This window comes from Phasianus colchicus, chromosome 24, assembly GCF_987193195.1.
Source record: "Phasianus colchicus chromosome 24, bPhaCol1.hap1.1, whole genome shotgun sequence".
NCBI lineage: Eukaryota > Metazoa > Chordata > Aves > Galliformes > Phasianidae > Phasianus > Phasianus colchicus.
This window is the reverse complement of record NC_143459.1, coordinates 5,060,583-5,182,478: the sequence shown is the minus strand read 5'-3', so window position 1 is coordinate 5,182,478 and position 121,896 is coordinate 5,060,583. Positions and strand designations below refer to the sequence as shown.

General features: G+C 48.8%; 7 protein-coding genes across 14 annotated transcripts in view; 5 read left to right on the top strand and 2 right to left on the bottom strand.

Annotated features, from left to right (window-relative positions):
- Positions 1–713: 713 nt before the first annotated feature.
- CLSPN (claspin) lies at positions 714–14,404 on the bottom strand. 3 transcript variants are annotated; one of them, XM_031594850.2, is made up of 25 exons: positions 14,209–14,404; positions 13,479–13,608; positions 12,522–12,970; positions 11,981–12,154; positions 11,561–11,650; positions 11,257–11,329; positions 10,930–11,038; positions 9,926–10,464; positions 9,206–9,397; positions 8,144–8,328; positions 7,395–7,597; positions 7,169–7,233; positions 6,554–6,759; positions 5,999–6,159; positions 5,676–5,902; positions 5,326–5,440; positions 5,175–5,253; positions 4,751–4,860; positions 4,111–4,275; positions 3,893–4,014; positions 3,688–3,815; positions 3,397–3,505; positions 2,639–2,721; positions 2,255–2,416; positions 714–2,039 (listed from the first exon to the last, which is right to left on the bottom strand). In XM_031594850.2, the coding sequence occupies exons 1-25, from the start codon at positions 14,227–14,229 to the stop codon at positions 1,926–1,928; spliced, it is 4,011 nt and encodes a 1,336-aa protein (XP_031450710.2). In that variant the 5' UTR covers positions 14,230–14,404; the 3' UTR covers positions 714–1,925. The 3 variants fall into 3 exon arrangements, with proteins under 3 accessions (XP_031450710.2, XP_031450711.2, XP_031450712.2); XM_031594851.2 differs by having other exon boundaries at positions 5,326–5,437; XM_031594852.2 differs by having other exon boundaries at positions 6,554–6,756.
- Positions 14,405–14,492: 88 nt separating this feature from the next.
- On the top strand, positions 14,493–29,895 carry AGO4 (argonaute RISC component 4). Of its 2 annotated transcripts, none has more exons than XM_031594854.2 (18): positions 14,493–14,630; positions 18,605–18,770; positions 19,239–19,359; positions 19,544–19,725; positions 20,099–20,235; positions 20,316–20,450; positions 20,607–20,694; positions 21,075–21,222; positions 21,301–21,420; positions 21,643–21,771; positions 21,937–22,070; positions 22,478–22,662; positions 23,261–23,420; positions 23,861–24,176; positions 24,379–24,513; positions 25,323–25,424; positions 25,658–25,857; positions 25,956–29,894. In XM_031594854.2, the coding sequence occupies exons 3-18, from the start codon at positions 19,255–19,257 to the stop codon at positions 26,062–26,064; spliced, it is 2,385 nt and encodes a 794-aa protein (XP_031450714.1). In that variant the 5' UTR covers positions 14,493–14,630; positions 18,605–18,770; positions 19,239–19,254; the 3' UTR covers positions 26,065–29,894. The 2 variants fall into 2 exon arrangements, with proteins under 2 accessions (XP_031450714.1, XP_031450713.2); XM_031594853.2 differs by lacking the exon at positions 14,493–14,630 and adding an exon at positions 15,536–15,645 and having other exon boundaries at positions 25,956–29,895.
- A 2,189-nt stretch (positions 29,896–32,084) lies between these two features.
- On the top strand, positions 32,085–57,215 carry AGO1 (argonaute RISC component 1). 3 transcript variants are annotated; one of them, XR_016459680.1, is made up of 20 exons: positions 32,085–32,202; positions 37,699–37,882; positions 38,817–38,937; positions 39,066–39,247; positions 39,344–39,480; positions 39,780–39,914; positions 40,232–40,319; positions 41,278–41,425; positions 41,747–41,866; positions 42,697–42,819; positions 43,412–43,545; positions 44,929–45,113; positions 45,276–45,435; positions 45,729–45,819; positions 47,861–48,055; positions 48,571–48,705; positions 49,580–49,681; positions 50,498–50,697; positions 51,105–51,588; positions 55,152–57,213. XR_016459680.1 is itself a non-coding variant. In XM_031594856.2 (19 exons), exons 1-19 carry the CDS (start codon positions 32,178–32,180, stop codon positions 51,211–51,213), a joined length of 2,574 nt encoding a protein of 857 aa, XP_031450716.1. In that variant the 5' UTR covers positions 32,085–32,177; the 3' UTR covers positions 51,214–57,215. The 3 variants fall into 3 exon arrangements, 2 of the variants coding, with proteins under 2 accessions (XP_031450716.1, XP_089979916.1); XM_031594856.2 differs by having other exon boundaries at positions 51,105–57,215; XM_090123790.1 differs by lacking the exon at positions 32,085–32,202 and having other exon boundaries at positions 37,719–37,887; positions 51,105–57,215.
- A 158-nt stretch (positions 57,216–57,373) lies between these two features.
- Positions 57,374–87,986, top strand: AGO3 (argonaute RISC catalytic component 3). 2 transcript variants are annotated; one of them, XR_004167143.2, is made up of 20 exons: positions 57,374–57,662; positions 63,361–63,532; positions 64,929–65,049; positions 65,683–65,891; positions 66,918–67,054; positions 68,258–68,392; positions 70,357–70,444; positions 70,593–70,740; positions 71,027–71,146; positions 72,061–72,183; positions 72,862–72,995; positions 73,439–73,623; positions 73,892–74,051; positions 75,185–75,275; positions 75,609–75,803; positions 76,132–76,266; positions 76,739–76,840; positions 77,539–77,738; positions 78,350–78,519; positions 79,564–87,986. XR_004167143.2 is itself a non-coding variant. In XM_031594857.2 (19 exons), exons 1-19 carry the CDS (start codon positions 57,644–57,646, stop codon positions 78,456–78,458), a joined length of 2,583 nt encoding a protein of 860 aa, XP_031450717.1. In that variant the 5' UTR covers positions 57,374–57,643; the 3' UTR covers positions 78,459–79,557. The 2 variants fall into 2 exon arrangements, 1 of the variants encoding a protein (XP_031450717.1); XM_031594857.2 differs by lacking the exon at positions 79,564–87,986 and having other exon boundaries at positions 78,350–79,557.
- A 956-nt stretch (positions 87,987–88,942) lies between these two features.
- On the top strand, positions 88,943–93,837 carry TEKT2 (tektin 2). 2 transcript variants are annotated; one of them, XM_031594858.2, is made up of 10 exons: positions 88,943–89,020; positions 89,423–89,594; positions 89,911–90,036; positions 90,586–90,791; positions 90,914–91,057; positions 91,752–91,866; positions 92,161–92,268; positions 92,509–92,652; positions 92,831–92,910; positions 93,500–93,837. In XM_031594858.2, exons 2-10 carry the CDS (start codon positions 89,439–89,441, stop codon positions 93,711–93,713), a joined length of 1,293 nt encoding a protein of 430 aa, XP_031450718.2. In that variant the 5' UTR covers positions 88,943–89,020; positions 89,423–89,438; the 3' UTR covers positions 93,714–93,837. The 2 variants fall into 2 exon arrangements, with proteins under 2 accessions (XP_031450718.2, XP_031450719.2); XM_031594859.2 differs by lacking the exon at positions 88,943–89,020 and having other exon boundaries at positions 89,027–89,594.
- A 1,665-nt stretch (positions 93,838–95,502) lies between these two features.
- On the top strand, positions 95,503–100,803 carry ADPRS (ADP-ribosylserine hydrolase). The gene is made up of 6 exons (XM_031594860.2): positions 95,503–95,703; positions 96,301–96,397; positions 97,758–97,965; positions 98,074–98,258; positions 98,349–98,449; positions 98,848–100,803. Exons 1-6 carry the CDS (start codon positions 95,511–95,513, stop codon positions 99,138–99,140), a joined length of 1,077 nt encoding a protein of 358 aa, XP_031450720.1. The 5' UTR covers positions 95,503–95,510; the 3' UTR covers positions 99,141–100,803.
- Positions 100,804–103,621: 2,818 nt separating this feature from the next.
- COL8A2 (collagen type VIII alpha 2 chain) overlaps positions 103,622–121,896 on the bottom strand; it is a 22,478-nt gene continuing 4,203 nt past the window's right edge. Inside the window, exons 2-3 of the mRNA XM_031594874.2 lie at positions 109,659–109,838; positions 103,622–106,014 (exon numbers count right to left, since the gene is read on the bottom strand). Of these exons, the coding sequence (XP_031450734.1) occupies positions 104,093–106,014; positions 109,659–109,821 (2,085 nt within the window). The 5' untranslated portion in view covers positions 109,822–109,838 and the 3' untranslated portion in view covers positions 103,622–104,092. The remainder of the gene's footprint in view (positions 106,015–109,658; positions 109,839–121,896) is intronic.

The window sequence follows — 121,896 nt, the reverse complement described above, 5'->3', positions numbered from 1 at the left end:
CTGACCTCACCTTCAGTTCCTCATTTCCTGACTTAGAGGGACTCAGCAGCTCAGGCCCCCGTGTGCAACACTGCTCTCACCCTTTGCACACTCACCTTTTGGACCCAGTAAGAGAGGGCTCTGAGCTGGCACAACGTTACCATCAGCTGGAAATAAACCACTGAGTTGTTGTTTTTCATTGAGAAGCAGCTTCTGCTCACACAGAGCCCCACAGAAGCCAAGTTACTGCACATGCATTGCCAGGAGCAGCGTGCCCAGCTGGAATGAACTCCAGCCTTGCTCTACATGCAACCTCAAAGGATATTTGAGGAAAACAAAACAAAACCCAACTATTCTGAGAGGCTGGACTGAGATGGCACACCTAGGCCACAATTCAAACCCAGGTCTGAGCAGTGGTAGGCATGCCTCGAGCCAATGGTGAAGTAAGTTTTGTCCAGGAACAAAACCAAAACTACTGAAGCAGCAAAAAGAAACGTATTTGCATAAAGTTCTTAGCCCTAAGAATACAACCTAAGTCAAAGACTTGAGGATCTGAGAATTTATGCCCCAGTAAACACCAGGGGGTTGTTCTGTTGTATTCCAGTGGCACTGCAGCTGTTCCTTGCCATGGCCTCAGCTGTGGATACATAAGATGGGGAAGCAGCAATGGAGAAAAACAGAACAACAATAACAGAAGAAAACAGAGTTTAACATTTTTTGGGTAAAACAAACAAACAAACAACAAACCCATGCACACAGCAAGTAAAATCCTGTACATTAAAAACCTGCTTTATTGTGAAATTGCACTGCAATTGGTACCATAGTTCTTTATAAACATAATATACAGTAAAGTATTTTACACGTAACATTGGGCATATACTTCAGATGTTACAAAATGTACACAATTCTCTGACAGTGAGCAACCTCAGGATGTGACACTGCCTTTAGTTCCACAGAGCAGGCCACTGTGCTACCATAACATGGCATCTGACTTAAACACCCCCAACATCTCCTCAGAAAGGTCAGAAATGCTGTATATTCTACCTCAAGTTCCTTTCCCACTACTTAGAATGGCTGTGAGTAATGGTTCTTTATTCTAATATCCTCCTTCCAAAGAGGGCTCTTCATTTCTCGCTGTTCAGAAGCAGATTATTTGTGCTGGAAGAGCACAGTGTGGATGAAAATCGGGGGTGAGATAATTTACACCACTTTGCAGTTGGGCAAAAAAAAGCAAAAATTAAAAATTAAAGCTCCAACCTGCACATCTCCTTTTCCTCTCCCACATCTGTTACTCATATGCATGTGTATGAATATAAAAAGGAAAAGAAAATGTGAAAGACATTCCTATCATACTGCCTCATAAAAGGCTGGGGCCCTTTCTTTTTTTTTTAAACATAAATTACAAATGTAAATTAGAGCTTCTGAAGTTATGAAGCTAATAAATGCTTAACAGAAAATAAGACACTAAGGAAGCCATGGCTCCTTAGTACTGCAAGTGCAAACAATGTACATCCTAACGTAATTAATGCTGCTTTCTTCTTATTTAAAACTGCAGGAATACTTCATCTGTGCCTTGAGCAAACTGCAGCATTTCTGCATCACACCTATCACACCAACGATGACTCCAGGTGAAAATGTAACACTGAAACACGTACACCATCCTCACAGAATCTCACAGTAGTGTAAGTTTCCTTAATGCTTAGACCAAGTTTGCATTCATTCCAAACCAAGCATGGATTTGGTGCTGCCAATTGCCATGGAGTGCGAAGTGAAACGAGAACAAACTTGACCATTGCTTGGAAAGTACTGGAAAGAAGCAAGCAGGAGCAGGGAGAACAATGTACAGCAGTTTGTTTACCTTCCTGATGATTGCTGGCAGAGATTTGCAGATCAGCCTGCAACTGACAGAGAGACAAGATGCAACTTCTGGCCCTACACAAAACCACTCAGCTCTCCAAGTACTGGAATATGCTTCGGCTTTGACTCGTTTGCTCTGTGCTGTCAACCCTGGGCCGTTTGGCAAGAGATGTTATTGCTGCAGAAGGACCTCTTTTCTTCACCTACAGAGGAATAGAGTACATTAGAACACATGAAGTACTCCAAGATTAAATTCTGAATTATGACAGAATTATTTGGTGTGAGATCACATTCCTGCACAACAGGAAATCATAGAGAATATTCAAAACAGCAGTGCTCTTAACTATGTGGCAGTGTTTGGTGTCTGTATGTTCAAGTAATCTACAGAACTGCAGCATACTCCTACACAAATCCTTACCTGATGTTTTGATTTCTCCTTTGCCTCTTCGTTCTTGTCTGGGGAAAGTGTGTGAAAGACAAAATTCCTGGAGTTCCGAGGTGCATTTGGGTTCAGATCTGAAATTGCTGCTAGTTTCTGAAGGATATCTTTGGGTCTATTCAAGAGAGACCCATTTTTAATCTGAAAAACAAAGAAATGTTGCATTAAACCACTCACATGAACAAGATAGCTCTTTTTAGCAGTAGATTACCCTCAATAGAAAAGAATATTCTGTACCAAAATGTTACTTCCTATCACTATTTCCTCACTATCTTACAAACCAGTCATAGTTGGAATCTAGGCTCAGCTGACTCTGCAGTGTCCTGCAGTATGGAAATATCATTTTCCAGAACCAATACCAACCTGGATGTCACTGGCAGGTCTGAATGCTTCAAATGGGTTCGTGGGCAATAGTTTTGCATCTTGTACCACTACTGCAGGGCTTGCTAGCAGAGACAAACAGGAGAACGTCAGTTTCTGAACTTAGTTTGGAAGAATATAACATTATATCGAACTGAGGAATTTAGAATTGACAACATACTGCAGACAGAAAAAAAACTAACAACCTGCACTGAGCTATACTACGAGCTGTACAGCTGGTAAGATTGCTCTGGCAATTAGTACTGTCATTTAGAAGGGAAAATTTGATTTTGAAATAATTTTGCACACTTGAAAGAGTCACGCTTTTACTACAATCAGGGAAAACCTGAATGTATTTTCAGGACCTTATAGTTTTTCCTTATGTCACAGATATTTGGAGAAGCTGCTAGGAAACATGTCACTTCAAAGTCTATTTGTGATTTAAAGGATGACAAAGAATGAGTGACTAGAAGATGCAGAGCAACTTACTTTCACTCCATAGCACTTGTTTTTCAGAGGTAACGAAGTATTTTATTGAGTAAGTACACACAACCATGAACAAGCTTGCAGATTTATGCTTTCAATGCTTTTATATCTTTATCTTTTTGAAGTTCAAATGACAAAATCTTGGGCTGGCATAAGAAAACTAGATACTGGGGCTTGCTGATCCCCAGCCTGGTTCCCTGGAGACTAGCTAACAATGACAAAAGTTAAGCTCTCTTCTTCGGTTGTCACTTCAGTAAAAAAAAAGATAAGCCCACCTCTTTTCTGTAGGGACTTTGCAGTTACTTTTTTGGCTAGTTTCATGAACTGACTGTCTTCACCGATGTCTTCCTCCTCCTCCTCCTCCTGCTCTTTATTTTTTTCCTTCTGTAGAAGAGAGGATATTTTGTAAAATTGAAAGAGCTCGTATTAGGAATGAACACTTCATTCAGTAATGTAAGTAGGCCATGTCTTTCCATTATAAAGATAAATCTATGAATGGTATTTTTTCCAGAATCTGGAATGGTACAAAGAAGGACTGAACAAGATGCCCTTCTGGTAGCTAATACCTGCTCACGAAGCCACTGCTCTCGTTCAAATCTCTCTTTCCTCCATTTTACTTCTGTTTCATCAAACTGTTCATTTTCATCTTCGTTATCAGAATCCCTTTGAAACAAGTCCATCTGGGAAGCATCATCTAGAAAAAGAAAAAAATCATACATTTTTTTCCTCTAACATTTCATCCCATCTGCTGTCTATGGATCAGAAAGGCACCTATGTTTTTCCATCTGAACCTCCTCATTCTGCCAGGGCCATCGCTGTGCAGGTCACCATCAATGAGGTACCTCTCTTGGTACAAGCGTAACTGACGCTTGTCATCATCAAGCACTGCCTTCCTATCAATGCAAACAAAAGGGAGAGTGTTAGTGCAGATTACCTAAGAGCCATGACTTCACCCACGCACACAAATGTACCCCAACGTGGCCACTAACATGTGTAATTTCTGTACTTGACTTTCTAATTCCACTTCATTAGGGAGTTCCTCGTCAATAATCTCTTCTTCATATTCATTCAGGTCTTCTCCATCATACTCGTCCTCACTTCCCACGTCACTTCCTGACAGCTCTGCCTCATCTTCCATGAAATCCTCCAGTTTTCTGTCAAAGAATGTTAGAAGAGTTTAGTTTGGTAGATCAATTATTACCATATAAGTCTTCTGAAAGTAAGGTCTATCTTTGGGTGTAAGATTAGCACATATTCTCAAAGAGAAATCATGACTCATAAGACCTGAAAGTTCTTGCACATTTACATATAGAGCCTGCCAACACACAACACCCCCAAATTATTGTCATCCACTAGACTGCTTGTCAATTGCTTGCCAAATGTGACAATGATAACTGTCAACAAGATGTGTTGCCTACTAGAATGAATAAAGACCTTAAGACTTGAAGAATGACAGTGATACACTGCAACCCCATTTTGGTGAAGAAATTCCTGCATTGCTTTCATCCTGGCCTTTACATTTCCCTCTGTAATGGGAATTATAATGGAAATTCTCTCCAGCCAACCAGCAGCGTAGTTAATCCAAGCAGTTTGGCAGCATCAATGCAAAAAACAACCACTAGCACTTACAGTTTTTTCTTTGAGCCTTCTCTACGTCTCAGTAGTTCTTCTTCATCACTTACTTCTGCTTCTTCACTTACTTCTGCTTCTTCACCATCATCATCTCCACTCTTTTCATCCTGTGAAAGTTCGTGGAAATGAAGTTTTATCTAAAAGTGAAGTGCTTTGTAATGACAACTACTTCTGTCCTTCAGCCCATAAACACAGAATAAAACAGCAGAGAACTTAAAGAAGATTTACTGTGTTAATATTATGCTATTCTGGATCTTAAGTTGACATTTTAAATGGTCTAAATTGCTCTCTATTTTTTTCCATTAACTTGTTCTGGGTGACATTGTATTCTGCATTGATAAATATATTAAAAAATTAAGTAGATAAGCTGAGTTCTGAGTCAGAATGCCACATCATTCTGCTTTGCTTTATCATTTCATACCTCTTCACTATCAAAAACATTGTCATCTGTTACAAGCTGAAAGTCACCAAGCTCCTCGTGCTCTTCATCTTCCTCTTCCCTAGGAGAAAATTAGTGAAATGAGACAACTACCACTAAAAGCTTCTGTAAATCCCTGAAGAATAATGCTAACCTGTCTGTGGGGAAAGAGCCTGAACAAAGTGCCAGTGCTTCTGCCATTGGGTCCTCTAAGTCACTGTCCTTTTCTGCCTTGGAAGATACTGATGATGCCCATGTTGGAGAATCTGCTACAAAAAAAAAAACAACAGTGAGGTGACAACTTACTGGACAGGTACATTTTAACTTTTGGAATGTCAGAGAACACCTTAGAAATGACAGCTACTATGCATCAACAAATTATTACAGCTCTGAGAAGTCTCTCAAGTTCCACGTTCTCCTTTATTGCCCAGAACTGGAATGTATGTTAGTAAAGCTTAGAAACTCAGTCAAGCAGCAAAGCTGGGGATAGAATTCAGGACATACTCTGAGTCACAAATTTTCCAGAGCAAAGATTGAGCAGTTCTTCCATGTTTTGTTTCTTGTTGCTGCTGCTACTTGGCACATGCTCGGCTTGACTGCTAAACTGTCCAGAACACAAATCCAATAATTCATCCATGTTGGCATCCATTGCGTTCTCATCCATACTGGCTAGAGTCAGCCCGTGCTTTGAGGACTGGTATTTATTTCTGTGTTGTCCAACATTCAAGAACCTGAAAGAAAGCCTGCAGTTAGCAAAATCTTGCTGTCCTGTATGTTCTACTTCTGTTAAAGGGCACAAAATCTCATCCTTTACATCTGTAACCTACCCGTCTGCATCAAGCAGCTGGCTCTGGGTGTCATCTTCCAGAGAAAATTGAAACTGGGATTCTCCAGCTCCTGGAAATAAACTCTTTGGTTCAGGAGAGGCATTATACAGGTCCTGGGAATCTTCTATGGGAAGAGAGGGCTCAGACATCTTTCCTGAGCTCTAGGCAAAAGAAGGTAAAATAAACAAATTAATTACTTTGCAATCCCAGAAATCAAAAGCAAGAACCAGATAAACATTTACAATATTTTTAGGGATAAAAAGAAGCTAAGTATTTCCAAGTTGCTCTGATAAATCCTAGAATCACTGAAGTCAAATGCAAATATATTTAAAGCAGACATATTTCAGAGATCAAAAATCAGATTACAGCATCTTCTCTTTAAGGCTTTAGAGACATTTCAAACTCCAGGGACGTTTGCTTTTCTGAAATCTTACTTATACAATTGCATTTGGCTAGATGCCTTCTCCTTGTGTTATTTTTTCCAAAAATATGGAAGGATAAAATACATTTATTCATCATGTTAATATAAGACACAGACAGGAGTAAGAGCCTTACCTTGGAAGCAGAGCTGATAAAACTTGTTTTGAAAAATCCTGGGGAAGGTGACCTGAAACCTCCTGCTGCAGGTAAAGAGTTCCCTCCACGCGACATCTGTTTGTTACAGGGCTGATATGATGGAATCATGGAGCCAATCAACTCAAAGCTGCTGTTGTGGCTATTCTCTTTTGCTGGTGTTGGTAGAGAAAATGAATCATCATCTTCTGAAAAGAAAGTTTCAATAGAATGCTTATTTTCTCTTTTGTGGTCCAGTATAACCTCAAGATACTATTTTACAACATTGACATCTTGCAAAGAATTCATGATTTTATGCTTATTTTGGATTTTTTTTTTTCCACAAAGGTTTCATATTGCACTTTTTGAAACTGAATTTAATCTTACTGAATTTTGATTGTTCACATTTTTTTCCCAGCATTACTTTGAACTTTACTTTCCTCTTTTTTTTTCATGCTCTCCTCAGTTTTCAGTCACAACTTTCATAGCAATACCATGCGAATACACAGCTAATGAAATCAGAAAAATGTCCAATACAAATCCCAAATAGAAATATCTGTATGTGCCATGTGAAAAAAATAAAAATGAAGGCCAGCTAATGTAGCACTTGTACTTTACCTAACTTGGTAGGTTCTTTGTCTGCAGCTTCTTCACTTTCGTGTTTCTCATCAGGAAGAAAATACCTGTAATTAATTAAATAAAAGGTATTTGTTAACATACACGAGATTAAGTGTCATTATCTATTATACCTAATTGCAAGAAATGAGGTATCAAAATATCTATTAAGATATTAACCATGATTAAAATTGCCCAAGAACAGTTTTTTTAAATTTTGTTGTCTTACCCCATTTTGGAGGAGCTGTCCTTGAAGAGCATCAGTGTAGATTCTGTTGAAGGCAGTTTGGGAACAGAAGCACAGTCCACAGATTGCTCCACCTTTTCTCCATCAATTGACTCTCTGTCAGTTTCTTTATCACCATCTTCAACTTGTTTCTCTTCCAAATCTTCATTGTCTTCTTCTGCCTCATCAAGCAGAGATTCCACAGCCTAAAGAGCATCCCCAAATACAGCAGATACATTGTGGTTATTGTTAGAGCTCCCTTCTTGCAAGTTTTTTGAGAAAATGTTCTAAAATATAGAGGAGAACATTGAGTGACACTCAGTTCTTCCATACACCTACTGGACTCTAAGACAGCTGGCACAGAAATGCTCAAAATAGGCACATTATTCTGACCCTCTTTAAAAACAAAAAACTGTGTCAAACTCCACCCCACGTCAAACAGGTATGCATACATTCCATAGTAAGTTTCCACAGCTAGGAACAAGACCAGACATTTATATGAGTGACACCAAAATTTTTTGTACACGTTAGCTTTTAATGCTTTTTAGGCAAATAAATACTAATACATTCAGTTTAAAACACTAAAAAATCTGTACAAGATAACCATAGGGTTTTTTTTTTGTTGTTGTTTTCTTTTCTAAGTAGATTTACTGGCAATCACCCAATATTAGTAGTGTACAAAAGTCTACTTTCATTGAGGAGAATCAGAATTGAGAATCTGAGTGGGTTATGTGAATATATTGCACACAGACCTCATGATCGCCTTCCTCCTCTTCCTCAGACTCATCTGTCATCTCTTCCTCCTCCTCCTCCTCCTCCTCCTCCAGCAGCTCCTCATTATCCAGTTTGAACAATGCTTGCCTTTTCTGGCGCTCCTCAGTCCTGCGGAGCTTCATGGCCTCCTGCAGTTTTGCTTTCAGCACTTGCAGCTTTTCACCTGGACAAGAATGAATGAATTCGTATGTCAGATGCACTACACTGAATCCTTAACTTTGTCACTTTCAAGCATCCCATCTAGTGCCACTACACATGTATCAAGGCAATTTAAAAACAACTCATTTTCAAATGTTTTTATGAGTCGATGTGTCAGCTGGAAGGGCTAGAGAGTTAGCTTCCATAAATTCAATTTAGAGAGGCAATGCTTTCCCATGAATTACCAAAACTTCTCGTTACCCATAAATGCCACTCCAGCACAGCCCTCTGAATAACAATTGAACAACCAGGTCTGTCTTTCCACTGTGTTTTTTTGGGAAGAACAACTGCAGTTGCCATGGGCAGATGTGCTATAGCACATGAAATAATTAAGAGCAGCTAAAAATAGTGCATGCCTGTAGGACTGCCCAAAACAACTTACTTCTTTTCATGGATACTGTGTGAGAGTCACATTCCACATATATTTTTCTTTGCAAATATATATATTTAGGAGCTGCAATGCAGAATTAAGGAAGCACAAAAGATCTACGAAGTAAGAATAGCTCAAAAGGAGTCTGAAAGTTACGTTTAGAAGGGCTGATGAAAGAGAAGAGCATGTACATATGTTTATATAAAGTTTGGTAAAGATGGGGAGAAATTCAGAGAAGCAGTTACAAAAATCTGACTGTGGCAACCTGATCTACACTGACCAGTGCTATTTAAGAGGTCTATTAAGATTCTTGAAAAAAACCCAAGAAAAAAAAAAAACCAAAAAAAAACAGGATACACATTAGAAAAACACTCCTTCATCTGTTTTTTGTGGGGCAGTGTTAGGAGAAGAGGAAACAGGGAAAAAAAAATACAGGGTGATTTCCAATCAGTCATCACAACTCCCAACTGACCTGGCTTTGTGTGGACTGCTTCATCCAGGCTCTCTGCAGCTAAAACTGCTGGCACTACATCTGCTTTTAGTTCCTCCTTTCCTTCAGATGTGGTTTCCTTACGAATAATGTTCATGTTTATGGTCCGTTCTGCTTTGGGTTTCGAAGTTTGAAGAGTGTGCTTCAAGAAACGTGCCTTCAGGGCTTCTAATTCTTTAAATACATGTTGATTGCATGGAAATTAAATGAATTTGATAGTATTAAATTTGTATTGAGAGTAGGCCTTGAAATTTTTTCAAAAGAAGTTAATCAAAAACTGTAAACCTTGGACTTTCTGGTAATTGCAAAACAATTTGACTAATAATAAATCATTACAGGATATTTTTGCAGTAAGTAGTTCTAAATGACATTACCACTGAGTATGATTTACTCACAAGAACTCAACTCTACGCTTCCAGCCACCAGGAATCTCTAAGTTTCTGTTAACATATATATTTAAGACTAATGGCTCATCAATAAAGAGCTGGAGTAAGCATTCCTTCAAGCATGTGAATATTAAGGAATCAGAATTTCCCTTTCCAGCATTAATTAAAGGAAACACATAGGAATCTATAGGGGTAAGAAAACATGCCTGACTCTGCTCTAACACCTGAACATTTCTCAAGAGGTTTTCCTTTTAAATTCAGTTTCACTCTGCTTACTTAAGAAGATCTGACAGTATTACAAACAGAAAATTGATACCTTTATTCAAATCAGATTCATCAAGGTTTATAAAAGATTCATTGCCAGAGCAGATTCTTGGCTTGATGGTCAAATCAATTCCCAGCTCACGGAGTTTATCCAATTTGGACTTCTTCACTTTTTCAGGCTGTGCTGCCAATCCAGGCCCCATTTGTTGCTCGTTTTCCAGGCCTGGTGCTGTTTCATCTCTTTGCTCAAGGGCATTGCCTCCAACTGGTAAAGGAATTTCACTCTCTTTCTGAGCACTGCAATCGGTGCTTAGGACTGACTGTTGTTCTGTTTCACTGGCAGTTGTTACAGTCATAGCACTGTGAGAATCATCATTGTTCTTTCCAGATTTTTCAGCACAGTCTTCTGGCAAGTTCTCCCCTACACCAAGGAGAGGATCTCTGGCAGCAGTATCAATGTCTCCACCAAGGTTTGCTTCTGGTTCATTAGCTGCTGATTGATCACCTTCTGTTGGCCCATCTTTGCAATCTGTGCTTGAGGTCTTTGTGCCTGCAGCTTCTTCATTCAGGGTGAACTGATATTTAGTGGACCTAATGAAGCCAGAAAGAAATACATCATCTATGGCTATCGGGAAGGGAGTGAAAAGGCTGAAAACAAACCGAGAGAAGTAAATAATTTTCTTTTATTGGTGCGTAAGAAGAGGTGAAGGATAAAAGTCTGGAAAACTTCATTTTGAGAAAAGCATGGTACAATTTCTTTACACTGTTCTATATAAACAAATTCCTGAGAGATTTTACACATAGTTACCTGAGTATTTTACTACATGTTATTCAAAACAAGGTATTTCCAGATGTTTATTGCATCAGAAGACTCTACGAAAAAAGCAGTAGTTTCTTTTTAAGGCTTACCAGAAACAGTGACTGCACAGTAAGCAGGTATGTGCACGTGATACAGCCCTACAGCATGCCCACAACAAAGTCTGCTTATCTCCCCGAAGCAAAGTTGGAATATCCTCAATGTTTATGAAAATACATGAGGAAGGTTTAAGTCCTTACTTCAGCAATGCCATGGCATTTCCTTCATACACTGGTCGAGATCTACGCTTGAAGAATTCATGAACACTTTTGGCCTCAGGCATATGGTATGGGAGAGACACAGATGACTCTACCAGAGAAACAAGATACAAGAAAAATTAAACAGTCATCTAAGGCATTTATACCTTTAAAAAGGTCCTTCATTAAAAAAGTCTTTTACTCTTCAACCCTAAGTAACTAATGCCAGGTAAAAGAAAGATCTGTTCTTTCAGATAAATCCTTTTTGTTTCTCCCCTGAATTTCTTACTAATTTAAATCCCATTATATACTAAAAAAATTTAGTTGTACCTCTAATAAGCCGCTGGGTCTCACTGTGTAGCTGTTTAATGGCTTCCTTACTCAACCTTGCTGCTTTCCGCTCCTTAAGAAAAGAAAAGAAAGGTCTCTGAAGTGAGATTGGAAAATTATGGGACTCTCTATTCTCTGAATAGCTGTTTTTCCTCTTTCAAGTTACAAGGAGGCAGCACAAAACAACTAAATGAAATTGAGAAATAGCAAGCCAACAAAAACATAGGATAGCATTGAAAAGACAAGACACAAAAAACTCCCAATGGTTTGAGTAACTATAACAAACAACAGAAGAATACTTCACCTTCCTTTTTGGTTCTTTTAATGCAGATTCCTCATTATCACCATCAAAGATATGTTTGTAGCCTTCATCCTCAGAAAACCGTTCTTTGTTCTACAGTGCATAAAGAAGAGATTCATTTATCTGACTAGATAGACAGGCATAGCGAGGGCAAACAAGTCAAAATACTCCTACAGAATCATAACTGGTCACCAAAACCAGCAAAACAGGATCTGCACACGTTCTCATCAACGAGCACAAATCCTGTATAACACTATGGCAGATTCCCAAAGCTTCTACTGTAGCCTTATAACTTTCCAATACCACATTCCTCTATCTTTAAGAACAAAAAATAGAGGACTATTTTACCCTCTGTCATAAGGTTTCACATATGCTCAAATAAAATACTTCCTGCTAATATCCAACAATGTTATATTGCTATACCTTGTATTTCTTTATTTTCTCTTTCACTGCTGCTCGTATTGATTCTATTGACTCTTCATCCCCTGGGAAGGAATCGTTTTCCTCTTCTAAGCCATTATCGAAAAGTTCTTTGTCATCAAGAAGACACCCACTGTCATTAAAAGGAAACCTCTCACCACCATCCACCTGCTGGCCCTAAGAAGACAATGTTTGAATTATTTGTTTCAGGATTTCCTCTTCAGTTCTTTGATGTGCATTTAAGATTACTGCCCACAGATCTCAAGGAGACTTAGAAAATGTCTATGCCAAACTTAGTCTAGCATCTGCTGTGCCCCGTAAGCCAGTCATGTTCACTACAGAGCACTGTAAAACTGATAAACTAAATTCACGGAGCAGCGTTCCCGAAAATAAACAGGACTCTCAATAGTCCTTGTAGATACTATACCCTATTTGTTGTAGTAATGAGGACACAAAGGATGCAGAAGCATTGAAACAAAATAATACTGTTAAACATTTAATTTAATGCAGAAAGCATCTGAGACTTTCTGCTAAAAGCATGTACCTCTGAGCTTGGCTTCTTTTCTTTTATAAGCTGTTTGATGGTCTCAGCTCTTCTCTCCCTCTCCTTTCTTCTTCTAGGTTTTCCTACAGCTTTTTCAGCTGCCTCGTCTTCAAAACTGTGTTTATGCTTTCTGGATTTTTTCCCTGATTTCAGTGGTCTCTCCTTTTCCAGCTCATTCTCAGACAAGACAGACATCCTGCTTGTGTCAAGATTTTCAATTTGTAAATTGTCACCAGTGTCACTGTCATCACTGTCCAGAAGACCCTGGCGAATCCGAGATTTCTTGTTTCTCTGGGCAGTGACCTCTTTTTCCTCTCCATTTTCTGTGTCTCCACCCAGAGTGTCATTTGGCACAGAACAGTCACCGTCCTCTCCATCTTCACTTTCACTGTCCTGAAGCACCTTCTTGCCTTTTGCTTTTCTACTTACAAAAATCTCTTCTTCTGAATCTGACAAATTATATTAAAAGAAAAGAAGTGATGTGTGCTATGGAACAGTGCATTCCACTGGTTAATTAACAAGCAATTGGTTACGTATAAAGCTACATATCTGTTAAATTTTACAGATGTCAACCAATGTTAACATCAGTTATATCAGCACGAAATCAAATATTCAAAATCCACATCTCTCCACAGCACAGCAGATAACTAAGCTTACTTGATGTTGCAGGCTTCCTTTTAAAAGGCTGGAAAAAAAAGGCAAAACTGAAAATCCTTCACTAACAGATCAGTAATTTGAAATAATAAAACCATGGTAGATGAAGCAAACCATAAAAAGGAAGGAAACGAGCCTGTTTACCACTTCCCTTTCTGTACCTCGAAACCCCTCTTTCTGAGATCTACAGCTCTCTGGCCACATCCTAAGCAACAAAAGCAGCACTTTAGCCTTGTACAGCAGCCCAGCAGGTCCCCACTTCCCGGGCAGCCCTGTGTGAAGCCCAGCAGCCCCATTACAGACCTGCATCCTGAGGGCACACGGTGCCGGTGGGGGGCCGGCCCGGTGAGGGGGGCTCAGCGCTGCCCTGCCCGCTGTCTGAATCGCTGCCGTGGGCCTTCAGCACAGCCACATCCAGCTCTTCTGGCTGCAGCTACAAAGCAAAGGGCAGCTTTCCTTAGCACCGCGTTTACGCACGAACGGCTCTCGGGGCCTACATCCACCCCGAAGCCTTGGCTGAGCTCTTCCATAGGATCGCACGCGCGTTATCGGCACTAATTTATTTACACGTTTATTTACACACTCCCATCAATCTTTATTAGTACGTAATCGTGCTTCAGGTGACCTCGCACACAGACAAAACAATGCAATCAGCGCTCAGGGCGATCCCCACTGTCAACGACGCGCTCCAAAGAAGGCGGAAGGCGCCATCAGAACGGAAGCAACGCCCGCGCCGTCCTCCCGTCATGCACCGCGCCGCCAGGCCAGGCCCCGCCCCTCCCTCCTGCGCGCGCGGAGATAGGCCGCGATGAGGTTCCCAGAGTGCATTGCGAGGCGGAAGTGAGCGCCGCCGCTGGGCATGCTGGGAAGTGCAGTCCTGAAGCGAGGCGGGAGGACGGCGGTGTGGGGCCATCTGGCTTACGGGCAGCTGAGGAGGCGCCGCCGTCTCGCTCGGTGCCCAACCCTCCGCCGCACCGCGGTCACCGAGGAGCCCGGCAGCCGCCAGCCAAATGCGCGGAGCGGTAGGACTCACCTCAGCGGGAGCCGCCGCCATGGCCCTGGCCGGACGCAGTCGCAGCGCTGCCTCGTAAGAAACCTCTTTGAGTCTTCGCGCGCTGCCCTAGCCCCGCCTTGCTTCGGGAACAGCCAATCACCGTTCAGTACGTCCATTTAAGCCCCACCTCCCCTGTGTTTGATTGGGAGATTTTTTCCGTCTCGCCCCGCCCTTTCCAGCTCGCCCAATCACCGCTCGCGCAGCGGGCGCCTTCCCGCCCTCCCCGTGGCGGCGCTCTCCCGGTCAGGGCGGAGCGAGGCGCCCGGTGCGCGGAGCTGCGTGAGGTCCTTCGGGTGCCCTCAGCCGCTGGGCGAGTGTGGGAGCCCCGGTGCTGGGCCTGCGGAGGTCGCAGCCACACCGTAACCCGAACCCGCGCGGTGTGGGATCCGGCTCACAGATAGGTATGACGGGTCTGTACGTTGTAAAACATCAAATGATTCGTGTTTGTTTATTTATTTTTGTTTCGTTGATGTCAAACAACAGTCAGGTGCCGCCTGTCCTGAGGGGGAAGGAAAAAAAAAAACAACAAAGAACAACTTGAGAGGCGTTTGGGATCTGTGGGAAATACAGATCTCTGCGGTGGTTCCCGTATCCACAGCGCACCTTTAGAACGGAGGGAGTGAGAAAAGCGAACGCGACCTGCGGCGGGGCTGCGGGGCGGCGCGGCGCCTCTGCTCCCTCACGGCTGCCGCCGAACAGAGCCGGCCGTTGGGTCCCGTCCCCTGATCGTGAACGGAGACGGCGTTGTGAGGAGGGAATTAAGAAAATAAAAAAAGGCGGGGGGTTACGGTTAGGGTTATGGTTGGGGTTGGGGGGAAGCGGAGCCGCGTTGTGAGGCGGCGCCGTGAGGGGGGCGGGGCGGGGCGGGGCGGGGCGGGGCCGCGCGCTCACCTGTCGAGGGCCGCGCCGGCGCCCAAGGAGTTGCGTAGCGACGTGCGCGCCCCCGCCGGCAGGGGGCGTTGCGCGTGCGCGAGCCGGCGGCGCCGGGCAGCGTGGAGGGGGCGCTTCTTCCTCCTTCTCCTCCTCCTCCTCCTCCTCCTCCTGCTGGGCCGGCGGCGGGGGGCGCGCACGGCGGGAGGCGGCGCGTGCTGGCGGCGGCGGCGGGGGCGCGCTCGGGCTCGGCGGCGCAGCGGGGGGATCGTTTGCGCCGCCGCTCGGGGAAGCGGAGCTCCGGCAGCGCGCCCCGCCGCAACCCCCCCCCGGCCGCCGCCGCCTCCTCCCCGCGCCCCGCCGCTCCCCTCGCCGCCGCCGCCGCTCCCCCGGTTTCCGCGTCGGGTCCCCACCCCGGAGCCAATATTCCCGAGATCAAGCGTTACGCGGCGGCGGCGGCGGCGGCGGGGCCCGGGGCGGCCGGCGGGGCCGGGGGAGACCGCAGCGAGGCCGCCGCCGCCGCCGCCATGGAGGCGCTGGGACCCGGTGAGAGACGCGGGCGGGGCGGGGGTTGGACGAGGCCCGGCGGGGCCGTGCGGGCGCGGGGAGGAGGAGGAGGAGGGCGAGGAGGAAGCGGAGGCCGCGGGCCCGGCACGGTGCCGCTCGGACGGTGGCTGCGCCGGCGCGGCCGGGCCCGGGAGCCGCTGCAGGCCGCTGGGCCGCGGGGAGCGCCGGGAACGGAAAGGATCGGGCCGCCGAGTCCGGGGGAAGTTGGCGGGGCTGAGCTGTCAGTGGGGCGCGCGGCTGTGAGGCCGAACGTGGGGATGGGCGGCTGCGAGGCTGAGGCGGGGCGTGCCGGGTGTTGTGTCGGGCTGCAGCCTTTGGCTGAACGCTGGTGTTGTTTTGCGGGGGGTGTTTTCCCGCTTGTGTTTCTGTACCGAAGTGCGACTTATCGCGGTGGAGTTATTGGGGTAATTGTTAATTTGGTTGAAATACGAAATGTTTATTGACACCGAGGGAACTGGGCTTGGAGCTGAGAAGGCTCCGGGGAGCCCTCATTGTGGCCTTCCAGCACTTGGAGGGAGCGTATAAACAGGAGGGGGAACGGCTGTTTGTGAGGGTGGATGGTGATAGGACAGGGGGAATGGTCTTAAACTGAGACAGGGGAGGTTTAGGTTGGATATGAGGAGGAAGTTTTTCAGCCAGAGGGTGGTGAGGCACTGGAACAGGTTGCCCAAGGAGGCTGTGGATGCCCCATCCCTGCAGGCATTCAAGGCCAGGCTGGATGTGGCTCTGGGCAGCCTGGGCTGCTGGTTGCACATAACAGGGGGTTGGAACTGGATGAGCATTGTGCTCCTCTTCAACCCAGGCCATTCTGTGATTCTATGATAATTTTAAGGGTTAGGAGGTACCTCCAGAGACCATCAAGTCCAACCCCCTGCAAAGCAGAGCCCTGCAGCTCTGAACTCTGCTAAGATAGCAGAGGTTTCTGACAGTCTGCTCTGCAGCTGCACCATGCAGTGAGTCCACACCGGCTGCCTGCACTGCAGGATCCTCTTCTGGCTCAGTAGAATACTTCCTGTCTGAAGTAACATCTTGAGGTTTCAGTGCCTGTGAATGTCACGCAGTGGAAGAAATGAAGGGAAACAGTACATACAAACCTCATCAGGCTGGTGGGGCAGAAATCCCAATAAAATCAGGGTGGTCTGCAAGGAGGCTTTTAGCTTATTCTCCAGAATCCTTTGAGAAGTAGAGAGGAGAAGGTTGCACTTCCTTTTGTCAGTGCTGACCTCCTGACAGCCATGCCTGCCCACAAACCTTGTCAATACAAGGCAGGAAAATGGGTAAATATAGTTGTCATTTAATCTCTTGTGGGAGGTCAGTGCTTGCACTTACTTCAGGCTAATTAGCGCAGGATTAGTGGATCATCTCTCTTGTATCCAAATAAGCACTGCAAACTTTGATTGCCCTTGATGATTCATACTTGTCGAGATTGCTGTAGCTTTTTGAGATACTAACTGTACCCTACGAGCAGTTTAACTGTGCTTCTGGCCTGCTGGCAATTACTCATGTGGGTGCAAAGCTAGCAAGTGTGGGATGCCTGCACCCCAAACAGCCACGGTGCTGCAGCAGCTTTGGCACTGATGTGTCAGGTGGGCTCCTGAATGCTCTGAGCATCCTGCTTATAGGCATTCTGAGGTTGGTGTCCTCAGATGGTATTTCAGTGTGGTGGCCATCAGTTGGCTTATAAACCCAAGTGCAGAAGGCTCCTTTCATTTGGGCTTAGCGTTAGTTTAGGATTGTGTTAAGCTTATTGTTGCACACTGAGGTGTACCCAAATATGAGCTTCATCCTCCTCTGGCTTATCTGCTTCTCTTCTCTTCTGATATAAGCTGTGAGCTCTTGATTTAAATGTATACTGACAGGTTGACACTTATGATACTGAACTCGCCCTTAGTTTTATTGTTACTTTATTGCTGCTCTTTTCCTCTCTGCTTTGCTGCTCAAGATCAGAGGGAAGAAACACTGATCACACTGCGTGCTGGCAGATACAGACAAAAGCCATGAAAAGATATCAACTCTGTTTGCTTTATATGCAGTGTAGGCTGTGATAGATTGAACAACAACAGAAAGTGTTTAATCTTGTTAATATGGTATCTCAGATCTCAACACTTTGAGGAATTTAACTAAAGACTTACCCAGTGACCAGCTTGCAGGGAGTGCCTTTTTAAAGCCTCTCCTGATTTCTTCCTTTGAACTCCTTCTGCAGCCGTTACCTCTGCCCAAATAAATTACCTTCTCCACACTGTTAGGAGTCTATACCTGTCTGTATGCCTGCTCCATTACTCTTCAGAAGAAAGCCTAAACCATACCTCATTCCTTTCATTGTGTTAGAACTTGAAATTGGGTGGAATTCTGCTTCAGGGGAAAAGTATTTCATTGTTAATAGAAGCGATGTGTTCATGATGTAAGGGAAACAACCCAAGTGTTTTTTAGCCTGGATCCAATATGGAGATATGTCTTAAGGTTGGATTCGAGTAAAAGATCTATCTTGCTCGTTTCTAGATTACAGCAACTTTCAAGTAGAAATTAGGAATGTATTTCATCTGAAGTTTAAGCCCATAATGAAAAGGTGTGGCTTTTGGCTGGTTCTAGATGTTAATAGCACAGTTATCTTTATATAAGAATAGATAATATATAAATGTTTATGTTCCATCTCAGGACTCTGTCAAGTTCATAAACCACAGTTTTGAATAAATGCCACTAAAATTCAGAGAATGAATTGTGGCATTAACCTGCACACACATGCTTTAGGGAGCACATTTTTCACTTGGAAGTTGAGAGCTGCTGGGAGGCCGTGGACTGCTTGGAATGCTCCATCTGCAGGCATGGGGAGCTCTTTAAGGTTCCTTTCTGCCATGCCAGAAAGACATTCCAGCTAAATACACCTGAAAAGATGCTGCACTGAGTGATAGTTCTCTTCTGTATTTGTTTGACTTTGCAGGGCCCCCAACAAGCCTTTTCCAGCCCCCCCGTCGCCCAGGCCTGGGAACTGTTGGGAAGCCCATCCGCCTCCTGGCCAACCATTTTCAGGTTCAGATCCCTAAGATCGACGTTTATCACTATGATGTGGATATCAAACCAGAAAAACGACCCCGGAGAGTGAACAGGTAGGATCTGTTTAATGGTAATAACACTGTCGTGTCATCTGTTATACAAAGATGTCTGTTAGCAGCTGAGGTGAGGGAGTTCTGCTTGTAGAGTGTTTTAGGTGTTTGTGCGTATCAGTAGAGCCCATCTGAAGATCTGCCCCCAGGGCAGATGCTGTATTTGCTCCTGTATGTGAACAGTTCTTCAGATGGCACTGCCTGTACTGAGTGCATCTCTTCTGACATGGATGAGTTTGGACAGGTGCCTTGCACGTAGACACCTTTATATTGAAACTTCAGTGTCTGAACCTGGAGGTGACTTACTGTTGGTTTCTGCTGATGACCTGTGTGTGTTTTAGTGCACTGTAACTTCTCCGTTAAGAAAACGTTAAGATCCGTTAAGAAAACGTAGAAAAGGAATTTGAAACCACATAATACCATTGCTGGATTTTCCTTTTCTCCAACCTAACTTGCTGAATCCCTCTGCAGGGAGGTGGTGGATACTATGGTGAGACACTTCAAGATGCAGATATTTGGTGACCGCCAGCCTGGATATGATGGGAAGAGGAACATGTACACTGCACACCCGTTACCCATCGGCAGGGACAGAGTGAGTGTTACTGTGAGCAGCTCAAACCTTGTGCAGAAAACTGCTACGGTGTCATTTGAAGTGTTTTTATTGGCAGTGGTTGGTGGTGGTGTTATTATTATAACAGTGCATAGCGGTGTAACGTAATGTTATGGAAGCCTGCTGCAGTCCTTAACAAAAGCTTCTGCTTCACTTTATCTGTAAGGTGGATATGGAGGTGACGCTTCCAGGAGAGGGGAAGGACCAGACTTTCAAAGTGTCCATTCAGTGGGTGTCAGTCGTCAGCCTTCAGTTGCTGTTGGAAGCTCTGGCAGGGCATTTGAATGAAGTTCCTGAAGATTCTGTACAGGCACTTGATGTAATTACACGGCACCTTCCCTCCATGAGGTGGGTACTTCAGGTGTCTGCAGATCCGGTCAGTCTTGTCTCTGTCTTACGTTTCTGTTAGTTACTTGCTGCTATTCTGCTGTTACACCTCTGTACTGCAGAAGGGTTGAGGGAAACTGTTGTGTAATTCAACGCCTGCATTACAAATCTGCACTAGAATAGGGATATTTGATCTGAACTCAAGACTTGTATCTGCTGGTCATGTTTCCAACTGGAATTTGCTATAGGCTTTCCAACTGCTCTGCTCAGGTTTTATATGCTTGCTATGAGTTAGCTCTAAAGTTCTAGAGTGCCACAGAAGTGTGTTTCAAACACAAAACTTTAGGAAAGTCTGTTGGAAAGGAATGCTCAAATTAATAATTTCCTTTTTCAGGTATACTCCTGTGGGTCGCTCCTTTTTTTCCCCCCCTGAAGGCTATTACCACCCTCTGGGTGGTGGCAGGGAGGTCTGGTTTGGTTTCCACCAGTCTGTCAGACCTGCCATGTGGAACATGATGCTCAACATTGATGGTATGTAGGCAGTTGAGTCTCACTAATGTAATGGAGTTCATGCTGCTTCTGAATTAAATATCCTCTTTTTTTTATTGTAGTATCAGCAACTGCTTTCTATCGTGCTCAGCCTATCATTGAGTTCATGTGTGAGGTCTTGGACATTCAGAACATCAATGAACAAACCAAGCCTCTGACAGACTCCCAACGTGTCAAGTTTACCAAAGAAATCAGAGGTAAAGGCTTGTTCTAAAGTCACTGCATCAAAATGCTGTCAATTTGTAACTGCTGTGTTGAAATGAAAATTTACAAGGCACTTGGGAAGTTGACCTTTCCCAAAAGAGATTCCCATGTCTGATTCTATTCAGATGATTTTTATTTTGGGTTTCCAGGTCTAAAAGTAGAGGTTACTCACTGTGGCCAGATGAAGAGAAAATATCGGGTTTGCAATGTTACTCGTCGACCAGCCAGTCATCAGACGTACGTATACCAGCACTTTGTGATGAGTTTTAAGATCTTGGATCGTTTTGATAAGTTATTTATATAAGAAAAGTTGATTCTGAAGGGGAAAGAGCTGTGTGGATTTGAAAGCACGTTCAGCCTTGACAGGACAGAGAAGTAATGTGATTTAGACACCTGCTTTATTTCCACCAGTACAAGAAAATAGGAGAGTTATCAAAGGCTATCATTTTATAAATAGCTCTGATAAATTGAAATATTATCATTAAGGAGAAATCCAGTAGCTAAGGAAAATAATTGTTTTAAGCATTTCTACTCTGGGTTAATTTTCCACTCTTCTTTTCCCCTTTCAAGATTTAAAACAACAACAACAAACTAACCAGAGCAAATATCCTTTGTAGGTTTCCTCTGCAGTTGGAAAATGGGCAGGCTATGGAGTGTACAGTAGCTCAGTATTTTAAGCAGAAGTACAGTCTGCAGCTAAAATATCCTCATCTTCCCTGTCTGCAAGTAGGACAGGAGCAGAAACACACATACTTACCGCTTGAGGTAAGGACCTGACTTTCTTTTGCATTGTGTTGTCCTTTGTTAAACGGTGTCGTGCCACTTTTCACTGTTCCTGTGCAGGTGTGTAACATAGTGGCAGGCCAGAGGTGTATCAAGAAGTTAACAGACAATCAGACATCAACTATGATAAAAGCGACTGCAAGATCTGCGCCGGACCGACAGGAAGAAATCAGCAGACTAGTAAGTGCAACTTTCAGCTAAACAGCCTGCATTTGTGAGCGTGACTTTCAGAAGCACTGGTGCACATGTAATGATAACCAGATGAGCCAAGAATTGCAGAAGATCAAAAAATCTGACTTGTTTAAAGTAAATCCTTTTAAACAGAAAAGCTATTAATTGCAAAGAAGACAGAGCCAGCTGAAACGCTAGGTGTAGTTACACAGATACTTCTCTTGTCACCAGGTGAAAAGTAACAGTATGGTTGGTGGACCTGATCCATATCTGAAGGAGTTTGGTATTGTTGTCCATAATGAAATGACAGAGTTGACAGGCAGAGTTTTGCCAGCGCCAATGCTGCAGTATGGAGGCAGGGTGAGTCTTCCAGGTCTTGTGAAATACCTTGTTCTGAGGGTGCTGAAATTCATTAAAGGTTCCATTGTTATCTTCTCACAAGGATTGCTTTTGTATGAACTCTGGTTGGCTGTAGACAAAACCAGGCAGCATTTTATTTTTAATTTGCCTTTGGTTTTTACCTAGAACAAGACTGTGGCCACACCAAACCAAGGTGTGTGGGACATGAGAGGGAAACAGTTCTATGCTGGCATTGAGATTAAAGTTTGGGCTGTTGCCTGTTTTGCTCCTCAAAAACAATGCAGGGAAGACTTACTAAAGTAAGTATTTTCCTCTTTATTCAGGATACCTATTTCAGGGTTTATTTTCCTCATATTTTTGAAAGATGATATGCAGTATAAGTTAATGATGGATCTAATAGTAGAAAGAGGAAATCATAGTTCTGCAGTGCCTTAAATGTATACTGCTTGGGAGGAGGCTTTAACAAAGTTTGTAACCTAATTGGCTGGCTAGGAGAGCAATAATTCCCTTACCACTGAGGTTACATTTCAGGTTGTAGAGACTGCATTCAGATTTTGTATGATGCTGTTTTTACAAAGAACTGAAGGTGATCTTTTATTCCAAAATCTGAACTATTTATAATTGATAGAATGTGATTAGTAAAATTAACAGGAAAGTGGAACGTGGTGAAAAGACCAGGCTGCATCCATTTGTGTTTTATTTACAGGAGTTTTACAGACCAGCTGCGTAAGATCTCCAAGGACGCAGGGATGCCAATCCAAGGGCAGCCCTGTTTCTGTAAATACGCCCAGGGTGCAGACAGTGTGGAGCCCATGTTTAAACACTTAAAGCTGACTTATGTTGGTCTGCAGCTGATCGTGGTGATTCTACCTGGAAAGACACCCGTGTATGGTATGTAGAAGTTGTGAAGTGGTAAGGAGTTGCATGGCAAGCGGGTGTCTTATCATGTACTTCATTGGGAGGAAGGAGACAAAGCAGGCAATGCCTTTAGTTTTAAAAAGTTTGCTGTTGGGTTTTTTTTTGTCTAATTGTATTTTGGAGATTGGATTATCAATCCTCAGTGGAATAGAATCGTAGCTTAGAGTTGGACTAGATGATCTTCAAAGGTCTCTTCCAACTCCCCTGCAGTGAGCAGCAACAGCTGTTGCTCAGAGCCTGGCCAGCCTGGCCTTGAACGTCTCCAGGGACAGGGCATCCACCACACCTCTGGGCAACATTCTCCAGTGCCTCACCACAGTCAGCATAGAAGAATCTTCCTTGTATCCAACCTAAATCTCCCCTTTTTAAATCTGAAACCGTTTTCCCTTGTCCTATCACCATACTCCCTTTGGGAAGATACAAAGTACTTTTGCATTCCTGAAGAGCAGGCTGAGACTGTCAGCGAGTCCTTAAGGATTTGACCTAGTGTAACATTTGGGGAAAATAAGAGAAAGATGGTGGAACTAATGACTTCATGTAACTGGAACCACCATCCTGTTTTCTGTCGCAGCTGAAGTAAAGCGGGTTGGTGACACTCTTCTTGGCATGGCCACTCAGTGTGTTCAGGTAAAGAATGTGGTGAAAACCTCACCACAAACGCTGTCCAACCTGTGTCTGAAAATAAATGCAAAGCTTGGAGGAATCAACAATGTGCTCGTACCTCATCAAAGGTAAGATGAGATTTAGTGCTTTCCTTGAAGTCTGAATTATCAAACAAAATTATGTCAGTCTGTTTTGCCACCTTTCAAAATAATGAGTATATTAGAAATACCTACAAACTGAAGAGGGCATTTTCGTGCCTTTTCCTACCTTCAGACTGTCTGCCTTTTTCTCTTGCCGTTTCCATGAGCATACTGTATTTCCTTCCACACTGAAAGAGGAGTGAGACAGGTGTGGTAAATGCTTGTGAGTTTGTCTGCCTTTGATACTTTTTTTCTTTTGCTTTCTATTTGTCTGGAATAGATTGAGGCAGACACCTTCATCTTTAAAGACCTGGAATGGTTCTAGTGCCACTGCATAGTTTGGATATGCCTTCCTTGGTTGTCTTTTTCTTCTTCCTCATCCCCCTTCTTTAGATTATTATGAAATAAACCTTAATCATATTAAACAGGCCCTCAGTGTTCCAGCAGCCAGTGATCTTTCTGGGAGCAGATGTCACTCACCCTCCTGCTGGGGATGGAAAGAAGCCTTCCATAGCTGCTGTGGTGGGCAGCATGGATGGCCATCCTAGCCGTTACTGTGCCACAGTGCGAGTGCAGACCTCCCGTCAGGAGACCTCCCAGGAGCTGCTGTACAGCCAGGAGGTGATACAGGACCTGACAAACATGGTGCGAGAACTGCTGATACAGTTCTACAAATCCACACGTTTCAAGCCTACGAGAATCATTTACTACAGAGGAGGAGTATCAGAAGGGCAGATGAAGCAGGTACTGTCTAATGATATCTTGATGCTTGTGAAGGGATTGGCCTTGACAGTGCATATGTGGAATGCAGTTTGCAGTTATGTTTTGTTTTCCTGCGTAGACAGAATGTAAAGTTACCCTGGTTGATTGTGTTCCTCATGAAGTGGCATTTATATTTGGAGAGAATGATACTGTATGTGCTAATAGTTAAATCTTCTATGTCCAGGTAGCTTGGCCAGAACTTATAGCAATCCGAAAGGCCTGTATTAGTTTGGAAGAAGACTACAGACCAGGAATAACCTACATTGTTGTGCAGAAAAGGCATCACACCAGGCTGTTCTGTGCTGACAAAACTGAAAGGGCAAGTAATGTTGGGTACTTCAGTAAGGAGGTGATGGGGGTGGGAATAGGAATGTAGGTGGTTTGGCTAATGGGGGTGGAATCCATCTCACCCACTGGAAGTGAACTAATTTGTACAAACAGAAGCAGTTCTGTGCTGGAACAGCTTTTCTCTAAGACCAAAATAATTAGTTCCTCCTACTTTTTACTGCTCTACATCAGACAGTCAGATGGAGCAGCTTGTTCCCAGCCCCTTCTGGAGTGAGCATAGTCAGTATCTCTGGAGCTGTAACCTCATTTTTGTAGTCCTTAGATTCCCAGCACGTGCTTATTGGTCAGTCAGTTTTCTGTTCTGTTTTAGATGCATCTCTAAGATTTGCCTTTGTCACAAATCCATGAGCCAACTAAGGAACCTTTTTTAGGAAATGTCTTGATCTTATGTTTGCTACAAGAATACGCATCTGTGGGGTGTGATTGCAAACAAGGGTGTGAAGTCTATTTCAGAAAGCCTGCATCTTTTCCATATTCTAAAATATTTACGTGTACTTTATTCCACTCTGCAATTTTAATGGTGCTGGCAAGAATTTCATTTTTCTCTGATCATGCACCAACTGGATTTGGTGAAGTTCCTAACAGTGAACCCGCAGAGAACATTTTCATTCCTCCTATGTAAGTTACCTAAATTTTTTCACATTTTTCAGCTATAAATTCTCAGACAGCTATAAGCAGCACCTACCTGAGGAGGTATTTTTGGATCACTTCTAAAGGAAGAAAAAAAAAAAAAAAACAACCAAAAACAACCATGGGCTAATAATAAACTTTCCACATTAGGTGGGTAAGAGTGGCAACGTACCAGCAGGCACCACTGTGGACAGCACCATCACACATCCTTCTGAATTTGACTTTTACCTCTGTAGCCACGCAGGAATTCAGGTAATGCTTCAGCTCTGTCGTGCTCAGGCTACGGGACTAAATCCTGACTGTTGTCCTGATGAGTAATGTTGCTTTTATTTATAGTTTGGCAGATTTAGGGTTGCATCAGTTCAGTGAGTGCCTGTTTGGCACTTACTCTTAAGCACTTAAGTATTGATAGAAGGTGCAGTGTTCAGATACCTCCTCTGTTTTTGTTGATGCAGTCTGGCTGAACTGTCATCTCTTCTCCGCAGGGAACCAGCCGGCCCTCCCACTATCAGGTCCTGTGGGATGACAACTGTTTCACTGCAGATGAGCTACAGCTGCTGACCTATCAGCTGTGTCACACGTATGTGCGCTGTACACGATCAGTCTCTATTCCAGCACCTGCATACTATGCCAGACTGGTTGCATTTAGGGCTAGATACCATCTTGTGGACAAGGATCATGACAGGTAAGGAGCTGCACCTCGCTGTCTCGGTAGCTGGACGATGAATCTGAATTACAGGCTCAGTTGTTCATGGTTCTCTGTATGTGTCTGCATTTTCACAGTGCTGAAGGCAGCCACGTGTCAGGACAGAGCAATGGCCGTGATCCTCAGGCTCTGGCAAAGGCAGTGCAGATCCACCACGATACTCAGCATACAATGTATTTTGCTTGAGAGCATCTGGAAAGATGAGGCAAAGCCAACAACTCATTCAGTCCTGACATGTTTTCAATGCCTACTGCTATAGCTAGGGCCCGGTTTCTTTCAGACTGCCCACTACCAGCAGCTCTGAACAGTCGCACTGAATCTGTACTTCAAACAATGTCTGATGCACCGACACAATTGAGCCATTCGTTTCGTTCTTTTACGTAATAGAAATCCATAGACTGTCTTTTCTGATGCATTGGACTGAATTTTTACCTCAAAGCGCAAAAGGCCGATCATCCTGACGTTTTTAAAGGACTTGGCACGAAAGGTTTCTATTGAATATTTTGCTAGCTATGGTCATTAGGTTCCCTTCTCATCCCATTAGTTGATGGTGACGACTGATTCTCCGTCCTCACGCTGCTTAGTGACTATGCGTAGTATGGCGAAACTCTCCTCCAGTTCAATGTAATTGTTCTCTTGTGTGGGGCCATAGATTTTTTTAATGGAGATTTTAGACTTCACTACTGTAAATGCCTTTTAACAGACGTAACTTTCACAGGTCTTGCAGTTTTTGTCGGTTTTACTAATGACCTTTTTAACCTGCAGACTCGGGCTGCAAAGCAATTGCACTATTCTGCCAGTTCAGATCGGTGGTTCCTGTTCTGTGAATGTGTAACATACCCAGGTGGTGATGCCTGTCAGTAGGTTTTAATTGTAACGGCTACAAATAATACTGCCATGGTATCATAACAAACACTGAACCATCGTTTTCCCCCCTCTAAAAAAAAAAAAAAAGGATTAAAAAAAAAGAAAAAGAAAAAAAAAATACAAAAAAAAATTAGCTTTTAGATATTTTGCAGACTTTTACAAAAGTGCCCACTTTATGCTGCTGTGTGGTTTGATAAATCGAAGTGATTTTAACACTTTTTTCTCATAAGAGGTTGAACTTTGGCAATAAATATTTGTTTTCTAAGCCCCCCCCTACCGGTGTAATTTTCTAGCTGAGGATTGTGCATGAGTGACCCAACGTTCTCGTGTCGTTTTCTGAGCACACAATTTGGCAGATTCTGAAAACTAATTAGAAAAGACGCACTTCCATGCTTTTTTTAAGAGTTATTTTTAACTGTTTTATATTCACTGTTGGTGTCCTGTCTACAGCTTTTTGTATAGGTTTGGAACTGGGTGTTACGTGTAGGAAAGGCTTGCCAACCTGTACAGTGTGATGTGTTGTGTGACAGGCAACCTAAGGACTTGTACCAGCATTTTAAACTTCTTCCCCTGGGAATCTAGGTTGCACACACAACTGCATTCAGCAGCACGATTAATCAATGTAAGTCTAATTATACCGATTCTGTCCCAGCCTATAGAAATTAGGGTTTTAAAATCTGCTTGGCTTTTCTCAGCTGCAGTGTGTAATAAAGAAGAGGGGCTTGGTTTTCCCTTTGGAATCCATAAAGGTAGAGCGTGAAGAGTAGATTCCTCTTCAGTGTTAGCGTTAATTAGCACAGATTAAAAGTGTGTTCCTATCCCGAGTAGAGCTGACACCACTACTTGGAACACGTTTGAGAAGCCCAACAATTGCACTGTGGTCTCTGATGCTTGTGTGGGGTTTGCTGCTAAGTTGTCTGCTGTTCCAAAGCTGAGGAACCAGCCCCCTCAAATCAGCAATAGGAAATGCTGTTTCCTTCGGTCTTTAAGCTTGTAAATAAATGGAAGTTTACATTTCTAAATGCTGGTTGTTCTTCAGTTGTACCAGAGTACACTGAACGTAGTCTTCAAACAGTTTTATAACCTTCTTTCAAATAGGATGTCTCATTAAATTAAGTTTAAATTTTTTTTTTTTCTGTTCAGATGGGACTGAAGCAAACTCTGCTCCTGGCACGTGTAGTCTATGAGTTTAGGTTGGAAAAAGATGCATTTTTTTTTTGTTGTTTTTACTTTTATTTTTAAAGAATACCTCACTTGTGTAATAAAATCAGGACATGTGGGTGGGAGACTGACCGCTGCTTCAGCTAGATGGCTGCTTTCTCAGTACTCGTTCAGGGAGAATACCAAAAAAAAACAAACAAACAAAACCTTTTTTGGAATGAACTCTGACTGACCCAACACACATGGAGAACTTTGGCACCTTGAAAAGAAGCTGAGCACCCTTTTTGAGTTCTAGGATCAAAGATGGCCGTTTGAGTTTGTGCACTAGGCAGGAATGGGGCTGGTTTCATCGAGGGTGCATAAAATGTATTGAGTTGTATCACCAGGTACTTTGTTGTCCAGTGCCAAGCACTCCTAGTTCAGATTGAGTGAAGTGAGAGCCTCTCTTCTGTTTGCCTGTGACTGGACTGAGTGTTTGAGCTCAGACAATGCAGGTTGTTGTGGATTCCCATCTCTGGAGGTGCCCAAGGCCATGGATGGGGCTCTGGGCAGCCTGAGCTGGGGGCAGCCAGCCCCTGGCAGGGGTAGGGGCTGGGGGGGCCTGAAGGTCCCATCCAACCCAACTGTTCTGTGATGCTGTGTTAGATCTCAGCTGGCCTTGGGAAGCACAGCGAGAACCCGAACTCAATCTGGTGTTAAAACACCACTGCAAAAAAAATAAAAAGTAAATAAAAGAGAAAAAGAAAATAGGATTCTGCTAAGGGTGCAGTGCTGTCACTTGGAGCAGGGAACGTTTAAGTTGAGGACTGCTGCTTGGTGATAACTGTAAGATCAAAGCTTTGGCAATACTGTCCTGTGCAGGTCTGAAAGCTGAGTCTGGAGGTTGGGCTTGATGATCTGAATTGTGATGCATGTGTCAATCAATGGGAAGATGTGCATTCTGTAGATGTAGTTCTTAAGGTGTTTTTGTTTTGTTTTTGTTCTTTTTATAAATAAAGCCTGTTGGCCACTGTTTAGCTATGTGGTGTGGAGGATTTTAAATGTAGCAAAGTTTAATGAGTTGGGGAAGGGGATGGTTGATATTTAATACGAAAAAAAAAACAAACAAAAAGGGGGTGGGGGGGCAGAAATCCCATTTTCAAACCAGTTCTGCTTGCTTTGTGAACAGCTGAATTCTGAACAAGCTCTGGCAATCACTTGTTAGCCTGTCTCCAACATTCAAACAGCCTGGCTTCTTTCTTGTTGTTGTAAGCACCACAGCTGAGTGTAGTGCTTGTAGCTGCATCCAAAGGGCATTCAGAGGTGCTGACATCCAGGCACGTTGCTTCCTGCAGTACTTCTCTTGTTCCAAACGCAGTGTCAGAGTTATTTAACCTATATCAACAGCTTTGCTCTTCACGTGGGTGAAGGCACACTTGTTCAGATGGTGTTCAACAGAACCTACCCCCCAAACTACCTTTGTGGATGTGCTGTAGGATTTTTCTTGCTCAGTAGCAAGGGAGTAGCTCTGCTTTCATTTTAAGAAGGCAGGCTGTGGAGGGCATTGTATCAATACTGTTTCAACTGCAAGGTTTTTTCCTTGTGCATTTGAGGAAAGATCTTGTAATATCACTTACAGGTTTTCTTATACCTTGCTATTGGCGTTTTCATATTTCTATGTCTAGAGGCTGAAACTTCAATGTAAAATGTTTGCATTTGTTCCTTTTGACCTACGATGTAATTTTCGTTTCTATATTGTTAGACTTGTAATGTTCAAAATGGTATTTTATTAACTTTGGGCTGGGTGTTTGTCTATAGCAATACGAGGTACTCCTTTGAAGCTGTTCTGGGTGGGATAGCGGCCCCATGTTGCGATGAGATGCTGGTTGTGTACAATTTGCAATGTATTATTATTATTATTATTTTTTTTTAGCCTGCAGGGATATTTTGTGTTCATGTGTCCCATAATAAAATAAAAAATAAAAGAAATGGGCATTCCTGTGCCAAGTGTTGTTTTCCCTTTACGTTTAATGACTGCAGTGTACAGTGAGCAACCCATAGTGGTGCCTGTAAACAAATGTCTGACATCATTTAGCTTGGGATTCCAACTTGTATGCTTACATACTTATTTGTGATGTGCTGGGATGTAGCAAGCAGCCATGGAATAACACCTTTAGCAGCACGAAAGGAGGATCTGTATTATGTTTCCTGAGGCTGTGCTGACCAGAGAGGGAGATGTTCAGAGCGGATGAACTTTTGAGTGGTTGCAGAAATGCTGTAATGTTTTTTGGAGAAAATGCAGTGTCAATAGAGTCCATCTACCCGGAGAAATTACGCCACATACAGAGTCACAAGCGAAGAAGCAAACAGCTCTTTCCTTTATTCATCTTTTCTATTTCAGGTGAGGGTTTGTTGTTTCTTCAGAAAACTCAAAACGTTACAGTGAGGACAAAGAAAGCCTTTGGCTGAGGATGAAATGACAGCTATAAATGAAGCGGGGCCACGTCAGTGCTTAAAATAACCTTCATCTGCAGCAAATCTGTACTTCCCCCTCAATTTATTTCCTTTTCTCGCAGCAGGGTTGAATTTCAGCACTGAGATTGTTCACCTTCAGGCAGACCCAAGCAGTTCAGAAATACAGGACAGTTTCATCCCTACTACCTTTCCAAGATGAGTCGTAGGTTAAGAGCAGGTCTGCAGCTACAGGATGCCTTTAAGGAACATATGGTTTAGCTTGGAAGGAAATGGAAATGTCCAACAACAGCTGAGAGAGTGAAAAAGCTGAGGAGGCACTGGGCTGTAGTCTGTGGTAAGTGAAGATGTGGGGCTCAGATGGGCAGAGACCTCCTTTCACTTTATCACATTCTCCTTCACAGGACCACAGAATGGCCTGGGTTGAAAAGGACTTTAAAGATGATCTCATTTCAACCCCCTGCTATGTGCAGGGTGACCAACCACCCCAGCAGGCTGCCCAGAGCCACAGCCAGCCTGGCCTTGTCAGCTGCCCCTGCTGCTCAGCGAGGTGCTGCAGCCCCTGGTTTGATTATGCCACATGTTGGTGACAAACTGGGTGTGAAGCAGTGTGCAAATCCCACCTCGTGTTCCCAGCACCGGGTTTGTGAGCTCAGAGTCTGACAGCTGCAGCAGGAACAGCTTTGCTTTATTTTCACTGTGCTCTGCATGGTGCTGGCGGTGCAGGTGAGGCAGAGTCTGCGCCTCCACCGCGTGTGCAGAACTGCCTGAGTGCTGCAGGTGAGCAGTGCCTGCTGGGTGCTGGCACTGCTGCGGGATCCAGGCTTGGGCCCAGCAGGTGGGCGGTCTGCAGCATGGCCATACTGCACTGCATTGCACTACACTGCATTGCACTGCATTGCATAGCACGGCACCACATTGCACTGCACAGTACTGCACTGCATTATGTTGTGCAGCACTGCATCGCACAGTACCACATTGCACTGCATTGCACAGCATTGCATTGCACAGCACATTGCACAGCACTGCACAGCACTGCACAGCACTGCAGTGCATAGCACTGCACAGCACTGCATTGCACAGTACTGCACTGCATTATGTTGTGCAGCACTGCATCGCACAGTATTGCATTGCACAGCACATTGCACAGCACTGCATTGCACAGCACTGCATGGCATTTCACTGCACTGCACATTGCATTGCACAGCACTGCACAGCACTGCACGGCATTTCACTGCACAGCACATTGCATTGCACTGCATTGCATTTCATTGCACAGCACTGCACATAGCACTGCACAGCACTGCACTGCACAGTACTGCACAGCATTTCACTGCACACTGCACTGCACAGCACTGCACTGCATTGCACAGCACCGCACAGCCCCGCACCGCACTCCGTCCCGCGCCCATCCCATCACTCCGGCTGCCCCCAGCCGCGTTCCCTCCCGCGCAGCGCCGTGAGCCGCGTCGCTCAGCGAAGCGAACGCCCCACGCGGTAACAGCGACGGCTAGAAACCCGTTTTTGCGCCGCGCTGACCCAGCGCTCCGCGGATCGCTGCTTCGCTCGAGCCGCGGCGGTTCCGTCCGCGATCCCTTCGCCCCCCGCAGCCGCGGCGGCGGCGCGGCGCCGCTCCAAGATGGCGGCGGCGGCGGGGCCGCGGGGCGCCGCCTTTGTTGGGCGCGGGGCCGGGCGGCGGCGGCGCGTGCGCGCTGGGGCGCAGCGTGAGGCGGCTGCGGCGGTGCGGCACCGGCCCCGGCCCCGCGCCCCGGCCCTGCCCTGCCCGCGGCCCGGCTCGGAGCGGCGCCCGCGTGGATGGGATGGAAGCGGGACCTTCGGGAGCAGGTGGGGCGGCGCGGCGCCGCGCGGCGTCTCCGGCGGGGCGCGGCGGGGCGGGAGCGCGGCCTACGGCGGGAGCCGCGGGGGGCCGCGCCGCTTCCCGGGCCCGGATCGGGGGATGCGGGGATGCGGGGCGCGGGCGGGGAGCCGCGGGGCTGCGCCCGGCCTCGGCGCCGCGCTGATGGGCGATCGGGGCTCGGCGCCTCCCGCCGCCGTCGCGTTGGCAGCTGAGCCGGGCGGGGGGTCGTGCGGGGCCGGGGCGCAGCCGGCTGTACCGCACCGCACGTCTTATCGCATCCTATCATATCGCATCTTATCATCTCATATCATCACGTCTCATATCGCATCGTCCCGTCCCCGTGCAGTGCCGATATCCGCGCTGCTCGACGTGCCGGAGCTCTGAAGCCGGTTTATTGTTGGCTGCGGTGCCGGAGCGCCGCACCCCGCCGTGTGCGGGAGGCACGGAGCGCTGCTCGGCCTCGAAGCGAAGCCTGCGGGGTTCGGGCTGTCCTTAAAACCCGCTGGTTTTAAGGCCGTGGCCGCGCAGCCCCCCGGGCAGGCAGCGCTGCCGTGGGGTTCGGGTTTGCTGTAAGGATTTGCGGTGAGGATTTGCGGTGAGGATTGGTCCTTTCCTGCCCCGAACGTGGCGCTGGGAGCTCAGCTCCTTACGGCTCTGCCTGCAGGTCAGCGTGGGGCAGGGAGCTCCAGCCCAGCGCCTCAGCATCCCGCTGTGCTGGGAGCCTGCTGCAGCCCAGCTGTGCGCTACGGGGTCGTGGGGCACGCTGAGAGTGAGAGTTGTGTGCGTGGAAGGCAGCTTTGAAGCCAAACTTGGTTTTTCCCCCCCATCTTTCTGAGCTCTTTATCCTTTGCGAGTTTCCTGAACGCTCGGAGTCTTAACCGTTGTCTTCCTGTGCAAAGCCTTGCAGAAAAAGCGGTGCTGTTCCGTCTGGTGGATCTTCAGGAAACATGCAATCACATGAGGGTGCTTCTAGGACAGGGTTAGACCGAGACACAAAGCCGGGAGCAGCACCTGGCCTGGAGACTGAGCACGTGTGGTTTATCCCTGAATGCTTTCTGTAGCCCGTCTCTAAACCTAGCAGAGAACAGAACGGAGACAAATGACCGAAATGGCAGATGGTGGAAGGAGGACGAATGGGGCAGAAAGGCTCTGCTTTTCAGCAGGATGCCGTCGGGGTCGGTAACAGCTGTGTGGGGGGTTTTTAACCTCTCTTTGGGGAAGGGTCCGGGCTGTGGGGTCGCTGGGGCTGCCCCACGGGCAGGGCATTCCCTCACATATGGGCACGTGAAGGCCAAGCTGTCCTCGCCTTTGTCCTGGCTCTTCCCCAGGAGCTGCAGGCTTTCTTTGTCTGTCAGCTGCACTTTCTTCTCTCGTGCTCAGAAAGGCTGCACCAGTGTCTGTGAAACTCCTGGAACAGACGGGAGAGATGTTATCTTCTGCCCTTTCTAGGCGCTGTTAGCAGAGACCCTGGGGCGCACGGTCAGCCAGGAGACATTCTGCATGAGTGGAGGAGAGCCTGGAGAGCAGCGCTGGCTGCCAGGCCCTTTGCTGCAGACACAAATGTGTGCCTTCCCAGCTCTCTGTTCTGTGCTGTGTGCTCCTCCACATGGCAGGCGGACAGCCAGGTTAGCAGCCTGCGAGGCCGTGGTTGGCTTTTTCCCAATCTGGGATGCTGAGGTGTTGGCCCTGGTGAGCCTCTGCTCCGGGGTGGATCCCCGACTTGCTGTGTTAGGAGGCAGTTTGGCCGTTGTGGTGTCAGGTCGTTTTTCAGACCCCTTCAGAGGGACCAGGAGTGGATGTGGGGCTGCTTCAGCAGACAGCCCTGGTGGGTTTCATGGCACTGAGCTGTGCCTGTGCTGGTTCACAGTCCTTATTAACAGCTGTGCAGACAGAAAGAGCCTCGCCTGTTAACGAGAGCTGCGATAGAGCTGGAAACGTTGCTGCTGTTCTGTTAGGATCTGCTGTAGCATCACTAGGTTCCCTTTCTGACCCAACTGCATGTGGGCATCTCGGATGACCAACTCCTAGAAAATAAAGCATAATAGGCCTCGGAAAGTGTTTGTAATCTGAAATGCAGCTTTCAGCTGAACAGGGAAGCACAGCATGCAGAGTTGGCTGTTTTCCCCCACACTGCAGAATCGCACACTGTGGAGCAGGCAGGGTTGGCACGAGGGAGGCCTGCAGCTGCCCCAGTGCTGGGGGAGGTTTCTCACTTGATGCTTTCAGGTTTGTTACCAGGGATTTCCAAGCTGGAGTTTGATGTGGTGCAACGATGCCCTTTTGCTACACGTGATGCTCGATGCAGGCAATGCTAAGAGTTGGACTGCACTTGAGCCTGGCAGTGCTAAAGGTGTGGGCATCTGGGTGTGCAGAGATTAAATCCAGAGAGTGCTTCTGGAAGCCTGGGCATTGTGGGATGGTGTCTGTCACTGCTTCCTTAGGGCTGCTGCTTTGGAAGGTGCACACAAGGAGGTCAAATGGAACAACCTGGCTTTTGGGAGAACGCTGGGTGGTAGGGAGCAGTAGGGAAACTGCTTCCATTTAGAGAAAGGGGAGGAAAAAAACAAAGGGAAGGAAAGCCTGAAGCACCCAGAAATCGCATTGTTTTGTGTGCAGCGTTTTCAGAAACAGAAAGGCTGATTTGTAGCTGGTTCTTTAGGGGCAGCAGATTACAGATGTTATTATTTGGAGCCCATTCCACTGCAGTGGGAGAGCTGGGCAGGTGCTGGTGTTGCTGGATGTTTGCAGGTGGGGCCGTGGGGATGCAATGGGGGCACAGGGCTGGCTCCCTGATATGGGACAAGTGTCCCAAAGCACAGCAGATGGGGCTTCTCGTGTGATTTGCTCAGAAAGACAGAAGATGTGTACGCACTGTAGCCTTGGAGCAGTGAACTTTCCTGCTTGTTCTGCCTCCTGCTGGGAGTTTTCACTCGTCAGGTTGGTTTAGGGTGGAAAACGGTTCGGGATGAGGATGGGATGCATGATGTATCCTGGGGCTTTTGTCGTGCTGCAGCCCCGGTGCACACAGCAGCCCTGCTGCTCTCCTCTGGTTCCCAGCTTCATCCTCACGGTGCTGGGTGTGCAGGAGGGGCCGCCGCAGTCCCTCTTTGGTGATAAAACTTGCTTTTGTCTCAGCTCTGTTCTCGTGGCCCCTCTCCTCAATGCCGCCTTGGAGGGGATTTAAATGACATGGTAATTTCACGCCTTCCCACCGGTGCTTTGGCCCGGGCAGCTGTTGGTCAGTGGGTTGTGTTCACCAGCTGTTACCGTATCAGGAACAAAGCTTCTCCCAGCACCGATGACCCCAGATGGACTCACCCTGGCACTGCTGCCCTCGCCTCCATCCCTGCCCAGCTCTGCTTCCATGCATCCAAGGCAGGCGCTGCTGCCCGCCGCGTCCCCGGGCCATGGCTTTGTGTGCCAAAGTCTGTGATTCCTCCCAGGCTGCTGAATTTATAATGGCAGGCGGATTTTATACCGCTCACTGGCTGCATTGTGCTGCAGGAACAACACTCGCCCTGCAGCCCCTGGCCCTCGGCGCCCTCATTTACATGACAAAGTGGGAGTCTGTGCAGCTTTGCCATGGAGAGTCGAGGTATGCAGAGAAACCCCTCCGTCTGGGGATGTTTGGGTCACTCTTTGACGAGGCTCCTTCCACCAAACAGTGATCCACTGGCCCTTTTTCTGCAGATAAGTCGTTGGGGTGGGGGTTTGGTGGGGCTCTGTCAGGCACTGCTCTGCCTCCAGCACGCTGCAGCACGGCTGGGCCGTGGGGAAGCATCAGTCCAACACACGGGTTCCCTTTGGGGTCTCTGTCATGTTGTCCAAATGCACAGAGCCCATCCCACAAGGTGGTTCTGGGGCCGTGGAGCTGCGTGTGGGTGCTGTGTGTTGCCCTCAATCTCTGCTCTCAGATGTAGTTATGTCCCAGGTAGGCACTGCTGTGCAGCTGCTGGGCTGAGCCCACGAGGTAACAGCTTTTTAAAAATCTTTGGAACTCGAAGTAATTTGGAAAGGAAGAGTAACTGTCATCCTTCTTTTGCTGGAGGGGTGAAGCAATAGTGAGCGTGGGGCTGGGCTGTGGTGGGCAACTGCTTCAGCTCCTCCTGATCAAGGACCTCTGCAGTCACCAAAATGAAACCCTCTGATGCAGCACAGGCAGCAGCTTTCCCATCCTTGGCACTGATCTGGTTTGCTGCCCTCATCCTCGTGGAGCTGCGTTCTCCAGCAGGGATGTCCAGATAAGTTACACTGCATTCACAATATCCCGTGCCTTATGTTGAACTCCTGAGCCAGCTCTTGTGTTGCTTGAGGTTGGCTCCTTAATGTGTGATTCGCAATCTTAATTGTGAGGGTTTATGCTCATAAAGCATCTGGAGATCTTCAGGTGAAGGGAGGGCAGAGCAGAGCCAGGCACCTCCTGAGGGGCCGCATGGTTTGTGCTCCAGAGGCAGAGCAGGGGAGTGGAGGCTCCATCAGTGCTGGCAAATACCTGTAGCTGATTGCTGCCTCTGATTTAAAAACATTTCATCTCATAGCCAGGGTGCTGGAGATTGCCAAGAAATGTTCATCGTGTGCAGACATGAATTGTACTGTGAGCAGTTCATCAGCAAATCAGGTCCTTAAAACGAGCTGCCCCTGCGGTGCTGCACAGCTTTCCCTCCTGTGTTGTTCCCATCCACCCCTCTCCTCTGTCTGAGGCCCTGGGTGCATTTCAGGGCAGTCCTGATGGAGTCCTGGGGCACAGTGGCATTTCATCCACAGCAGATCTTGCAGAGATCGGGTGCAAAACTGAAAAGGACATTTGGAGTTTAAGTTGCTGATCTTGTGTTCTTCTCCTTCCAGTATTTTTAGCCTGGGATTATAATTTGGGTTTAAGTGGAAACTGGATGAGAGTGAGGGGTGGTAAAAGCTCCATGTGTTCTGGATCCTAAATTGGAGCTGGGATGCTGTTGGCCTCGACAGTTGGCCATGCAGATGGAGTGCTCTGAATATCTTATCTGCTGCATCCCTGGCCCAGCTGGCTGAAGACCTCACTGGGTTTTGAAAAACAAATAAGATGCAAACAGGGATGTGTGGAGATTGGGAAAGTGGGAAGGGAGCAAGAAGGGCTGATCTTGCTTCAGGAAGCAGCACTGTCCATCACATCTCCAGCTCCAGGTCTCCATCAGAAAATCTGCATAATGATTTGTAATGTGTAATAATGTGAGAAAAACCACTGCATCCCCTTTACAGAGCTGGAGCCCACGCTGAAGTGGGGACTGGAGGTATTTTTAGCTGCCTCCCGTAATCCAGAGGGAAGGTGCCCAGAAAAGGTGCCCAGGGAAACTCCCTCCACCTCCAGCTGTGCTGCTCCGAGCTGTGCAGCTTTGGGCACGGGGTGTGAGTTTGGGATGTGGCGATGGGAGGCTGTGGGCTCTATGATCCATCTGTCTGATTTCTGGATTTCCAGCCCTGCTGACCCTGTGCTTTCTCTCCATCAGCTGCAGGCGCATACCTGCCACCCTTGCAGCAGGTATTTCAAGCGCCACGTCGGCCCGGGATAGGAACTGTTGGGAAGCCCATCAAGCTCTTAGCCAACTACTTTGAAGTGGACATTCCCAAGATTGATGTGTATCATTATGAAGTGGATATCAAGCCTGACAAATGCCCACGCAGAGTCAACAGGTAAGGCAAGTATTAGAGGTTTTGGAGTTCATTCCCTGCTTCCAGTTTCCTTGCAGTAAGTGCCTTTCTTCCTCTTCACCAGTGGAAACCATCAGGGTGACGTTGTCTGTGCTTAGCTTTGCCCCCTCTGTGCTGAGTTGGAAAAGCAGTGTTCAGTGGTGTTGGAAGCAGTTTTGGTGCCCTGTGGCCTCCAGCCCAGCTGTACTCCTGCCCAGCAAACACCTGGACACTGCCAGGTTTGGTCAGTGCCATCTCAGCCCCACGTGCCTGGAGCCCTTGTGTGCTGAAGAATCAGCACTGCCCAACGTGTGCAGCTGGCTGAACGTTATGAGCTGTGTTTGTGCAGCAGCGTTTGTTCCTGATAGCTTAGAAGGTCCTGAACTTAGCACACACTCCTACTTCTTCAAAGCAGCTGTGTAATTTTGGCAACAATCACGTAATTTAAAAATAGGAAGCCCCAGACCTTGGGCCATTGCATGGTTTTTTTTTATTTTTTTTTTTTCTTTTCTATTTGACACCCTTTTCCCTCTCCTTCCCCTCCTGCCCAAAGCAGCCTGGGTGGCTCTGTGCCTCAGAGGCCAGCGAGCAGATGCTGTAGCTGCTATTTCCTATGTTCTTGGCAGCGTGAGTCCATGGAATGCACTGCAGGTTGGCAGCCAGCTACTGCATGCTGTGTAAACTTGTTCTGTTGAAACTGATTTAACAAGCTGTGGGGCACGGCATGTAGGTGTTGTGTGGGTGCTCTCTTGCCTTGGGAAGGACCTGGCTCTGCCATTCCTTGGCCTGCAGCACTGCAGTGAGAGCCCAGAGGTGCCTCAGGTGGAGAAGCTCAGCACCTGGCAGGTCGCACATCAGGCTGTGAAGAAACTGGCAAACCAAACGTCGCTCCTCTCTCCCCTGTGCCTTTCTTTCTTGCCTCTGCTTGTCCGTGTAGGGAAGTCGTGGAGTACATGGTACAACACTTCAAACCTCAGATCTTTGGCGACCGGAAGCCAGTCTACGATGGGAAGAAAAACATTTACACTGTTACAGCCTTACCCATTGGAAATGAGAGGGTAAGAGTGGGACGGGGGATCCCCAAGCATGGGAAGAACCAACTAAAAAATGAGCCACCTCTCTTTGTGCTGTGACCATTAAGTCCTGTGCCAGTGCCATGATTGCTTCCCTTCCCTTCTGCATTCAGGTTGACTTTGAGGTGACAATCCCAGGAGAAGGCAAGGACAGGATATTTAAGGTCTCTATCAAGTGGATGGCCATCGTGAGCTGGCGCATGCTCCACGAAGCCTTGGTGAGCGGGCAGATCCCTGTGCCTTTGGAGTCTGTCCAGGCACTGGATGTGGCCATGAGGCACCTGGCTTCTATGAGGTACGTGCACGTGGCTGGGGTGCTCCACAGTCTCTGCCTTGCACTGATGTCAGGTCAGTGCCTGTTGCTCCATGTGCTGTTTTCTCTGGTTTGCAGGTACACCCCGGTTGGCCGCTCCTTCTTCTCCCCCCCTGAAGGTTACTACCACCCCCTGGGAGGTGGCAGGGAGGTCTGGTTCGGTTTCCACCAGTCCGTCAGGCCTGCCATGTGGAAGATGATGCTCAACATTGATGGTGATGTATTTTTCATGCCAGCAAAAACGCTTTGCTCTCAAGCATGCCCAGCACAGTCACGTTTGCCCACAGAAGGCAGCACAGGCTAGATCGTAGCACTGTAGGTTGGGGGCTTTTTGTTTATGTCTGGTTGATGGGAATCCAGCGTCCAGTGCTGAATGTGGTGGGGTGCTGGGGGGTCATCAGTAGGGAACTGCAGCTCTGGGGCTGGGTGTGTTTGGGAAGACTGGACTTTGGCTGCACTTGGGTCAGGTCTAACTGAAGGAGAGCAGAGAAACATCATGGTGTCTGTTCCTCAGTTTCTGCAACGGCCTTCTACAAAGCCCAGCCTGTAATTGAGTTCATGTGTGAGGTGCTGGATATCCGGAACATCGATGAACAACCGAAGCCACTGACAGACTCGCAGAGAGTGCGTTTCACCAAGGAGATCAAAGGTAGAGCCTCTGGGCAGAACTAAGGGGCCCTGCTGCAGTGCTGACCCCAGCCTGGCGCTGCTGTAGACTGGCTTTGTCAAATCAGCTTATCTCCCACACTGGCAGCAGTGGGGGAATGCAGGGTTTGCACCTTTAAAACGCTGCCTGGGGCACTTTTGCCTCCCCTGCTGCACTTCTCAGGCATCTGCAAGCATACCTGCTCTGCAAACAGTTAATTATTTAAGGAAGGTGTGCGTAGTGTCACGGGGAGATTGGGGCAGAGGGAATCATTCCCACATTTACAAGTGGTTCTGCTGTTTCTTTCTGTCTTGCATCAGGTTTGAAGGTAGAGGTTACCCACTGTGGGCAGATGAAGAGGAAATACCGTGTGTGTAACGTTACCCGGCGGCCAGCCAGCCACCAGACGTAAGGAGGGTGGGAAGATGCCCTCGGAAAAATCTGAACTGTTCTCCTTTTTAGCAGCTGCTGTTAGTGTCAGGGAGAGCTGGAGGGAAAACTCCAGGCTGTGACAGTAAAAGGAGATGTGCTTTGCACTTAGCAGCAGTCTTGGGCACAGTAGCTCGCACTGCTCTGTGTCATGTGCTGTGAGTGTGGGTGGGGTGGAGAGGAGGGTGGGAGTGGAGAGGATGCTTTGTCTGGCAGACAGCACACTGCAGAGGGCGGGAGCTAACATGCCAGGAATTGTCCTAGTTTTTACCTCTGAGTTTGGTTTTCTTCTTGCTTAAAATAGGCACTGCCAAAGCAGAAGCTTTGGCAGGGGATAAAGCAATCACCTACCTTAAAATTATTTGCATGTGCCTGGGAGGGGAGTTGGCCAAGGAGTCCTTGTGTGCCGAGGGGTGTGGGCCAGGAGCAGCCCATCCTGCTCTGGGACTGTCCTGCTCCCCATGGGCCCCCATGGGGCTGGATGGGCTCCCACAGAGCTGACAGAGGTGCCCTCAGTGCTGAGCTGTCTGCACGTCTGCTCCTTGTGCTTTTCCTGCCCCTATAAGTGTTCAGGATCTGGTTAACCTTTGCCTGAATCCCAGCTCAACTCCCAAAGAAGGCACCAAGCACGGAAGTCCTTCTGAGAGCCATGTGGCTGTATTTATGTACCTGACAGCAGCATGCATGGCATGTCCTGTAATAAACATTTGCCCTGATTAGCTGGATTAGCGAGGAAGAGCTTTATTTAGAGATCACAGTCTTAGACTGGGATCAGAGTATTCCTGTCTTGATTTCTGAAAATACTTCTGTTCTGCTTTTTATTTTCTTGAGCGAGAGCATACCAGTTCCCTCTCTTCTCAGCCAGAGTAAGAAGTGCTTTAAGTTTTGGAAGTGTCTGTTTTGAGTAGGTGCATCCTTTGTATCCTGCTTCTGCCAGGTTTCCCCTGCAGCTGGAGAGCGGTCAGACAGTGGAGTGCACAGTGGCTCAGTACTTCAAGCAGAAATACAACCTGCAGCTGAAATACCCTCACCTCCCGTGTCTCCAGGTTGGCCAAGAGCAGAAGCACACATACCTGCCCTTGGAGGTGAGTGCTGGCTTCTGCACCGTTGAGCATTCCAGCTTTTGGGCATGGTCAGAAGGAAAAGCAGTGTGGCCTCTGGTCTTTGCTGGCAAATGCATGACAGTATTCTGCAGCTAATGGGCAGTGGGTGCTAACTACTGCAGTATTGACCTGGCGAGAGCTGCTGCTAAGAAGTGAGGGATGAGACTGTGCTCATGCTGTAAAGATGCTGCTCTCGTGCAGCTGTAGGTTTGTCACCAGTGGTGACACAGGGCAAGTTAGCTGTGGTCCTCTGTGCCCCCACATGTTTTTAACACGTGGCTGCTTGCTTTCCTCTGCACGCAGGTGTGTAACATCGTGGCAGGCCAGCGGTGCATCAAGAAGCTCACAGACAATCAAACATCAACCATGATAAAAGCAACGGCCAGGTCTGCCCCAGACAGACAGGAGGAGATCAGCCGCCTGGTATGTGCCCCTGTGGCAGGGGTTGGTGTTGGACTGGGGCTCTGGTGGCAGGCTGTGCTGTGTCAGCAATGCTCAGTGCCTCACTCTGGTCCTGCTGCTAAGCTGCACAGCAGGAAGCAGCTGTGACCTGCGTGGAAGATGCTGGTGGAGTTGATGGCTTGGTTTTCTTCTCTGACTGAACCCCCCATCCTAGGCACCTGCGTGTAAAGGATGCTTGCACAGGAGAATGCAGCTTGGAGTGACAGGGAAAACTCAAATGCAGTGAACTCAGGTCCTCACGTTCAAGCAAATTGACACAAAGGGGGGTGAACTTAAAATAGAAAAGCAAATTAGAGATGTAGCTCCAGCTCCAGATGTGTGTGGAGACTGTGCATTATCAGCCTGTGCTGTGGAAAGTCTGTGTCTGCAGGTCTCCTTGGGACAAGCAGGGGAATGAGAAACCTGGCTCTGCCAGCAGCTGGGCAGGAGTTGTGTAGTGTAGTTGTTACCAAACGGATGTCTCTGGGCTTTGCAAGCTGGGAATGCTTTTAATTCCTTTTGGGACTTTTGATATCAGTATCTTGCTCTCTGAACTTTCCCACTGATGCCTTAAATCCCAGGAGCAGGCTCTGCTCTCAGTTACATCAGTCAGTTCATTCAGATCTCAGGTCCTTCACAAGTCAGTTTGGTTGGCAAAGTTTGGCCTTTTGTGTTCAATTGCTTCCCCTTCCCTAATTCAACTTTGTAGAGAGCATAACTTGAGGTGCCCGTGTTTCCTGGTCAGCTGAATGCTGCATGGCATGAAGCAGTTGGTCTCATTGCTTCCCATTGACCCTTCCTTCCCTCTGCAGATGAAGAATGCCAGCTACAACCTGGATCCATACATTCAGGAGTTTGGGATCAAGGTGAAGGATGACATGACGGAGGTGACAGGGAGGGTCCTGCCGGCTCCTATTCTGCAGTATGGAGGCAGGGTAAGCAGGGCTGTGCTGGTTGGCTGCAGTGTGCAGGGATGGATGCTCTCGCAGTGGAAAACACTGTTTTCGACTAAAATTTGTGCTACCTTCAGATTTATAGATCAGAGGTGGAATTTTTTTATTGGAGCACCTTGGTGTTTTTTGCAATATGACTTTTCTGAAAGTTGTAACCGTAAGTCATGCAGTGACAAGGAATTGGGCTGAAAGGGAGAGGGATGTTTGGGGTCAGGCTGTGGTTCTCCCACGGTCTGTGTGGTTGACACGTGGATGGGGTTTGTGTCCACACCCAGAGAGATGCGTGGTTCTCAGGACTCTCTGCTTTGTGATGCCACAGGAGAGCAGCTCAGGTGAATTTTCCATCACCTTGGAGGAGCTGAAATTCTTAACTACCCACGGCTGAGAGCCACGGTCCTCCGTGAAAGAGCAGGGAGCAGCTTTCAGCAAGCACAGCTCTTCAGGGCGTGCAGCTTGATGACAGGGAGTGCAGACACAGCACGTGCATCCCCCAGGGACTGCCGGCGTGGGGCAGGTCCTGCTGTGCCTCGTGGCCCCTCGGCGGCAGCGCTCTGACCGTCTGTTTGCCTTGCAGAACCGAGCCATTGCAACTCCCAACCAGGGCGTGTGGGACATGCGAGGGAAGCAGTTCTACAACGGCATTGAGATCAAAGTCTGGGCGATTGCTTGCTTTGCCCCGCAGAAGCAGTGTCGAGAAGAGGTGCTGAAGTAAGGAAACGGGCAGCCTGTGAGGGTGGGAAGAGGCAGAAGGAGCTGTGTTGGCGTGCAGTGCAGCACTGCTGTCTGTCTGCAGCCTGAGGCTGCGCTTCCTTCCTGCTGACATTGGATCTGTGTGTGGCTGAACTGCTTGCTGGTACAAATTTGATCCAGGTTCAGGCTGGGTTTGGGTGTTGATTCTTGTTAGTTTATCCGGAGTGCACGGCTGTTTATCCTGGCGAGGCTGAGGTTAGCACATCACCGCTCCAACACGTGTGGACTGGCAGTCTCTCTTTCCTCGCTCTGTCCTTTGTATCAGGTATCTCCTTCTGATGCTGCCAGCCCTAAGGCCAGTGGTTCTGTATTGAGCTCTTCTAACCTGGATTTCCTCAAGGAGAAAGTGGATAAGATTGTCAGAAATATTTAGTTAAAAGTTTCTGCAATAACCCAGGAGCTCAGAATTGAATTTAATTTGGCTAATGAACTTTCTGTCCCACTTTACTCCACGATTTACCTTGGAGAGGTTTCCTTTGTGCTGTGACATCACTGGGTCTCTACATCCTCACATTGCCCTTTGTTATCTCCCTGTCCACTGGGTTAACCAATATTTCCCCCTGGAATAAGATGCCTCTCCTCTTGGCTTCAGTGGCCAAAGTAGCAGTGTTCCTGCTGCTTTCAAGGACACACAGTGCCTTCTGGAACAGGATGCTTCCTGCATGGATTACACTAAGGTGACACGGGTTTTTATTATAAAGAAGTCTTAGGGTAGCTGTCTGATTTGATGGCATAGTGATGCTGAGAAGAGAGAGTTTATGTGATTTACAGAGCTGTCACCTTAGTTTTGAATTCTGGTGGGATCCTAAGTTTCTCCTGACTGAGAGTGGAAGCATCGAGGTGAGCATTTTGTGTGGCTCTCCTGGCTGTGTTTAATAGTGTCATTTGGAATGGGTTGGAGCAGCTCAAAGCCTCTGTGTGTGCAGTAACTGTGTGCAGGTGGGGTAGTGCTGCACTCCCCTTAGGACCCATTCAGGGTAGGCTCTTCCACTGGCAGAGCTGGGAACACCCTGCATCAAATTTATCCTTGGCTATCTGTAGTGTAGCTGACCTTGTGTCCAGCACAGCACTTTGGGTTTGATAAGTGAAGGCTGGTTTTGGCTTTGCAAATCACCCGAAAATCAACCTTTCCCAGAGAACAGGTCTGCTCCCCTTCTGATTTCTAAATAGGAATAGCTTACAGCTCCTTCAGTCCTCAGAAAAAGTCTTTACTGTGTGTAGGAGAGCACTAAGAGTGGACGGCCAGGCTGGGGCCACTCAACTCTAACACGTGTTGGACTTCTGCTGGCGTTCACCATGTGGGCTGATTTTGGGCTGCTTTTTCTCTCCTCCCGGGCACAGGAACTTTACAGACCAGCTGCGTAAGATCTCCAAGGACGCAGGGATGCCGATCCAGGGCCAGCCCTGTTTCTGTAAATACGCCCAGGGTGCAGACAGTGTGGAGCCCATGTTTCGGCACCTCAAGAACACCTATTCAGGGCTTCAGCTCATCATTGTCATCCTGCCAGGAAAAACACCAGTGTACGGTGCGTCTCGGGCCGGGGCAGGCGGGGAGAAGTGAAGGGTTTTGCCCTGGCTCAGGAGGGCTGGCTCTGTCCCTTCCACTTTCTCCCCCCATTTTTGAGGGCGATGCTGAAAGCTGTGCTTTGCTGATTGCCTGCCCATTCATTTGCTTCCTCTGCCCACAGCCGAGGTGAAGCGTGTTGGGGACACTCTCCTGGGAATGGCCACGCAGTGCGTCCAGGTCAAGAATGTGGTGAAAACCTCCCCACAGACCCTTTCCAACCTCTGCCTCAAGATCAACGTCAAGCTTGGCGGGATCAACAACATCCTAGTGCCTCACCAGCGGTTCGTATGGCTGCTGCCTGTCATGGCTTTAGGCTTTGTGTGCTGTGTCCCATGTCCCTCCTGTCATCCCTTCCCTCAGACTGTGCAGTACTTGCAGCTGTGTAAAGCAGCTCCCTGAAATGAAGGCTTATAGCCCATCCTGCCTTGTGACAAGCTGTCCATGTGCCTGTGTCCACCCCAGAGCCTGGAGGTTGGGAGATGTCTTTTGGCAATCTGCTCATCTCTGTTGGGCTGTGCATTGTCCTGAGATGCCCCCAGGAGGCTGACTGCTGCTTTCTCTTCTTTCCCACCAGCTCTGCTGTCTTTCAGCAACCAGTGATATTCCTCGGGGCTGATGTCACTCACCCACCTGCTGGAGATGGGAAGAAACCCTCTATAACAGCTGTAAGTTCCAGTTCTGGGGCTGGGCTCAGTCGTGCTTGGTAGGCCTGCTGAGAGGCAGGAACTGGAGCGAGACTTGTGTGCTACTTCACCATTCTGACACTTCTCAGGGTGGCCCCATGCCCTGTGGGTACCTCCTGGGAAGGTTGGAAACGCTTGAACGTGCAAAGTTGTTGGGTTCCTAGTCAGCTGCCCGGAGAGCTGGCAGCAGCCAGCAGATGGGGCTCGTGATGTGCCGAGCCCTGCAGTGCTGTCAGACGGCCATGCGGGGAGCTACGTGCTGCCATTGCTGGAGGCATCCCAGCTTTTCCACGGCAGCCCTTGGAGGACCTTCCCCAGATGGGAGAGTGGGGATTTGGGAACGGGAGAAATGGAGTGGCTTTGCTTATTCACTCCAAACACATCATGAGCATCCACGGAGTGAGTGATGGCTGCTCGTGTGCTGCTGGGCTGGCTGGCTGCTCGTGTTTTTGGTGAGGCTCTGACAGGTTGCCTTGTGCTTGTTGCAGAGAAGGAGAGTGTCAGGTTCTCATAGCGTCTGTTTTAATTAAGCACTTCAGCATTTTCCTATTAAGTTCTTAGCTTTCCAGGACTCGTAGCTCAGGTTTTCCTTGGCATGCAAATGTCTTTGGAGGATTGTTTTTTTTTTTTCAATTAAAAGGGGTTGGGAAATGCTTTTGGCTGTTTGTTCATAGGTGTGGGTGGGACAGAACAGTCTGTTTCCTGGCGGCGGTGCTTCCACTCTGAAAACATCCTCTGTGTCTTTTTGTACAGAACCACTGTGGAGTTTTAATCTTAATTTTTATAAAAGCTTTTTCTGATCTGCAAGGGCGAAGGGGAAGAGCCTTCAGATGGCCTTGTTCTTCTCCTTGGTTTGTTGATAATAAGACCACAGAAAAGGGCCCATCACAGGGGCCAAAGGAAACATTTCTATTGAGCGTTTCAGCAGGCCAAAGCCTGGAGCTGCTTTTGCTAAGCAAAAGTGAAACTGGTGTTGAGTGTGAGGGCCAAGGGGCAGGAGCATTGCTGGGGAGGATGTGGTGCTTTCCCTGCCCTGTGTGCTGGGACAGACAACACAGCAGCATCCCCACCAGCCTTGCAGCAGTCGGGCAGTGTCACAGCGTGGGCCAGAGCCCGCCTCGGCACCTGTGACTCACACCGTGCCTCCGCCCCTGCATCACAGCCAAGCCTGGCTGCTCTCAGGATGTTGCCTGACATCTCTGAGGTCTGCCCTCTGCAGTGCCCAGCTGCGATGGGTGACTCCCTGCTCAGCAGCTGCCACGAGGTGACTCATCCCTCCGTGTCCTTGGGGAGGGCAGACTGCCGCCGTCTGGGGCAGCTCTGCTGCCTGTGACTGAGCAGAGTGTGGGGATGTGATGCTGGCAGATGCTCCTCGCAGACATTTTCCCTGGTTCGTTTGAGCAGAGAGCCTCCTGGCAGCCCTGCGTGGGCAGGGCGTTGGTGCTTTTGCTGTGGTTGGAGAGCTGGTATCAGAGCTCCTGTTGTAAGTGTAATAAGGACTTAAGCAGCATTTACAGCAGTGGCATGACAGTGGTAGGTGAGGTTTTGTACCTGTCACTGACACAGCAAAGCAGGTTCAGCATGATGCTGTTATTCATGGAAGCCAAAAACTTCAAGTGAGGGATGGAGAGAGAAGTATGCCCGTAGGCAGAAAGGGCATTCCCCTTTCAATCATCTGCAGTTGAGCAGGAGTGTGGAAACAGAGCAGAAACAGCCCCGTCTCACCCCACACAGCCACGTGGCTCAGCAGTGCCCACCAAGTCATCTCACCAGAATTTCCCAAAAGTGCCGCAGAGGGCTCTACAGAGCATGAAACTGGGATGTGGCTGCCACCACGGTTGTCCTTTCCAGGTTACAGTTGCCTGCGTGGTATTTGCTGCCCCATCTTCTGATCTGTGAACTCGAGGTGCTCTGCCCACAGTCAGCCGTGGGTGTTTGAAACAGTCAGAGGATGGGAAAGTCCCACGTCCCCTCCATCCATGCTGTGGTAACACGTGGGCCTGTCCCACCGCTGTCCCTGCAGGTTGTGGGCAGCATGGACGCCCACCCCAGTCGGTACTGCGCCACGGTGCGTGTGCAGCGTCCTCGCCAGGAAATCATTGAGGATTTGTCCTACATGGTAAGGGAGCTCCTCATCCAGTTCTACAAATCCACGCGCTTCAAACCCACCAGGATCATCTTCTACCGTGACGGTGTTCCCGAGGGGCAGCTCCCACAGGTGAGGACCCTTTGCTTCTTTCTCAGCCAGCATGTGCTTTTACTCGATGAAGAAGGCCAGCAAGGGGTTTCAGTGCCCTCAGTTTGCCTTGCTCACACTTGTGTTGCCTGGAATTTTGGGGTTTTGCTGAAATGCTTTGGGTGTACTGGTGGTGTTGGGCTGATTCAACAGTCTGGAAGAGAACCAAAGCCTTGCAAAGCTGGTGCTGGGCACCTGGCAGTCACTCAGGACACGCTCAGCAGTATGAGGACACCAGACAGCTGGTGCTTGGAAGCTTCCCCTGAGGCTAGGTTTGAGCACTGTACTCTTTTCCCACTTGTGTTGGGGATGCATTGTGCGGAGGAGTGCTCATGGGTGGCAGGATAAGGTCTCTTGGTTCAGCTCACACTCTTGGTTCTGCCTGCAGGTTAGCCTAAAGCTGCACCAGCTGCTGCAGGCTCCCAGGAGTGCATGGAGAAGGCTGGGTGCAGAAAAAGGCAGCGTGTCCTCTCACTTTACATTGTCTGTCTCTCTAGATCCTTCACTACGAGCTCCTAGCAATCCGAGATGCCTGCATCAAACTGGAAAAGGATTACCAGCCTGGCATCACTTATATCGTTGTCCAGAAAAGGCATCACACCCGCCTCTTCTGCGCAGACAAGAACGAGAGGGTGAGTGCTGGGCCTGGAGGGGGCTGTTTCATTGCCAGCTTTGAGGAGGAGCCAGCCTTGGACTTTCAGAGTGCAGAGCTCATCACCAGCAGGCAGAGCACTTTCTTGAATGAAATGTGCTGCTCAGTTGACTCCTGTATCTGTGAGGATTAGGCTTCTTCTAGAAACCCAGACAGCTGTTTGCTGTTATGATGAGTTACTGGGTGCTGACGATCCTGGTGACTCCTTGAAGTAGCCTCTGTCAGCCTGAAAACATCTGTTGTTTTGGTGATAGCTGTAGTTGCTGACGTCGTGACAGGATGAATAACCCCTTGCTTGCTCACAGCTTACACAAAGTTTTGTGCTTTGTGCTGTGCAGTAAGTCACTGATCATTGTAGCTTTTCCTAGATTAGGTCTAAATTCAGGGTTAAAATGTAGTGTAGCCAGACTCAGTCTCTACCTGGGCATAAAGGCTTAATCTTGGGAACTAAGGGCCATGTTTGTTCATGGCATAAAGCCCTCGTATCTTGTGGCAGAGGCCCCAGTGTACACTGTCTGCAGAGATCCCTGGTGTTTTGCTCACTTAATTTTCATCAGTGCAGTGGGATGGGCCGTGCCCAGACCTCACCCTGCCTGTTCTTTTGATGTCGTTTGCTCTGTGTGTATGTCATGCCTGGTGTTGATGGTGGCAGAAAATGCTGGCAAGCTTGTCGGGACAGGGAGCAGAGTAGGATGACCTGGTTCTGTTCCCCTGTAATAATGTGGTACACAGTGCTTTCCAACTGAGATGTGGAGATAGTGACCCTGGTGCAAGGCAGCTGTTACAGACAGCGCTCTGGATAGCAGGAAATAGCCAAACTCTGCAGTGCTTGGATCTCTTTCTTTTCTCTGTAGATTGGGAAGAGCGGAAACATCCCAGCAGGAACAACAGTGGATACAAACATCACCCACCCTTTCGAGTTTGACTTTTACTTGTGCAGTCATGCAGGCATTCAGGTACTGTGCTGCAGGGCTGGCTGTTGTGATGCATTGTTTTCCTTTGGTTCTTGTTAGAAATTTCACTCTCGTGCATCTGAAGGGCCCCTCTTGGAGACATGGGTAGTTTGATCCAAGCTGCCATCGTGGTGGTTTGTGCTAGCAGGTGCCAGGACGGCCGCTGCATGACGTGGCATGTATTTGGCTTCTCTCCTAGAGCCAAAGATCTCCTCTGAGAATTTCCTTCTTTGGAGCAGCCAGTTCAGCAGCTTGTCAGATGGTGCCCAAACATGCAGGGCTCGCTGTGTGCCTGGTCATCAGCAAGGACCTGCTGTCTGGTGTGGGCGGGAGAGCTGTGGCCAGCCGTCCCTGGAGGAGGTGGCTTGCTTTGCAGCTGCCTTTCATCAGGCAGCCAAGATTAGTCATAAACCATACAGAAGAAATTGCACTCAATCTACAGCTGCTTCCACTAGGGAGGCTTTTTGGCATCCACTCTTCCTGCAAGGACAGCAGGGAGCTGGCTTCATTGGGAGCTGTGGGGGAGCTCTGTGCTGGTGCAGTGTGATGCAGTGGTTGCTGTGGTGTTGGGAGCCTGGGCAAGCAGCACAGAAGCAGCAGCAGTGGCTGGGCGTAGCTTATGCTTCAGTGCAAAGTGCTTTCCTGCCTGTTCACTTTTAGGGCTCCCAGATTAAAGGATCACGGGCCCCTCTCCTACTGAGATTGTTTTGACAGCTTGTTTAGATTGAGGAGGAGGGTGACCAGGATGCAAGGCAGCTGCCTGCAGATACCTGGTCTGCGGGGACAAGCAGCACCTCTCACAGCGCTCTGTCCTTGCAGGGTACGAGCCGGCCCTCCCATTACTACGTGCTCTGGGATGACAACCGGTTCACCGCAGATGAGCTGCAGATCCTCACCTACCAGCTGTGCCATACCTACGTGCGCTGCACCCGCTCGGTCTCCATCCCAGCCCCGGCTTACTACGCCCGGCTGGTGGCATTCAGAGCACGGTACCACCTTGTGGACAAGGAGCACGACAGGTGAGGGGGCCGTGCCTGTGGTCCCTGGGAGGACAAACCCTGGGGGAGGGCAGTGGGGCCCGAGCGCCTTGCTTTTGTGTGCAGCAGGGCCTGCTGCTGAGCTGCTCAGCAAAAGACCCTTGGTTGGGAGTGGTCCGCCCATAGCTGCATCCTCTTAGGTCTCAGTCTAGGAGGGAGTGGGGATTAAGGAGTGTGAAATCCCATCCTGAGCTTCCCTGGAGTGTTTGAGCATTGCCACACACCTCAGGGTGCCAGAATCCCTGCAGCGCTGGGCTTGGCTCTCATGTAGCACAAGGGAGAAGTGCAAGCGATTTCCAGCACAGCAGACTGATATCAAAGGGAGTTCTCAGTGTTCCTGGGTGGGGGGAATTGCAATTAATTACACAACTATTTTCTTGCACTTTCAGTGGCGAGGGCAGCCATATATCTGGACAGAGCAACGGCAGAGACCCCCAGGCCTTGGCAAAGGCTGTGCAGGTTCATCAGGACACTTTACGTACCATGTACTTTGCTTGAAAGCCTAACTTTTGTTACCTCACTCAAGAAAGCTTTCAGATTTGTAGGAGCCATACAAAAAAGGAAGCATTGGGACACCTTGTTTTTTTTTTTTCCAATGAGAAATCACTGCAGGGCAGGCAGCGTCGGTTCGAGGCAGGAGACCAGCACCACCGGACGGGAAGATCCAACACCTTCGTAGGATTGGAAGAGACTGATTATTTTTTTAATTTTTTCTGGCTTTGCAAAATTTTGACCTGACCAAACACCTGAAGGCATTCGAGGAAGGGATAAAAGTCCCAGGAGGCGGAAGCAGGTTTTCATGTTTAAGATGCAATACTATAGACTCCTGACTGTGAAAGGCGGATTTGGTCCTCCGTTGCCCATCAGGCGCTGGTAGGTATTTTTTGTGGGGGTTGGGGGGAGGGGATTTTTAGAGCCTTAAAACAGAAGACTAGATTTATAAAACTAATATTTTAGAATATGAGATGCTTTAATGGGTTAAGGGGAAAAAAAACAACTAGTTTATAGATAACTCTAACACTAACAGTTCCCCGCCCCCGAGCGGTTCCCCCCATATAACGTAAGGCACCCTAGCACTTAGCTCAGAACTGAAAACTGTCTTCCTTGTGTTAAAAGCTAGTTAGCTGCTGCCATTTGAAGCAACAGTCACAGACTTTTCCATGGGTGAGTGCCTTACTACGATGCTGCAAAATTTCAATGTTTTTAATCTTGTAAGGAAAATAGTAATCTTGTCTTGATGGTGGTCCATATTTCCATCGGAAGGAGTTAATTTCTATGGTCCTGAGTTGCAGTTTGTGTTAGATCACAACCTCGTGGTGGTTAAACTCCGTTGAAAGATGTGCACTTTCATATAGGACACGTTTAATGGCTGCTGACCCATTTTTGTTTCCAATGTACTACTTGTTATTTAAAACTGTTTCTGACAAATGGGGGCACTGTCATCCCATGAGGACAGAAATCGCTATCAATTTCTTTTTTCTTTTTACTTTTTTCTTTTTTTTTTCTCCTGAATTTCTATGATGGACACCGGGATTTTTTTACTGAGCATTATTTTTATACGATACTGAGTCTGTTGCCAAAACACACGAGTCATTCACATCCTCAGAGTTTACATCGCCGCGCTCGCACCAGAGGTTCCCAATGTTTCCTGTGTGTTACACAGTGTGGCCGTGCAGCTCGGGGCCTCTCCACCGTTGTGCTGCTATCTTGTGCTGCTCTTTGTGTCACCCTATCGCTGATTTGTGCACGGGGTTTTTATTCTGAAAGCACACCAGAGACGTTCCTTAGTCAGGATGATCAAATCCTTGTTATCGTCGTGGGGAAGCTCCTCCTGATCTGGTTTTGACAGGGGAAAAAAAAAAAAAGCCTTTTTTGTTTGTTTGTTTCCAACAGTAACATGGTGGCTGCTTTTCAGACTCATTTTGCTGCACAGAATGACCATTATGCACAGCAGGGCAGTAGTAACAACTCATTACCAATATCATGTGGGCAGATCGGTGGCTTTTTTTCTATATGAAAGGTTTGCACAACGCTTCCTTGAAGAGAGAAACTGTGTGCACTCCTATTGAGCTCTCAGGAGAAGAGCTCTGTTATCATTTTACTGCCAAAAGTGAACGTGTTTCTAGAGCAGATCTGTCACCAGCACTGCCCCTTGTCAGTGCACGGATAGAAGCACACCTTTTTGTTTTCTGCTTTCTGGTGTTTAAACTCACCTTGCCTTCATGAAATCCACACTAGTCATGCTGGCCCGTTGATCTGTCCTAATACTGGGAATTCACTCTACCTGTTTTCTTTCTGGGCAACGTGTTTGTGAACAATGAAGACATCACTATGCTATGCAAACTAAGTGCTGAGCCCACTGATGTCACCTTTGGTGAAGATCCTACATTTAGCACAGTTGTCTTTTTCCTCAAGACTGCAGTATTTGGTTCACATTCTCCTTTGCACCTTGTGTCAAACGCCACTGCTGTCTGTCTGCAGGGTGGTGGGGAGGAGACCAGGAGCTCTTCGTGGTCAGTAGGGTATGAAGTCTTAGGAAAGCTTTTAGAGAGCAGGGAATGCATCAACACTAAGTGTCAACGCGAGAAGCCTACATTCCTATACACAAGTGCCTGCATAGTGACACAAATCCAGCACCTCTCCATTTCATCCTCAGACCTCTGGCTTGTGTTCATTGAAAGCAAAACGATCTCAGAGGGGCTGTACCTGCTCACCTGGTATGATAAAGCCCCTCGTTAGGAATCACACCGGGGTTAAGGTCAAGGTTCTCTCTGTACATGGGTTTGTTCACCAGCATTACAACGGAATGCACCCAGCTGCTGGCGGCAGCGAGGGGCGAAGGTATTTTGGTTCCTAGTTTTTCTTTTAGTGTTTTAGTTGGGTCTAGAATTCTGAAATGTCTTTTAGTAGCTGTGGCATAGCACGTGCCATTTTTAACCATTTGAAAAGAAATAGTGTGGGCATTTACAAAACAGCTTGTTGCTCTGTAACATTTTTTTTTTTTAACCTTGAGACTTGAAATGTAAAATGGACCTTTAAGATTTGCACTCATTTGTAAGGTGGCTGTTCATAGAGAACTATGAATGAAGACTTGCTGATGTAGCACCTACTTTTAACAGCAATTTTAACTACACAAAAGCTTCACAGCTTCTGAAACGCTCAGCTGGTGACTTGCAGATCGTGTTCTGCCCTTATTTCACCCTCTGCATTAGGTTTTCATGGTTTTGATTCAATAAAAAAGCCAAACTCAATAGCTGCTGTGCCCTTTAAACCGTATTTCCACTTTGAAGATATTTAGAAGGGGTTTGAGTTACCCGCATGTTTTCTATAACAGACTATGCACTGTACCTTCTGCGCGGCTCCAGCATTCAGTATTTCTACCGTTTTCTTGTCCAAGATGCAAACAAATAAGTGCATGTTGAGGTGCTGTGCATTTTGCTACCCGTAGCAGATAGCTGTTAAGCCAGAGGCATATCAGGATTTGTAGTTTAGCCACAAACCCCACGTGGACATCCCGAATGGCTCCCGAGTCTCTCTGCCTTCTCAGTGCGCACGCGTTCCTTCTGCAACTGGAAACATCGCCAAGTGCATGCAAGCCTTGTGGGAAGAGGAATAACTTCCATTTACCTGTCGGTTGTCGGATGCTGTTTGTTTCCCTTGTCTCATACCTGGACGTGACAGGGGCAGTCGGGGTGTCCCAGTACTTGCAAGCCTCTGACCTGATGCCTGGTGTCACAAAGCCCGAGCATTCAGCCTTGCCTCGTGGAAGGTTTTCTTCTTGGAAAATGAGTGTGAATAAAGAAAAGAATGTCATTCTTTTAGGAAGGGAAGCCAGACAGCAGGACAGCAATAAACACATGAAATTCATATCTTGCCTGAGTGATTTGCACTTCAATAGTTGTGAAAGAAAATTGATGGGGACTCCAGTGCTTTTGTGTTCAGTTCTAGCCCCTTTCGTACCTCCTTTATACAACAAGTGTTGAACTGTACATGGGGTGTTTACAAACACTCTCTGGGTTGTTATTTTTCTTGCGGTTATTTTTTTTTGCTTTAGCTTGAACTCTGTATGGTCCATTTGTTAAATAGATGTGAACAGTTGATGTACAGTACTTACTAAACAAGCAGCAGCACAAAACTTATTTTATTAAGAAAATATGGCGTATATTTTAAAGGTTGGGTATCAAGTTTTGTTTTGTTTTTTTCTTTTTGTATGCGTGGAATTAAGACTGGTAAAGAGTAACAAAACCCTTGGATTAGGCCTAAAGGTAATACTGTAAGATGGTAACCACCTCCTTATTAAAGAAAATGGTATGATTAAAGAGCTCCAGAACATTGTATTTATATTTGATTTGATCGCTTTTGTGGATTTTTTTTTTTTTTAAGTTTTTATTTTTTTGCCTTAATCCTGATTTTTGCTTGCAACTTTGACTTTGCAGTCCCAAGTGTCTGTTACCCTGTAAGTGTTGGCAGAAGACCTAAATAAAAGCAATGTGAATATGTTGGGGTGACACGCCTGAGTCAGATCGCGTGGGGAAGGAGGAAGCGTGCATGCTCAGCACTGAGCCCAGTTGCAGAGGGCCTGGGGACGAGCAGTGAAATGCTGACTGTAGCTGAATTGCATCAGATGCTGTGGAGGATCCAAAACTCCTCACTTTCCAGCTTAGTTCAATTTAATGAGAGAAACACTCAAGTGAACAACGATGCGCTTAAAACTTCTTGGATGATGATAGCTAATTCCACTTTTCATTAAAATACCATCTGTCCGAGGAAGGACTTAATTGGAGCTCCTTGGGTTATTAAATGGCAGAAACCTACATCAAAATAAGCTGCCACTCCAGCTTTGGGCTTTTGGCATTGCGGCCTTAGTGTGACTCGTAATAAGTAATATAAAGGCAGGACTGTTCTCTGGATTTGCCTTGACTCCAATCCAAGACCTGATGTAAAACCGCTACTTGGGTTTTTACCTGGATCTTTTGTTCTCTGTTCAAACAGCCCCTTGCTGTAGGTAAACTTGTGTGCGTTTACACATCTGACTTCAGCCGTTTGCAGACTTGATGGGTTTGATCTCCAGAGCATAATGCTCCTGCCCTTGGCCGGTCAGTTTGGCCTTTTCTGTTGGATGGATGTTTCCAATGGCCGTACGGCTCCGCTGTGCATCTGCACGTGTTCTGTGTGAGGCTCACTTCATGCTCAGAGGGCTGTAAAGGGCAGCTGGCTCCAAGGTGCTTTAAGAAAAGATTTCAGACTCCTTTTGGATCGGGGTTAATCTTTATCCTCTGGATTTCTTTATGTTTCTCAGCTTTGGAATTATCTGCAAACTTCACAGTCCTCTGCAAACCCGTGCCAATAGCTTAGGCGTGTGTCATGGGTACAGAAGTGGAGGTTGTGTGCCATCCTCTGAATTCTGTGGATCTGTTTGTGCTTTACCTTACAAACATGTATCGACATTCCTTTAGGCACTGAATTATTTAGCAGTTGAGCTGTAACTCTGTGTTTTTGAATAATGCGAAGCAATTTTAGGGAAGCATTTGCCAATGGCATGCATGTACTTGTTAAGCTAATTTACGTGGATGTACTACACAGAACTGAGCATCTTTACAAATTCTGTTCCTCTTCTGCTTTTAACATTATAACACGTTTAAAAGAGCCCTACTCCATAGCAGAAATCTTCAGCAGTTTCAGGGAACCTGTTTCCAAGAGAGAGATGTAACAGAAAATGGTGCTTTGTGCCGCTGGGTCGAGGTCCTGGAAAGCAGATCTCTGTCAGTCCGTGGTGTCAGGTGTTGGGTTGGCATCTGAGCTCTGGTGCTGGGCTCCGATTACAGCAGCCCAGACTGCAGGAAGTGCCCAGATGGAGACGTCGCCCTCAGCCTTATGGCTGCAGCGTGGTGATCACATTTCCCCATTTAAATCCTGAAAGAAGGAAACGTTCTAGCGGTTTGTTTTAAATGCCCATGCTTTTAGAACCCTTACAAGATCACCTCCAATAGCTGACTGGTACTGAACACTGCTACAATCACTGCCAGACACAGAGCAGGGCAGCCCTATGCTCTGAATGTATGCAGATCAGCCTTTATTCTTCTCCCACACTGCAGCCATGCTCTCACAGCTCTGCAAATGTAATAAACACACACGAGCCCTGGGTTCTTAGGGCAGTACAGGACAGGGGTTGAGGCTCCAGGCCGCCGTGTGCTGAGGGAGCAGGGCTCTGTGCTGCGGCCCTACATGGGAACTGCTCGCCGTTCAGCTGAACAAAGGCCAAGGCTCCGTTCCGTCGCTGTTCTTTTGGCGACGACTAAAAAAACCCACAGCATAATTCATTGGGATGGCGGCTAAGAAATCCAAAAAGTCATCGTAACCCTTGAACGGCTGCCACGGGGCACGTCTGCTACGCTGCGCTGCAGACACGGCGTCGAGTTGGAACAGCTCCCGGCTGCAGCGGCGCAGCGCTCCGCCCGCCCCGCGCTTCCCCTCACGGAGGCGCTCCCGCCGCTTTTCCCGCCCACAGCGCCGTTGCCCGGCAACCGCCCAGCCTCGCGCGCTCCCCGCGCGGCCCCTCACGCACTTCCGGTCCCGCCTCTTCCCGCCCTCCGCGGAAGCACCGCCCTTCCCCGGAAGGGCGAACGGTTCGGCGTGCGGGGGCGGGACTTCCGGCGGCTGGTGGTTCGGCGGGCGGGCGGCAGCGTGAGTCGGGGCTGCGGGGCGGCCACGCAACTTCCGCCCGGGGGGGCGCCGCAGCCGCCGCCGCTGCCGCTGCCGCCGCCTGAGGGAACGGGAGCGGCCGAGAAGAGGCGCCGGGCTGCGGCCTAAAAGAAGCGGGGAGCCGCCGCCGCCGCCTCCCAGCGCAGCCCGACCGGGGCCCGGGCCCGGCCCAGCTCAGCTCAGCGGCGGAGCCCGCAGCCCCGAGCGGCTGCGCCCAGCTCCATGAATGGAAATCAGCAGCGCAGGTGAGCGGCCTAGCGGGGCTCCGAGCGGCCCGGGGTCGGGAGGGACGAAGCGGGAACCGCTGCCCGGCGGCGGCTGGCGGTGCTGCGTGCCGCCGCCGCGTGGTTTCACGTCCCGAGGGCCCGGCACGACGGAGCGGAACTGCCGGGGCTCCCGGGGGAGCGGGGGGGCCTTCTTCTCTGCCGCCCGCGCTCCGGAGCCGGGAACACCCGCAGGACGCATCCCGGCGTTTCGTAACGCCCCGGGCCGGCGCGGCGCGCAGCCGCCTTGCATAACCCGGCAGCGCGGGGTGCCGCGGGGCATCGGCCGCACAGCCGCGGCTTTCCCCGCACGGCCGCTCGGAACGCCGCTGTCGGCGTCTCCCGGTGGCTGAACGTACGGCTGTGTCCGTGGCTGTTGGGCCTGGGAGCAATTGCAGGCGTCTCGGGGGGGTTCTGCCCCGCAGCCACCGATGCGATGCCCTTCGGTTGGGCTTTCGTTGTTTGGGAAGCGCGGGCTCGCTGTTTGTGCAGCGCCTGTTTAAAATGTGGTTTGAGATGTAGAGAAGGGATTTGGGTGTGTTGGAAGGGCTGCCGTTCAGGTGTGACGGCTGGGGTGCTGTGGGGGTGAGGCAGGAGCTGGAGGTGCCAAGCAGAGCCGTCCCAGCTCTTCACACATGGGTGCCTTTGGTGTTTGTACTGAGGTTGAACTTCGTGATGGATTTGGCTGGAAAAGCTTGCTGCCTGTGTCCTTGCTTAATGAGCTTAAGTGATGGATTTGAAACCATTTTAGGAAAGTGCTGGATTTTAGCAATCCTACGGAATTTGGATGGTATGCGAACAATCTGTGTGTGTTAAATAAACTACAGTGATAACCCGGCGTGATTCGAGCTGTCTCATAACAGGGCTCAGATTTGCAAGAATAGCACAGGAATGACTTGATTTTCTCTCTGAAATGATTTTCCCTTTGGTTAGGTTGTAATGTGATGGATTTTGCCCTGTGTGTTGAAGTGTTGCTACTGGGGTTGAGTGTTCCTCCCTGTGTGTCCTCTGTGATGAGGAGGTTCCATGCTTGCTTAATGCCCTGTGCACCTGGGAACTCTCTGCCACCAGCAGAGATGGGCGCAAGCCATGCTGGCCAGTGCGATGAGGGCTGAAGTTGCCTTGTGTCAAAGGAAGAACATTCAGATGCACAGCCTTTCCTGTGAAGGCAAGTCACAGAAGAGGAAGTGGAGAGGATGGATCAGTAAAGAACAGTGAAGGCAGCTCCCAGCTGCAGTGTGAATTCGGTGCCTGGCATCACACTTCTGCTGGAGGTGTGAGAAGAGCTTCTGCAGGGCTCTGTAAAAGCTCTGCTGCTGTGAGTTGGTGCTCTGCGCTGTGACCAAGTCAAGTCGGAGTGCTGTGTGTCCACATACACCTTATAAATTGCCCCTTCTAAGTCCAGAGCTTTTAGTGTTAAGGTGTTGTTCTCTCGACTCCATTGTGATGGTTTTACTGAAGCACAACAGGCATCGTTGTTTAATCTTCTAGGCTGTTTTCTGTAGGAGCTTAGGGCAGACAGAATGCAGAGCGTTTGCCTTGCTGTGTTGAGGCTGGTGGCTTGGGAGGACCATTTAAAGTTGTATTTTTGTGGGTGGGGTTGAGAAGAAAGGGGGAATGAATCATAAGTGCCTTCAACAGTTACTCTAGTCAGGAATGCATGTGATGTGAGTTACAATGGAACTTCGCCTCTGTGGAATTGCAATGGAAGCTGTTGGAATCAGAACTTTACAGTTTCTTCCCCTTTGCTTTACTTCCATAGTGGTTTAATTGTCAGATAGGATATAGCTTGAGCTAATTTCCAAGCTAATTTTAAAGAAATGACAGGAATATGAGGCTTTTCAACACATCTGGTCTGCATTTAAACGACAGCAGTCGAACAGCAGTGCCCCACTGTATGCAGCTCCAGTGATTCCTGCAGCAAAGAGGCAGCATCTGGCTGATGCTTTGGGGCATTCTGGGATGGGCTGAGAGCTCTGCAGTGGTCCCAAGGCTGGAAGCTGCAGTGAGGGCAGACAGCAGGGTGTCCTGCCAGGGGGTCAGCGAGATCTCACTAAGTTAGTCATTTTTCTCTTGCATTAGAATAGGTTTTGTTACTGGAGTGCCAAGGGAAGCATTTACCTTTAACTAAGGTTAGAGTTGGATACAAATTGATTTGGTCCTTCATGTTCATCAGGCATTGTTTCTCACTTCTTTGTGCCGCGGTGTGTTTTTGTGAAAGCAAGAAAATCAACCATTAATTTTTTTGCTCCTTTTAATTTTCCTCACAAGCGAAACTTGCTGAGGGTGTAAAGCACATTTCGGTGTTATGTCTAAAGAAGTGTTGCTCAGTAACTGTAAGAAATTATTTTTATTTTCTGGTCGTGTAGCTCTAAATTTAGTCCTACGCCGTGTGTCTGGGATCTTGCTGTTCTGCTCTCAGGCAGTACTTGGGGAAATGGCAACTGCTTGCATCTCAAATTTGAAAGCAGAGCAGCGGCGGATGGATGGCGCGATGAGTTCTAACATGACTTATGGTCTGCAACTATTTTTTTTGTTCAAAGTAGAGCCTAAATTGCAAGTAGGAATGTTGAGAAAACGTGGATTGCATTACTCATAAATAATGTAATGCCACCCAGAGAGGTTGCTGCTACAGAAGTAAGGCAATTCATGATTTCTGGCATAGGGAAGGAGCGCGATTATGGAAACCAATGCTTAAATAGGATCTCCTCACCCTGTTTTTTCAATCTAGAGTTAACTCGTGTCTTGCTGGTGGTAGGATTTTCTCTGAGCTCTGCAGGCTGGGCCTCTGAGCCCAAGCAGAAAGGGGCCCTCTGAAAGGGGATCCTTCCCCTCCGTCCTCTGCCTGCTGGATGCTGCTGGGTCTCTGTTCTGAGCCCATACCTGTCATGTTCTCCATCACAGCCTCCAAACTGTTCGGCCACCCTTTGTTTAGAGGTCTAGAACTGTTTCATACACAAAAATAAAACTATTAACTGATTGCCTGTTTGCATTTTTAACTTCTGTAATGCTGAAGCCCACAGTGGGAAAACGGTTAATCTCTTGCAGGAAGCCTGGTACTGGCTTCCCTTCCCTACAGAAGGATCGTGTAAGGAAACCCTTATCTTCTGTTAGCATCTTGCTAGAAAGCAGTATTTCTTCTTGCTGTAAAACTGCCTTGCATGCCAGATGCTTCAGTTTTCCTTAGCATGGTTTGCTGCAAGTACTTGCAGGTCCTGTGCGTGCTGTGCTGAGTGCTGTCGGGTTGCTCAGTAGATGTGAGCCCAGTGTGCACAGCACATCAGCTCCTGTCGTCGTGCAGGAGCAGTGCCGTGGCTCAGATCCCATCAGAGCTGCTGATACCTTCCCCATCCTTCTGGCAAACGGTGTGGCTGCAGTGGGAGCTTCACATGGGGGGGATCTGGCTCCAAAGTTCTGCATTTTCCCATGTCCTGGGGGGGGTCCATGCATTGCTGCTGGAGGTACCGGCTGAGCCCAATGGAAATTAATGTCATGTCCCAACCAGAAACCATATTTCTTGTGTATCTGCAAGCTTCAGCTCTTTGAAAAAATACTTTGAGGATGAGATTGTTTTCTTCAGAACGTTCCACAAATAACAGTTACCCATTTCAGCACTTATTTAACTTTTTGATGCGTTGGTTTCCTCCCCTCAGCCCTCCAACAGCATCAGTTCCTTTCCTTCCCTGTCAGCTCTGTGGAAGCGCTGCGTTCCGTACTGCAGGAGGATCTTCCCCTGTTCTGAAGGATGCTCACACGCTCTGATTTCAGCAGCTGCTGTGATCAGTAATAACTGGTGAATGCTTTTTCTTGGGTTTTTGAGATATGTGTTCGTACTGATGTTTAAAGGCAGAGTAGCACCAGTTTGTCACACACAGATTGGTCCCAAACCCGCTGTGGTCCTGTGCTGCACAGCACTGTGACAGATTTCCTGTACTTTGCCTTCCTCTGGCCGAATTACATGGAAGAGCAGCTCTGTCAGTCGCACCCAATGCTGCATACAGTAATCCTGCTTTCAGTGCTTTGGCTTTGGTCACTTGCAGTACCTGACACGGGTCCAAGGCGCTGTGAGTCACTGGAGCCATTCGGGAGCTGTGCTGTGCCCACGGCCGAGTCAGTGCAGGGCTGGGGCAGAGCAGAGCTGCAGCTTGCTTGTATTCCTTGTGAAGTTGCCTGAGGGATCCTGCACAAATCAGCAGAACATCTAAAAACTGTTCCTGAATAGCACGTAGTCTTGTGCTTCTCATTCCTTGATTGGAGCAGCTCCAATGGCTCCGATCCCAACGCCTTCATCTGCAGTTCTCAGCTCCCCGTGGTGCTCTGTGGGCACAGCACTGCTTCCCTGTGCCTGGAATGTGCCCCGTTTGTGGCATCCAATGCCACCTCTTTGCTTGGGGTTTTGTTAGTGCAGGTGATGGGACAGCAGTGCTGGGGATAAAGCTGTGCAGGGCTTTGTCTCGTCCAGAACTTTTGTGCCCTGCTGAGAAGCTGAACTTCGAGCAGTGCTCACCCAGCTGTGCTGCACTCCCAGCACTCGTAGCCTTCAGTGCTGCCTTCAGAGCAGCTCTGTTCCTGTACCTACAGTGATACAACTTGCACGTGAGGTGTGGGTGGGGGCACCGGGCAGCCCTGATTCTAGCAACCCTTTAATTATCTTTATTTCAGCAGTTTTATTCACGTTTCTTGTAGATAGAAACTATATATGAGCATGTATCCATGCACGTTCTTTTAATATTAAAACAAGCTATTGAGTCACTTATGTCACTCAAATGTTTGGTAGTAACTTTTTACATATGCTTATATACTGAAAATATATCTGGAGTAAAACGTAGGGCTGCTTGTACTCATTTCATAGTATTAAAATGAAGAAAAAGTGAGGAGAACAGATGCTTGGAACTCGTTTTGCATAAGCATAGGCTGTGAGGGTGTTTTTAATGATGCCTCTTGTTTTATGTTTTTGTTCTGTTTTATGGCTTGAAGCCAACCCACGCAGAATTTTTTGCTAGGTTTCTGGGTAGAGCCAGGCAAATGTTACAGTGGAACTTTGCTCTGGTGTTCACCTATTGTCAGTACACAGCCTGCCTCAAAATAATACAGCTTGTTCCAGGAATGGGGGAGATTAATCAAAAGACAAATGAGACGTGTTTTTTTTTTTTTACCAGCACTTGACATTTCAACTCTTCTATGAAAAGAGTGGGCAGGAATTGCTGTCTGCGTCACTGAGTGGGAGCGGAGGGGAGAACTTTTAACTAATTTAATCAAACGCTGTGACATTTGTATGATGAGTAATTTGTAAAAACTCAAAGCAAGTCGGACTGCAGAGCACGTTGTTCTTATTGCTGCAACACAGAGAGGAGTTTTTAAATGACACGACCAGCAGAAATTCTCAAGAGTGGACCGTGTTTACTACTGAGGGCTCTCATCTCAACGTACAGAATGCATTCTCACCTGGTTTTGTGTTGAATTGAACATAGGTGCTAGCTCAGGTGCCTGCCTGACCTCTCTGCGACTTGATTAAGAATGAGAAGGTACATTAGTGAGTCTTAATGGGAGGCCAGCAAGTGTACCTACCACCGTGAGGATCCTTTCCAATCTTAAAACTACCAAAAGATAAGCTGGTACCTTTGCAGTGCAGGTTGTTTGTTGTGCTCATCTTCTAATCTGTTGCTTTGCTCTCTGACAGGACCCGTCGGGGCTCAGCCCCTGCTCATGGTGCCCAGACGGCCTGGCTATGGCACCATGGGCAAACCCATTAAACTGCTGGCCAACTGCTTCCAAGTTGAAATCCCAAAGATTGATGTCTACCTCTATGAGGTGGATATCAAACCAGATAAGTGTCCTCGGAGGGTGAACAGGTAAGAAAGTGACGTTTGTCTTCTAAATTCTATTGCTGCTGATGTTTTTAAGCAGGGGGACCTACTGAAGCAAGTCGAGTCGCTGTGTAGCTTAGAACCTGAGATGGGTACAGAGGCTGCTCCAGGTTCTGGTTGGTTTGGCTGTGACCAGGTGTTGTAATGTGGGCCAGCCATGAGAGGGCACAGAGCTTTGTGACCGCTTTGGCAGCACCTCTGTTCTTCAGGGCATCAGAAATATGGCATAGCTGTAGGCAGTGACTTTTCCTGGTAGAAATACTGGCTCCTAAAGTGTTTCTGTTAGTCAGCTGGACTTGTTCTGGAGGATAACTGAGTGCTAAGCAGTTATTTTAAAGTGGCTTTAGTGTAGTGCTGTGCTTGTTGCCAATGGAAAAACATGAATTTTAACAATTCTGTGACATAGAAGTGCAAAGGGGAGAGTTTGACCTTCTCCAAGCTCCACCTGAGAGGTGCAAGTGCTGCCATGAGCCTTCTTTAAGAGGAAGCTGGTGTTTATTGTTGTGATGAAGTGCTTTAGGGTAATATTGCCTGGTCAGGAAATGGCATATGAGTAAGCTTCTGCTTTGTGAGAGTGCTAGTTATGCTTCAGAAGGAAAATGTGTAATTTCTGTAGAATGAGGGAATTGCAGTACGTGAAAATAGTCTGCAGTGCCACTGAAACACAAAGAATCTCCAAAGAATTCAAAACATGGAGGCGTATCTCAGAGGTTCTGCAAAAGTCCCTTTGCTGGGGGTGCATGTGCTGCTTGTATCAAGAAAGCTTTTTTTCATATGAAAAAAGAAACAAAACATTTTCATCTCTAGTGTAAATTCAGTGCTTGCATCTTTTTGCTGTAGGTTACTCTTTTCTTTATTGCTGTCAGCTCACAGAAAAGAAAACTGGCTGAATTGAACCGTGCACAAATCTGATCATTTTTTACTTGATTTTATTGTAAAAATATTAGATAATTAATGACAGAGCAAAGACTTCAGATACATTGTTGTTTTTTTTTAATAAAGTGTAAACAGAATCCAAGACTTGTTAGTTGGAGAGCAGATTGAGATTATTAGGTATGCAGTGCAATTAACTTCTACTTCCAACTGTAGACTTGTACTAGGTTTTCCTAATAGCTTCTGTCCTTCTTCCAAGATAAGTGCATCTTTGCTTTGTATACTAAAGGTGAGAGAGAGCCCTCAGTCATTTCTGGTACTTCCTGAAATTATTTCACCAACAATATTTTCTGATTCTGGAGCATTTGCGTTGGTCGTGGTTTTATTCTGTAGCGTAGATCTGTTACCATAGCTGTGATGTGAGGAGGACATTCTTGGAATATCAGCATGTTCCAGTATGAAACTTCCCTGCAAACATTTTCAGTGTAAATACCAACTTTTTTTCCAGGGAGGTGGTGGACTCAATGGTGCAGCATTTTAAAGTGACAATATTTGGGGACCGTCGACCAGTTTATGATGGGAAAAGAAGCCTTTATACAGCCAACCCACTTCCTGTGGCCACTACTGGGGTAAGATAACTGGAGAAACAGATGGTACTTGTTACAGGTTTTTAGAAAAGCAAAAGAAAACCCAGCTTAACTTTTAAGAGACATTTAACAGATTGGTTGGGAGTTTTTGAGCTATTGAGACTTGTTTCTTCTAACTTCCTCCATTTACTTTTCTAAGTTACACCCAAAAGCTTTCTCAAAACTATATTTTCTAAATACTGTATTGAAAAGTTGTTACTAAATGCTTTTTCCATAAGTGTTGTGGTCTTGTAGAAGTGTGGAGGGGTGAGGGTGCACTAAGCACACTCAGAATTTTGGAAACCATCACCAGAAAGCCAGAGAGAACATGTTTTGTGCCCTCCTGCAGCACAGGGAAGCTATTTCATTGTGATTAATAGCCACGATGACAAAGTGAACTGTGCGTTTGAAACCGCTGTTGAGAAAGCAAGTGTCTTCATCCCTTCTCTTAGGTTGATCTCAAGAGCTGAGGCAACTTTCAGGTTACATAGACTTCTTTCCCAGCTTTCCAGCTCAATAAATGCAAAGAAAATGGCTCTCTTCCAGCAGTGCCTCTTGTTTCGGGTGCTAAATAGAGAGGTCAGGCTAGCAAACTCAAGAATTCAGCTGCTGCTATTTGTTTTTTTGCCCACCCAGGTGGATTTGGATGTGACATTACCAGGAGAAGGTGGAAAAGATCGTCCCTTCAAAGTGTCAATAAAGTTTGTTTCTCGGGTGAGCTGGCACTTGCTGCATGAAGTTTTGACAGGAAGAACCTTGCCTGAGCCTCTGGAACTAGACAAACCTATCAGCACTAACCCTGTTCATGCTGTCGATGTGGTGCTACGACACCTGCCCTCCATGAAGTAGGTTCACTGTCTTCCTCTGCGGTCTGTCTTTACTTGAAGGATCCCCACTGGGACACCTTCATCCTGAAAAGAATGATCATTCCCTCACACAGCACAGCTGATGAGCTGAGCTGAGGAGATAGAAGCTAATTATGTACGTGTATTTCTGTAGATATTTAAACTCCAGAGCAGGTGATACGCTTGTTTGAAAAGATCAAGAAGTGGGAGATGCTTGTATTAGGTCTGTGCTGAAATAAGGAGAGCTTACAGGATGCTGTAGCACTGCTCCCACGTTTTCTGTTCCAGTTGAGCCAAATACCACTCACTTGGTGACTGTCTGAAAGCATGAGTCTTTTTAATTCATTGATATACTCATAATTCATTGATATACCCATCAATGGTGCATGCTTCTTGTGATTTCAGTACATCATTGAGAGTAGATACCTGTCCTAACCATGCCTGTTACTTTTGAAACATCAGGGAAGGCTATATCAGTTTTGCTTTATTTGGGCAACTGGGGCTCCTTTTTGGTTGCTGGCTCTAGCCAGTATGGTGGATTTGCACTGGTGGTTTTCGTTGGGTGTAACTGGAAACGTTCTCCAGCTACCCTATATCGTGAGCTAAAGGCTGGAGATGTGTAAACAGCAGCTTGAGAAACATTAGTTTCTCTAGTTCTTTGTTACCACCACATTTTAATGCAGTATACACTGAGAGAAGTTTGCTTGTAAAATATGCAAAATGAGTACAAGGATCAGCCCAGTGTGCTGTTGTGCAGAGCTTGTGCTGTAGGGAAATTATGCTGTACTGAAGTTGGAAATTGGAAAACAGAATTTAATTTCCTGCTTGCAAAAAGAAGTAAATGTTTTTGTCTACGTTTAAAAACACTGCAATGGGAACACCAGCATTGAGAGTGTCATTTAAATTTGACAGATTTCTTGTGCACAAAATTCCAAAAAATATTTTGTGCTACAGTCTTATGATGGAGATTTTTATCTTGTGTTTGGAAAGTGACAGCATAAAGCTGTGCTCATCTTCTTTCATCAGGTATACCCCTGTGGGCCGCTCCTTCTTCTCAGCTCCAGAAGGCTATGATCACCCCCTGGGGGGGGGCAGGGAGGTCTGGTTTGGGTTCCATCAGTCTGTCCGGCCTGCCATGTGGAAGATGATGCTCAACATTGATGGTAAGTTGAGATTCAGAGCTAAGAGTGAAGGTAAGACTTCCCTCCAAGAATACAAGTGACCTTGAAATTCCATCGGTCTCAGTCTTAAAAAGCACAGCAGTAATTCTTGGATGATTTTTTCAGTCCTTTCTGTGAATGAGACAGTCAAGAACTTTGACTTTAACCTACAGCTTATGGGTTGATGACCTCATGTTGTGGTTTGAGGTTCTGAAGATGATGTTCATGCCCCACCACGTGCTTTTGTTGATGCTCATGCAAGGTTCTTTACAAAGTGTTTCTCCATCACTGGTATTGCTGTGGGAGCACAGCTGCACGCTGCTGGTCTCTGGGTGTGAGCTGTGTGTGTTCATTCACTGATCAGCATCCGGAGGCGTTGGCTGGAGTGTGTCATGTAGGGCTGGCAGCCTGCTGGTGTGACACACGTCTGAAGAATGTTGTGTTGCTTTAACATGGGGATGTGGTGGTTTTGGTGCAGGAGATCTGGGAGCTCAGTGAAGTGCTTGTGAGCTGTCTCGTGTTGCTGCTATTTAAGGTTTTGAAAGTATGGATTATATTTACTGTGTTGGGCTATAGCTTGTGCCACGTTCCTTACTAAAAGTCATTTCATCACTTGCTTATAACTTTTCTAAGCAGATTATGATCTTACTTCCGTGGAACAAGTCAGCTGTTTTGTTTAAAAACATTATTGTCTCTTAATGCGATTTGGTCGCTGGTGTGCAGGATGGTAAGAGATGCTGGTAGACCAAAGGTTGCACTAATTACTATGCTAACATAATTTGCACGTAGTTAAAATAGTGCTTATGTGGCTAACAAATACTGTTTCAGTCATTGGGCAGCTCGTATCATTGACAAAATCATATTGCATCTTGAATAGACTATGTTAAAAAGCCTTCAGCAGAGATATGGGTGCTGGCTGTGCTTGTAGCTCAATACAGAGTCTCTTCAGGACATTACAGCTCTCTAGAAATTAATGTTATCTGGGGAAAAACCTTTCCAAAACCTAGAAATGCAAAGCAGCTGTATGATGACGAAGCTGGAGACTGATGTGTCACTGTGGTTGTTGGAAGGCTTAATCTGTTTTGAGAAATGAGTGCTGCTCAGCATTTTTTTTTGAGGGTTACTTGGAATCTGAAGAAAACATTCATTTATCTGCTGTTTCAGGGCATTCTGACTTTGGTTTTCTTGGTATTTGGTTCTTTTTAGTTTCTGCCACTGCCTTCTACAAAGCACAACCTGTGATTCAGTTTATGTGTGAAGTTCTTGACATTCATAATATTGATGAACAACCAAGACCTCTGACTGATTCTCATCGGGTAAAATTCACCAAAGAGATAAAGGGTGAGTAGAAATGTCTGTCCTGTCCTTCAGGATCATTCTAGGGACTCAATTTAACTGGAAATGCCCCTGGTTATCGTGCATCAAAAGAGACCTGCACCTGTTAGGAGAACTGCAGTACATCACATTAGTAATTCTCATCCTGAATGAGGCAGTGTGGTTCTGCAGAAAGGAAAGGTGCAAAATGAGAGATGTTCCCATGGCTTGAAGAGAGGAAGGAGAAGCATTCATTGCCTGGTTGGTGGTAGGCAGCTTTGCCTTGTTGGCTGCTAACCTTGTAGAAGCAGGGGTCACTGCAGTTGCAGTGGTATTGTGCTGTAGGTCTCCTGCTGTTTAAGTGCTAAAGCAAAATGAACATCGATTTTGAAGCTAACTTAATTGATTCTTTGAAAGTATGCTATTTGCAGTGACTTCTAATAACTGTTTGCTGCATGGAAAAACAAGTACTGCTTGATAACTTGCAGCTGAAGGCCAAATTCCATTCCAAAGGAATTGCATAAGCTACTGTTTAGCGTAGTTTCACTCCATATATGCTCCTTTGCTTTGCATTTTCCCATATCCTTTCATTCCAGTGTGATTTGTAGAGGGAGGTGCCTTGAAAGAGTTCAGCTGTTCAAGGCTGTGCTCTGGAACACTTGTGTTACTTGATGAAAGCTTGGACTCTGCTGAAATACTGGCCAGCAGAAAAATAAATCTCAGCTATATTTACAAAGCAGTATGTTCATGGAATAGTCATTAGCTGAGGAGGGGAAACGTACCTTCTAGGACACAAGTAGTAGTCCAAACATGTCTCCTCCTTACACCCATCTGTATCCATTCTGGGAGGCCAATAACTGGAGAATGAGATGCTGTCTCTTCTTAATCTTGGATGCCTGAGACACTTTGTTACCATAGTCAGATAATATGAAGAGGTTACCTTCACTGTCAATATTTGCTCCTACTGATGTACTATCTGGGAACTCCAGCCAAGCTGTGATCATATGTAGTGAAACAAACCCTGCCTTACAGAATTTGCAGCCTGTGTGTGCAGCTCAGTGGGAGGATGGTTCCTTCTGTAGTGTCACGGCAGATTGATGACAGAGCAATTGATGGGTTCCAGATACACATTCACAGCCCTTTTCTACTTCATGGCTCCTTTTCTGTGTTTTCTTTAATGCTGTATAAACTTAGTTGTAGTTTGTTTTCTGGTGATGCCTTCCTCTGAGTGATACTGGTGTTGATGTTATTGGGGATCAATGAAGCACGGTTTAATGCTTCTAATGGGATATCTGTGCACCAGGTAAACTAATAGTGATGTCTGCTCCCTGGGACTTAGGGACCTGCCTTGATGGGGATATTCATTGCGTGGCCTGGACAGGGCACGTCACCCAGCTTTCTCAAAAGCCTCTGCTGGTGGACTGTAGGTGAAGTAATTTGGGTGGCAGTGCTGTTTCCAACTGCCTTTTCTTCTGAGATAAGCTGCGTGTGTTGCTGTTGGCTGTGCACAGAGAGCAATGTCTGGGGTGCCAGTGAAAGTAAAGAAAGTTACAGACAGAGTATGGCTACAAGGCTAGGAAAAAGGAACAAGGAAAAGAAATCTGCTTTTGCCCTTTCAATTACTGTAAGTGCAGTTTTTAAAAGGAATACAGCACTGAGAATGAGAACAAAAAAAAACGTGGTAAAAACAGCCCTGTGTCTACCAGAGATTAGTCATGTGCCTGTTAAATGAAAGTGTTTTGAGGAATTCAGGTGACATCGAACGCTCAATACTATGCATTATGATCTGTTTTTGAGGAAAATACCTGATTAGTCAGAAGTCCACTTGTAACTTAAGAAAAAATGTGGAGAATAATGCCTTGTATTTTGCTACTTGAGCTCCAACCATGAAAGCTGCTGGGTTAGAACACACTCTTTCATAAGAAACCTTGTGTCTCCTGTGCGAGTTGTTGTGTGGCTGTGACATCAGGTTTTTTGGTACTTCTGTGCAGGTCTGAAGGTAGAAGTGACTCATTGTGGAACGATGAGACGGAAATACCGTGTTTGTAATGTGACCAGGAGGCCTGCAAGTCATCAAACGTAAGATGCTTTTTTGTCAGAGTGTAAGATGTGCAGTAGCTTAGCACTGAATATCTAATGGGATCTAATTTTATTCATTCTGGGAGTGCTAATAATTGCCAGCTAAGCTTTTCATAATTTTGATTGATGAAAATGTGTCTCTCTCCAGCTTTCCTTTACAGTTAGAAAATGGCCAGACTGTGGAGAGAACAGTAGCACAGTACTTCAGAGAGAAATACAACCTCCAGCTGAAGTATCCTCATCTGCCTTGCCTGCAAGTGGGACAGGAACAGAAACACACCTACCTGCCTTTAGAAGTAAGGAACTTATTCTGATAAATCAGCTCGTTATTGGTAGGCAGTATCTTTTTGCAGAACGTGGAGAAGTAATGCACTTTGCAGTGCAGGTGTGTTTGCATATTTACATATTCTTTACGTGCTCTTTGTTTTATTTCACTAATGATTACATTTTTAAAGTGCTTGAAAGATTAGAACTAAGTGAAAGTGTGCAATTGCTTAAACACTTCGGAGGTTTGTAGAACCAGAGAATTCATTAGAGAATTCTAAATGCTCTGTGTATTAATGCTTCTGATTTTTCCTCAAGGTATGTAACATTGTGGCTGGCCAACGGTGTATCAAGAAGCTAACAGACAATCAGACATCAACTATGATAAAGGCCACAGCAAGGTCTGCTCCAGACAGGCAAGAGGAAATAAGCAGATTGGTGAGTTCTTCAATTTCAGTTTGGCTTGATGCTGTTCAGCAGTGGATGTTCTCAACCACGCTCCTGCCTTAACTCCAGCCTGACAGCTCTTCTAGCAGGCCATAGCTGACTGCCTTATTGGCAATCAGTGTCTTCAGTTGTGGTGTTAAAGGTTTCCTGGATCAGTGGCTTCTGGTCACACACTGACAAACCATTTTGTTGTAAAAAAGTTCTTAAATTAACAACGTAACCCTTTCATTCCTTCCTTTTATCATTCTGGCATTATAAGTTACTATTTTGAAATTTGCTCAATATCACACAAGGGATCTATATCAGAAAAGTGAATCTAGGTCTCCTGAGCCTCAGTCTTGTTTTTCAACTGTTTGACTGCTTTCTCAGTACATGTTAAATGTTGTCACTCAGTGACTCCACTGTCTTCATCTCTTATGTATTTCACCCACTCCTAGCAGTGGTGTTTTCTCTGATTCAGAATGTAAAACTTAAGTATTTTTGGTTGAATATTCTGATAAAAGAGATTTGAAATGGTCTGATTTGGAGCTGACAAGTGAACCAACATTTTTCAATTAAAATAAGACTTCTGAAAAATACAGAAGACAAGAATGTGCAGTAATTGAAGGAGATAATTTAATTTGAAGCATGCTTATTTCCTAAGGAAAATGCTTTTTGATCAGTGAGCAAACAAAATGCTCTTGGATGAGCATATTACAAGTGAGCCCCTCGAGTAACTAAGGGAACAAAAAATCTCATCCAGTATCTCATGGCAGTTGAGCAATAAGCAGTTGAATTTAAGCCTTTTTCAACGAGAAGAGGGATTGTAGAACACTTCTGCAGCATTCCTAATTAGGCTTCTAAAATGGAATAATAATAACTTGTTACGCAAATTATATTTATGTAATGTGGAAAAACTCTTCTAGGTGAGAAGTGCAAATTACGATGCGGATCCATTTGTTCAAGAGTTCCAATTCAAGGTCCGGGATGAGATGGCCCACGTGACGGGGCGCGTGCTGCCCGCGCCGATGCTGCAGTACGGAGGACGGGTGAGGTCTTCACCTTTTATTTTTGCTTCTATTATGATTACTGAAGTGTGATTTCACAGAATGACACAATGGCCAGGGTTGGAAGGGACCTCAAGGATCATGAATTTCCAACCCCCTTGCCACATGCAGGGCCACCAACCTCCACATTTCATACCAGCCCAGGCTGCCCAGGGCCCCATCCAACCTGGCCTTGAACACCTCCAGGGATGGACGGGGCATCCACAGCCTCTGGGCAGCTGTTCCAGCACCTCACCACTCACATAGTAAAGAACTTCCCCCTGACATCCAACCTCAATCTCCCCTCCCTCAACTTCAAACAATTTCCCCTTGTCTTGCAGTTATCAACCCTTTCAAAGAGTTGATTCCCCTCCTATTTGCAGGCTCCCTTTAGGTACTGAAATGCTGCAATGAGGTCACCCCACAGCCTTCTTTTCTCCAGGCTGAACAAGCCCAGCTCCCTCAGCCTGTCTTGCAGTGGAGGTGCTGCAGTCCCCTGATCATTTTCGTGTTCCATTCCAATGTGTGTTGACTGTTTCGACCACTTCAGTTGCCTTGTGCAGTAAAGGGAGCAGAGTTTAAATTGCAGGCTTTGTTTTTTCCCTTATTCTGAAGCAGTAAATAGCATAGTTCTCCTTGCTTTCACTCACATGAATATTGCTGTGTTTCTTCTTCCTGCAGAACAGAACAGTGGCAACCCCAAGCCATGGAGTTTGGGACATGCGAGGGAAGCAATTCCACACTGGTGTTGAGATCAAAATGTGGGCTATAGCTTGTTTTGCAACGCAGAGACAATGCAGAGAAGAAATACTGAAGTAAGGCATGTCATAGTTCAGGCTTTAGGCTGCTTTTGTATTGAAACCATTTAGTGAAAACATGGATGTGGGAGATTGAATGATTTCTAAGTGGCTTTAATCATCTCACATGTTAAGGAAAGAATCCAAGCTCCTTTCTGGAAGCTACAGTCAAAACACTGTTTGAATCTTGTGATATTGCTGCTCTGTATTTAGTTTCATTTAGCATTGTGAATGCAGTACTAAAAGCCCCCAAATTTGCAGTTTTCCATTCTGGCCTGTGTTGATTCAAAGCTGCCTTGTTGTTTCAAAGTGGCCTTCACATGAGTGCTTTAAAAATGCTACTTTGAAAGCTATGTGAAATCCTTTTCTTCATATGAGTAACAGAGTTCTTCTGCCTGTTTTTGCTTTGGTTGTTGTGTGCTATTGCCAATGCAAAAATCCTGTAAACTCCTTTTCTGTAGGGGTTTTACAGACCAGCTGCGTAAGATCTCCAAGGACGCAGGGATGCCAATCCAGGGCCAGCCCTGTTTCTGTAAATATGCCCAGGGTGCAGACAGTGTGGAGCCCATGTTTCGGCACCTCAAGAACACCTATTCAGGGCTTCAGCTCATCATTGTCATCCTGCCAGGAAAAACACCAGTGTACGGTAAGGGAATACCTTGGACTTTACCTGTTTGGTGAAGCATCATTCAAGCGTATGCATGACATGTTAGGAAACTGCTGTGGAGCATTCATTAGACATAGGAAAGCAGTGCTGTCTGACGTTGAAATCAATCAGAAGCAAGTCTGAGCATTCAACTAAATAGAAAGATGTTTTGCAGACTACGTAGATTTCAATTGTGATGTAAGCTAAGATCAAAACATGGCAATAGTTTCAAATGGACTCAGTTTGTATCCTGATTTTGGTTTCACAGCGGAGGTGAAGCGTGTGGGAGATACACTATTGGGAATGGCCACGCAGTGTGTTCAAGTCAAAAATGTCATTAAAACATCTCCACAGACCCTTTCAAACCTGTGCCTGAAGATAAACGTTAAATTAGGAGGAATCAATAACATCCTTGTACCTCATCAACGGTAAGAATCTGCGTGGAGATGTATTTGGGTTTTCTTTGATACTTAGCACCCAACATTTAATTGTAGCCAAAACTTACATTGAATTATCCTTCTGCCTGTATGTGGTATGAGCTAGAATTACATTTCTTCTTGTGTGGGCCTTGAGTAGTTGTTGGCCTGGAAGCTAAGTCTCAAGCATTTTTCCATGCTTGATCAGTATCAAAAACTTCAACGGCTGCAGTTCTGGAGGTGCTGAAATATTGGTACAATTAGAAGTTTTCTGTAGGTTTAGGAGTATGCCACACATCACAGAACAATCTGTTTTGGTTAGCGTGCCAGTGTGCTGTCAGTAAGGACAGGAATTTGCTGAAAGCACCCTACTTCTCTCACATTGTTAGGCTAAGCAGTTCAGCTCACGCTCATTCATTGCATGGGTAATCTCTGTGCATGTCTTCTAGTTGCTTTGAAGCACTCAGTGGGGTTTGGGTCTAAGCCATGTGTGCTCCCTTCTTTCTCACATTCTTTCTTCTGAAGAGTCTGTCAGTCCTGAAGACAAAAAGTTCTGGTGGTCTCTAACTGTTATTAGGAGCATATCAATTCTTTAAGAGTGGACGTACGCACCATGCAAGGCAAAAACTTCTGGACTGCAAGGTGTAGAAATTCTTCCCTGAGGATACCTGAAAGAATGGAATCTGAGTTTAAGCATGAAGAAAAAGTGCATGGAAGAATATCTTGAAGCACTGGGGTATCGTGCTGCTGCTTGTCTCCTGTAAGACAGAACAAGGTGCATGCTGCTGTGTACGCAGCCATCTGTTGCATGGCTGAGGTAGCACTGAAGTGGTGCTTAGCTGGACTCCCAGCACCAGTGAAATCAAATGGTAGAATAATGGTTTCTGTAAGAGACTGCCTGCATTGTTAAGGTGCAGCTCTTTGGCTTTCCTCCACTAGAATCATGCCCACAATTCAGTTGCAGTGACCGTTAGTGTTGTGGAAGTTTGCTTTCAGCACACAAAGATCTCATTGTTTAAGTCTGGCCGGAGTACCTGATAAGAAAGTCTCTCTGTGTAGTGTAGCTGAAATAGAAACAAAGCCCCATATTGAGCACCAACTGTTCATCTGCAAGTGTGACTTAGCACTTTTTTTTTCTTTTGAAGACCTTCTGTGTTCCAGCAGCCAGTGATCTTTTTGGGAGCCGATGTCACTCACCCTCCTGCTGGAGATGGAAAGAAACCTTCCATAGCTGCTGTAAGTTTTATGAAATCAACATTGTTATTTCATCTCGGGTAAATGTTAGAACAGCAAATGCAACTCATGGCCTGTGTTTGTCAGATGTCTTTCAGGGCTTATGCCCTAATTCTTGCTACACATTTCCAGTGTTACCAAAAGTCGTGTCTTTAAAAGAAAAATACTGTTTGATACTTTGTTCTCAGAGCATTTTGATTTTTGTATCAAGGCATTCATGTTAAATAGAACGTTTTTGCAGAAATAATATAAAGGAATTAATACTGCTCTATGATGTTAGAGTGTTTGGTATAGATTTGAACTTGTTGCTTGTAGTCATGCAGTGTTCTCCTAAAGGTTGTAGGTAGTATGGATGCTCATCCAAGCCGATACTGTGCCACGGTGAGAGTTCAGCGGCCCCGGCAGGAGATCATCCAAGACCTGGCCTCCATGGTGAGGGAGCTTCTCATCCAATTCTACAAGTCAACGCGCTTCAAGCCCACACGTATCATCTTCTATAGGGATGGGGTCTCTGAAGGACAGTTCCGACAGGTTGGTTCACTTGTGAGCTGTCTGAAACACTGAATTCCTGCCCTCCTGTTGGAATAAGCTGCACTGCTTTTGTTTGTGCTAAGATACCACAAAAGAATTGAGCCTTTTTAGGAGAGTTTCTTAAGCGTGTTGGGTAAGAGAAGTTGCTATTTCCTTGTTGTCTAGGAAGAACAACTCTTACTCTTGGGAAACAATATATTTCTTAGTACTTCCTGAGCTCAATAATTGTGCAGCACAGCTGAACTTAGTTTAACTACAAACTGTTAATTAGGTGTTTTGTGTAGAATATAATGTGAAGAAAAACCTTTTCTGTTCTGTTCTGTTGTAGGTTTTGTACTATGAACTGCTAGCAATTAGAGAAGCCTGCATCAGTTTGGAGAAGGATTACCAGCCTGGAATAACCTATATTGTGGTGCAGAAACGACATCATACACGGTTGTTCTGTGCTGACAGAACAGAAAGGGTAATCATTGTCCTGCTCAGTACAAGCTTGGCACTGCTAGACAAAATATTAGTATGGACTTCACTGCCAGTCTGATTCTGTTTGCTTTTGGGGAATATGTTGAATTGATTGGTGCAAAATGTGGCACCAAATTGAAAAATCAATGACCTTAAATACATTTTAAATAAAAACCAAACACCATCAGGCTTTGTCACAGTATCCGTGTGCACTATTATATATGTGCAGCTCTTCTGGCTTTCTGTGATTCAAAGCTCTGAGATTCTGGATGCTGAGTATTCTGCATTGCAGTGGTAAAAAGCCATGCAGTATCCACAACAGACATCCCAGGTTGCTGTATTGGCACATTCCAAACAAAGCTGAGGCAGTTCATCCACTGAAGTGCTTTGTGTACTGAACAGGAACCTATGTTTTTAATTATAGTTGAAGTGTATAAGCTGTTAGCTGCACTGTTTTTCACAAAATTTCTGTTTAGGTTGGACGAAGTGGCAATATCCCAGCTGGAACAACTGTAGATACAGACATTACACATCCATATGAGTTTGATTTTTACCTCTGCAGTCATGCTGGAATACAGGTATAATTGTTGTCTTGTAAGTAAATGTAGATTTAGAACATACAGATGTAAATGTATTGTTGTAGCAAGCTAGAAGTAAGTCTTGGCTAAATAAAGATTTATGTGTATATGTGTGTATGTATGTGCATTTTAAATTATGTATGTTAAAAAATGTTTAGTATGGATAAAATACAATTATTGACATAACTTGGCTGTGCTGTAAGGTTCAGCTCTAGTGTATAACATCCTCCAGAGGAGAAGCAGGGGGAAGATGAGTACTCATTTATTTCAGAACAGTGTCTTCCAAAGAAACTGCATATCGGTTTACTGGAGAACTTCTAAGAGTTCCTAAGAGCTGTGCTCAGCATTCAGTGGCTGTTGTGGTCTGTTAGGAAATGTTAGGGTGGTGGTAAAAATCGGCGTGTTTATCAGTTTAGTCATGTTGGAAGCAGGTTTCAGTTATTAAGGGTTATTTAGAAGGCATGTGGTTTTCTTTTTCCCAAGCAAGGATAATTAAAATAACATCATCATATGAATATTAGGCTTTTTTAATCTCTGTGATACATTTATTGCTGACATAATCCGGAAATTTCTTTGGCTGCTGTTACTTAGGAATTCAGACTAGACAGTCTGGCCTTTTCTGAACTTGAACATCTGACTTGATTGCATGGAGAGTGGAAAAAAAAAAAAGATGTGAACCAATGTTCCCTTCTTTTTAGGGTACCAGCCGTCCCTCACACTATCATGTTTTGTGGGATGATAACTGTTTTACTGCAGATGAACTTCAGCTGCTGACTTACCAGCTCTGCCACACATACGTGCGCTGCACACGGTCAGTTTCTATACCTGCACCAGCGTATTATGCTCACCTGGTAGCATTCAGAGCACGATACCATCTTGTGGACAAAGAACATGACAGGTAAAGGAAAATACGTGTCCTTAAATGTTTGTCCTTGTTGGTCTCTGCTCCATTGTCAGGCATAAAGGTAATGGCTGTTCATGGTCTGACTGTAGGTAATGGCTGTTCATTTTGCACTTAATTCTTGTAACCTTTGCAGCTAGACTTAAGATGCTCATTCCTGACATCAAGGCTGTGGCAGGCAAGGGTGGATTGGTGTTTTCTACTGAATAACACCTGGATTACAAGAACGAAGTTCAGCTTCATAAAATATTGTTTCAATATCTCTGTGGTGTGAAGGAATCAAACCACACATTTGGCTTTTTGCTTTAGAGTTGGAGCATTCATCAGTGGAACAGATGTGAAGTGCCTTACGTTTCTCTCACTCTGCTTTGGATGTCAGGGTTATTTTATAATGTTGAAGCCATCAGTATATTTGCAGTGGTTTTTTTTCTGGACAAATCAAGGAGCTGAGGGGAGGGGGTTTATCTGTTCACTCTGCAGCCTTCAGGCTTTCTGTTGATATTGCCATTTTACCCTCCTGCGTGACGAACTGACACGGAGGCAGCGTTAAATCTGAATTAACACAACGCACAGCTCCTCTTGCCTTAATTTTTCCCATTTTCTTGCAGTGCTGAAGGAAGCCACGTTTCAGGACAGAGCAATGGCAGAGATCCACAGGCCCTGGCGAAGGCTGTACAGATTCACCAAGACACCTTACGCACGATGTACTTCGCTTAAGTCAATAAAAGGGGAGCGTGCTCGCTGAAAGGAAGAACTGACAAATTAAGCCACATACAATGTATGTTTCCAGTGGGGTTGGTTTATGGGGTGTGCCTCCGATCGTGCAGGGGCGAGAGGCTGACCCTTAAATTGACACAAGGAAGATTGTTTACTTCACCGAGGAACACAGCACTATTATGCAATATGAAACCAGCCAACTGCTTTTGTGGCGCGGTCTCCTGTAGGAAGCACCGCCATCATTTTCCTTTTTGTTTTTTTAATTTCTCGTAGTTTAACCCTCTTATGCCTTTACCTCAAGTTGCTCGGCAGCACAACTCTCTTTGCAAAAAAAAAAAAAATTAATAATAATTTAAAAAAAAATGGATGGTGTAATTTTAAAAAAGCAACCTGTATAAGAACAGTCACAATGATTTTTTTGGGAGAGAAAAGTGTGCAAAAATGTTTTTTTTTTCCTGCCCAATTGAGGAATCTTTCAGTATTGCCATCAGCGAACATATCTGAGTACATCTGAATGTACAGCACTAAGTAGAAAAAAAATTGGGAGGGAAGATGTTTTGCACACTAATCCAATCATTTGAACATAGTTTAGCCAACTGCTGCCTTTCTTCACAGCTTTGGAGTCCTCAGCTCCAACAGTTCCCTTTTAAGAAGCAAACAAAGCTAGTGGTGTTACTGCAGGCAGTGGTGATCCCAACTGTTCTTGCTCCCTGGTGACTTTACTAAAGCTGCTGTTTTACCTAGTCCAAAAGTTTCAATTATTTTCTATCTGGCAAGTCAAATATCTTGAAGCTTCATGTGAGGTTGGGCGTCCCAAGCTTTATGGGATGGCTACAGTAAACACCAGAACTGAAACTTTAGAGCTAAGGTCTTCTTGACAAAAGAAAAATGCTAGTTTACTTGCTGCCTCTCACACCTTAATGTGATTTCATACGTACGTGTTTTTGAAGTTTAGCTTCCTTTGTTTCTTTTATATTTATTAGAGTAATAATAATGCTTTAATTTAATTATTACAGAACATATGGTCAACATCAACTTTTATTTTTTAGAAATGTAACCATGTTTATTTTTAAAGAACTGACAACTTGTTTTTGCTATCTTTTAGTGCAATAAGCGTTCGAAAAGAAAACCGTGTCCATTGAGCTGTACCAGAGCAGTGCTTGTACCACTGGCTGTGGGAGAATGGACACCTCCGATTTTAAAAGGACAAAGTAAAAGCCTTAATTTTGAAAGGAAAGTTTTATAGTCAGAAGGAATCTCGGATTTTCCTTTTTTAAATCAAAAAGTAGCAAAAATGCTTCTGGAACTCTGCAAGCTTCACCGCTCGCTGCCGTGGTTTGGTTTAACAAAGGAACCGGCCCTATTTTTGGCTTTGAGACGTGGAAGATATTTGAAGTAAACAAAAAGATTTTTTTATTAAGATCTAAGTTTTTACATGCTTAATTAAATCTATTTGACATCAATAAAATGTCTGGAGTTATTAAAAGTTTTTAGGCTTTTTTCCTCTTTGATAACGACTTTCCTTTTAAAATTAAGTTATTGGTAACTTCATTTCACTTTGCAAATAAAGTAAGAGGGCTGGGATAGTTCTACCTTTAAATCACTGAAATGTGAAACAAACAAACGGGACTCTTTCATTCCACTTTAAAGGTAAACCAATATTAAGATGTCAGAGATGAGCATTTATTCCGCGAGGGGACTGGGAAGTTTTGCACTTTGTAAACTCGTGAACTGCATTTTTTTGACTGTTTTTTATTTGCACTGGTTCATAGTATATATACTGCAGATCGTTTCTATGGGCATTGCTGTTATCCCAGCCCTTCTGAACCCCACCTGCTCTCCACATGAAAACCAGAGGGTCGGTAAAGCAGCTTTATCTCCTGGCGTTCTCATGCGCTGTTTGCCAATATACTGTGTTTTGAGCCTAAAATCTGAGCCCGTTTTGCTTCAGCAGGCATGACTCTCCCCATCTTTTCTGCCAGAAGACAAAGTACTGTATTTTGTGCATTTGTATATTGTACTGAAATGTATGTAGTGCTGTTCACAACGCTGTCTCAGAGAGCTCTGCTCGGCAGTTGGCGTGTAGGCATGCTTTATCTCCCACTACCAAGGAAGGGAATGTAAAGACTAACCTTGCACCGTTACCATTGCACTGGAAGTAGTCCTGAGGGTGGGCAGCTCCTGCAGCTTGGGGGGAGGGGGCTGCTGGGGAGCAGTGGAGGGCAGAGTGGGGTTAGGGTCAGCCCTGAGCCCCCCGTTGGGCTGCAGCTCCAGGATGGCTCAGCCTGCAGGTGCCCACGGTGCCTCGAGGCAGAGCTGCAGGGAGGTGGTGGTGCAGTTGTTGGAGCAAGGAGGGCTCCTCAATCTCTGAAACGTTGCTCTCAGTCGGTGGCCTGGCAGCTCTGCCTTGGAAGAGCTGTAGCTAGCAGTTCTGTTCATAAAAGGTTCAGGTTAGGCTTTTTACAGAAAGCTAATGTTTAAAGAGGAGTAGACATTTTTTTTTTTTTAAAGAAACTATTTCACAAAGCCTTCTTGTGGATTTCTGACGTTAAGATGAAAACTCCTTTTTAAAAAGTCTTTTACTGCTCCTTTCAGAGATGCTGTGCCCTTCTCATCCTGCCCACGCTCAGTGACTATGACCCAAGAGGCTTTTCGCTTTCAACTCTCACCAAAAAAAACAAAGAAACTTCATTGGGAAGGTGACTTAAATGCTGGCTCGACAGCTGGTTTACCTGGTTTTCATGTGAAGAGTACGTGGAAGTTTGAATCTCTCTTCTTGGTTTTGCAAATATCTACGTAAAGTGCCGATACTTATTTGTATTACAATATCAACTTACTGGCGTTGTGAGGGCCACACATTTATGATGCTGTAGCTGCTATATTTATTTAAATGGAGATGGACAATTACTGCACTAAGGAATGAGGAGATAAGCAAGGAATCAAGGTTAGTTAGATATCTTGGGGTTTTTTTTGGTTTTTTTTTTTTTTGGTTTTTGTTTTTTTCAAAAGAGAATTAATGGTGTGAAATATCAAGTGTAACAAAGGGTGCTGTCATTTTAACTGAGATTAAATAGCCAGATATTCTTCCTTTGTTTAAAAACATATATATTTTGATGTTTGCAGTTTGGGGGTGGGGGGTGGGGATAAATGGTACCTCATCTGTGGTGGCAGTTTCCGGTATATTTTCAGAGTATATGGATTTCTTTTATTTTTGTACCTGCTCTCCTTTTAAAAAAGACAAAAAAAAAAAAAATAATCTCAAATTTTATGTGCTGTGTGGGGGAAATCTCGAGTGGCTCTCCAGGTCCCCTTCTCTCTGGGAGAGCTGTCTGTGGCCCGAGGGCTGTGCTTTTCCTCCCTTTGCAGACATGCTGGCCTCGTGCACTGCCCATCTGGGTGCGTGGCTCCCACCCTGCAGACACCGTACCAGTTCACCAAGACCTCGTTTGTACTCAAGTGCCACTTCCTGGTGGGAGCTGCAGTGCTGGTACTGTGCCAAAGCTGGGCTGTGCTGAGCCCTGCACCGAGCACTGGGCGCTCCGAAGCTGAGAGGGAGCAGAGCATTGCACAGAGCAGAGCATTGCACAGAGCATTGCACAGAGCATTGCACAGAGCATTGCACAGAGCATTGCTAGGAGGTGTGTTAACACGCAGCACCTGCTGGCAGAGCGACTGACCCCATGCAGGGGGCTTCTCCTAGGGGGGGGGGGGGTTGTTTCAGCTGTGGCCGTTTTACTCAGGATTGCTGTGTTACTGTTAAATGTGTAATTCGGTTGAACGTGTCCAAAAGTTTTTTGCTGTAGGGGTTTATTCTGGCATCCTTCTAGAGGTTTGGCCTTAGAAATGGTTTTTCTGGAGTGAGATGGGTTTCTGAAAGCTGTCAGTCAAATTATTTCTAGATGCCATTGGTCCTAAACCAGTTTCACTTTGTGTACCGATTTTTTGTCCTTTAAAATGCTCAGTGTAAGACACCAGATACCTTCTGTACAAATTCCAGCTACAAATACTGGCTTTCTCCTAGTCTGGAAGTTTGCTCTGTTGAAACTCCGAGCTCAGCCTGCCCTTCAGACAGCTTGAGGCCTTTTTCTTTCTCAATATTCCCTTTGTATCTTGTCCTCTTCTAATATTCTCCCAGTTTTGTGAGTTGAGGGTGTAGGACTTTCCTCAGAGCACTTTTATAACCCAGGAACCCAAAGCTCTGCTGACGTACCTTGCAGTTATCCATTCCATTTTCAGAGCTGCCGTCCAAACGGCCATCTCTGTCCCTTCAGTGCTGTAGAGTTCTGCTGCTGATGGGTTGATTTGAATCTGGTGGAAAAATCCATAGGGATGCGAAAGGGAAGGATCCCAGTCTCTCCTTTTCCTACCCAAAGATGGTACTTCACATCGATATTGAGTGTTAGGACACCCATTTTGTTTTGGCACGTGTTGAAGTAAAACGTCGCCTTGACTCGTTGTTGTGACCCTGGAGCTGTAGAGGTTAGAGCTTGAGCTAATTGCTGCTTTCTGCTAGCAAAAAGTTCTGTGTTTTCCAGTAGCTGAGTTGCAAATGGATGTGTGCGGGGTCCTGCGCTTCGCCTCCTGGGCAGAGTCCCAAGAAGCCTCATCTCTAACACAAAAAACAAAGACGTTTGTCTCTCAGTAGGCAGAGGTGTGTGCAGAAGGGCAGGGGCTGCAGGGGAGAACATTGAAGCATCGGTACTACAGAAATGTGTCCTGCCTGCCCTGGCCTTTCTGGCTCTGTCTGAGGTCCCCCCTCACCTAACACGGGTAGTTACTGTAGGGTCCTTCAACAGCAAAGTGGTTCTGTTTAAAACTTGGAGTGAATATTTTATTTTTGAGCAAGACAGTCCTCAGAAAGTGCCTTTTTAGAAGACGGTGCTGTAGATTTTATTTTCCAGTTGTACGTGGCTGAACATTTAAGATAAATAACTGAAAATGCCAAGTGTTTGACGGTACCTTTAGGTACTTTCAGGCATCAGTTCTCTGAGTCAGGACCAAGCATAAGCAGGATGGTGGTTTCCTTTGGAGGGAAAGGCGTTGGGGAGCAATCACCAAATGCTGCTGGGGAGGAGCAGCTCCGATCCTTCTCCATGTATTTTGCCCATTCACAGTGAGGGGAAGGGCAGCAGCATGGGATGCCATGGCTGGAAGATGCTGTCCCCTAGGGATTACAAACTCCCAAGGACAAAGCAGACATCTGGAGATGGAGGGATGGTCAGTGCTGCAAGCAGGTGTCGTGTGGGTTGTGTTCCTAAAGCTGTGCGTTTGTGCTTGGGACTTGTCATTCCCAGCTGGGGGAGAGATGCTGTGAGCCCTGCTCAGAGGGCTGGCAGTGCTGTGGGTCCGTGGTGAGCATTCCTCCCATTGGGAAAAGCTGTCAGCTAGACTATTAGCCACTGCACCTCAGTAACCTTGTAATGCTGCATTAAGTAATAATAGCAAAGTTCTGCTTTGATGACACTGTCATGTGCTTGCACATGCCTGCAAAAAATACCCTCTTTCATTTTTGTAATGCTCTCAGTTGCGGTTACCTGCCTGCTCCCTGGTGAACCGCGTCCTTTCTGGGGTGTTTGTGTGTTGGTGGTCTGTGTGTCCCCTCTGCGTGTTGCTTTTGGCTCTTATTTTTAGGTGGGAAACGTCTCAATGTGGTTTTTTTTCTTCTCTGAAGTCAGCTCAGCTCTTAAGATGCGTTTGAGAAGAGAGCGAACAGAACAACTCAGTAGACGGGCTGCTGAAAGGGGTGCTTTGGTTTTAAGTTGGCTGTTAACATGAATTTGTGCTCACTTCAGTCACTGTTGATGCAGTATTGGGTGCTGCAGATGTCGGGATGGTTTTCAGTATCAGCTGAAGCTTAAAATTCTGCTTTGATTGGGAGCAGTACTGCTGCAGGTGTACGCTCGTACCCAGGCATTTCCTAGGAGTGAGCAGAGCTGCTTCACGTCTATTGAGCAGAACAGGAGCCAGGAAGTGTTTGGGTATGCAGTCCTGCAGTGGGGCAGTGCCATGCTGGGGCTGTGACACCGCTGTGCTTCACATCCATGGCAAAACTGTTGTGTGCACTGCCCCAGGCTGGACACGAGAGCATCGCTTCTCCTTCTGGCTGAAGTTAAAGGCAGCAGTGTCCCTTTTTGTTCAGCAGCTTTGTTTTAGAACAGCACTCGGTGCTGCTTCCATGGTATTTAAGCTTGCAGTGAGTGATTTGTTCCCGATTTCTTACTGCCGTTTGGCTGGGATTTGGAAAGCATTTTGTCAGCCTAGGTTCTGAGCCTGCTTTCTGTAGTTTTTTAGACTAAAAAGGGCCAAAAATCTCGTTCCATCATTGTTTGCAGCAATGCTCTCCATCTCTTCCCCTGCCTATGAACCAGATTATTTTCTATCTGTGCTTAGCCAGTACTGAAGCTGTTGAGATGTGTGCATTCCTCTCTCTTCTTTCTATACATTACAAACGTGATCAAAAGCAATGAAATGGACAGAGCTGTGTCTGAGGGTGCTGGTTCCTGTTGGGTGCAGATCCCTGCTGAGATGGGCTGTAGCACACGAGGGTTAACTGCAATAGCAGTGTCTGTGTATTGCAGGGTGTGTGGTGTGTTAAAGCATCCAGCTGAAGTACAAGCCAGTTGCTGAAGGTGTAGATACTGAAGAGGCAAACTTGTTTAAAAATGAAAACGACATCATTCTTCTTGGCAAAGTTTCTATAATCAATGCTACTCATAGTAAAACGTGCTGTGCTGGGGTTAATCCAAAGCTGAACTGACTCAGCTGTATGTTTTATGAAGAGGAGGAGGAGTAGAGATGGTGACTGTGCTGTCAAACCAATAGCAAACAGCTGGGGAGGCAGGAGGGAGAGCAGACTGTACTGAAAAGCTCTAATGCTGCTGGAGCCATCTGAACTTGTCCCTTTGCACCCACAGTTGACTCGACCCCCCACAAGTAATGACTGCAAAAGCTAAGAGATGAGGAGAAAGCTTTTTTCCTGTATTTTGGGAAGCAAGAGTGCCTCTTCACCTCTGCTGAGCAGCAGTGGCAGTGCCTGCAGCAGCCGTGTCGCTCAGTCCCATCATCTGCATTCTCTAAATCCCAAAGCAGCCTTTCCTGGTTCAAAACAGAGAGATTCAGGAGGTGGGTGGTGTTCCAAACAGCAGAGCCATGGGGTTCTGTGAGCAGTGTGTGACCCTTTTACAAAACACAGATGCTCCAATGGATTTCTGGCTGGTTTGGGTGGTTGGTGCAGAAGCCACTGTACCATGTTAGCCACTCCCATGTTAGCTTTGGTGTCCTGGGCTGCTTGGGTCAGACTTGAACTCGTTGAGAGCAAGCATGTGCCTTTTTCTGATCCGAGACAGAAGCTGGAGGAGCTGGCAATTTGCACTGGTTGATAGTGGGGTCAGTGTTCTTCTTGAGCTGCTTTTAAGGCTTGGTCAGGATGGAGTTGGTTTTGTGTTGAGTTACTTAAAGGAAGCCCTGAATTATTTGTGAATGTAGCTACCCAGAGAAAAGAGGCTTTAAAGTAAATGGTTTCTGGAGAGTAATGTCATCAAACAAACATATTTCCTGGCAGACTTGCATTTTTTTTTTTTTTAAATAAGATTTAACACTGATAGAGAACCATGAATTCTGCCTTTATTTGAATGTTGCCTGTCCCATAACGTCTCTGCTGTGCTCCTGCAGCTTCCCTGCTGACTGTAAGGACACGAGGAATGTTGTTGGCGGAGGTTGGGAAGTGGGGACGTGGTGCTGAGGGCTGAACATGACTGAAGGTGACTCTTTAAGGAGCAGCTGAGGGTGCTGATGTGAGCACAGCGCTGTGGTGTCTGGGATAGCAGGGCTCAGCGAAGCGGTGAGGGGAGAAATGAGCCTCTCCTCTCACACCCAGGTGTGCAGTGAAGGCTGCTGGGTGCCTTAGGTGCTGGTTCAGGCTGCAGGCTGTGAGTGTGGATTGTCAGAGAATAACAGAAGAGCTTTTCAAGTTGTTTTATGCAGTGTTGAGTATTGGAGGGTTATCCAGCCAGCAGCTCCGGCATCGGCGCTGGCTCTGAGATGGGATCCCTCCCTGATTTCAGGGAATTGATTTTTGCCTCAGCTTTCTGCCCTATCTAGAACACACAGAGGATGACATGCATTGCCTTATGAGAGCCAGCTGCTGTGTGTTCTGAGGATCAGCCATGCTGTAAAGTGCTGAATTCCTGATACAAACCTGTGCGCCTTCTTGCCAGTCGCTGTTTGAAGTCTGTCCATCCAGCACAGCCTGTGCCCTTTGCTTTGTCTCAGCACAGCTGGCCCAAGTTGCTCCTTGGGCTCGGTCCCACCGTGTACACTGCTGCTTTCTGTGATCTTTTGTTGCAAAATAGGGATGAGTTGATTCAAATAAAAGGTTTTCTTTACATTGCTGAGAATCTCAGAGGTCTTTCAAACACATTTTTAACAGTTGAAAAATGAATCCCTACCGTAATACTCTCCAACAACACAGAAATATGATTATCTTGAGATGATCTCACCTGAATCGTGGGTCCACAACCAATTTTGATACAGTTGTGCAAAAATTAGGCATTAAAATAGTTACTAATCATCTTTCATAGTGCTAATACTTGCAAATCTCTTGAGTGGTGCATTCAGAAAGTTTGTTTGGGCATCTCACAGGTTAGTGCTTGCTCCGCTCAGCTGCCAAGCATTACCCACTGGAGCAGTGCTACAGCTAAGGAACCTTTGGTGTTTGGAGCATGCCAGCAAAGCAGTGTTTGTGTGCAGAGGAGAAGGGAGTGCTGAGCCGAGCCGCTTTGTGAAGCCGAGATGAAATTTGGCTGCTGGCAATTTGCACACAACTGCCTTCCTCAGGGGTTTGGTTGTGTACATCACGGCCTCCCGTGGCTGTAGCTTTCAGTTTCCTTTGGCTTTGATTTCTGCTCCTCAGCAGAGCGCTGCCTTTCCTGCACTTGTCAGTGTTCAACCTGTTGAATCTCGCCTTGAGAAAACTCCACGTTGTTTTCCTGTGGGTAAACCTGCTTCTAGACAGTTGCATTTCTGCTCTGTTCCACAGGCAATCCTGCAAAGCCTCAGCACAGCAATAGCATTGACAGAACGGGCGCTCAGTGATCTCCCAGCCGTGAGCAGAGGCACAGTGGTGCCTCACCATGCAGCTCTCCTGTCCGTGCTGCTTTGTTTCCTCCCTTGCTGTGAGCAGTTAAGCTTCCCCAGGTGCATGAAATCGGTGGAGAAATGGCACTGTTGCTTATTTGTGGGGGGGGGGAACTCAGAATGCACTGAGGCATCTGATCGTAGATAAGAATGTTGTCATTGAGAGGTGTCACTTAAAGCTTTCATTGTGATTGGTGATGAGCCACTTTGGCTGTTGGAACATCTCTGGTGGCAGTGTGTGCCATAAGCATTGCTGTGCTGGTGCAGGAGGCTGCTGGGAGCAGCGTTGTGCAAATACACCCTTTGCATATTTAATACCACCTGTTCAAATGAAAAAACAAAACTATTGTGCTGTTTGGGATTCCTTCTCAGAATAAAGTTCTAATAAACGAATCCGGTGCGTTGAGATTCCCTCTGTGTACGTCTCACTCTTTTTCCTGCCCTGGCAGCTGCTCCCCTCTGCTTTCAGTGCAGAGCTGGGCCGTTCCCACCACGAAGCTCCAGGAGTTCTCAGAGCAAAAGGGAATAATTCCAAGAATAAAGCAGAGCTGCGACTCGAGGCACCACACGCTTGCAGGCAGATGGCAAACAAGCTGGTTGGTCGAAGCCTTTCTTTTTTTTTACTCACCCATCTCAACCACGTGTGCCTATTTGTACTGCAGCCATGCAGGGCCATGGACCCATAGGTGAGTGGTGGAGGTGTATGCAGTGCTTTGTGCTCTTTTCTCCCCTTCTGGACAAATTGTTCTTGCCAAAATTTTCTACCTGTTGCAGGAGTTGCTTTCTTTCCAGCACAGCCCCACGTCAGCCTTCACCACCCCAGGCAGCTGTACAGTGCACACAGCAGTCCTCAGATCTCTGCAGGCTTTAATACCATCGAGTTGGGTGTATTGTAAACCAACTGTATTACAAAATATTAATAAATTTTGTTTTGAAACGCGTAGGCACTGTTTCATTCTTTCTAAACTTCTCTCCCCCCCCCTGCAGGAGGGGCCGTTTGGGGGCTGCATCCATCCGCCTCCGTGTGCTTTCATGCCATGTAAAGGTCCTCAATCCGCCTCATTGTCCATGCAGAGCTGCGGGAGGCGCCGCACCAAACCCTGCTCTGCTGCCTGTAAACAGAACAAATGATGAGAAATTTCCTGTGTTTGGTTTTGTTTGTTTTTTTTTTTTTTTTTTTTTTTTTGCTTTTTTCACGTCGCTTTGCTTCAGGTTGAAGTGTAACTCACTAAGAACCGCAATTAAAAAAAAAAAAAAAAAAAGACGAAAGCTTTGATGCAGCCCCCCTCGCTCTGTTAGCGGCGCGATGCCCGGTTGCGGGGAGGGGGGGGTGAAAAGGTTGCGGGGGAGGGAGGGGGAACGGCTGCGGGGCCGCTTAGCAACGGGACCGCGCGTGTGGCAACGGAACGGGGCGGCAACGGAGTGCGGTGAGGGAGAGCGGGGGCTGCGGGGGCTGCGGGGCCGCGTCCGTTCCCAGCTCTGAGTTTTCCCGTTTGCCCCCAGCGGTGCGGGAGGAGCTTCAACCCCGCCGCCTCTCGGTGCTGAGGGCACGCAGGGTGTCTCCTGTTCCCCCCCCCAGGGGGGGCTGCGGTCCCCTCGGCTGCTCTGAGCCCTTCCCGTGGTTTCGGTGCACCCCGAGGGACCGCAGCCCCGAAAGCGAAGCGGCACCGCGCGTTGCCGACGGCCGCCGGGCTCCGTGCAGAGCGCGGTGCTCTGCGTGGCCGTGCGCAGCCGAGCTGCCCATCAGAGCAGCTTTCCGCTTCGGGGATGCAGATACTGCACGATAAACCTCCGCGAACAAACACAACGAGCGTCCCGCTCCCTTCCAGTCGCCCCTTCAGCGAGATGGCAGCGCCGAGCGTCAAACCGGGGCAGAGGTTCACTGTGCCCGACTGGGACACCAACGCCCGCCTCATCTCCGCCGACGCTGAGAGCCAACGATCCGCATCACATCAGATCCGGCAGGAAGCCAGAGCCCTGCGCAGCGAAACCAACAACCAGGTGGGAGCCCCGGGTTGGCGCAGTGCTGAGGGTGGGAGCACCCAGGTCTGGGTGTAGCAGGGAAGGGGAGAAGGCTTCACCTCTGAGAGCCTCCTGAATCCCTTTACAAAAGGTGTGACTCTCGTGCCCTTTGCAACTCGCGTTGCTTTCTGCCCCTTCTGGCTTTTCCACATCACTGTTAGACCCAGTGATGCGTTGTAGCACTGTGAGAGGTCCATCCATTCTGAAAATGAGGAAGGCTTCGGCAAGTTTCACGATTTCAGTCTCAAAAAGTAACAACAGCAAACAGCTCATCGCGTTTTTCCTCCAATTCCAGGCGAAATGGGATGAGCACGACAACCAAACCCGCCTGGCTGAACGTATCAGCAGCGTGAACAGATGGAAGGAGACCCTGGACAAATGCCTTGCAGACATAGATGAGGAAATCAATGCTTTGGCCAAAGTATGTTGGGAAGACAGATGGCTGGAAATAAACCATGCTTTCAGCATGGGATGTTAAATGATTGAGGCTTGCCTCGTGCAGTGGGTAAGCCCATATGGTGCCCGAGGGGGGGGGCTTGTCACAGGTATTCCAGGAGGGATACCTGATGAAATGACATCGGCTGAGCTGTGCACTGCCTGCTCTGTTCTTGTTTTTATCTTTCAAAGCTCTGAAGGATAACGAGAAATACATTAAAACCACAATCTGAAAATGTCTGATTTGACATCGAGAATGTCAGTGGGGTCAATCTCTGATTCTTTTCAGTTCTAAACCCACGAGCTGCTCCGTTTGGAGCCCTGGGCCTCCAGCAGGGTGTCAGCCCTGACCCAACACACGTGGAGCTCCGTTGTGTTTGGCTCCCACAGATTTCCTTCCAGATTTGCTAAGAGCTTCAGAACAGCATTGCTGGTGGTGGACGATCCTCTTAATGAGGGTGCGGGTGGGTGGGCTTCCCGTTCCTTCTTCCTTTTCTCCCATCCCTGAAGCCCCACAGCCCGGTGCTCCCTGCAGGTGAAGGAAGCAGCAGAACGCGCCCTGCAGGCCAAGAATTTGTCCTTGGATGTGGCCATGGAATGCCTGACGCTCCGCGACGGCCGCCGCGCCATCGACGTGGTGAGGGACCCTGCGGAGGAGGAGCTGCACAGAGAGGTGAAGGTGATCGACAAAGCCAAGAGGGAGCTGCAGCAGAGAGTGCACGAAGCCTTCGAGCAGCTCTGGTGAGGCAAACGGCACACTGCTCGTTTCGTGGACACGATGGAGGATGTGATTGAAAGGCTTTGGAGGGGGGGAGCTGCACTCCTCCGTGTGCTCGCTGTGACCCCAGCCTTGCGTTCTGCAGCCTCCTGCAGGAAGCACGCCAGCAGCTCAGCTTCGACCACCGTGGCAAAATGGAAGCGCTGGAAATAGATCGCACGTGTTTATCCCTCAGTGTGAACTCTCCCAATATCTCCTACAAGGTCGACCCAACTCGGATCCCAAATGGGTAAGTAAGGAGCCTGTGCTTCTCTCCAGATCCGTGCGAGTGATTTTGAGAGCCTGAGGATGCTTTTCTTTCCCATGCTGCATCCTGGCTGATGAGTGCAGTTGCTCAGTGCAGGAGCTGGGATTTGCTGTGAGTCCCGGACTGTGAAGCCACAGACTTGTTGGATATGAGACCTTCCTTAATCCATGCCCACAACGAACTGATTGCTGGCGGTGTGTGCTGCTATCAGATCACAGAATGTCAGGGCACGCCGAGCTCGTAACACCATCACCATCAGATGAATAACATCTCTGTAGTGCAGAAAATTGGAGCACAAACAGTGAACAGGTTATCAAAATTGTCACTGCAGAAACAGAAGCTGGCTGCCCTGCCTCTCCATGCTTGGCTGTAGGTGACAGTAAGCAGTATCAGCCCCTGGCACGGCTGTATGGGAGAGCTGCTGCACGTTTTTCACTTGCGTGGCCTTTCATAGCGTGCTTTGGATGCGTCCCCAGTTTGAGCAGATGTTGGGCTCAGTGCAGGAGCCGTGGGGCAGCAACCTCCAGCTGGTGCACTGAGATCAGACAGAATGCGACCTCTGAATTCCTGAAGCACTCTGCACTGCAGAAAGCCTTCTTGGCCTGCAGCAGGTGGTTCCCTTTGAACTGTCCTGCAGACACTCCACTTATTTTCGTAACCGCTGGTTTGTTCATAGATCAACTGCAGTTGATGAGTGGGAACAGAATAGCCAATACAACAAAGACCATGCTGAGGAGGAAATGAAAGCCTCGACTAAGCTCCGAGAAGCAATAGTGCTTTCCATTGCCCAGGTAAATTACCCCCTTGGTTGTGATTTACTGGTGCCCTCCCGTTTAAAGAGAAGACCTGGGCTTTGCCACAGGGGGTGCAGCAGACCCAGCAGACTCGCAGCAATCCATCACTGCTGTTCCTGTTGGCTGCGTGACCCGCACACCTTCCAGCAGACACAGCCTGGATGGCTTTGCTTGTCCCAACCTCACGGGGAGCCACGTCTTATGTGACCATCGATGTGACCACCACGTCAGCAGCTGCTGGGAGGGAGAGCCCCTCCAGATGTGCGTGACTGGAATCTGTTCTCTCTTCAGACAAACAACGAGCTGGAGGCTCAGCGTGTAGCCACAGAGTTTGCCTTGCGCAAGAGGATCAGGGACATGGAGAGAGCCTACGAAGAGCTGAAATGGCAGGAGCAAAATGTAAATGGTGCTCATCTGTCAACCACTGGGGTGGGGATTGGATGCAATAGAGGTCCTGTGCTCCATAGCAGCGCTATGCCTGGTCTGCGTGCAAAGCAGAGAGGTCCAGAACCCATCAGCTCCATTTGAAATGCATTCAGAGCACAGTAAAAGCCTATAACAAATGGGGGCTGTTTTCTAGTCTGTCTCCTACAGGGAACTGTGGCTGTCCCTTAGGATACACGTCTTTTTTTACTTTAGACCTTGGAGGAAATTTCGGAGATGGAAGAAGACATCCGGCGCCTGGAGGAGGATCTTCGAAGGAAAATGCAGGACCTGAAAGTGGCACACAGCCGCCTGGAGACCCGCAGCTACCGGCCCAACGTGGAGCTCTGCCGGGATCAGGTATCAGCCTTGTCAGCAGGGGACTGGGGAACCAAACAGTTTGGTCCTTGTGTGAGGTGTGGGTGCACTCTGGAGAAAATGCCATACGGGCCAGCAGGGGGGTGGCAGAACTTTGTGTCCTTTGTAAAGCAGCATTTCGGCCCTTTTCGCTGCCATGGGCATCTCCATCACATCACAGGTGCAGTATGGGCTCACTGATGAGGTCCACCAGCTGGAAGGATCGATCCGTGCGCTCAAGCTGAAGCTCGCAGAGGCACAGTAAGTCTTCTCCTCTCTGTATCAGGGCAGTGGCTCAGCACTGCCTGTGTGAGGGATGTGGTACCTGCAGCCCTTGTTGGCTGCCTGCAGCCCTGGTGCTTGCAGGGGCTGCATTTCAGAACTCGTGTCTGTTCAGAGGAGGAATGGAGATACGGTTGGGTTTGGTGGGAGCTGCTCTGGGCTGTGAGCTGTGGGCAAGGCTGGAGGTCTTTGTGCTGGAGGATGGAGGGGGCTCCCAGCTATTCACAGACCCAAACAACGCTGCTGTGATGCCCCAAGAAATATGATGGCATCATAGAGTCATAGAATGGCTTGGGTTGGAAGGGACACCAAGGATCACCAAGTTCCAACCCCCTGCCACAGGGCTAACAACCTCCAGATTAGCTATTGGAGCAGGTTGCCCAGGGCCCCATCCAACCCGGTCTTGAACACCCCCAGGGATGGCGCAGTGCCGGAGCCCATGGGGTGGTGCTGGTGATGGATGTGATGCTTCAGTTCTTCAAACAAAAGCAAAGGCCACGTGCTTCCCATCCATCGTGGGTGTGAACGCAGCGCCTGAATCCATCTGCTCCCATCTCCTTGTTCCCAGGGATGCCCTGGATGCTCTGTACCGACAGCTGCACCGCGTGCAGACCGACATGGCCTGCAAAGCCCACTCCCTGGTGCTGGACCACAAGTGCATGGACAGCCGCAGGAAGCTCGTGGTGCCCGCTGAGAAGTTTGTACCTCAGGTGGATTCCTTCAACCGCACCACGAACCGTGTGCCATCCCCACCCAGAGCCGGGCAGCTGGAGCTGGGATAAGGCAGGGTGAGCAGGGTGAGCACGTGGGTGCTGCAGAATTGACCTGATTCTGCCCCGGTTTGTTATGTAACCGTCTGTTACGTGTCCTCCAAGGAGTGTTAAATAATAAAGAGTGTCTATGAGAGCGGCTGCGGTGCACTGGAAGTGTTTTGTGGTGGCTGAGCCCATCCTGTGCCCCACGGGGTTCTGCCTCAGCCCTTCCCGTGGTGGGAAAGGAACAGGGTTTGGGATTCCTGCACTCTGATGGGTTTTCCAGGGGTTCCGAACTCGACTCCGCGGTGGTGGAGTCGCCGTCCCTGCAGTGTGCAAGAGGCGGCTGGATGAGGAGCTGAGAGATCTGGTGCAGTGCTGGTGGAAGCAGTGGTGGTGGGAGGATGGCTGGACTGGATGGTCTTGTAGGTCGTTTCCAACCTTGTGATTCTGTGATTCTGTGAATGATCCTATGATTCTGAGATTCTATGATTCTGTGATTCTGTGGTTCTATGGTTCTATGATTCTATGACTCTACAATTCCATGATTCTGTGGTTCTGTGATTCTGTAATTCTATGATTCCATGATACTATGATTCTGTGATTCTATTGTTCTGTGATTCTATGGCTCTATGGCTCTATGATTCCATGATTCCATGATTCTATGATTCCATGATTCTGACTCTGTGATTCTATGATACTATGATACTATGATTCTATGACCCTATGATTCTATGATTCCATGATTCTGTGATTCTGTGGTTCTATGATTCTGTCATTCCATGATTCTGTAATTCCATGATTCCATGATACTATGATTCTGTGATTCTATGGTTCTATGATTCTATGACCCTATGATTCCATGATTCCATGACTCTATGATTCCGTGATTCTATGATTCTGTGATTATATGGTTCTATGGTTCTATGATTCTATGACCCTATGATTCTGTGATTCCATGATTCTTTGATTCTGTAATTCTATGGTTCTATGATTCTATGACTCTACGATTCTACGATTCCATGATTCCATGATTCTTTGATTCTATGATTCGATCATTCTATGATTCTATGATTCTGTGATTCTATGGCTCTATGGCTCTATGACTCCATGATTCTGTAATTCTATGGTTCTGTGATTCCATGATTCTATGATTCTGTAATTCTATGGTTCTATGATTCTATGGTTCTATGATTCTATGGTTCTATGATTCTATGACTCTATGATTCTACGATTCCATGATTCTTTGATTCTGTGATTCTGTCATTCTGTGATTCTATGGCTCTATGGCTCTATGATTCCATGATTCTGTGATTCTATCCTTCTGTGGTTCTATGACTCTACGATTCTACGATTCCATGATTCCATGATTCTTTGATTCTATGATTCGATCATTCTGTGATTCTATGATTCTGTGATTCTATGGCTCTATGATTCCATGATTCTATGATTCTATGACTCATGATTCTGTAATTCTATGGTTCTATGATTCTATGACTCTATGATTCGATCATTCTGTGATTCTTTGATTCTGTGATTCTATCATTCTGTGATTCTATGGCTCTATGGCTCTATGATTCCATGATTCTGTGATTCTATGATTCTGTGGTTCTATGACTCTACGATTCTGAGATTTTATGATTCCATGATTCTATGATTCTGTGATTCCGTGATTCCATGATTCCATGATTCGGTGATTCCGTGATTCCATGACTCCATGACTCCATGACCCCCTGGCCCTCCGCCCCCCGCCCCCCCGCTCCATGGCGCTCAGCCCGCCGCGCCGCAGGGGGGCGCTGTTTCCGGCGGGAGGCGGCGCGCCTCAAGATGGCGGCGGCGGGCGCGGGCTCGGTGCGCGCGGCGGCGGCGGCGTCCCGTCCTCGGCCTCCTCCCGCCCGCTTCCGGGGCTGCCTGGCCGGCGCGCTGCTGGGCGACTGCTTGGGAGCCGCCTTCGAGGGCAGGAGCGTGGTGAAGCTGCCCGAGTTGCTGAGCTTCCTCCGCGGCCTGGAGCCGCCGGGCGGTGAGGGGGAGCCGGCCGGGAGCGGCCGCGGAGGTGGGAGGAGCGGCGGGGCGGGGGGCGGCCGGAGGGGGGAACGAAACGTAAGGAAACGTAAGGAAAGTAAGGGGCGTGCTGTGCTGCTGCGGCGTGGAGAAGCGGGTCTGTGGCGGAGAGCGAGGGGAGAGGTGCTGGAACAGCTGCAGGAGGCTGTGGTGCCCCGTCCGTCCCTGGAGCTGTCGAGGCCGGTCGGATGGCGCCTGGCAGCTGGGCTGGCGTGAAATGAGGAGGTTGGTGGCCCTGCGTGCGGCTGGTTGGAGATTCACCATCCTTGAGCTCCCTTCCAGCCTGTGCCGTTCTGCGATCTCCGACCTGCCCCCACGTGCCTGAAGGAGGACGCTTTCATCCCCTTCCCCACAGCAGCACCCCTTCTCTGTGCCCTCGGCCCTCACTTACTTGCAGCACTTCACATCCTGTCCTCTCCTCCGGTCCTCGCTGCTGAGTGAGCACGGCTCGGGGTGCTGCGTGTCCCCCGGCAGTGCTGCAGCCCTACGGGCAGGCGGTGCTCGCAGGGAGCTGCTGCCACGGATGCTCACATGAAGTTGTAACTCTGTGTTTCAGAAACGCTTTCCTACACGGACGACACGGCCATGAGCAGATCTGTGGTGCAGTCACTGCTGGCCAAGCGGGAGTTTGATGAAGTTGACATGGCCAAGAGGTGAGGGCTGCAGCTGGGGTTACCAGCCAGAGCAAAACTCGTTCTGTGTCAGATGCTTAAAATGAAGCCATCGTGTGACTCTGCAAAAGGGGAGTCAGGCAGTCATTGCTAATTTGTGGAGAAAATAAGAGCAGTGGTTCTTCCCCCTCTACTCTGCTCTTGTGAGGCCCCCATCTGCAGTACTGTGTCCAAGTCTGGAGCCCCCAGTACAAAAAAGACAGGGAGCTGTTGGAGAGGGTCCAGAGGAGAACCCCAAAGATGATCAGGGGGCTGGAGCACCTCCACTACAAGACAGGCTAAGGGAGCTGGGCTTGTTCAGCCTGGAGAAAAGAAGGCTGCGGGGTGACCTCATTGCAGCCTTTCAGTACATAAAGGGAGCCTACAGAGGGGAGGGGAATCAACTCTTTGAAAGGGTTGATAACTGCAGGACAAGGGGAAATGGGTTTGAAGTTGAGGAAGGGGAGATTGAGGTTGGATGTCAGGGGGAAATTCTTTACAGAGAGAGTGGTGAGGTGCTGGAACAGCTGCCCAGAGAGGCTGTGGATGCCCCGTCCATCCCTGGAGGTGTTCAGGGCCAGGCTGGATGGGGCTTTGGGCAGCCTAGTCTAGCATTAAATGTGGAAATTGGTGGCCCTGCCTGTGGCAGGGGGGTTGGAGCTTCATGATCCTTGAGCTTCATGATCCATTCCAACCCTGGCCATTCTGTGATTCAACGATCCTGGAATTTATTGTGTGCTTGGCACTGTCCTGGAGCATCCAGCATCGTTAGCTTTAATGTCAGTTTCAAATATACTTTGAAATGGAGCAGGATGGGACTTGCTGTTTTGCCATTCTGTATTGGAGCCACATACATTTAGCCACCTTTGTGGAAGATAACACTTGGACAAAAAGCATTTCCTTACATGTTTGTTTGTTGCTATTTATGTCTGTACTTAATTTAGCTGGTGAATATTAGTGAGGTCAGCCTCAGTTTGTTTATGATCCATTTCCCTTTTGGATCCACAGCCCTGGTAGCATTTGGTTCCACTTAAGGGAGAACATTTATTTGTTTAGAAAACACTTCCATTGAACTTGAACAAAAGCCTTTCTTTGTGGTTGTGACCCAGGGAAATGTTTCGAGTTTGCTTCTATTTCAAAGAAATGTTGAGAAGGAAGCAAGTGGGTTGTGGGAGATGTCTGTACACCATTCATACACCCTTCCCTCTTTTCACACCATTTTTTGGAAGTGAGATTCTTTCCTTGCAGAGCTGAATCAGTTGAACCATGGCTATCACAGAATGGTGCTGTTAACTCACTTGCATTTGAAAACACCACAAATTCTTTCTTGCCTGTGTAACTGCTGCTATCTTTGCCCACACAGGTTTGCTGAGGAGTACAAGAAGGAACCCAACAGGGGCTATGGGATGGCTGTTGTCAATGTCTTTAAGAAGCTGCTGAGCCCCAAGTGCAGTGATGTGTTTGAACCAGCAAGAGCTCAATTTAATGGGAAAGGCTCCTATGGAAATGGTGGTGCCATGAGGGTTGCAGGCATTCCGCTCATCTATTCCGATGTTCAGGATGTTAAGAAGGTGCTGTTCTGGGCTCACTGGGGCACTGTGGCTCTGTGACTGCCTGCTGCTGGGTGAGTCCCACTCTGGTCTCACTTGGGTTTGCTAATGATACGTTTTTGTTCACAGTTTGCAAAGCTCAGTGCTGAATTAACCCACGCCAACTCCTTGGGCTACAACGGGGCCATCCTGCAGGCCCTTGCAGTGCATCTCGCCTTGCAGGGAGAGGTCAGCAGGGAGACCTTCCTTGAGCAGCTCATCAGCCACATGGAGGACGTAGAGGCAGATGATAAGTCTCTTACTGATGCCCGAGCGTAAGTAGCTGTGCAGAGCACTAACCCTGCAGTGTACAGTTCACTCTGACTCTTCACAGCCTCCCTCCCTCATTGCACTCTTGTTTCCAGGCTGGGATTTGAGGACTTACCATTTTCAAGGCGTCTGAAGAAAATAAAGGAATTTTTGGAGCTCAGCAGTGTTCCCAAAGCAGATGTATTGTTTGAATTAGGTATGCAATTCTTTGAGTTCCAACCCAGTGACTCCTTCCCTCTGTTTGTGGGAAGAAAATTGTCTTGCTAACAAAAACTATCCTGAATAATATTTCTTAATATTCTAAGATCTCATCTTAATGGCTCTCAGATCTTAATGTTGGATAGGATTAAGTAAATGTGTCCTGCCAGCCTATTCTCATGCAGCTGGGATGTTGTCTGGGGTGGGAGCAGTGCTGGGGAACTGTGAGGAGTCTCCTGCAAATTTAGTTTTGCACCTTGTGGTGATAAAATCAGTAGTACAGGAGTTGATGGCGATTGGCAATGGGGTGTTGCAGTGAAAAAAAGAAGGGGTACTTCTGTGGGAAAGAGAACAAAAGTGTTCTGCAGCACTGAAGATGATTGGTTTTGTTAACAGGCAACGGCATCGCTGCTTTGAGGTCTGTCCCCACTGCCATTTACTCCTTCCTGCGCTGTATGGAAGCTGACCCAGATATTCCTGAACACTACAACAACCTGCAGAGGACCATCATCTACTGTATCTCTCTGGGTGGAGATACAGACACCATTGCTACCATGGCAGGAGCCATTGCAGGGGCTTATTATGGGGAGGAACAGATACCCCCAAGTTGGGAGCAGAGCTGTGAAGCTTTTCAGGAGACACAGAAGATGGCAAATAGCTTACATGAACTGTACTGCCAACGGCTCTGAGCCCTGAAGGGAGTGTGTGTGTCTGGAAGGCAAAGCAGGTGGTTGCCTCTGCTTTTCTGGTCATAAAGTTGGTGGTGGATCCGTGCCATGCAGATGCAGTGAGCCTCCATTGAGGAGACACCTGCTGCTTTGAGAGGAGAGGTGGAAGACAAGCTAGGGTTGAAGAGATGGGACATAGCCTTCACTGACACTTTTTGCTGGGAAGTGGCTGCATGTGGTTCCTTGGACAGTGGGGGCATCTCTGAAGTACAAGAGCATCAAGTTTTCATAAGATTGCTGCTTGCTTTGTCCCACCCTTCTGTAACTATGTCATAGGTGGTGTCTGAATCCACAGACTTTTTTACTACTTTCCTCTACTGCCATGTCCTTCATTTCTGTTGGTAGCAACCAGTCAGGCAGTGGTTTTAAGGACATGCATCCCACAAAAACACTGACAGGTGTGAGTGTTCATTCTCAACTGACAAGCAAAAGGATCAGGGTGGGAGCCTTCAGAGAAGCACCCCATGGGAGAGCCTGGAGGATATCCTGTGTGGGGGGACAGGTTGCCTCCTTCAGCGTGGAGTGAGGATGCTGCAGAACAGAGCTCATAGGGAGGTTCACTTCATTAAAGGCAGAATGAAAAGTGCCTGAGATTGGAGAAGGGATTTCTTTGCATTGCCAGTGGCGTTTGAAGAAATGCCTTTGGTGCATGCATACAGAATCCCAGTAGGTAAATTGTTACTGCTGGAAGAATAATGGAATCATAGAATGGTTTGGGTTGGAAGGGATCTTTAAATCCTCTAGTTCCAACCCCCTCCTTTAGGCAGGGACTGGAAGAAGGCATAACTAATTACTGTCCCATTGGTGCCCTTTGCTCTGCGATCTGCCTGACACTGCCCTGACTGACTGCATTTTGTGTTCCCTTAGATAGGCTCACGTTTCTGCAGCTACTCCAGCCATTTCTTAGTTCCTAATCCTCGTATTCTATGTTTTTAATTCTGCCCTGTGTGTATCCTGAGGGAGATTGCTATTTAAATCTGTGGGTGGAGAAGAATTGTGAAACGTAGTGTTAAGCAAGGACTGAATTCCTGGTTCTGCTGCAGTCAGTGACAGAAATGGCTTCAGCTGAAAGCAGGAGTTACTTCTCATAGCTTTCAAACTCTATACTCTGTGAAAAGCATCTGAAAATAAAGGGAAAGGTTAAAAGATGACAAGAATGTTGGGATTTGAAGCTGGTACTGTTGGGTAAGAATATTCCAGCACAGCTGTGTTGTTCCAGAGTTTAAAATCTGAAACTTCTGCCCAAGGGAGCTGGTCAGAAAGGGAATAACAGCTCGTGTATGGCACGTCTGAAGAGGGTTACAAACTTCTAATAATTAAAACCAAAAGGGAAGAGGCAAGCAGTCGTCATATGGAAGTGTTTGTAAATGTGAAATGTGGCAATGTGACACTCTATTATCTCTCTAATTGTGACACTGGCATGTGAATGTTGTGCACAAATGGAGTTTGCTGCCTTTTGGTATCAGCACATGACTGCTGTGTCTTTTGGACTGCATGCACGTGTGGAAAATCTGGGTGTGGGGGGTCATTCCAGAGCTTCCTGCCTCTGCTTCCTTCAAGAGCCAGTCTTCTGTGTGATGCTTTAATGGGTTTTACTTGTTTAAATGAATATCTTGTTCTGAGATGATGTGGAATTTTGCTCTTTTGTATATTTATGTATTGTGCTGCAGATCTGAGGTGTAAAATGTCAGATTTTTCACATTTTCCTGCCAGAGATGTCAACATATTCACAGAGCTATTTAAAAAAAGACATTTTCCTGTTAAAGGAGCTGGAGAATTTTAAAATGTTTGGAACTCATGAAGGACAGAAGTTTCCTGTTTAAAAAATAGAGCTCATTTTAGGCCAGAAATGAAACACATACTGAAACATTCAGCTCTGCCCCACAGCTGTGGTCTCCTCTGTCCTGTGCCCACAGCTCTGGGGGTGAGGAGGATGAAGGCACAGCCAGCCCCAGCTTTGTACAATAAGTTTTATTGATGGTTTGTCAATACAATCAAGTACTGCAGTTTTAGTTCTGAAGAGAAGGCCAGTTTCTGATCACAAAAAGAGTGCATTTTAAACCAACTTTTACTATGACAGACAGTGCATGTAATAAGTATTTACAAAACTAAAAACCTCTATATACTAGGTTAGAAATGGAGATACTAGAGGCAAATTAAAAAAAAAATAGTAAGGATTTGTATATAAAAATGCACATTGTAATGCAGTTTTCATCATTAAAAACAGACATACTTCATCCAACCCAACCTGTTTCTTGAGTGTGACCGAAACCAAAACCTCACACGCTCACACACACGACACAACAACCCTTCCTGCTGGCAAATATCACACACTCAGTACTCCAGAACATCTTCCTGGCCATGCCTGGGTTGGTGAGCAGCCCCTCATCCTCTGCATTGTTCTTGGAGCCCGTGTGTGTGTGCATCAAATCTCTGCCTTTCTGTTTCTATGTGTAACAGGTGATGCAGCTGCAGAGGGTTGGTGATGGTTGATGCTGTGCATGTGAAGGGAAAGTGAGATTGCAAAACAGTATCTACAGCGCTCAATGGGTTCCTGGTTTGGTTATAGTGTTTTGTTTTTTTCCTTGCCAGCTAGAACATGACATTTGAAGTCAACCAGAACAGAGCAGAAAGGCTGAATGTAGGTTAGAACACAGTATAAATAAGTCGCTTTGTTGAAGAAGAGGACTGAGCTTCCACCTGGGAGCACGTGGAAGCTGCTGACCTCCTGCAGGTACTGTGCACATCACACTGTGTGCCATAAGCAGTGTGCTGGGATCCCACCTCACCAGCTGCAGTCTGTGCTGTATCCCCAGGAATCACTTCAGTGGAGGAGACCCAGAGACACAGGCTCTGTCCTTGAGCCCTCCTCCCAGCCCGGGTTTGAGGAAAGCATTCGAGCTTCCATTTTGACATTTGGGGATTTTTTTTTGGCTCCTGTTCCTGCTGGGAAATAACCTGCTGTGAGCAGAACCCAACAGGCCTGGCACCTCCCTGCTTTCAGGACTTACAAGGTCCAGTGGCATCAGAGCTCTGGGGCTGCGTTTCAACTTGAGAAAGTTTCATCACGCCACGACTTGCAGCTCTGCACGGAGCAAAACCATTTGTGGGGGAGGGACGCCAGCCCCAGCTGCTGCCCCTTCAGCTTTACACCTCCTTTGTGTTTCTTCTATGCAGGGCTGGGGGTGTTTTTACGTGGAAGCCCTGCATGGCAAAAGGCAGAAACACGCGACAGGCTTAAGGAAAAAGAAAAAGAGCACAACCAACCAACCAAAAAAAAAAAAAAAAAGAAATTGTTTAAATATTTTGTACAGTCCATCTGAAGAACAGTCCCGAGTCTCATTCTTGCTACATTTTGTTTCTTTGGCCGTAGAGAAGGCTTTAGGAAAATGTAAGGCTGACAGCTGCTCAGCTGGTGACCAAATCGTGGCTGTTTCCTCGGGGATGTTCCCTTGCAGGGGGACACGCAGCGGATTGCCTCCAGCAGCATGCAGCTTCCTGGGGTGAGAACTGCTTTTCTCTACGTGCAAGTGGTGATTGCTGCTCTACCATGAGAAAATCTGCAAAGCAACAGTTTGATTCTTCCCGTTAGCAAGGGCAGAGCAGCCACGTGGTCAGCATCCCACGTTCCTTCCCCAAAACCTTGCAGCTCCTGTTTGGGTCGATGACGTCTCCAAGCATTAGAGAACAAAGAGGCAATGACAAATGGGAATGTTTTAACAGAGGAATGCACCCGGACTGGCACATTCACAGAACCATATTGCACTACACTTGTACATAACATTGTTAAGTAGATCATAGCACCGCTGTGTGATGACGGAACGGGAGGTCAGAGCCATGGCTGCTCCTTGGTTGAAAGAAAGAGAAGATGGGAAACACCAACGTGAAAGCTGACGCGTGGTGAAGGAGTGGGACAGTACAAGCAGGCTGTCCAGGTGGCACCTGCAGGAAAGCTGAACTCCATCTGCTGGCACATCGCAGCGCCGTTGTGTTGGCATGGAGTGACGTGCTGTGAGGCCAAGCCTTTGGGCTGCAAAGAAACGTGCGGGATAGGAGCAGCCCTCAGGCTTGCTGGGTTAATGCAAGAGAGGACCCAGGGGTCCCGGTGTCCCTGCAACAGGCTGTCGTCCTCCCAGAGACCGATGCCTGGATGGTTTCATTCCTAAATATGCTGGGGAAGGGCTAAAAAATAATATTTAGTTATTCTAAGAAGGTGCTTATGCATAGTGTTCCACGTTTTCTGATTGTAAATCCAACCACACTGGATCCGGAGTGAATCAGATACTGCTTCAAAGCAGCTTGAAGAAACAGGCATCAGGGAGACCGAAACTTGGACATTGGATGGTTTGGGAAGGAAATCCTCAACCCAGCAAGGATCTCTGCTGCTGTATGCGTTTGTGGTAAGTGCTTGGGACCCCGTGCTGGTTAGCAAACACACCATCCACCACATCGGCTGTATTTATTTGACTAAACTCAGAATGGGAAACGAGGGCGCTAATTGTAGACTGGAGGGGTCCACTCCAGTCCTCTCTGGATCACGGAGCAACACACTGCATAACCAGATCCTTGCCATCCCAAGCGAGTTCCTGTGTTTGATGTGCAGTCTCTAGGGGAAAATCTATTCCGAATACACTTTGCTGAGAAAGTTGCTCCCTCCCTCCCTTCCTCCTGCCCCTAAAAAGAAAGAAAGAAAGAAAAACTTCTCCTTTCTGATGACCCTCTTGACTCATGGATCAAACAGCGTGAAGCAATGTCCCGCGACAACGGCTTGCGCGTTCTTCCCAGTGATTTTCTTTTTGTATTCATTTTTAAAAAATTTTTTTATTAAAAAAAAAAAACCAAAAAAAAAAAAAACCAAAAAAAAAGACAGTTTATGGCTAAAGTGGGTGAAAAGGAAATGCGCCCAACAGCCGTTATGTGGGGCAAAGCAGGAACCCAGAGAAGGAGGAGTGGATGTATTCCGTGGAGTACAGCCCGTTGGCCTGGTCGGAGGGCATCTGCACCCAGACCTGGTCGTTCTCCTTCAGTTCAAGCACGGCGCTGCCCGACGCCTGGTCCAGGTACCCTTTTTTGTACTCATCGTAGGTGTAGGTAGCGGGCACGTTGTTCTTATAAAGAGCCACCCAGACGTTGGTCCCTTTGACGTGCACGTGGTAGGCAAAGTAGTAGATGCCGGAGATGGGGCAGGTGAATATCCCCGTGACCGGGTTGTAGCCGTTGTGCCCGTTGTACAAAGTCCGGTCGAACTTGACGGGCATGCCGGACGCCGGGAAGGGGGAGGTGAGGATGGCGGTGAAGGCGGGCGCGATGCGGGCAGAGAGCTCTCCTCGGCCGTACTGCGGCTTGCCTGGCTTGCCATTGCCCAGCACGGCCCCCTCCACGCCGCCGTCAGGCAGATGCAGCCCCGCGATGCCCGTCTCGTCAAACACCCCCGGTGCTCCCGGTGGCCCGGGTGGCCCAGGGGGGCCGGGAGGCCCGTTGAGCCCCGGTGTCCCTGGCATTCCTGGTGGGCCGATGGGGCCGGCCATGCCAGGCTCGCCCATCTTCCCCTCACCGGGAACGCCAGGGAGCCCCGGCTCCCCTTTGAGCCCTGGCAGCCCCTGAGGCCCCATGGGCCCTGCGGGTCCCTGCAAGCCGGGGATGCCGGAGGGGCCCCTCAGCCCCGGCTGCCCCGGGATCCCACCATCGCCTTTGGGCCCGGGGCCGCCCGTCAACCCCGGCACCCCAGGGAGGCCGATGAACCCCGGTTCTCCTTTGGGGCCCGCTGGGCCGGGGGGGCCCTGCGAGCCGGGCAGACCCCTCTCTCCTGGCACTCCTGGTTTCCCTGCGAAGCCATTCGGGCCCTGGTCACCTCGCATCCCCGGCATTCCCGGTGGCCCACTGGGCCCCACGTCGCCCTTGGGGCCTGGCAGCCCGTGCTTGCCCGGCAGGCCCATGGACCCCGGTGGGCCCGGAGGCCCGATGACACCGGCGGGGCCCTGCTCGCCTGGCTCACCATCGACTCCGGGTTCCCCTTTATCACCAATGGCTCCCGGCACCCCAGGCTGCCCGCGGTCTCCTTTGAGGCCGGGCAAGCCTGGCTTCCCGTAGCCTGTGGCGCCTGGCAGACCAGGGGGGCCACGGATGCCCGGTTCCCCCTTTGGCCCTATGGGGCCCTGTATCCCTGGCACCCCTGCGGCACCGGGGACACCGATCCCGTCGATGCCAGGCGGCCCCCGTGGCCCTGCAGGGCCAGGTTCCCCACTGACCCCCGGCCCCCCAGGGGGGCCCATGTCGCCCTTCTCCCCCGGCGCGCCAGGCAGCCCATCAAGGCCGGGTTTGCCAACGCCAACAGGTCCCGGCGGCCCCGCAGGGCCAGGAGGGCCACCATTGCCCCGTGGCCCTGGCAGCCCTGGTTTCCCCACTCCATTTTCACCCTTCATCCCTCTCTCTCCACGGGGTCCTGGCTCTCCTTTGGGGCCAGGCTCACCCCGAAACCCCGGCAGCCCCGGGCCGCCCTGGGGTCCTGGTTTCCCATTGACTGAGATGCCGGCGGGCCCTGGCAGCCCTGGGGGGCCAGGCAGTCCTCTGGGCCCTTGCTCTCCCCGCATGCCAGGTTCGCCCTTGGCTCCGGGCATCCCCTTCATACCCGCTTTGCCAGGCAGTCCTGGGATGCCAGGTTTCCCGATGCCGGAGAAGCCAGGGGGCCCTGCAGGCCCCGGCTGGCCGTGCATGCCCGGCTTCCCCGTGCCCGGCTTTCCTGGGTAGCCGGGAGGTCCGGGGGGGCCACGTGGGCCAGGCTTCCCTGGTGGTCCTGGCTCCCCTTTGAGGTCCATGGGCAGCAGCGGCGGCATGTCTGCGGAGAGAAGAGAGCACGGAGCTTTACTGGGGCACCAGCCTGCTGGGGACACGTCAGGCTGCCATGCTGGGGTACCTCCAGTTGGCAGCACCTCCATTTTGCCACATGCTGGGGCTGAGGGATGCGGTCAGCGGGCACGGTGGGATGGGTTGGGGTTGGACTGGGTGATCTCAGAGGTCTTTTTTAACCTGAATGATTCCCGTGAGGTTGAGGCCCGGAGACCCATGCATGGTTGGGTCTCCTTTGGGATTAAAAAGAAAATGCTGACATGTACTTGAGAACCCAGAGAGGTGATGTGCGGCTCGTTAAGACACGCCAATGGTGTTCTCTGGCCCTGCTCCGCTGTCCAGCGAGGTGGAGAGAAAACTTACAAAGGAAAAAGCGCTGAGGATGGAGGAAAAGCTCCAATAGCTGCGAGGGAAGCGCAGCCCCGACCGCGTCCAAGTGAGTCAGCCCAGCTGGGAGCGGGCCGCCGCCGCCTGACATCTCAAGAATTTATAGAGCTCTTTTGCAAACGGATATAAGAAAGAAAGTAATGGGCTGAGAGACTACAAAGCGAGCAGGGCTGGATTACATGCCCACCGCAGCTACGCGCGAAAAGCGCAGACGTGAGCATAAATCACCCCCTGAGCGCGGGCGGGTACTGCAACACATGACATGGGGAATGGGTGAGAAAGGGTAAACGCAGCAAAATCCCTCTGGGGAAGCTCAGAATGAAGGGAACGCTTGGCAGGACCACAACGAGAAATGTGAAGGGCAGAGACCTCAGCACCTCGAGCTCACCCAGCCCAGAGCAAGGCAGCAGCTGCCAATGCGTCGATCCCCCCCTGGTCAGCAGGAGGAGATCTGGGGGGATTTGATACACGTGAGAAGCATAACAGCAGCAGTTCACCTCCGCTGAGCGCAGCAAAGCACCATGGCTGCGTCCCAGCTGGGTGCCCAAGTGTTTGTCTGTTGGTGATGGAAGCATTCTCAGTGCTTATCCCCAGCACTCAGCCTGGCCCACGCGCTGCGCTGTAGCACAGGGCACTTGGCAGCACACGTTAAGGAAATTCTCATCTGCCATGGCATTGCCACTGGGCTTCTGCTCCTCGCCCCATAAAGCGGTGTGGGAAAGCAGGGAGACATGAAGCGCCGCACTAAGGCACATTTCTGGGGCTTGAATTCTGGAAAAATTTTTATCCGGAAAATGATTTCAATGTGTTTCCTCTCCCTCCTCCCCCCCGTCCCCAAGCCGGTTTTATTTTTTCCTTCTTGCCATGGTTTGAAAAGAATTAATTTTCTAGGTCATTTTGCATGGGATCAGAACAAGGATCTACAGCTGAGCCCATGGAAGAGAGAAGCGCGCGCACGCAGCCGCACGGCGCAGCACAGCAGAACGCCAGGCATGGGCTGCCAGCGTGCAGGCGGCCAAAAAGCAGACGGGAAAACCAAACCGGGGACGTTAGTGGGGAGAAACTGGGACATTGCAGCCCCGGCGGTATCCGATTTCAAAAGCCCATGTCTTACCACAGACGCATGTCTCGGAGCTCTGCATTTCACAGCAGCAGCATGGGGTTATGTGTTCCCCTCGAAGCATGAACAAAGCTGCCATGAATGCTAATGCTCCGAGCCAGCTGGGGCAGGGGAAGGGGAAGGAGTTCTGTGAGCTCTCACCTCGGCCCCGCAGCGCATGGGCACTGCCGTATGGATCCTAGTGGCCATCCCCTGCCCTTGGCTGCATCCATTCACCATGGACTCTATTTGGGGGGGGACTCTATTGCTCAGCACCCCAGGGCAGGCAGCCCTGTCTGTCTCACTAGGTGACACCAGCAGCCCCAAAGATCGGCCCTGCCCCTCCCCGCATTGGGGTCCCAGCCCCCACATCAGGCTTGGGAGTACCAGGGTGCTTGGCACGGCGCTGTGCCCCAAGCAGGGCAGGGGGCCAGCAGGGATGTGCCTTGCCAAAGGAGCAGTTACACAGGACGGAGCTTAGAGGGATGTGGGAGCTACCGGTATTCCCACCTGCCTCCACCTTTCCTGTTGTTATTTTGGGCAGTGAAAGCTGGGGGGCTCAGCAGGGACCCTCCCTGTGCTTTTTGCTCTGCTCAGTCCTGAATCAGCGTGGCCCTGTGCCCACTCCAGCCTGGCACCCGTGCAGCCCCCCAGCATGCTTGTTCCACCACCGCATAGAGGTAGCACAAGCCACCCTGACGTGTAGGGAAGAAGGAGGAAAAAAGCAGGAAAAGCAGCAGGGAGATACTTGAATCCAGGCCCATCAGCAGCTGAAGTGCTGCTCTTTGGTGAGGCTGTGCTGGAAGGTTGTGTCTCTGGCTGAGATTCAGAGAGCAGCTCTATAACAGCTGAGAAGGGGGCAGGGAGCAGGGGCTCCCAGCAAGCTTCGGTTCCAGGTTTTGCTATGTGTTTTCTGACACATGTGCTGAGCTGAACTCCTGATAAGCCATTCCTCCCAGCAGTAAATCAGCCACCGGCAGCTGAGCTTTCTCCAGTTTCTCCTCCCAGAGCCAACACTTGGGCTTCCTGGAGGGTCCAGCTCTGAGTGAGCCTGGGGGGTCCTGGTGGCTGTTAACCCCTTGGACTGCCCAAGAGGTCTGCCCCATCCCAGTGGCTGGCTCCAGAGGCAGATGCTGTGATGGTACCAAAGGTGGGGCTCAGTCACATCCATCACTCCCCCATCTTGACTTGCAGATATCATCCTGGGTGCTGAGTTAGTGTCCCTTGGCATGTGGTCTGTACCAAGAAATGCTGGAGGAACTCAGCCACTCTCAATGCTAGCTGTTTGCAGAGAGGGTGTGGAGTTAACGAGTGCTGATAACCCCTGGGTCTGGTCACTGATGGACCCACCTGTGTCTGCTGTGCTGCAGCACCTGCAGCAGGACTGGGCACAAAGAGAGCAGGGCTGTGCAGCAAGGGCAGGCAGGGAGTGCATGCATACATGCAGGGCACGGAAGCAGGCAGGATGTGCATGCACAGCGTGGAAGCAGACAAGGTGAAAGCAGGGCAGCTCAAAGCCAGCAGTTATGAAGGGCTGTGGCTCGGTTGGAAGCTGCAGCTGGGCTGGCTGCTCCCTGCAATGACCTCAGCGCCTCTGCCCCTGCGAGCAGCACATGTCGCCTGGTGGGGATTGATTTAACACGTGTGGCGGAGGAAATCGCTCTCACTTGCTCTCTTTGCGCTGGGCTGGGTCTCCCAGCTCAGGCCTTGGCCCTCTCTCCTTTCCCAGCTGGTGTGAAACACAGACAGGGAAACAGGATAGGTGGAGGACGAGCCCAGAGCAACTGCAAATGGACAGGATGGGAGGAAGAGAGCAAAAGGTTGTGGGGCTGCTTCATACACAGGCTCCCAGGGCGAGCAACCCAGGGATGCGGGGCACAGGGGCACAGGGCAGGAACCAGGAGACCCCCCCGCCTGAGCCAAGGGGGTCAGCTTCTCTATGCTGATATCCTCTGGGCTTTTTGGAGGGGTGGAAGCACCTGCTCAGAGGGCGCTGACTGTGGGGTTAGGGTGTGATGGGGAGAGCTTAATGGCTGAGGGATGCAGCGCGATGCCATGGGATGCTATGGGATGCTGCAGGCAGGTCTCCCGGTCTCACAGTCAGCATCACCCCCACCCTCCCAACCCCCTCCAGGCGCGCCCCTTACCGAGGTACTGCCCTTTGCCTTCCCGAAACGGGGGTCCCAGGGGCCCCTTCACCATGGGCTGCATGTACTTGACCTGCGCGTATCCGGCCGCTCCTCCCGCCGCCGCTGCACGAAGGCCAACCAGCAGCAGCAGCAGCAGCAGCACCGCAGCGTCCGGCAGCATCCTGTTCCACAACGCTCCTGTGGACAGAGCAGCAGTGAGGGGGGACCCCGGCAGCACCGCGATGCGCACCCCATGTCCCGTGAGGATCGGTGAGCAGCACACAGCCAGCTCTCCAGGAAGGGCCCCAAAGGGAGCGGAAACCCCCCCCCCAGTGAAATTTCCCATTGTTTTATGCACCTCTGGGTGCATGGAAAGCCCCTGTGGGAGCAGCAGCCCCAGCCTGAAGCTTATTGGATATAAACACCCTCTGTACAGACACCTCTCCTCCAGCAATGTTTTCAGTGCCAGACAGACTTGCAAAGGGCACTTATTTTTGGAAGCTTAAAGAACACGTGATGGCAAGGAGCTTTGCTGGTTGTTTCCCTCCTCCTCGCAATAATTGACCCGTGGTGGTAATTAATGAGCATTAAGCCCTTCTTCGCCTCTCCCCGCCGGGGCAGGGCTGCTGTGCGCTGGGATTTCATCGGAATTTCCTGGATGGTTTTTGCTGAAACAGCAGTGAGAAAAAGAAGAAAGCTGCGGCGCAGAGGGGAGAAATAAATACATCAACACAAATAAAATTAAAGCAATTAAGCAAAGGGAACAGGGCTGCTCCCTGGACAGGTGTTGGACGGGTTCTGCGTGGTGCTGGGCAGTGCAGGAGGAGCGCCGTGCTGCTGTCTTCTGTGGGGTTTAGCAAAGGAACGCTTCTCTTTATGAAGCATTATTTTACAGGGATCTGTTTAAGGGGGGGAAAAATCCCATTTTAAGGGATTGCAGCTGTAAAAATACGGTTTCTGCTAAATAAAAGAGGAGAACAAACCCCTGAATCAGCTATTTATTTGTTTGCCTTACCTGGAATGACCCCCGTGCCTCTGGCTCTGACTTCATCTCATCCCCTGCTTCCCCATCTCTCTTCTCTGGCACCCAGGCCTTACCCAGCCCTGTCCCCCCATGACACAGTGTCCCCATGGGATGCTCCTGGCTGTCCCACTCCCTGGGAGCAGTGCCTGGCACGACGCAGCCAGAGCAGAAGGGGATGCGTGCTCTCCCTTAACACAGCCGAGCGGTTCCGCAGCACTCCCTGTGAATTTGGGGCTGGGATGAAGCGTGGGACCTCCAGCCCCTGGTCCTACACCACCGGGTCCTTGCAGTTGGTGACTTCATAACAACCAAAGGGAGACATCTAGAGATCTGTATGATGAATAAAGTGTGCACAGTGTGTGTGAGGCTCTTTCATGCCCAAGAGCTGCATTACGCAGCGCTGATTAATTGCTATTAGCGGCTGTGCAATGAGTCCATCCTTTGGAGGCTGTGAGCCAGGGCTGCTCCTCCCATAGGGCCAGGAGCCAGCTGGGTGCCACCACCAGGGATGCTCCCCATGCTCCCAGCTGTGGGAAGATGACCTGGAGACCCTGGTGCGGCACAGAGACCCCTGGTATGACACAGAGATCTCTGTTATGGAATGGAGAGCCCTGGTGTGGCACAGAAACCTCTGGTATGACATGGAGACCCCTGGGCAGCACGGAGACTCCTGGCATGGCACCAAGATCTCTGGTATGGCACAGAGACCCCTGATACAGTGTGGAGACCCCTGGTATGGTGTGATGGCATGGCACAGAGACCCCTGGCACAGCACAGAGATCCCTGGCACAGCTTCAAAGCTCACAGTCGCTGCACTCCCCCGGCACCGCGTGAGCAGGACGTGTTAAAAACCCCTGGCACGCAATGAAAGCACCAGGGAGAGAAAAATCTCACACTTTGAGTCCAAGAGCCGAGACAAGAAGTGTCACCTTGTTCTCACAGGAGCGTGGGGCCGGGGGAGCCCTGCAGACAGGCTGTGCCTTGTGCTCCCAGCACCATTCGGTGCAGCACCGGCACCTTCTCTGTTTTCGCCCCCAGCCCTGTGTCCCAGCCCCCGGCGCGGCCCCGCTCACACAACCCCGCACTTGTTCATAGGGCTGTGGCTGATTTATGGTTGCTGTTATTTAAATATTAACGACGGGGCCGGCAGGCAGCGCAGCGCCCGCTCACTCCGAGGCTAATTATTTTTAAGTCAATATAGGCGGTCTGCAGGGGACCTGCGCTTGTGGTTGGAGGTCAGTGAAGCGGAGAAGTTGTTTAAACATAGTGGTAAAAGCCCCATCAGTGCTGGGCACAGCAATCCTGGACCCAGCCCTGGATCCAACCGGAGCTGTACCAACCTCTGGCCACACTCATGAGCCATCAAGAGGGCTGACATCACTCTGTGTCCATCCCTGTGCCATGTGCTCAGGCATGGGGATAATTGAGCATGGGGATGGGTGCAGCACTGCACAGCAAAACGCGTCCCCCATCTCTGGGTGGACACTGCAAGGAGAAAGCTTGGGCAGCATCAGCATGTGGGTGGGCTGCACTTGGCCGCCACCAGGTCCCATCCAGCAGCTCCATCCCCGGTCATTTGCAATAAAAAAATACAGCAGGGAGGGTTTCCAAGCCCAACACGGGGCTGGATGGACTCCAGCAGGAGGTAAATGATTGGGTTTGTGCTACGCATGCTTTAAAAATAATAATAAAAGGAGGCGAAAATGAAAAGTGAGCTATTGAAAGGGAGAGTGAGCACGGTGTTTCCGCAGGACGGGCTGCGGGAGCCAAAGCAGCGCACGGCCGAGCAGTGCAGGAGCGCAGGGAGAGGTTTGGCACAGAGAGCCCCTAATGCATGACGCCGGAGCGCAGCCAAAAGCTGCTGTACGCGCCGCGCGGATCCAGGGCCTCACCCGGCCTTCATCAGAGGGAACAAGAAAACATTTTCTTTGACGAAAGAAAAACATCCCACCCCATCTGCACACAGTTTCCTGCTGCCCCAGTGCACCCGTGTCTGGCATTAGTACAGGGCTGGCTGGGCATGGCACGGCATGGCATGGCATGGCATGGCATGGCACAGCATCACATTGTGTGGCACAGCGTGGCATCACATCATGTTGCGTGGCACGGCACAGCATGGCAAGGCAAAGCATGGCATCACATCACATGGCACAGCACAGCATGGCATGGCATAGCATCATATTGCATGGCCGAGCAGTGCAGGAGGCATGATGTGGCACAGCATCACTGCTTGGTGCAGTACAGCCTGGCATGGCATGGCATGGCATCACATTGGACAGCATGGCACTGAGTGGAACAGCACGGTGTGGCACGGCGCAGCATGGCATCACATCAGATGACACAGCAGGCACAACATGGCACAGCATGGCATGGCATCATCACATTGTTTGGCACAGCCCAGCATGGCGCAGCATGGAATGTCACAGCATGGTGTTGCACGGTATGGCACAGCATGGCATGGCATAGCATGATGTGGCACAGCACGCTGCACTGCCCTTTGGCCCAATCACCACAGCTCACAATGTGCTGCAGTCAGTGCTGGTCGTGTCCACCCACAGCACTCCGATCCAGGCAGGGGCTGCAGCCAAATTAACTGCAGAGCTGGGGGCTCTGTGCTAATTAACTCCTGCTGCACTAACAACTACCGCAGGCGACCAGAGCGCACGGGGCAGCTCGGGGCACGGCGAGGAGCAGAGCTGCAGCAGGACGAGTTGGAGGGCTGTAAGCACAGGGCTGCAGGAAGCTGCACACCAATCAGCTGCACTGTGCACAGCTGCTGCAGAGATGGCTGCACACCCCACGCTGGGTGCTTCTCCCTGTCCTGACTCGCCTCCCGGCACACCCAGGCCATGTGCAACGTGTGATGTGCAACGTGCAGTGTGCGACGTGCAGGGAGCAGAGGGAAGGACACCCTGCCCCAAAGCAATGTCCCAGGGGATGACACATGGCACGTGGCATGGATGCACAGGCTGCACGCCACCCGTGGTGCCAAGGAGCCCGGAACCCCGCAGCGGTGCTGACACCGATGTTGGTGCCACTGTTGATCCCACAGCTGTGGGGTCAGGGGTCAGCTAAGGCGGATTAGTGACCCTGGGTGTGCGTGTGCCGCAGAGCAGCAAGGCGTGAGCCTGCCACAGGGCACGGCTCAGGCCTTAATCCCTCACCCCCAGCTGTCAAAACCCCGGGCTGATCGTGGCTGATGCGCACCGTGATGGTGGCACCGCGGTGCCTACTGAGCTGCAGATGTGCATTGGTGGGGATATAGATCAGAATGGAAAACCAGTGCCCCAATGTGTCCAAATGTGGTGTTTCTGCTCTTATGACCCTTATCACAAACCGCTGTTTCACTGCATCCAGCAGCAGGTGGGTCCTGACTGCTGCACAGAGTGGTGTTGGCAATGCTGTGCCCACAGTGCGGTGTGATGCATCCAGGCCACGTGGGTGCTGGCAGTGCTGCAGGTCTCTGCACAAGGAGCACACCTTTGGGCTCATGAAGAGCAGCTCCTCACCCAGCTGTGCTCAGCCAATTAAGAGCTCAGCCAATTAAAACTGCTCAGGACTTAAAAGCAGCATGCTGGGTCTGCTCTGCAATTGGGTGTAGGAATCTCTGCTTTGTGCTCAGCCTGCCTCTCTGCACCCTTAGGGGCCGCAGGGATCTATGTGACCCTGTGGGCATGTCCCCCTGCACCCAGCCCCACAAAGGGCTCCGGCTCCAACCCAGCTCTGCCAAATCTCAGACTGCTCAGCACTAATAGCAGGGTTGCCTGCCAGGTGCATAGTTGGACCAGCCAGACTGCACATGCCAAACCACAGGTATTTTATGAGACGTTTCCTGTTATGAAGACATTTTTGTGGGGTTTCTTTTTTTTTTTTTCCTTCCCTTCTTCTTCCCCTCTCCTCCTCCTCCTGGTAGAATGGTGCCTTCCCAAAACCAAAGGCATGGTGTAGACTGGGAGCTGAGTGCCATTCAGTGAGGGTGGTGGTGTCAATGGGGTCACATCCATGTTGTGCATCACCTGCTGGGCACTGCCACCCCAAACTAGAGTTGTGCATGCTGGTTTGGTGATAGTGTGCTCTGGTCCAGGCTGGATCCTTCTGCCCTTACAAGCTATGCTGTGCTGTCCCACACCGTGGGTTCTGCAGGGTGGGAGCTGCTGCCCAGCCCTGCTGAGCAGTGTGGGCGCTTTGAGGGCATTTTGTTAATTGTTGCAGGTTCTCAGCACTGCTCCTTTTCCCTGCAGTGGTGTGGGAATGCCAAAACAACAGCTGCACAGGATCAACCCTGTGCACCTCAAATCCCAGGCACCTGCTCAGCACCCTGCTGCACCTGCCCCTGCATCACTGGGGCTCAGCCCCTGCACTTTGTTTGGTGCAGCATCACCCACAAGCTGAGCAACAGGTGGTGCTGGGGGCTGTGGGGCTGCTGAGGACCAGAGAGAGCTGTGGCCACTTGCCCACACCCTGACCAAAGCCACAGCTGAGCCCCAAAAGCTGAGCTGGGTTTGAGGCTGGGCAAAGTGGCTTGGCACTTCTCACTCCTCCTCCAGAGTGCTTTTTTTCCTTTCTTTGATATAGTATATTTTATAAGTAAATGTAATAGCATCCGTCTGCTTCCATAGGGATGGGCGGACTTGGTTTCTGGGCAGGCGCTGAGGATGTGCTTAAAGTTTGTGCCTGGGAAGCCTTTAGCAGATGTCATAGGGTTAGCACTGCTGGGAGCCCCAGCTGGGCTCCTCCTGGCACCCCACCCCTCCCCATGGCTCTGTGCTGAGCATGGAGCAGTGAGCCCTGTGCCTGACTGCCTTCCAAAGGGTGGATGTGCTCCATCCATTGCATTGAATCCTTGCCCCACTGTGGGGACACCTCCATGTGAATCCCAGTGCCCTGCAGCATCCCACTGTTCCCAGCCTGAGCTCCACCGTGCTCCCTGTCCCACCCCAACAGGGTTTGCTCTGTGATGCTACAGGTGATGAGGACCTGGTGGTCCCCAAACCAAGATGACTCCCAGTTGGGGACGCAAACACTGCCTGACTTGGGGCTGCCATGGGCTCATCCCACACTGGGGCTGTGTGGTGCCATCCCAGCACCCACAGCCCCACCAGTTCTGGGGTAAGAGCAGGGAAATCTTGTTTGTGCTCCTCTAATATCGGCCTTCTGTTTTGCATTTGCTCTTTCTTCAAAGATACGGCGCAGCCTCTGCCAAGATTCCTGAGGAGATATCCTCAGCAATGCAGACCACGCTCCCCACCAAATTCAAAGAAAACAAATGTCAGGCCAAGGATTGATATGAAATAGTTTAAAAATGAGAAAAAGCTGCCTTAGAGCTAGGTTTACATTAAAATAAATTTCAGGACCGGGAGCCTCGGCTGCTGGGAGGGGGGCAGGAAGGATTGGGTTCCCGGGCAGTGAGGTGCTGGCCCTGCTCCCCTGGGCGCTGCTCCTCCTCAGCTCCCCATCCTGCCCATCCCCACAGGGTGCTGGGGGTGGCACCAGGTGTGAGACTGGCGTTGTGGGGGGACAGATCCAGAGTGGGGCCCCTCGCCTGGTCCTGCCCTCGCTGTGCCCTATAAGGATGACTGACAAGCCCAGCCTCAGCCGGGGGATTTCATGGGTTTAAGGCATGTGACTTTTTTTCTGTGTTCTATCAATTCACCCATTAAAAAAAAAAAAAGTGTGACGGCTTCCCCCCCAGCCAGCCCCAAACACCCCATCCCTATGGCTCAAGGCACAGCACCCTGCACGTCCCCATCCCCGCCACCTCAGCGCTTTGCTCTGCATCCCCGCTCCATCACAGCGCATTTTCACCCACCCTGATCCCCCCCCTTTTGAGCAGATCTGTGCCGGGCTCGTTCACACCATGATTCTCAGACACCCTTCATTTATGTTATTTCATGTAATTGAATTTATGTGAGCCGCCGCGTGGTCCCAGAAAACCTGAGGTGTGCAGTGGAAACTTTGACACGGCGCTACCAGAAACCGCGCTCCCACCCCGCGCCGCCGCCGGCTCCAGTTTCACGTTTTGCTCCATGCTGAGGATGGGGTGGAGGGGGCTGGGGGGCACTGCATTATGTGCACTCTGCTGTGTCCCCCCTCTCTGCAGAGCTCAATTCGTGGTGGGGTGAGGCAGTGCAGCAGAGCTCTGTTCTGTGCTGGGGCGATGCTGTGTGCACCCCATGGCACGTGCGCAGCTGTCGGGACGGAAGCGGGTTGGGTAAAATCAGGTCTTCTCAATTTTTCCCAGAATCTTGTTTGGAAAAAATGTGTCCGACGCTGTCACAAGATGTTTCAACACCACTGAATCAGCTGTTTTGATTTTTCAGTTCGAGTTTTTTTTTTAATTTTTTTTTTTTTTTTTTTGTAATTTTTGTAATTCCCACATTTCTTTTGTCTCAAAGCTGAAAGCCTTGCAGGGAATTCCAGCTTCTCTGGGGTCTGGGGAGTGCTCCAAACCTCCCAGCTCCCTCCGAACCCCTCAGTCAAGGCATCGACCCAGGGCTCATCCACCCACCTATCCACCCATCCATCCATCCACCACCCACCCACCCATCCACCCATCCATCCACCCACCCATCCATCCATCCATCTATCCATCCATCCAATGTTGACCCCCCCACCCCATCCTCAGAACCCAGTGTTGACCAGCACCCACCACCCTGATGCTCAGCACCACGTCTCCAGTGTTGGCCAACGTTCCTGTGCACCACTGATGTCTGGGCTGAACACAGAGCCTTAAACCCCAAGCAATGCCAATCTGCAGCTGTCTACCTGAAGCCATACTACTGAGGCTCCTAATTCCCAGCACAATCTAACCTCTGCTCTCACCTGCTGTAAAGAGTTTTGGGTCCCAAAGCCTCCCCCTGCCCAGACCTCAGTGTCCATCCTCATCCCATCAGCTGAGCACTGGGGTGGCTGTGCAGAGGAGGAGAGCAGTGCCCATCCCAAGGGAAAAACGAGCACTTCTGGCCATGAATTGTGAAGGGAGCTCACAGGAGAAGCTGGCTCCAAACAGGTAGTTTTGGAGAGCTGTAGAGAAGTGGGAGATGTGTGTGAGTTCAAAGGTCTGGCAGCACCGCAGCCAGCCCTGTGTCCCAGTGCAGCAGAGAGCTCCAGACTCAGCCTCTTTACGACCATTGATGCACAGCCAAGCAAAATGTGGGACCTGGAGTTCAAGCAGCGGTGCAAATCAGCGAAGAAGACACGGTGTATTTTCTTACTGGGACCTACTTGTTTCTGTCAGATGAGCAGGCAGGGTTTCTCTGTTCCTGCTAAGGACACAGCCGCATGCCCTCCTTGTAGGAAATGAAGCCCAAACCCTCTGGGCATGGCTGGCTGGGGCCAATGGGCGTGCACACCCCGCTGCTCACCTCTTTCCCACATTTCTGCACCCTGCTTTGGCCAACAGCACAAAAAACCCCACTGAAGGAGCTTTTAAGGGCAGGTTTTGCATGAAAAAGCCAAAAGCTGGCGGCGGTGCGGGGCGGTGCCCCGTGGCACAGGGGCATGGGACAGTTCTGCCCCTTGGCCCCCATCCTGGCAGCGCCGGGTGCAGAGCCGGGGCCGAGGGATGCATTTATTACAAAACCTTTTGTTTAGGCTTCAAGCTGGAAAAACACTCAGCTCCTATTTTCCATGCAGAGCTCCGCTCCGGGCGGTGTCATGCGGGAGCCACCCTCTGCCCACGCTCAGCACCCGCTTCCCAAACCCCACAGCGCTCCAACCCCACGCACAGCCCAGTGCCAGCCCGGCCTCACCACTGGGGCCACTGCTTGTTTCCATTATAAACCAGTCTGGCAGCGAGACGGAGCTGCAGGGGCTGAGGCCGGGGGCCGTCCCCTCGCTGTCCCTTTGCTACCTCTGCCCCATGCCAGGGGAGCGGAGATGAGGCAATGCGCGGTTCATCTCCGCTTCACGTGGTGTCCTTTGGCACAAAGCACCGGGACACCATTCAGCCGTCCATCCCCACGGGTCTGGGATGCCATGGGGCTGTGGGGGCGGCCAGGCACCATGCCTGCCCAGGGCTGACCTCAGACCAGGCGCCTTCCGAGGACTGGAAATCACATGGGATCCTGGAGCGGGGCACATCCGTCATCGCGCAGCGCTCCGGAGACGCGCTGTCCCCAGGGCAGGCGGGCGGTTCATCAATCCCATCTCTGTTACCAAATTGTGCAAGTGGCAGGGATGACATCCAGAGAGCCCAGGCATGCAGGGCACCCCACGGGCTGCCAGGAAAGCACGGCTCCGGGGCACTGCTGGGAAACAATGCACCTCTCCAAGAAGCAAATGGCCCAGGTGCTGGGCAGAGCCATTCCAGCCCGTGCACTCAGTGCCCGCGGGAGCAGCCCTGGGTGTGTTCATGCCTCTGCCTTCTAGGAAATGGGGACAGCAAGGTTCTAGGAAACGGGCAGCATCAGAGCCCCCGGATTGAGCGTGCCATGCCCTGGAGAGCTCTGGGTTTCTGGCTGCTGCACTGCTGGGCCTGCATGGGATTTATGGGACTTCACATGCGGCAACGAGACATGGGGAAAAAATTAACTTGACTTATTCATCCTATTTTTCTAGAGGACAATTCTAAAAGAAAATAATACAAGAGCAGAAAGCCATCCACATCCAACCCAACAGCTATTGTGTGGGGAACGGCGCAGGGAAGGGCTCTGGGAGCGGCGGGTTGGGCTGGGGGCAGTGCTGGGCTGGGTGATGCCAATGGAGCTCTGAGCTCAGCGCTGAGCAGCACAACCAGCCCTGCCCCACGCCAAACATCACGGCCACGCGAGCCTTGGCGGGGCTGTGAGGTTATTTCGGGAACTTTCAGCACCACCCAGAGAGGTGTCCGATGCTTTTATTTATAAACCCGCTGGCTCCTGCCCAGCTCCATGCAGGAAAAAGCCCCGCAGAGCCAACATAAGCGGAGCCAGCAGCATCCCTGCGTGATGGGAGGCGATGCTGGCTAGGGTGAGGATGGATGCTCCAGCTGAAGTGGTTCAGAGCTGCCCAGCTCGGGGTGCTGCAGAACCAGCACCCGTCCCTGCGTGCTGCTGCTTGGCTGAGGGTGCTGCAGCCACCCAGAGGTGAGCACAGACGAAGCACAGTGCTCCAGGGACTGGGTTAATGGGGTCCAATTGCTGGGTAGTTCTTGGAATAACAAATTCTATCATCCAAAACAGCAAAACCACAAAAGGGGATCAGCTTGCAGCCCGGTTCACCAAAGGCCCTTGTCGGGGGCCCCGCACCCCCCAGTCTCCAATTGGAGAAAACTCAGTGTAACCAAATGAAGCAGCACAGCCAGCCCAGAACTGCCCCAAAAGCCCACAGTGAGCTCTTCCCAGCCGGGATCAGACCCCAGGGAGCACAACATGCAGAGCAGGCGATGCTGGATTCATCCCGCCCTGCAGACTGCACAGCACCCAGCACCAGCTGCTGCTGCTGCCCGCCTGGCAATCACCCACAGTGCGGCCTCACTGGCATTTCCCTGACCTTTGGGACAAACGGGGCTGTTCCTCCTACAGCCCTGCAAATGCCAGACAGGGGGAGGCAGCTTCTGGCTGCACCCCGACCCCACAAAGGGACCGGAGGCCAAAGGGGCAAAGCTGCCGTCGCTGATGGGCTGCCAGGAAAAGCAGCAAAATCTGGGTGTACAAGGGGAAAAAAAAACCCTTTCCTTTGCTGTGGGACAGGGCAGAAGCTGCACTGTTTCCTGTGTGCTCCTGGTGGGGGGGACCAGGGAAGCCCCCACCCCATCCATGCACCGTGGGGAATTCAGGTCTGCCCGGCAGCGCTCCGGGTGCATTCCTGCCGTAAGCACCGCGGATTTGCTGTGCTTTAAGAAAAACGAAAAGAATGTTTCGAATGAAATTAATTCTTAGGAGCCCCACGTTTCATCAAAGCGCTGCCTGGGCACGGCTTGGCACGGGGTCAGTCCTATAGGCTGGATGGGCCTTCCCTCGGGGGAGGAAAGTGCTGGTATGGGTATAAAATGATGACAAATCATTGCCCATCCGCTGATGGAGGAGCTCATCTGAGCTCGTGGTTTGCATTCAGCACTGACACTGCACACCCTGTGGGAAATAACTACAAGAGAGAGCCCTGTGGTGAGGAACACAGTGGGTACAAATGGAGGTGGGGAGGCAGGACCTGGGCACAGGGCAAAGGTGTAACAGAACAGCAAAAGGCCCGCCAGCTTCCTTCCTGCAGACAGGGGAACAATCACAACCACAAAGTCCCCCCCGCCCCAAAGCTGCTCGGGATGCTCAGTGCATCCCTGACCATGCATCAACCCAAAGCAAAGCACAGGCGAGGTTTTGGGGTGAGGTTATCAGTGGGACCTCTCTGGGCCCCAGAGGACTGGGATTAATGGCAGGGAGCAGACAGAAGTCTCGCTGCTGTAACCCAAAGCCCCGATGTGGGGGATCGGACCCGGAGTGCCAGGCTGTGCTATCAGGATACAGCAAGAACAGGGCGCTTGTTTCTGCCCCGGCTGGTGCAGAGAATACCTTTCTGAAATCATGGACAATGCGTGTTTGAGGCTGAAAATATGCTGCTTTGGCAGAAGCCCACATAGTTAACCTCGGTGGGCACCGGCGGCTCGCACAGAGGTGGGATGGCAGAGCTCACTGCTGACCCCACGGCGCTCAGTGCAAGCAGGAGGCACGGCGATAAGTGGTGAAATTAAAGCTACGTGGAATGCGGGCAGGGCTCTGCAGCTCCTGCTGTGCCAGGGCTCTGCTGCCTTATCAGCACTGCTGTGCTGTCCTGACACCGATATCCCCTCGGCAGCGACGTGCCCCGATGTGCACCCAGGCTCCGGGCTCTCACCCTGAGAATTGGGGCTGGAGCTGAGCCAGCGTCCCCAAGGAAAATAATGCAGCCCCAGCAGCTGAGTGCAACCGCAGCATTCTGATGGGAAGCCATAAATCGGCCCCAGGCTCTCAGCCCCCGATGAATCCTTCAAATAAACCTGGGCTGAGAGCAGGTGAGCTGCCGTGTGCACCAGGTGCTGTGTGCAGGGCTGACCCCAAAGCTCAGCTGTGGGGCAATGGGGCACTGCTTTGGGGGGCAGCCCCTCTGCAGCTCAGGGCTGTGGGGAAGGGGAGAAGCCCTGCGTGGCTGCAGAGCTGGGCACGAGGCGGTCCGGCTGCGGGGCTTTGGTTCCAGGGCGAAACAAAGAGGAGGCTCTGATTTAGGCTAATGTGCCCCAGAAGAAAGGCTGTGTCCTTGTTTGCTCCCGCGGCCGCATTG

Coding starts and splice junctions, on each gene's coding strand:
- CLSPN (XM_031594850.2), bottom strand. CDS start 14,229: ATGGCGGCGGCTCCCGCTGAG. Junction 11,039..11,256: donor GACCCAGCGGCTTATTAGAG/GTACAACTAAAT, acceptor TTTCTCTGGTAG/AGTCATCTGTGTCTCTCCCA. Junction 2,417..2,638: donor GACCTGCCAGTGACATCCAG/GTTGGTATTGGT, acceptor TTTGTTTTTCAG/ATTAAAAATGGGTCTCTCTT.
- AGO4 (XM_031594853.2), top strand. Junction 18,771..19,238: donor CGACCCCGGAGAGTGAACAG/GTAGGATCTGTT, acceptor ATCCCTCTGCAG/GGAGGTGGTGGATACTATGG. Junction 21,223..21,300: donor ACACATACTTACCGCTTGAG/GTAAGGACCTGA, acceptor GTTCCTGTGCAG/GTGTGTAACATAGTGGCAGG.
- AGO1 (XM_031594856.2), top strand. CDS start 32,178: ATGGAAGCGGGACCTTCGGGAGCAG. Junction 39,248..39,343: donor AGGCACCTGGCTTCTATGAG/GTACGTGCACGT, acceptor TCTGGTTTGCAG/GTACACCCCGGTTGGCCGCT. Junction 48,056..48,570: donor CCGAGGGGCAGCTCCCACAG/GTGAGGACCCTT, acceptor CTGTCTCTCTAG/ATCCTTCACTACGAGCTCCT.
- AGO3 (XM_031594857.2), top strand. Junction 75,276..75,608: donor AGAAACCTTCCATAGCTGCT/GTAAGTTTTATG, acceptor GTTCTCCTAAAG/GTTGTAGGTAGTATGGATGC. Junction 76,267..76,738: donor GTGCTGACAGAACAGAAAGG/GTAATCATTGTC, acceptor ATTTCTGTTTAG/GTTGGACGAAGTGGCAATAT.
- TEKT2 (XM_031594859.2), top strand. CDS start 89,361: ATGCAGATACTGCACGATAAACCTCCGCGAACAAACACAACGAGCGTC. Junction 91,867..92,160: donor TAGTGCTTTCCATTGCCCAG/GTAAATTACCCC, acceptor TTCTCTCTTCAG/ACAAACAACGAGCTGGAGGC. Junction 92,653..92,830: donor TGGAGCTCTGCCGGGATCAG/GTATCAGCCTTG, acceptor ATCACATCACAG/GTGCAGTATGGGCTCACTGA.
- ADPRS (XM_031594860.2), top strand. CDS start 95,511: ATGGCGGCGGCGGGCGCGGGCTCGGTGCGCGCGGCGGCGGCGGCGTCC. Junction 97,966..98,073: donor ATGTTCAGGATGTTAAGAAG/GTGCTGTTCTGG, acceptor TTTTGTTCACAG/TTTGCAAAGCTCAGTGCTGA. Junction 98,259..98,348: donor TCTCTTACTGATGCCCGAGC/GTAAGTAGCTGT, acceptor TCTTGTTTCCAG/GCTGGGATTTGAGGACTTAC.